General features: G+C 32.7%; 3 protein-coding genes, 1 long non-coding RNA gene and 1 pseudogene across 7 annotated transcripts; 2 read left to right on the top strand and 3 right to left on the bottom strand.

Moving 5' to 3' along the window:
* Positions 1-3970: 3970 nt before the first annotated feature.
* On the bottom strand, positions 3971-11111 carry LOC143071689 (uncharacterized). The gene is made up of 3 exons (XR_012976951.1): positions 10986-11111; positions 9250-9372; positions 3971-6283 (listed from the first exon to the last, which is right to left on the bottom strand). It is a non-coding gene; the product is annotated as an uncharacterized LOC143071689 (long non-coding RNA).
* Positions 11112-19323: 8212 nt separating this feature from the next.
* Positions 19324-34298, top strand: LOC143071684 (sodium/glucose cotransporter 4-like). The gene is made up of 15 exons (XM_076246165.1): positions 19324-19613; positions 20061-20132; positions 23227-23331; positions 23707-23766; positions 25067-25171; positions 25492-25597; positions 27019-27099; positions 28128-28333; positions 28638-28773; positions 29450-29557; positions 30098-30248; positions 30951-31119; positions 32018-32233; positions 32764-32890; positions 33596-34298. Exons 1-15 carry the CDS (start codon positions 19506-19508, stop codon positions 33799-33801), a joined length of 1956 nt encoding a protein of 651 aa, XP_076102280.1. The 5' UTR covers positions 19324-19505; the 3' UTR covers positions 33802-34298.
* Positions 34299-70826: 36528 nt separating this feature from the next.
* Positions 70827-121292, top strand: LOC143071682 (uncharacterized). Of its 4 annotated transcripts, none has more exons than XM_076246161.1 (25): positions 70827-70915; positions 72954-73024; positions 73506-74254; positions 75677-75756; positions 76185-76228; positions 76446-77175; positions 78376-78452; positions 86276-86365; positions 86863-86985; positions 89277-89393; positions 91332-91403; positions 91762-91859; positions 93858-93944; positions 94524-94613; positions 95266-95385; positions 106119-106205; positions 108802-108976; positions 111216-111359; positions 112935-113023; positions 113668-113738; positions 115806-116104; positions 116878-117051; positions 118098-118251; positions 118653-118729; positions 120936-121292. In XM_076246161.1, exons 2-25 carry the CDS (start codon positions 72985-72987, stop codon positions 120944-120946), a joined length of 3798 nt encoding a protein of 1265 aa, XP_076102276.1. In that variant the 5' UTR covers positions 70827-70915; positions 72954-72984; the 3' UTR covers positions 120947-121292. The 4 variants fall into 4 exon arrangements, with proteins under 4 accessions (XP_076102276.1, XP_076102279.1, XP_076102277.1 ...); XM_076246162.1 differs by having other exon boundaries at positions 70839-70861; XM_076246163.1 differs by having other exon boundaries at positions 70850-70915; positions 73509-74254.
* Positions 121293-126681: 5389 nt separating this feature from the next.
* Positions 126682-129358, bottom strand: LOC143071000 (toll-like receptor 4). Its single transcript, XM_076245091.1, has one exon. It carries the CDS (start codon positions 129356-129358, stop codon positions 126827-126829), a length of 2532 nt encoding a protein of 843 aa, XP_076101206.1. The 3' UTR covers positions 126682-126826.
* Positions 129359-138615: 9257 nt separating this feature from the next.
* LOC143070998 (toll-like receptor 4) lies at positions 138616-141598 on the bottom strand (annotated as a pseudogene).
* Positions 141599-144179: the final 2581 nt, after the last annotated feature.

Raw genomic sequence — 144179 nt, 5'->3', positions numbered from 1 at the left:
TAGATCTAAGCGCGAGAAGGAAGACGTATACACTCTTTCCGAATGGATTAAGACAGTGAGGTCGTTGATACAAATTAGAATTAAGAAACTGAATGGTTCTATCAATGCCCATGCTACGTCAATCTTTAACGACCCAAATGTTGCAAAACACTTATCCTATCTCCATGACATGTCCCTGCAAATAAAGCCCCAAACAACATCGTTTTTGTGTGTAACACTCATTACATTAACTGCTTGATAATGAGTTAGGTATTGAACTTTCACTGGGAAACTCAACATATACCCTCACAACGCTTACCAAAGAGGAAGTCCTGGATAATCATAGGTCTGTTATATGTTCCTTTGGAATTTCAACCAAAGATGAAGAGCTGGATCTTCCGTTACTGTATTGGATACCTAAACTACAAGTGTCCTTACAAACAACGGTATATTGCTGGGTCTTCCAAGTGCTCCACGAAACCTCTTTCTAAATTATTAACATCTATTTTATCAGCAATCAAAGACGGGCTTCAAAGTTATTGTGAAACTGCCTATTCTAGAGGTGGCGTGAATCAGATGTGGATACTTAAAAATTCCAAACATCTTTTAAAGTACATAAAATCTAACTCTCTTTCATCTTGCAATACATGTAGTATTAAAACATTTGACTTTTCTACACTGTACACTTGTATTCCACATGCTAAGCTAAAAGACAAATTGAAAGAGTTGGTATCGCTTTGTTTCATAAAAAAGAATGGTCAACGTTAATACAAGTATCTTGGTTTAGGGAGGCATAAATCCTACTTTGTAAAAGAGTGACGAAAGATACCAGAGGCACAGTCAAACTCATAAATCAAAAATAAACTAACAACGCCATGGCTAAAAATGAAAAGGACAAACAGACAAACATAAGTACACATGACACAACAAAGGATCACTCTGATTCAAACAAAAAATTCTCTGAATCTGACATTATCAAGATGCTTGATTTTTGGATTGACAACATATTTGTTACGTTCGGAGGACGTGTTAACAAACTGTCGGCATTCCAATGGGAACCAATTGTGCCACTATTCTTGCCGACTTGTCCCTTTATTATTATAAGGCTAACTCCATACAGGAACTTTTTAGGAAGAAAGATAAGAAGTTAGCAATATCCTTTAACTCTACTTTCCGCTATATAGATGATGTTCTTGCACTAAATAATTCAAAATTTGGTGACTATGTTGAACGCATCTATCCCATCGAACTAGGGATAAAGGATACAACAGATACAGTTAAGTCGGCCTCATGTCTTGACTCACATCTAGAAATTGAAAATGGGGGTAGGTTGAAACTTTACGACAAAAGAGATGATTTCAGCTTTCCAATTGTGAACTTTCCATTTCTTAGTAGCAACATTTCAGCAGAACCTGCATACGGGGTATATATCTCCTAATTGATACGATATTCCCGTGCGTGCATTTCCTATCACAAGGAAGCTATTAAACCAAGAGTTCCAAATGGTGAAATTCAAATCATCCCTTCGTAAATTTTACGGACGCCATCACGAGTTGGTTGACCGTTAGGAAATAAGTTTCACAAATGATATCGGATATGTTCTTTACGTCGTAACTACAATCCCCTTCCCTTTCATAAATGTGACAAACCGATTAGACTAGTTACCGGATTTGTTATAACATGAGCAACATGACGGGTGCCACATGTAGAGCAGGATATGTTTACCCTTCCTGAGCACCTGAGATCACCCCTTAAGTAATTGACTCTAATCAAATAGGTGACAAGGTCAACAATTTTAATCTGTTGTCTTAATGAAGTGTGTGTATTAAAACCTCAACAAAATGGCGACGATATGAGGAAAAAAGATCGTTTTTTAAACTTTTTTCAAAAGGGCACAGAGGGGAGCCTGGGCGCTTAAAAAAGGCAGAGGGGCGCAAAATTTCGAAGGCGGGGCGCGGCGCCCCTCCATTCTATGCTAGCTGGAACACTGCCTCTTGTTTTGGTGGGGTTCTTGTTGCTTATTCTGTAGTTTTCTATGTTGTGTCATATGTACTATTGTGTGTCTGTATGTCTTTTTCATTTTTAGCCATTGCGTTGTCAGTTTATTTTCGATTTATGAGTTTGACTGTCCCTTAAGTATCTTTCGTCCTTCTTTTATTTGTAGGCCGTACGGTGACATGTAATTGGTCATATATATGGTCTAAATGAATAATTTTGCTATTTGCAATCATAACTAAGTATATTGAAAACATGAATCTAAAGATTTTTTTTCATCCGTTAAGTTAACGTAAACGCCAAAAAGGGAATTAAACAAGAATCGTGACGGGAGCTATTCCACCACTCTAGACCAATCAGCTACCTAGACTGAACTCAAAATTCAGCTTTCGGTGGCCTAGTATTACCCTTCCTCTTCAGTAAAATCTAGAATTGTAAAACAGTTTATGATAATATAAGAATGAAGATGGAATTGATTGCAGATTAGCTAAATTACCTTTCGGAAAGGATCGTAAGATACAGTTAAAAAAATAGTTATATAATTTCTTATTTCTTAGTTACATGAAAAACAACAATAAAATTAAAAAGTATTGAAATATTAGATAAGCTCTGATTTCCTTCACGGTAAAAAAAAATAATGTTGGGTGGATAACACCTATTGATTTACTTTAAACTAAAAACAAATATGCATTTGAAATTGTTTTCTTTTCATTTTTTTTTTTTTTTTTATTTGAGAAAATATAACTTTTGTATAGTAATTTAAGACCCCGAAACTAGGAACCATTCAAATATTTTAATAAAATATCAAAACTAACCTTTTGTTACATGCGTAATTAATGCTCGTCATCAAGTTGGATATAACTATCATAGTTTATCTATCATTACATAAAAAGCCGATTCATTTGATATATTTTTATCAAAATTATATTCACCAAACTGTGAAAATATGTAATATATTGTTTTGTAAATAATAGAAAAGTGACATGTGTAAATAAATTATAAGTTTGTCTTCAAAAGATGTTAAACTCCACAGCATTTCGCTAATTCCTTTGTTTAATATATTGATTTTTATACTTCTAGCAATCTAAAAGATTGTTAATTGTCGTATTCGGGATGCAAAGGGAAGGCAGGCCTACACTGAAATGTTTTTTCAAACGACATTGCAAACTACATGATTACGCATGCCGTAGAAATTTTTGTTCGCTCGAAAACGTAACTGTGAGACCGTGAATCCGTCTCAAATACATAAGAACACTGAATGCGGGTTGTTCACAAACAGTTTGCTCAACAGTTTATTTCTACAGAAGAGTATTACATGTAGTAATATGTAAATTTGGATCTAGTTAATTTGTTTGATTTCATTTATCATGACATCTGTCATACATGAATCTGAACAATTGGATACCTAGATCGGTACTTTATGTCTTTTTCGTATATTACCTTTTTTTGTGATTCATATATATTTTTAAAGGTTCAAGCAAATTTTAGTCTATTTTATTTTTAGTTCTTATATTGAGCTGTTGCACCATCGTTTCGTATCAGGGACGGGTTGAACGCTCAGAATCATGTTTTACCCAGCTCGTTGTAATCACCTGTTCCAAGTCAAGAGCCTGTAATGTAGTGGTTATCGTCGGTTTTTGACCGTTTTTCGTTGGTTTAAATTTATTTCTGTTATAAAATAGTTCAAATTTCATTGAAAAATGACTTATTTTCAAACGTTTGGAAAAGTCGGAAATATTACTCAAACAACTCAATAATATCAGGTCAACTTCATTAAACCTCTAAAGAAGATGAATACACACAATAAATACCGTATTTTGAGTATTTTGCTTTAAACTATGAGGTATGGAAGTACGCCAATCTGGGAAAAATTCTTCTCAACTAATTTTATTATCACAGGGGAACAACTTTAATATGTGAAACATATTTCTGAGGTTTCAAGTACTTTGATTTAAAATTGTACGAGCTAATAACAGAAAACAAGAATCGTGTTCCTAAGTCGGCAAAATATGAAAAACTCCTAAAAAAAATTTATTATTATATAATAGATGCATAACAGAAAGAGTGGTATCTAATGTATCTTGGGAATTTAGATTGGTTAATTTTGAAAGTAAATTAGATAAAAGATGTACCATTTTAAAACAATTTGGCTGAAAATGACAACATTCCAAAGCCGGAAAATAGGGAAAATACAATCCAAGAGTGTGAAGATTATTTCAGGTTAATAACCTCAATACGGGGCAATCTTGTTGTTGAGTTGCGACGACTTTAGGTAATAGGAATATTATAGTTGATTACACAAAATAAGTCTCTTATTTTCGAAGTCTATCCAACATCAGCATTCTTCGTACAAACCAGACACAACATCACAGCATCATTTTGATTTGACAATTTATAACATTTTCTTAAATCTATCAAATATATTTGACTAACAATATCCTATCAAATGTATGGTTAAAATGAATAGAAGAATATCAAATATCAAAATAGTTTAAATCAGCAATTAATGTTTCCTAATTTCTTTTCACTAATTTAAAATAGTTGACATCTGTCAAATATGTAGACCTTACAACCACTCTTATTCAACAATAACAATTCATTTCTGTATTTGTCGAAGTCAATTCCATATAGTTGGTCATTCTCACAAATAGTGTTTATAACAAGACGCCAGTTTTTAAAATCGATGTTTACTTTGAATACTTGATTTTTGCTGATTGTAACTAATAGTATATTGTTCCCAAAACTGGTCATACAATTCGGAACTTCTGAACCTGGTAAATTGATTGTGCTTATGCTTGCATTTGATATATCTAAGAAAATGATTGAACGACAGCCCTGTTTTGCTATAGCGATAATTCTAGTATTGAGTACACACAGCTGCATTTTTCCAGTTATGTTTTCAAATGATTTCGAAACATTGCCTTTCACGTCCATCACTTTAAGTCCTTCACTCTCACAATTTACAAACAGGTTATTTTGTGTAAAAGCTATCCCAAAGCAATGATCACCGATGTGTAAAGTACGGATGCAGGTTAACGTTTGTGTATTTACAAATACGATTTCCATCGAAGCTGTTACGGCTATTGTGTTGTCGTCAATTATTGCAATTGAACTCGGATGGTATTGTAGATATATTTTGCTTTCTTTCTTACTCTCCGTGTCAACGAACAGCAAATATTTCTCTGACGGTGTCCATACTACAACATACTTCTTATAAATACTTTTGATAAAATGTGCATTATTTGAATTTGCATTAATTGATGCTGGTAAAATGTTTCCCTTATACTTAAACGTATAAGTGGTTGATACTGGCGTTATCTTAAAATCAGGTATTGTGGTATCACTGCCCTTTTTCAGAATTTTATCTAGTGGAACCATTCCTTCTGCTTCAACAGTAGACGAAGCTGTTTCTTCATTTGCATCATCATTATGTAATGGCTGCAAATTAAATTTACAGTGATATCTGTTAAAATCTATCGTTTTTGTAAATTTTACACTTCCCGACTCTTTATCAATACCAGTTCCAACCCTGCAATTCGAAGCTATGATTTGAAATGAGGAAGCAAACTTCTCAACAAACAATTCTTTCGAATTTAACTTATCCTGAATGTTTCGTTGTACTAAAAACATATGTTTATTTGATTTTATATCCGTTTCTAAGATCGTGTGAATCATTTCTTGTTCTTTTTCTATTTCTGATTTTGTCTTCCTATATTCATTCTTTTGTTTCTGTAGCTTATTTTTTTCGGCCTTAAACGATTTATTAATTTCTAGTTTTATGCCATTTTCAATACTGTCTAACGCGTTATTAATTTTCACTCGATGAGTTTGCATCTGATGAAATATGTCTTCGCTAGCCTTGTCCAAAACCGCTATATTTACATCTGTTGAATAAGTAAGTTTACTTAGATTTGCAGCTACATGTTCGTATCGGCTTGTCATATTTTCGAATTCGTTCATTAAATCAGTTTCGCTAATGATTTCCTCTATTTTTTCAACTTTTCTGCAATCTCCATGCTTTTCACGTTTACAAAAAATACAACAAAAACACTCATGTTCTTTACAGACATATTCCAAATCTTTCTCTGAATGATGACAACATTTCATCTCAACTGATTTTAAAATTGGTAGTATTGATTCATATTGTTTTGTCGAAATTAAGCTGTGATCTTTTGTTGCAGTAAGAGCTCTATGATAACTACTACATTCTAAGCATAACCGTTCTTGACATGACACACACCACTGAACTGCAGAATTCTTTTTATCCAACCGATTACATGGTTCACACTCCATTTCACATATAAGTTGTCTGAAAAGGGATATTATTCTAAATCAATATTTTCACCCCTCTTGTATGCTACTAAACATGACAAAAAAACGCGCATGTTCTAGGACGTAATGTGATATTGTTTTGCATTATGTTTTGTTGTTGTCAATAATGCTTTGAGAAAAATCCTGTCTAATTCATATACAAATTTCAAAATGCGAGTTTAAACTATTGCGATTATAACCTATTTTTTGCAATTATAAAAAAACATCATAATCATTTCTGAATTTACTGTAGACATAAAACAAGTAATAAACAGTTAAAACAAAAGACTTCATCAGAAGAATATGTTCCATTTAGAGAATATACTGTTGCTTTAGGATTTTAGTTATGTCTAAAAATTATATATATAAGTAGTAGAGAGTTTAGAAGAAGTTGACTCGTAAATGGTAATCAACGCGCGAAGTCGATCGCAAATTCGAATCCACTGCTTGAAACTTTTTTCCTTAAATTTAAGAGACGCGCAAGATACCATGAGACATTCTAAATAGTTAGTTAAAAACAAACTGACAATATCATGAATACAAACAACGAAATTCTAGCAAATAAGCAACAGTATGCAAAATCAAAAACCAATTACAATCAAACCTGTTTTAAGAGCCACTCAAGAGAGACCCAAAAAGTTGTCTCTTAAGACAGGTAGTCTTTTAATACAGGTTCAATTTATATGAAATGTACTACAAAGGGATCTTAATTTGGTTGTCTTTTAACACAGGTTTTTGTTAAATACAGGTGGTCTCTTCAGCAGTTTTAACTGTATTTTTAAAGCGACTGTTACCGTATTTCAAATTTTGAAGATAAATCAAATTAACCTTATACGTCTTAAAATTCATTTATGCAATAAAAAAAAAAAAAAAAAAAAAAAAGACTTAACGCGTCATGCCTATATTTAGGTATCTTGGCTGATCTGCACAAAACTGCTGAACTTTAGATTTCAAATCTTAGCACTAATATATCATAGGACATGTAGAAAAATCCGTCCGTTCGGAACAAATCTGTACTTAAGTTTTAGGATGTTTTAGATAAATTACATGCTTTTGATGGTTCTTTTGACTCTGTTGATAGTTATGACTTTTCAACTCTTTACACTACAATTTCACACTATCGTATACACTAAAAGTTTTCGTATTTAATTGAATGGTCGTACGGTAAATCTGAATGTAAATATATTTGCTGCATCTCATTTAAAGCCTTCTCAAATATGAAAGGTAAATATTGTCGATATACTCACAGGAAGTTTGATGAATTAAAGCTATCAATTTTCCTTTGGATGATATCAATGTATGTTTCGGCAACACAGTTGTTCGACAGGTTGAAGGTTTACTTATTTAGTTATTTCCTGTTTACAAAACTTATCCCAGGAGTAGATTTGCACAACTTTTTGGAATTTTGGGTCCTCAATGCTCTTTAACTTTGTACTTGTTTGGCTTTTTAACTGTTTTCATATGAGCGTCACTGATGAGTCTTATGTAGACGAAACGCGCGTCTGGCGTATTCAATTATAATCCTGGTACCTTTGATAACTATTTTACCACCTTTACTTAATTCTTTCATAGATATAAAGATTTGATTTTGGAGTTTGGTTTTACCAATTGAAAACTTATTTCAAACGGGATAGCATATCTTCATATTTTTGGAGATGTTGTAACCTTATCCGGAAAATCAGAAACGAACCGTGTCAACTTTTTCTAAAAGGTTATCGATTCAAAACTGTTATTAGATCTATTAATATAGATATTGATTTAGTTATCAGTAAATTTTGAAGTTAACTAAATATAATTATTATACATATGCACTCTCATAGATCTACACTCTGTCGATACCTGCAACAAAAATGTATATGTTGGCATTGCACAAGTCGTGTTTTTCTCTGACGGTTTTAGCTATAATACACTAAATGCATTGCATATTGGATGTGTATAGATTGATGATTTATTCTAAGATGCATGACTTTTTTATTAGTTGTAATTGGTTTTGAACTAACTAGCTGTCAGTAACTGCGTGTACTCTCAGATCTGCACTTAGTGTCTTTTTGTTGTTGGAATGCACAAGTACCCGGCCCCGTCCATTCTTTTTTTTTTTTTTTATTTATTTTCTATTTGTATCCATCTGATTAGTTAGGCGTTTTCAACTGATTTTGGTAGTTCGTTCTGATGTTGTACTGTCACTCCACTGTCCCAGGTTAGGAGAGGGATGGAATTTAGCTAACATGATTTACCCCGCCACAATCTGTATGTATGTGCCTGTCCAAAGTCAGGAGCCTGTAAACCAGTGGTTGTCGTTTGTTGCTGTGTTACTTATGTGTTTTTCAATCTTTTATTGTACATTAATTATGTCGTTAGTTTTCTTTTTGAAATGTATTAAATTTTGTCATTGAGGGGTATTTTATTGCTGACTATGCGAGATGGGGTTTGCTCATTGTTGAAGACCGTACGCTGACCTATATATTTAGGTGTTAGTCTCTGTGTCATTCTGTCTCTTGTGAAGAGTTTTCTCATTGGCAATCATACCACATCTTCTTTTTTAAAATTAAGTAGCTGTATGAATAAGGGCCCTGACAAATACATATAACTTAAAATTCTATACACATTGATTTTGCTATTGTTAGCTATAGGATATATTGTTCAATTAAAGCTGTTGTTCATAATCTATTAACAGTATTGAGGCAATTATAAGCTATTATACATTAGTTTTATCATTCAATAGATAAACTTAGATGACCTAGAAATTAGTAAATAAGTTTTCATAATACTGACCAACGGCCGGTGGTCGTCATTATATAGGCATTGGCAATGGAAGTTCGAATAACATGGATGGATGGATGGGTGGATGGATGGATGCCATTTTCAACAATATCTTTATAATGTGGTCTTCAGTTTTTAATGGAGGACCATCGACTTTCAGCAGGAAATGTCATAGTCAATTAAAATTGGTTTAACATCACTTACCACGTGCAGGTTTTGAAATCACAACCTCTGTGTTGAGAGGATACAGTAGATACACTTAAGTGGACCACTCTACTATACAGGTCGCCGAAAAATGATAAAAGGGACGGGGTTAGAATCCTACACCTGGAATGACAAAGTTGTTAATGTTCAGCTAGAGATATAAACTTTTAAATCACATAGAAGATAATGTATTTTTATTTTTCACAATTTGTTTGTCTTATAAAAAAGAAGATGTGGTATGATTGTCAATGAGACAACTCTCCACAAGAGACCAAAATAACACAGAAATTAACAACTATAGGTCACTGTATGGCCTTCAATAATGAGCAAATCCCAAACCGCATAGTCAGCTATAAAAGGCCCCAAAATGACAATGTAAAACAATTCAAACGAGAAAACTAACGGTCGTATTTATATATAAAAAAAAGAACGAAAAACAAATATATGTTATAACACATAAATAAACGACAACTACTGAATTACAGGCTCCTGACTTGGGACAGGCACATACATACATAATGTGGAGGGATTAACTTTTGACATGATGTTTATTTATACAAAATGATTGATAAAATGTCTTATTGTGGATTCAATTATTATTTTTTTATACCATTTTCGTAGAAAAACAATTCGTTTTATTATGTTTTGTATTATGTGTATTTCGTTGAACATATAAGTTAGGGGCTTACCTTAACCCTACAATTTTACAAAAATTGTTATCATGAAAACAATAATAAATCAGCAGAATAGAAGTAAAACCATGAGTAATTTATATATTTATGAAGAAGAAAATTGGAAGTCCCGGTCCGTTACAAGTGATAGGTGTAATTGGTATATTATATTAGTGTTTTTTATACTAGTGAAAAGATTCGGTCAAGCACAACGATGTTGAACATCAACCAATGTTTAAACCTGACATCCAGAGAAAAACACTTTTTTCATGTTTTTATTTCAGAAACCTTAGCATTGATTCCTCTCGTTCAATATTTTTATAAATATTGCTATCTTTTGATATTCGTTCCATATTTTGATATTTCTATATAATAATTGATTGATTGTTGGTTGCCAAACGTCCAGTGACAAATATTTCATGCATGTTCAGGACGATCTTTATAATGATACTCAATCCATATTTTGATATGGCTATATAATGATACTGATTAATTTGCAGTTAAACAAATAGAAGGACGTCAGAAAAATACAACACTAAAAGTATAAAAGGTTTAATTCGTTTAGCTTGGAATTTATATCCTAGAGAACGTACGTAATGGGCTCTTGATATACTTTCTATTCAATACTGTTACTTAAATTGCAGTAAGAGTTTTTTTTCTTTATCTTGTCTAGATTGTGGTCACATTCGTCTATACATCGTATTTTTACATAATTATGTTGTTGTTTGCAATTTGATGATAGTACTAAAAAAACACGTAAATAGCTATAAATGAAATTGCTCATTGTAATGGGCATAGAACGAATCGAGTCCATTAATTGTTCGCTTTGAATTACATGAAACTACTGCTAAAAGTTTAGGTGGTAACAGAATTATCAGTTATATAGTATTCGGTTACATATTCTACACCACTTAAAGATAAATTTGTTTAATCATATAAACAGTAAATGTTTATGAAGAAATAGCACTGTTATAAATAGAAATTTTACAGACTGTTTCCGTTTCATATTTAGCGTTTAAAGTTCCAAAAGTTCTGAAGGAGTATCCAATACATATACCGACTTACTTTAAATGGTGTTCCATGCAGCTATAATAGTCCCCTTATCGACTTGACACATCACACACGAACGTAACAGTTGGGTTTCCTAATCGATAAGCATGCAGAGTAATGTAAGATTAAAATCTTTATCAATAAAATATAACATTTAACTTCATGTTAAACATGTTTATTTTTTTTCTTCAATGACGCATAATGTCATTGCACTTTTAAAACGACCAGGTTTTTTTAACAGATGACCGGGTTTTGTTTTTTGGTAAAGAAACTGCGAGTAAGAAGGAAGGCTCTATTTGCCTTCAAAGCTTACAATACTAATCAAATTGAAGCTTTTCAATGTAATGCTAATATTCTGTTCTGGAAACACTTCACCACAGCCTTGCAGTATTAAGATAAAGAAAAACCCTGAATCCTTTATAAAATAGTCTTTATTTTCAATTGCATTTTAATCTACATTATAAAACTATTTACATCACGAATATTTCCAAATGAAATCTAGTATGTCCGTACATTTTGTACAGTCAGGATTATTCTTCGTTAAAATTATCTCCTCTTAACGCCACCTAATTTTCATAATCATAAAATTGAAGCCTTTGTAGTGATGACGCAATGTCAATTCAGCTGCTCTTGAAAACTGAGCAAAATATGCGTAAACCTTCGTGGGTTGAAAACAGTAGACTTGCAGTGCGGTACCACTTTTCGCTTGGACGCAGATCCAAATACAAGTATACCATTGTCCATGTAATTTATGTGGCAAAGAATAATGTATACAAAGGAATGGTGCATTTTTATGAAAAGTACGTGTTAGTTCGACATCATCAAATTGGTTTCGTATTTTGATTGTTTTTCTTAATAGGAATTTTGTTTATTCACCGAAAAGTTAACGCGCTACAAAAGAATAGGACTGCTCTAAAAAAAATGGAAATATAAAAATGAATGTTTACGCAAAGTGACCTTTTGTCCAAAATGTCTATATATCTAAGAATATATAGATTCACGTATATGGTTGGATTTTTTTTTCATTTGTTAAAGACCGTATGGTGACCTATAGTTGTTGACGTCTATGTCATTTTGGTATCTGGTGGAAGGCTGTATAGTTGTAATAATCAGACCAAAATGAATGATGAATTGGACAATTCTCCTTTGTTTCCAAAAAATAATCGTATTTGCCTTGATTTCACCCGTAACAAATCTCAATTTTCTCCATAAATATGTCCAAATATCCACCAACTCAGTCTTTAACAGTACTATTATTTAATTATGAAGCTCAAATTGTTGAGAAAGAGTCCTTCAAATCTTTCTATGTATGATTTTAGGTTTAAAGAACGATAAATCCTTTTGATTTATGTGCATGAATAGTTTGTAAACATTTCTCAACATCGAGTCTTCCATTACTATTGATACCGTTGCCGTATCAACTCTTTCTTGTCAATGATGAACAATAACGATATTGAAGTATAAAAATAGAGGCACAACGTTAGTATGTTGAGAACTTTGAAAATGTTTTCAGCAACATCGAGCTTCTTTTAATGCCGCGTTATATGTTATGTATTGGTATTAGAGTAAGACTCTGGACGATAAAGAAATTGAATGTATTTTATGATTCGCGACACTGGATATTTTCCTATTAACATGTGAAAAACTAATAATCAAATGCATTTAGATAAATCAAAAACTATCGCTTCAAAGTATTTATAAATTTTACTACAGAACAGAATAAAAAAACAAATTGTGAGATGCTAAAAATGTTAGAATACCAGTAATGCTAGTGTACTATGTTTGTATTCCCAAGTGTACAGAAAGTACTTGTTAACTGAGTTAACGTATTCTCCTTTCTTTCTGTCAATTATCTTACTTTCTATACATTCCAAGGAATATTATTGGTTAAAATCAACCGCGTGGAGACCGTGTATATTCCATATGGTGTTAGTAGGCTTGGCTTATTTCAATGAATTCACTCTCACTCCATATGGAATTTACTGACCCCCTTTATATTGCATTAGGTGACTAGCACACTATGTAACTAAAAAAATATATTATCCGTTTAGGAAAACAAAACAAGTAGTTTTTCAATATACATGTATATCTATACATGTTGTATTAGAAGAGCCCGGAACAAATGTTCTGCATTTTGGGTGTTTATCATGAAAATACTTTGCTGCTTGTCAAAAATTGTAAATCACATTGCGGTTAATGGGAATGAGAAATAAAATGTCTCACTGGATCACTTTGTAGAGGACACTTCGTCTCTATTCATGGGTTTATTTATAATACAGTGACATAATTGTTTGAATTTAATAGTTAAAAAAGATCGTCTTTTAAGATGTGTCTATGCAAAAATGGTTTGCATGCTACATCTTGTACATGCAGGTTAAACAGTCGTCAAGGTCCTTTTAATTGACATACTTTACGGTTCTCATCGCTGATTTGCAGTTGAAAAGCTTTAAAAAAAAACTAAGATTTATATTTGCACATGAAATTAAATTTGAACCGAATAAATATGAAATAAAGGAGATGTTATATGATTTCCAAACAAATAACCACCAGAGCACAATAATGATGTGGATGTTAACAAACATAGGTCACAGAATTATCTCCACCAATGAGCAAAGCAAGTACTGATAGTCAGCTATACAAGACCCCTACATCACGGTGGGTAAGGTTGTCCTGCGAGGGAACGTTCTGTGCTGGTGATTCGGTCCTGACAGGTGCTGGTGGGTCCTGATTCTGTGGTGGTGGGTTTGTTTACATTGTATCAAAACGGCAATAAAACGACCGTTTTGTTGCTTAATTTTTCTCTGATACGTCATTAGTACCATGTAAAGAATATTACAACGATTTTTTATTGCAAAAGTCGTGCAAGTTCGCCAAACGAAATTGTCCTGACAATGTGCTGGTGATTTGAAAAACGGTCCTCGTTCTGTGCTCCTATGTCCTGGTTCTGTGCCTTTATATTTAGGTTAAAAGTGACATATATTCAAGATCATTGTTGCTTTACTGTTATTGACTAATTAACTGTGATCTGCTTTCTGGAAATGGACATTGTTGTGAATCTGTTTACTGTTATTATGAAAAAAATGTACCCCTAATTTTTGATTTTTTTTTTAAATTAACTGTAATCTTATTTATTGACCTGTTAATGGAATCCAATCCCTCTTTCCCCTTTTAAGATAAGAAAATATGTTTACGATTTTCGGGATTACGATCCTTTTGCATGATCACCAAAATACGTTGTAAATTATACGATACTTATATAAAAAAGATGATGTGGTATGCTGTTTGCCAATGGACAAATTCAAAAAGTTTCCATAAGAAACCAAAGGGTGTTAAAAACCATACGTCATCGTACGTCCTTCAACAATAACGCATAAAATCAAAAGGTAAAAGGTTTCGCTTAAAACAGATTTCTTTGTGAACAATTTAGTGCTGACTCTAGGAATGCCAAATAGTATTGCGATTTTTTTTGGGGGGTGGGGGGATAAGGAGTAGCGAGGTCACAGTGAAAGTTTTAAGCTTGGAATAGTTTCCCCCAAGATTTAAAAGTTGTATTTTAAAAGAAAAATGTATCTTATAGCTATTAAGCATCACTTGCTGTATCTGTAAGATTTTTTTGTCTGAACGGTTGTCAGGTATTTTTTTCGAAAGTTCGATAGAACACTAAAACAAAATCACTATTTTATGGAAGGCCAGACTAGAATATGTCAGAGAATGAAGACGAGATAACCTAGATAACACTAACAGAAATAAGATTTTTTAGCTTTATCATTTTATAATTCCAAAATAAATACTTTTGATAAAGAATTAAGGGGAGTGAAAAATGTGTCCTACTTTAATTTTCTATATTTAAATACTTTTACGAATGAAAATCAAATGTGCCTTAATTCTATTTGAAAATGAGTGAAAAATTAGTAAACGGAAACAAATACCCAACTAAGAAATACACTTTTATTTTAATATTGGTAATATCACTAAGCTTTTTAAGTTTTGTGTGTCAAACAAACCTTTTGTAGTGATGACTCGTTACTAAGATATTTCACTTATTAATAACCTTAATATTTTTCTTCATTTTTTGATATTGCGAATTCCTGGTAATATTATATTAAAATGTAGCCTTATTTTATATTAAAAAAACTGAATCTAAAGCAAGATATGTCAAACATTTTTTTTCTATGCGTTTTCAGGACTTTAACAATCAACGCAAACACCCCTTGAAAGCAAAATGCGTACTCGACTGTCTGTTATTGACCATTTTTAGAACCCCCCCTAAAAAAACAAATAACTGAATAATAGAGATGGACCATTTTGTACATATATCAAGCGGTTCGAAACTTCCTGCAAAGCATTATCATTTATAGTCCAATTGTATTTAGTAGAAAAAGAGAACTTGGTGAAAATAAAACCACTATTTTTGTAGAAAATTCACAGACTTTTGTACAGAGATTTTTGTTGTGTTTAGCATACTAGGATCAATATAAGGGTACATTATCCTTAAAATCTATTTAAAAGTATTTGCAACTACCGTTTGTTTTGTTAATTGTGCTTCAATTTCAAAAATTCAAATATCTCGTAGCTTCATACTACCAATTGAGTATAAAACAAGTATATAAGTTTTAAAAAAATAATCTTAGAATAACCTACATTCAACTTTAAACGGCCATAACAGTTTATTACAATCATAATCTACACACACACAAAACTGGTTTAATTTCAACTGGTTATCAACCCGAATCGCTATAAGATCATATAAGCTCACCTGTGTCGAGGGACCGTGTGAGGTACATGTATTGACCTGGCGTCCGCAATTACAAAATTAAAGATCTTTTCTGAAATTACTTGACCAAATGTTTATACCAAATGATTTTTTAAGAGTGAATCTAGGAAAAACAATATTCATCAACAAACATGACCACTGTCTGTTAAAATGTATTCGAGTTTTAGTTAAATCCGATTGCATTGAGTATGTATGCAAAGATAATATCTTTGGTTAGCTTGCTTGATAGCTGAACCGTGAAGTCATTGTTAGGTAAGGTATACTACCCTCCTTTCGAAGTAGCATGGTCCTACAGACAGATATATGTGTTATTTGTCGGACAAGTCTACTCTTAAGTAGAGGAGTTTACATAACCTAACAATGACTTTTCGGTTCAGCAAGCAAGCTAGATAACCACAGATATTACCTTCATGTATGGTGGCCGGATGCGGCCATTTCCTCTTTTCGTGTTTTCGCGTTTTCTCCTCTCATTTTTCCAACGCGAAATCGGGAAAACGAGAAATCGAGAAATTGAGAAATCGGGAAATCGGAAAATCGAGAAATCGAGAAATCGAGAAATTGGGAAATCTGGAATTCGAGAAAGCGAAAACGCAAAATCGAGAAATTCATTTCGCGTTTTCGCGTCTTCAATTTCGTGCTTTCTCGTTTTAGCTTTCTCGATTTCTCGATTTTCAGATTTCTCGATTTCCCTATTTCTCGATTTCCCGATTTCCCGATTTCTCAATTTCTCGATTTCGCTTTCTCGATTTCTCGATTTCCCGATTTCGCGTTGGAAGAGTAAGAGGAGAAAACGCGAAAACACGAAAAGGCGAAATGGCCGCATCCGGCTACCATAATTACCTTTGTCTACACACTCATTGAAATCGGCTGTAATATTGTAAAAGTTCAAGCAATTAGGGCAAAACTTACCGAGTAAAAAAAATTAAAAGGTCAATGTCTATCTACCTTGCACATTTCAGAAAATTCAGATCAGATAACGAAACTTGGTCCAGCAACATTTATAAGCAATTGAAGATTTCCTTACAGTTTCCATTTAGCACAGATATTATTGTTACAACGAATCATTTTAAATGCAAAAATACCAGTTGCAGCCTTTTGTTTATATATTAATATATGTATATGAATAAAGTTATGAAAGACAGCAGAGTCACCAGGGTAAGAAGTCCATGTCATCTGAAATAAGTACTAAGCATATATCTAGAAAGCGACAGATAATCATGAGATTAGAAAAAACTCTCTTCTTTTCGAATTTTTTCTAACAAATTGACACAAAATGAATATAGTATTGTGGAATTTTTAACTTAATATGTTCAATACATTGGGTACACCGATTACTAGGATAATAATCCTGTCACGTATGAATTGGGTAAAATATTTCAGAAAAGAAGATTGAAATGTGAAAGTTTACGTGCGTCAGGTGCAACAGCATACGAACAGCTAACATGTCTCGGCAGGGTGGAAGCTAAAAAGTGGACTAAAGTCCACGAAAATTTGATTTAAAACTTTTATTCGTTCCAACAAAGATATTGAGATTTTGTTGAGGATTTAACCATTTACGACAACAAGAAAAACTTTTTTTTTGAATTTACAGCTCTTCTATGAAAGCATGCAAAGCAAACCATTGATCAACTTGCTTGCTATGATTGTTTGGGTGTTTGTAAACAATAGGTAAGTAGTCTGTTTACTATATACTAGAATTTGTTTGGACAATAAAGATTTACTTCAATTCATGTCAATTTTTACTGTCCAATCAAATCCCAGTATGTATTGAAACTCCGCCTACCTATTGTTTGAAAACATCCAAGCAAACATAGCAAGCAAGTCGATCAAAGTTTTGTTGTGCATGCTTTTATAGGAGAGCTGTAATGCAAAGAAGCGTCAAAGTTTTTCGCCAAAAAATACTATCAATATCTGTTTATCCTATGGTAACTTCCGTACCATTTCCATCCCTTCGTGATCATTAAATTGAACTATAAAATATTTCTTTGTACCTTCTAAATTCTAAAAAAAAACTGTTGTGAGCACAAGATTCATTGCACACGTTTAAAGTTCTGCTTTGTCAAACATTAAAATGTGAACTTAAGTTTTGAAACATTTTTTTATCGACACGTTTTACACCACTGTAACAATGAAGGAGGAATGGTAGAGGGGTTGATTGGGTGGAGGGTGGAAAAGGGGGGGTATGTGGAGCGGAAACAAACATGTTTATTACTATGCGGTATGGGCTTTGATCATTGTCGAAGCATCAATTTAAGGCCATTTAATATCTTATTAGATATATAATGTTCTCTGATATTGGACGGAAGATGTTGCCATTTTATGTAATATAAGTTACAATCATTTGAAAACACATATAAAACAGCAAAATGGATGCACAAAAGCAAAAATAGGAGTCACAGATCCTATTGACAACAATTATCCGCCCAATTTTACTGATTTTGTAACTTGTGTTTCAAATATGACCAACTTCTTATCCGAAATCACCAGCACCGTATCAGGACCCACCAGAAAAATGACAGGACCCATCAGCACAGTATCAGGACATGAATAAATTGAAATAATGCAAAATTTTAATAAATTGCATTGTTTTTTCACAAAATAATTTTGTCGTGTGGATTGCGGTATAGAAAGCGGACTCTAGGAGCATTTTTGTTTTATTTCTTTTAGTTCTAGATTTTCTGAAAATAGCACTTTTGTGTTACGCTTGCTGAAACAGTTAAGAGGGTCACATTTTTAATGGTTTGCATATGAATCCATAATAAACAAAATTGAAAAATCTCAACTGTTTCCATCCATTTTTTATGAGAGAAAACGTCAAAAATCATCAGCATCGTCTTTGTTTACATATTTTCAATGATCACCAGCACCAGTCAGGACCGAATCACCCACACAGAACGTTTTCTTGCAGAACAACCTTACCCACCGTGTACATGATAAATTGTGAAACATTTCAAAACATATACCTGTAACATACGGCTTGATATAAGTATGATAATACTAATAAATGAAAAGCAAATATGATGGATGCTATTAATTTTCGGCTTTTGAGACACATTACACAGTGAAAGGGTTGCAAGGCCGTACGTATTCATAACTATATAGCAATACATATTTAGTTGTGTTGAATTTATTAAAACACAATAAATTTTTGTACAGATAAAACAATATTTAAATATATCACTGCTGTGTTAAATTGATAAGTTTCTTTAAGAATAAGTTTATTCAAAGGACCAATATGTTGACCTGGATCGTATCGAAATTCACTTCAAACGCATTTGATTTCTTGTCGTTATAAACCGGAATATTAAGTGCTTTAAAAATAATTGGTAGTCACATCTTATGAATAATTGTCTGAATTCAGACCAGATCAGCCTACAACTTATGCTATTTTTACTCTGTACATATTATTATAACGTTAGGTGATCAAACAAAACTAACTTCACAAGCCTGCTGTATCTTAATCAGTTGAATTATCAATGTTAAACATTCAATTAACTAACTCCTTAAGTATAACATGAAGGATTAGGTATAAAGTTTATCTGGACTGCATAGAAAATATTTACGACCTCAATGTTTGCAGACCAAATTTTACTAAAGCGTTTTGAGTGTTATCTTATTACCTGGATTTGTCGTATTTTAGATAAAATATATTTATGATCTCTACATACTTTTAATAGTGCGCCCGGTTTTGTTTGGACGTAAAATGACAGGGAGGTATATTTAGATAACATTTAAGCTGCTGGATCATATATTTTGGTATAATGGCCGATAATAGTACAATAAAAGCCTTCAGTTCCGCTGGAGTTACAACTGTGGATTTAGTAGTTATTGTAATCTATCTGTTACTGTGTCTTGCTACTGGAATATGGGTAAGCTAACATTCATAAATAGATAGGTACATCGTTATTGTATTTTTCAATATTATTATATATCGTTATTTTAAGAAATTTCCTTGATCTTACGGACTGATAATTTCCTTTCTCAGCATAGTAAAGAGATGTGCAAATTATCTTCAGAACTAAGGGTGCAAGTGCCCATTGTCTATAAAAATTAACAGGTAAAATAACGACAAACAGATCGTCGTTGGTCATCTCAACTCGATGACTTTTCTCACTTTCGCTGTACCGGCTCAAGCGGAAATCATTCGTTGAGATTTCAATGAAAATCTACAAATATATTGTTTTTAATTTGGAAATCACTGCCAACAGATTAATTCTGTTTAAACTATATTTTTGTGTCAATGAAATATGTATAAATATTTGAATCACTATATATGTCATATTGTCTTTTCACGTGCTTGTTTTAACTTTTGTTAGGCGACATGGCGAACACAGAGAGGCAGTATAAGTGGATATTTTCTCGCAGGAAGGGATATGATCTGGGTCACAGTAAGTAATATTTTGTTTTCAAATTGACAGTTCAAATGTTTAATCCCTCCATTTATGAAAAACAAAAATATATTCTCACCAGTTTTAGCAAATACCAATTGAAAATAATATAATCACGATAACGTAATAGTAAAGTGTATTGGTACTGTTAAATTCATCCAAGTATACATCTATATATATATGTGTAGGAAAACTCCAACAACTGAAATCTGTTCAAGCTTAACACACAAAAACAGATATACACTGTATTTGGTTATACAATGTAATCATGATAATTAGAAAATGTTAAAAAAAATGTAGTTTTTTCTAATAATGCCTTTTTTTTTCTTTTTCTTTCCTGTTTATTTTATTTTCTGATTTTAACACATTTAAGCACCTCTTAGTTAATTTACAAAATAAAGAACGTTTTTGACGTAACATAATCAAAAATGTTTTACCTTTTGACGTATCATTTTTTAACATTCTTCCTTTATCAAAAATTATCAAAAAAAAAAAAGAATTATCTTGTAATTACTAAGTCACTCATCAGTACATGTATATTGACGAATGTTTTGGTGTCTTTTTACTTATCAATGATTACGTATACTAAATATGTTAAATTCCAGGTACATACAACCTAAAAGATTAACGATGCCATCATTAAATAAGAAAATGCACTCTTTTCAATGTATATGCTTTGCACAACCAGTTTCCGTTTTTACGCACAGTTGTGAGCCAATATTGATCGATGTATTATTCTCAATTGTAATTACTTATGTTGTACACTATAAGTAAAAGAAGATGTGGTAAGATTCCAAATGAGAGAACTCTCCCTCCACAAGGGACCGAATGACACAGAAATTAACAACTGTAGGTCACCGTACGGCCTTTAGCAATAAACAAAGTCCATACATCATAGTCAGCTACAATGTATAAAAGGTCTTGAGATGACAAATGTAATATACACGTATATTTCAAACGAGAAAACTAACGGCTTATATAAATACAAAACAAAGAACATTGTACGCTTGTTTTTCTTTTTTCCTCTCTATCAACAAATGTCCATGTCTAATTGACTTAAAAGCATTTGCTTAAAGTCTTGATCTTTCATGGGTGGATCCAGCAGTCTTGAAAAGAGGTTGCGATCTAGGATAAAGGGGGGTTCCAACCGTATGTCACCAATCAAAAGCATTGATCGTCAAAAAGGGGAGACAACACCCCGGACTCCTATCCCCCCTTGTATCCACAACCGACTTGTTTATACCTACCTTATGCTTTTTGTTTTGAATTTATCCAAAACAGTCCACGTATCGGTTTTATTGCAAAATGCTAAGAAAAAACACATTGCTGCTGTCAATTTATCTACGACGTGTATAAATAAATAACATAATTGGATATGAACTGTATGGCGACCAGCAATTGGTACATTTTATACTGAGACTTCTTAAAGTAAACATACTTACATTTTCAACTTGGAAGATCACTACGACAGTTATGTAGAAATATACATCTATACTGACGGTAATCTTAGAACTGCTTCAAAGCTGATACCCCAATTATAAAATTGCTTTTGTATTGATTGTTATCTATGTTTTGCTGATTGAATATAAGTCGGACTTTTTAAATCCATGTTCAGTCCAAAAAAGGAGTCACGTGCATTTTCAATCCGAAACCACAATGGTAATATCAATAAAAATGTCTTTCGATCGACAACATTAACATTCGTACTATACGAATCATAATATAATTTTCAGAAACCTTTTCAGAAGATTTCGATATCGGAGCAGTTACTGAATCGTATTTAGATGACTCTATATAAACTAAAAATATTGAATTGGAAACACTTTCCTTGCCTTTATGGAAGGACCTATCTAACTTCGTAGGGAGCCTCTTGTTATATTCAAAAACTGATACAATGTGCACAAAAAGCAATGAACTTGAAAATAACACAGACGAAACATTAAAGGCCGAAATTTGTTGTGGACGTAAAACGTTTCTTAAGTGTTCCCGATGTAGACCAGAATGGACAAGGATTTAGTATATGCATTATCTAAATAACATATGCTATAACATTATTTGCATATGATGAAATCATAATCTTTCAATAAGTTTAGTTGAGGTCTGGACCTGGGTGACTTTAACTGCTAACACTCCAATGTTAACTTATGTCTCATTGTCATTTTGCTTAGTTTCTTTTGTTTCCTTTTCTGACATCTCACTCGGTCTTCTTTATAATTTAGTTTAACTGTGTGTATTGATGTGTGTTTCTTTATTCTACATTGGCTAGTTATATATACTGTATATATAGGGAGGGTTGAGATCTAAACATGTTTAACCCCGCCGCATATTTGCGCCTGTCCCAAGTCGGGAGCCTTTGGTGTTTGTTAGTCTTGTATGTTTTTTTTCTTCTAAATCATAGTACATTTATATGTTTTGGTGTTTAGTATGGCGTCCATTTTCACCGAACTAGTACACATTTTTATTTAGGGGCCAGCTGAGACCCACCTCCGGGTTCGAGATTCTCTCACTGCGTTGAAGACCCATTGGTGGCCTTCGGCTGCTCTTTGGTCGGGTTGTTTTCTCTTTGACATATTCCCCATTTCCATTCTCAAATGTGTCTTATTAGCTCAGGAAATAAATGAAAAAGCTGTCATTTGTGGTGATTTGAACTGTGACCAATTGAAAAATAACAACAATAGGTGTGTTCTAACTATGAACATGATTTATTTTATCATTGAAAAGCAGACGCAAAGTAACTACATGTAACAAAGAAATTCGTTACCTGATCCTATTTGATAATGTCCTGTTATTTTAAAATGTTCATCTAATATGCTTTCAGCATAACTTTTATTGGGTGAGCTTAAGCCAGAACTGTTTTTGAAGGTAAACTTTTGAAGCGATAGGGAGAATTCAAAATGTCTTTTTATTTACAGAACTTTCGGAGGTTAATGCTGCAATATTACTTTTAGATAAGAACTGCATTTCAATGAATTTACAATCAGATGTTATCATGCAAACTTTAAAACTAGGCAAATGTACCTGTGTGGGCTTACTATGAAAGTTTATAATCAGTTAAACCTACCATTACGCTTTACGAAATATACTCTATTACCAGATTGGAGCCTCTTTATTTGCCAGTAACATAGGCAGCGGTAGTTTTGTTGGTTTAGCAGGAACCGGTGCGGCCAATGGTATTGCAGTGGCAAGTTATGAACTCAATGTAAGTATGATTGTTATTTAAGGTTAGTCAATTAGAGGAACTTATATGGTCATTAACAGTTGAACAAAGACTTAAACAAATGCCAATACATTAAAAACTACGTCTGGGAAAAGATACGAAATGCATAAACGTTCAATATCCTACTGAATACGAATAGACAAGTTAACGCTAATTAGACTCCTCAATTGAGACAGACACACACACTCACATGTGATCGGGTTCTTTCGGTGTTTTATAAAATTTGCGTAAATATCACATATGTTGAGTATTTCAATAATGTATTCTATGAGTAATGATATCTTTTATATGTTTAAAGCAAATTTTATAACTATATAATATAGTAAAGGTTGAACCAAAAAATGATTTATTTTGCAGGGTTTATTCTGCTTACTGTTACTAGGGTGGTTATTTGTTCCGGTTTATATAGCCAGTGGGGTAAGTACAAATGTATTGATAGTAATCATCTTGATTGATTGATTGATTGATAATTACTTGATAAACGTCCAGTGGTAATTACTTCGTGCATATTCTGAGAACAAATGAACAGTAGGTTCTGCATATATGAGAATAACTGGGATTAAGAGCGGAAAGTACGGACTGTCGTTCGAAAATAAGGGTGCTTTAAAAAGGACAATCATATATATCATATTCGACGTGTTTAATTTATCATGAATAATATAGATTTTAGCTTTAATTTGATATTATCCAATCATGCCTTATAAATAGTACATACAAACTACCAAATTCATCAAGTTGATAATACTACATGTACAAGTAAAATAACAACAACAAAAAACGAACTCCGAGGAAAATTGAAAACGGAAAGTCTGTAACCAAATGGCAAAATGCAAAAACCCAAACACATCAAACGAATGGAAAATAGCTTTGATATTCCTGACTTAGAACAGGTATTTTCTTATTTAGAAAATGGTGGACTAAACCTGGTTTTATAGCTAGGTAACCTTCTAGTTTGTATGACAGTAACATTAAAAAACATTATATTGACAACGATGTGTGAACAAAACAAACAGACATAATTATTAAGATAAAACTCTCGAAAATAGTGATACAGCAGTCAACATTGTGTTATTATTCATAATTATTTATCACTATAAAAACAAAAACAAATACTTCAACAAAAAGAAAAAACATATAGACAAAACACTTTATCAAAACAAAAAAAGACAAGAATACAAAAATGTACCATTCCACAATAACACAATGACGGGATGTACAGAGCCACGTCAGATGGATAAATTACCAAAAAACAGACAAAACTGTGAAAAGTAATCATTTACACTGACAAATACGCAACTGTATATTGTTTCAATATCCCTTAATTATGTTTAAAACATCCATTTTACTTATGTTGAGAAAACAGTTTACTGTTTAATTATGTTTTAATATGATTTTTTTTCATTGTTACAGTATACAATTACTCAGTATGAACTTGCAAAGATGGGTATGGTGCACTTATTTATGACAAATGATGCACGCCCTTGATAAATCCAACACAAAAGGGAAACCGTTATTCCTCAAATTGTCAAAACTATTTAAAATGTTACACACACCTCGTGTCGATAACAAAAAGAACGGGTACATGTAAGACAAAAATTGTCGTTTTACCAAGGTTTAAGGTCAATCAGCTTCTACTCCTATAAAATAATAGCTTACTTTTATAGAACCAAGGACGGACAAAATTTATCAAAACATTAAGTATTTATTTTATTAACAGGTGTTTACCTTACCAGAATATTTGAAGAAACGTTTTGGAGGACAAAGACTTCAAGTGTACATGTCTGTGTTGTCTCTTATTATATACGTCTTCACAAAAATATCTGTAAGTAATCATTTCAGACCATAAAGACAAGTGGATTAACCACCGAGTTTTCCTTGGTATGGTCTACTACAAAAAGTTTAACATGTAGATTTTGAAAGTGTTTTAAAAAGAAATAGAGGCACTACCAAATTCTACTACATACAATAAATATATCTGCTGAAACCGTATCGAAAACATAACAAAATAAGGACTTTTGTTATTAAAATTTTTGTGTATTATTTTGAATTATGAAAATTTGAGTATCACATTGTATCTTTGAGACCGAACACATTCAATGCAGTATAACTGACTTGTCAGCATTATATATGTTCCCATTACAGGTAGATATGTACGCAGGTTCAATATTCATACAGCAAGCAGTTGGGTGGGATCTTTATACCGGTGTTATAGTACTGTTGGCTATCTCAGCTATTTATACAATTTCTGGTAAGTAAGGAAATTCATGTGTATTATTAAATCTTAGATTTAAATCATCAGCAAATGAGTCATTGCTGATTGAAAGTTGTCTAAACGTTATTGATAAATTCAGGTTCCCTTACAGAACTGAAATCTGCTGCAAACAAAAAGCTTGCAGGAACCCTTTTGAATAATGTTTGCAGATGTTTGCAGCTTTTTACTGCAAGCTTGCGGCAAGTTTGCAGAAACAAAAATGTTTGCAGTAAGATTGCAGGAAAAACTAGAATAAAAGGGATGTTCGCAGCTAGATTGCAGGAATCTTTGACAATTTTATATGTTTGCAAGAGCATTGCAAGAAACTACATAAAACGACTGAGCATGCCTTAATTGGTAACTTCCTGGAAGATAAAGATTTAAAATTTGAAAATGTTGGTGATATTAATTTGTGTCATGATATGTATAAGTGTTCAGGATTATAGTTTGGCAATTAACAGATTAGATTTTAAAGACATTATTTGTAAGTACAAATTCATCGTAGAATGTAAACTTATGAAATTCATTCCCTCCACAGATATCTGCATGAAGGTTAAAAATACATTTTCAAATATGTATAACCATGCAATATACAGTACTCCCTCATATGCTTAGAGATTATAACTTACAAAATATGTAAGTCTAGTTGAATTTTGTGACAATTTTAATTTAACTAGCTGTGTATGCGCAAAGAAAATTTCAAATAAATCTTTTTTTAACTTTAGATTCATGCATGTAATTCATTTGAGAATGTACTTGGAATTAATTTAACTTACATGTATTAAACATGTTAAAAGGTATAAACTTATTCTATGATAATTTTTCAAATGATAAAGTAATTGAATTATTTTATAAATGGATGTAACATAACTTTTTTAGAATTTGCTGTGTAATATAGATAAAATGATGTGTACACAACATGACATTGGTTAATTGTATAACAGATTGCTTTGAATAAAAAATGTTTGTCGCAGGTCTGCAGCAAACACGCAGGAGAAAGATTAATTTGCATAAATATGTTTGCAGCATGAGGTCTGCAGCAAACACTCATTTGCATATAAATGTTTGCAGCAGGTCTGCAGCAAACACTCATTTGCATGGTAAATTGTTTGCAGCAGACCTGCAGCGTATTTGCAGCAAACACGCCGCAAACACGGGATCTGTGGTCGCTGCAAGTCTGCAGCAAGTTCGCAGCAGACTTGCAGCAAATGTTTGCAGGAGACTGATTTTTTTCAGTAAGGGTTATTATTACCTTGTTCATCGTTATATGGTGTATATATAGTTATCAAAGTTACCAGGATATAATTTATCCCGTTCCTGACATTTTCTATTTCCGAATTGATTTTACAATATTTTTAATTGAACTTGTCTATCAACGAATTAGCATGTACTATGACTTTTATATTATCATTTTGTAGGTGGACTTAAAGCTGTTATTTATACGGATACTCTTCAGACTGTCATCATGGTTGCCGGAGCTATTGTTCTTATGGTGCTAGGTATGTACATTTGTAAAATCACTATTCTTTCTTGTAGCATGACGTTTTTAAAACAGAGTTTTAAAGTGGAAGAAATCTCCTATTGAGGTGTTGTAATGCTAAGTTTTGGTGGAGTTTATATAGCTAATTTCTAAGTCTATATGTTGTTTGATTTTGTATACTGCTGTTTGTTTTCATCGACTAATGAGATTTAATATCACTTTTGAATATTCCGCCTCTTTTTTGCTCACAAGGTACAAATTCCGTGATATTAAATTTGTATATTTCACCCAGTGGTGTCGCATTCTGGAAGGAGAATAAGGCTGCATCGATTGAAGCATGTCCGTGGTCATCTGTGGCACATTTATTCCGTAACGGTAACGACCAACTCATGATGGGGTCAGTTAAACTTTTGAAGGAATGAGTATATAAAGTTTTAATCCTGGTATCTATGATGAGTTTATTTATTCAAATTATTGATTCATTGTAAACCTCAACTCTCTATCAAGAACATTATTATATGAACGCAAACTCAGAAATATCGTATCAACTTGTAGATTTATACTCCATATGTAGGTACTACTGGAATGTTAAAGCACCTCTTTTTGTTGTTAAGATTTCATTTGATTTTTGCACCTGTCCCAAGTCAGGAGCCTCTGGCCTTTGTTAGTCTTGTACTATTTTTAATTTTAGTTTCTTGTGTACAATTTGGAGTTTAGTATGGCGTTCATTATCACTGAACTAGTATATATATTTGTTTAGTGGCCAGCTGAAGGACGCCTCCGGGTGCGGGAATTTCTCGTTGCATTGAAGACCTGTTGGTGACCTTCTGCTGTTGTCTTCTCTATGTTCGGGTTGTTGTCTCTTTGACACATTCCCCATTTCCATTCTCAATTTTATTTATTGTCATTTTCTAGAAGTAAGTACCATATAACCTTTGACACTTTTAAGCCTTGTTTTAAGCACTTTGAGATAACTGTTTATGACAGGGAAGGTCTCATCCATTGTTTTATAAACACATTTCATAGATCACTTCACTTCTTTCGTAGCTTTTATCAAAGTTGGTGGCCTGGAGAAGATCTACGTATTGTACCCTGAAGCATTACCAACCCCTCTAATCGATAATTCTACCTGTGGTCATCCTACTGACGAAGCTTTTCATTTACTACGAGATGCTGTAACAGGAGACATTCCTTGGCCAGGAAATGTTTTTGGAATTTCTATACTTAGCTGTTGGTACTTCTGTTCAGATCAGGTAACTCATTAAATTAAGTGTCTATCTGTAAACATGGAAAAAATCAGTTTTTTTCTAAAATAAATATCGTAAGTGCTTAACATTTAGATCTTTAGGAAGACATGTTTTCCAACACCTCGGTAACCTCTAAGTCGGTTCCATTTCCTTTGCGATTTTTTTCTAAATACTTTCGTCATTTATTTCCGTCGATCGTTTATCTTATTACTTCTGAATTAGTTTCCATATTTATCGCTGTAATATTTATTTTGCTGTAGTAATTTCTTTAATTACTAGCTAGCATTAAAATTTGATTATATACATTTAGGTTCTTGTACAAAGGTCCCTGGCAGCTAAAAACATGCACCATGTAAAAGGAGGTTCAATATTAGCAGCATATTTGAAAATTTTGCCATTGTTTACCACAGTGTTTCCCGGAATGATAAGTAGAATTTTGTACACAGGTATGTCTTTTAATGTTGTTTTGTACTAACATTTTAACTGATGTAATTGTTATTATAAATTTATTGCACTTTTTTATTTTCATAACGCAAATGTGTTTCATGAGGGAAACTGAAATGTTCATATTGCAACAAAGAAACGAAAATGTAAAATCAAATGCATCGAACAGATATTAATTGAGACTCGCAGGTGTCTCTATTATTGCTTCCACTTTAAAACAGGAAGCAATTTATTACAATTCAGATTATATCTTGTGTAAACCAGCTGTATGTACGACAGTGTGTTAGATTCAGATCATATTGCATACATCGATCAAGATCTATGTAAAATATATTATTATATTTTGGATCAGATTTCATATGAAATTTAGATTTACGCAAGACAGTTTAATACCATATCAGATTTCATGCGTAGATCGAGCTGTATGTAAAACCTCATCAAAGAATTGTAAGGTAGTTTGTTACTTTTCAGTTACGATAGCCTATGTAAATGCAGCTGCATATGAGATAATGTTATAACATTTGAATCAGACTATCTGCAAAGACCTTATATTTTCATAACATTTTTAAATACTTATTTCTTGTGTAGATCATGATGTATATGAAATGGTTTGTGTCACTTTCGATCAGATTGTCTACATCGATCCAGCTGTGTGTTAGATATATTGTACCATTTCAGATCAGATTGCATGCGTTGATCCAGCTGTATGTAAGATTGTTTGTGACAATGAAGCAGGCTGTACTAACATAGCTTATCCTAAACTTGTAGTTGAGTTGATGCCTGAAGGTATAATCTATTAAAAATGCGTTATATTATTATTTTTTTAATATTCATTTTCATATAAGATATCGTAATCGTTCAAGTAGATACATTCAAATCAACAACAGAGGGTGTAGGCAAACAATTATGTTCTAAAGTTAGTTCTTTAAAATAAATTGATTTTGAAAAGAAAGGAAATAATGGGAAACACGCACTTTTTAGAAATGTCCAATTAGTTCTGGAAACCCTTAATCAGAAATTTCATTTACTGTTTACTATAATACCAAAATTAAGTTAATCTAGTATTATAATTCATAGCTCGTCTCCCGTTTTGTTTTATTTGTCCTAATTCACATAACTACAATTACACTGAATTTCGCCAGTTGCTATGTTACACATGTAGTATATGCTCTAAGTTATAATGATTCCATTTTATCAGGAGGCTGCATTACAGCGGGTTATATGACTGATATTCAGCGATAGGTGGTTAATGCATAACATAACATAAAGTGTCGTATGCAATATCTAAATATATTACTGATCATATCTGTTTTTATTATGTTGTAGGATTACGCGGACTTATGTTAGCGGCCATGATGGCTGCTTTAATGAGTTCCCTAACATCAGTGTTTAACAGTTCAAGTACTATATTTACCATGGATATATGGAAGCGTATTAGAGCAGGAGCTTCTGATGGGGAATTGCTAGTTGTTGGGAGGTAATGTATCCACGAATTCACGATGTATGTGTACCGTACGTGAATCGACCGCATCGATATTTGGGAATCTGCTACTGTAGACTTACAGTTTGCTACCCTTGAATTATTGACGTCAAACAACAATCACCCGTCAGACATTTACTTTTGTGACGTCACAAATATACTGGAACCTTTGTTTTGTCCAGTATTAGCGGGAAATTAGCGATAAGGTGTCTTAATATCCGTCTCCTCGTTATTCTTTCTGTGATTCGTTCAATCAGAACTAAATAATACATAACGGAAAATTACTTCAACTAAACTGAAGAACGAAATTCTACAATTCCATATAAAGACACCATTATTCCCCTCTCATTGAGAAAAGATACCGAAATAAGAAGTACTCATTGTTTTGAAAGTGGATATGCCCAATATAATGAAAAATTCCCGATAGCCGAATTCGAATCTAATCGATTATTTATCAAATGATTAGTTGTTTCAAAGGTTTAAATGATTTGTAACAAAAGGTAAATCCTTGGACACTATTATAAAACAGGTACCTGCTTCTATGAAATTGACCATTTTTTGTAACTGCTTGAAAGGAAATTCTGTCATTTTACCTTACTCAATTTTATTTTTAAGGGTCGTGAAGCTATTATTAAAGCGTTTATGAAGCATATCTAAAAAATAAACAAAAACCAACGGTATGCATTTCTATATTTTCAGAATATTCATTATTGCTCTGGTGGTAATTAGCATAATATGGATTCCTGTGTTACAAGCTTCTCAAGGGGGACAACTCTTTAATTACATTCAATCCGTAACAGGTTACCTCGCCCCGCCAGTGTTATCGCTCTTTCTATTGGCCATGCTGTGGAAAAGAACAAATGAAAAGGTTATTATTTATGAATTTCTTTGAAAGATACTCAATTTCGTTTAACAATTTTTCCATATGACGTTATACAATACAATATTATTATTTTTTTTTCAAAATTAAAGGGGCCATTAAGAGCATAACATTAATTACAACATGCCATAAACATTACAGAGTAATTAAAGAAACATAAAATAATAATTCAAATGCATGCAGAAAAGATCAGTGGTCATGGGGAGATAATTTTGATATCTATTAGAGTATTTATACCTATTTTGTCATGTTCCTAAGGGTTTACAGTTAACAGGTTATATATTTGTTCCTTCTAACTTTGAAACCCTTTGGAGTTTGCAATTGTTTATGACAACTGGCATGGTTATTCACCACTTATGACAGGTTGAATGCGTATTCGAAAATACTATAGAACGAGTGTCGATGTGAAAATCTTAGTTCACTTCGGTAACCCCTGTATATATTCACAAAAATCGTTTCTGCTCTCTGGTGTTGATAATTCTTAAAAGTTTGGGAATACATGACATTATTTTTCACCACGAAGATACGGTGTGTAAAAGGGAACAATGACCTTACAATGCAACCTATAGTTGTTAAATTCTGTGTCTTTTTGGTCTCTGGTGGAGAGCTGTCTCAATAGCAATCATACCAACATCTTCTTTTTTGTATTGGACAATGCATTAGTTCATTTTAGTTATCCGCGTGCAATTTACATTCCCGCTCTCAAACTCTCAAATCCATTGGAGTTGGGTGATGAACTGTGTCATGATTAGAAATCACTTGACGGTGTATCTCATACAAGGACAAAACTCTTTGAAGTGAAAGCCATGGTAAAAAATCGAGCCCAACTTAGCCCTATCTGGGCATATGTATCTTTCGTTGGTAATAGCTATGCATTATATTGTAGGGAGCCTTTTGGGGATCTATATGTGGATTGATTGTTGGATTGGTGCGCATGGGATTAGACTTTGGATATGGTTCACCAAAATGTGGCGAAGAAGATACCAGACCATCTGTCATATCAAAAGTTCATTTTCTTCATTTTACTATATTTCTGTTTTTCTTCAGTATGATTGTAACTATTGTTGTTTCCCTGGTAACGAAACCCGTAGACGAAAAACATGTAAGTTTTATGGAATAAATATTTAAAGTTAATGTTTAACACTGCAATTAACCCAAAGATTTAAGAATAACGGGTAAAGTTGTTCATCAGTATAAATATCATAATTACTATCCGAATAATAGTTTTTGCAATACTATGTCGCTATCAGATGAAACATGTTTCAAATAGGGAAAAAGGGATTCCCTCGAACATTAATTGAATACATGAAGCACTTATTAAATAAAAGCAACAGTAATATACCGCTGGTCAAAATTCATAAATCGATAGAGAAAAACCAAATCCGAGTTACAAACTAAAACTGAGGGAAACACAAGAGAAGCAAAAGATACCAAACGGACATTGTAACACATAAGTCGAAATAAACGGGCATCGTCATGGCAAAACAGGGAAAAGGTCTAATAATAGTATACAAAACACAACTCAGAAAACATAAGACTGAGAAACACGAATTATAAACATTGAAAAACCTTTTATAGAATAATAAAGAAATAGTTATTTACTTTATTCCTTATGATTTTTCGGTATTCCAGTTAATTAGGTTAACTTGGTGGTCACGTCATAGTACACTTACACGAGAACCATATCCGGAAGAGTTATTATGGGAAGAAAAGTCCGAACGACTTAAAGCGAGCCAAGCATCAAAGAAAGGAACGACAGGTATACTTCATTTGGTTCATGTTGACCTCATCATCCTCATAAATAACATCATTCACATTTTACAATTTACAAATATTTGAAATAATTATAAATACGATTGTAAGAGATACAATTTTATAGTAATAAGTAAACATACCCATTTGTCTTTAAGTGGTAGATGAATATACTTAATTAAATGAAGTTAAAGATGGACATTGGTCTATATGTTCCTCGTTATCGAAATCTATTGGACCTACTTGATATTCAAAATACACAAGTGTTCAAGAACCGTTTTGAAGTATTTTTTTTATATCAGAGGGTAGTGTGACGCTGAAGAATGAGCTTAGTCAGCTATTTTCTCTTCGAAGTGTCTACATTACGTCTATAATAGCTACTCCTTTGTTGCTTTGTTTATTTATAGTCATCATAATAATATTTGTGGATATTCTGTAAAAATAAATGAATAATTTTCCATTTTCTCCTGTTAGCAGAATAGTATTTGTCTTTGCAGTAATGCAAGAACAGTTAAAAAGATACTCAACAAATTGTATTTAAAAGAATACCTGGCAGGCTTATGATAGTGCTCGACAGACACACGTTTCATTTACATATATAAGACTCATAAGTCACACTGGAAGGATAATTCTAGTTAAAAAATATAGCATTCAACACGAGCCTTTAAAATAGATTGCAATGAATATATAATATTTTTTCTAAACTTTGTAGGAGAAATACCAACGTGGCGAAAAGTTGTTTATATGATATGTGGATATGAGAAGCCTAAAGAAATAACAAGGACAGAAGAAGAAAAGTTAGAACAGATAAGACTGTTGACACACATTAAAGAGGACCCTAACTGGAAATTGTTTGTTAATTTAAATGCACTACTGCTCATGTGTATTGGAATATTCATGTGGTCATTTTTTGCGTAAAAAAAATGTTACATGTACCTTACCCGATACAAAGGAACATGGAACTTTTATCTCGTCCCTTTGTCGATTGTACGTTGCGACAATATTTCAAACCAAGGTCTCTGATGACAGTGCTGAGACGGGAAACAAGCTTTGATAGAATCATGTTTGGTGATCTGAAGTGATTATGTATTAACCTACGTCTTTGCTATAAATGGAATATGTCACTCATACACCTAAAATTGTAATCTATCTAGTATGACACGTATTAACCTAATTGTAGTAAATAAGTATAATTAGTATTGTCGATTGGGTTACCTTTCTTTTACTGTTTTTCCTGTTTTTGTTCAGTATAAGTATATTATTGATAATGTTTCGCCTGTAAATATAGTATATGTTGATATCGTCACAAAAAATATAATGAGTGTAACCTGGATATTTTTTCTGGAATTTTTCAAATAGTATGGCATTTGTACTACTGTTCGATAACATAATAAAGATAGATAATTACGTTCTTACATTTTTTTATGCCCCATTTATGGACATTATGTTTTCTGGTCTGTGCGTCCTTCCGTCCGTTCGTCCGTCCGTCCCACTTCAGGTTAAAGTTTTTGGTCGAGGTAGTTTTTGATGAAGTTTAAGTCCAATGAATTTGAAACTTAGTAAACATGTTCCCTATGATATGATCTTTCTAATTTTAATGCCAAATTTTCATTTTCATGGTCCACTGAACATAGAAAATGATAGTGCAGATGGGGCATCCGTGTACTTGGGACACATTCTTGTTTCTTATATGTTAATCCAACGGTAGACACGAGATTATATAAACGAAAAGAATGTTTTATTTTCGAACAGGCTTAACATTTTCTATGCATCGACATACAATCAGAAACTTAATTGTTTTGTATTGAATATTCATACACTTGTATGTTTTTAGCATGTGCGTGAATTGTGAATAAATGCAGATGTAATGTAAACTAGTATATTTCTCAACGAGAAAATAACATCAACCAACCTGAGTAACAAAACTGTATCATTTATAGACAACTGACAAGTGTCTTTACTACTCGCCAAGCTCATACTCATCACGAATCAACAACTGTGTAGGGTAGATAAAAATGATAAAATAAAAAGGATTTAAAATAAAAACTAGAAAACGTGTCTAGTGACCCCTTCGGGTTTTTTTTTATTTTATGAAAACACATTACAAAAATTCTATCGTTTATTTAGCTTTCCATCATTAAAAACCAGATTCTCAATATATATTATTTACAAAAGCTAACAATTTGGCATAATCTGAAGCTTGCAAAAATGTACCTTAAACCATATGTTGATTGTATTTAGTTAGATATAAACTACATTTTGTCAAATGTTTTACACATTCTATGTATTTTAATTTTAATCCCTGATCTTCCTTAATGCATATCTTAAGCCTTGAAATAAGGCCTATTGATCAATAGAATTTTTTATATTAATAGATCTCGATTTGATGTGTTAGGTTAAATGATATGTAAGAGTTGTCTGCAGTTGACGTATATCATGTCACGTTTACAAAATGACAGAGAATACTTCATTATAAGTTTTCAATTCTTTTAGAGTTACAACTGATGACTTAAAAGATTTTGTAATCTTTCTTTACCATTTGTTTGTAAGCTATAATGTATTAAAAGGCAGTTTGCTTTCTTGCTTTCTTGCTTTTAATATTGGAAATTCAACTCATTCTGTTATTTTAATTTTCTTTACATTTGAAATTTCACAGTATACAATATTTCTGTTTTTATTGTATCTACCTCGAAGCAAAATGTCATAAACAGTTACCCTTTATTTGGTATTTTCTTATCATGAACGCGTGTTTGCTTAAAATTGTGTAAGGTGGGACGGAGCTTTTATAACAGGAAGGTATATAATCTGTATAAAGATAAACAGAGTACAAAACAAAACACCACAGTTCAAATGACTAAGCCAAAAGCAATTACATTAGGTTACCAATACCGTTTAGTAAGCTTATAAAGACCCCACAAAAATAACAATTTGAAACGTTTCAATCTAAAAAAAAACTGGGATCCTTATTTATGAAACGGAGTTTACGTAAAACAAATATGGAAGACATGCACAAACGACAATCATAAAATTACAGGCGCATAAATTGGCACAGGGACATACAGAATGTACTGGGTTACACGGTTTCGTTGGCGCTCTATCCCCTTACCTGAGAGAGTGGTGTTGCAACACAATACAACATACGGAACATCACAGTCCTAAAATGCAAAAATTAACAATATGAACAAACAATTGCATCTTTTGTCTCTATGTATGTTGGCGATTATTTTTGTTGCAGATCTTAGACTTGATGTGTTTCCTAGTTTTTTGTTTGTGACACAGATTTGTTTTCGCTGAATCGAATTATGACCTTTGAACAGCGGTATACTACCTTTATCTTTACTTGTCGTAAATTCGTGTCAATAGGTTTTCCGTGAGTAACTTAAATATCAAAATCTAGAATAGGACACTTGTTGTTGTCAATATCAGATTTATTCAAAGTTCCATTGGATAAATTTCAGCAGTAAACTTTAGAGTACAAGTATTATGTATGTTTTTTTTATTTATCAATTATACGTATTACGATGCATCGTTATCGAAATTCATAACAATACAGGTCCAATTTTTCTATTAGGACTAGAGAGTCACCGAAATTAGGACGAGAGAGTCACCGAAATTAGTCTTCTGTTATTTGATTGATTGTTCTTTAGAGTTGCAATGTTTTATTCCGCAATAATTGAACATGTCACTTTCCTATCATAAACGCTAATAATGTTCAGTCAATGTCAGCAATTTTTACCTGATATCTATAGAGGAGTCAAATATTTAATGATAAATTTGGCAATAAGTTTTAGATAATTAATTTGATTAATCGCGGAAACACAAATTTCAAATCCAATCGACTTAACTTTAACAAAAAATGTATAAAAATTTCTTATGTCTTTGACTTTAACATGTCTGCGGCTATCCTGAGGTTAACATTTGACTTGTTTAATGACATGACCCAATGACATAAATTGCATTCATAAAAACCACAAATTAAAGCGTCATATTTACAATGCAAACTTTTATACGCAACACTCATTTTTCTGGGTTAATTGTTTATGCCCGCGTCACACTGTCCCGATTTTTACGCCGATGGCAACACGATAGTGGAAATTTTCAAAATCGGGACTGATCGTATCCAGATCGGGCTATTCGTAGTGCCATCTTTAACCATCGTAGAACCATCGGCCACTTTTTCTAGCCTTCGGGGACAACTTCGGAAATGCCCGCGTCACACTGTCCCGACTTTTATATACGATGGACACCCGAATGCGAAAATTTTAAGTTCGTACGAAGTTGGTCCCGATCTCGTTAAAATACCAAAAAGTGACCGAAGCAAGTACGATGAATAACGAAGTCTATACGATGTTGCCGAAATTATATACGATAGCAAAAGAGGGACATACGAAGGTTAACCGAAGACGGGTATTTAAGCTTCATATCTCAGCCGAAGCCTACACGATGGACCACGAAGGCTACACGATGGATTACGAAGGCTACACGATGGATTACGATGGTGGCGCGATGACCATACGATGTCTAAAAGACGTCGTGTACAGCTTACGATGCAAGGTCACAGTGGCAGTTGTAATACAAGGCAATAACACCTTTGTGGACACTCTAAAACCAATATCCTTCAAAAGATTTTAACCACATTTGGTATGTTGTTCCTCCTTGTAATGATCTGACATTTTTTACGTTTAAGGCCAAAGGTCAAGGTCATGCAGATGGACTTGTATTTCTCATTGAAATAGCATAATACACAGGAAATTGGTTGCTCCTTTTTTATCTGCTGGTTCTAAAGACAATATTAAAGGTATTTCCAGTTACTGAATGTTTTGGTTGATTTCTAAAAAAATAGTTTATGTATCAAATATGCATATTCAATTTACCATTTTCTGCAAGTGTCATATACAAATATAGTGTCCATATTTGTCCCCAATATGTTACATACGAGGGGATTCCACGCTCGGCATTGCCTTGTTTGAACTGTAAAATGTGTGCACTAGTCTGAATAATCACCCATAATTATGCCCATGTTTACTGATCTATCTTAAAGGTGAGGTAATGGGTTCGTTGATCCCTTTTATTCAAAAAGAGCTCTTTCCAGGAGAATATCATAATAATATAGACAAAAGGAAGGATGTGGGGAAAGCAACAAATGCGGCAAAATATGACATATAGAAAACAAAATGGTTATGGAGTATACATTCGTGTGACAACAACTCAGACGATACATAACAAAATCAGAATAATGAAGAAAAGGTCGGTTTCCCTATAAACGTGTATCTGCAGTGTTGGTGTACGAGGCGCGTTTATGATTTTCATTATGTTACTTGATATGAAAAATTGACAAACAAATAATATTGTACTTGTAAAAGTAAATCCTGAGCCTGTAATAGCTGCTCTTCTTGTTCCATTTGAATTAATAGAAAACAACGCTGTCGCCTTTCTTGCTCTCATAGAATCATATGACATGAGCTCCATGTTTTGTGAACGTCTTTCCTAACTGTCGTATTAGACTGACCAGTGCATATCGCGCATGGCACTTGGCGCAAAAATTAACTTACATTTAGCTGGATTTATTGCCGTCGTAGTTCCATCTTGTCGCATTCGTACTTTTATTCGATGGCAACACGACGGGATTACGAGGTCTTCACGAAGTCGTGTTGCCATCGTAAGACCGTCGGGTAGCTTCGTGATTCATTCGTGTAGACATCGTAATGTCAAAACTGACCGATGGAAACGATGGAAACACGAATGCAATACGATGTTCAAAAATGCATTTCCGGTGACATTACGATGGTGAGGATGATGATAAGAACTCAATACGAACCCTCAACATCGGATGCACCTTCTGGGATTTTTTAACATGTTAAAAAATTTAGAACCCTTCCCGAAGTTGTCCCCGAAGGCTAGAAAAAGTGGCCGATGATTCTACGATGGTTAAAGATGGCACTACGAATAGCCCGATCTAGATACGATCAGTCCCGATTTTGAAAATTTCCATAATCGTGTTGCCATCGGCGTAAAAATCGGGACAGTGTGACGCGGGCAAAAGGGTTCTAAATTTTTTAACATGTTAAAAAATCCCCGAAGGTGCGTCCGATGTTGAGGGTTCGAATTGAGTTCGTATCACCATCCTCACCATCGTAATGTCACCGGGAATGCATCTTTACACATCGTATTGCATTCGTGTTTCCATCGTTTCCATTGGGCAGTTTTGACATTACGATGTCTACACGAATGAATCATAAAGATACCCGAAGGTCTTACGATGGCAACACGACTTCGTGAAGACCTCGTAATCCCATCGTGTTGCCATCGAATAAAAGTACGAAGGCAACAAGATGGAACTACGACGGCAATAAATCCAACTAAATGTAAGTTAATTTTCGCGCTAAAGTACATTTAAAGTGCCATGCGCGATATGCACTGGTCAGTCTATAACGACAGTTAAGAAAGACGTTCACAAAACATGGAGCTCATATCATATGATTCTATGAGAACATGAAAGGCGACAGCATTGTTTCTATTAATTCAAATGGAACAAAAAGAGCAGCTATTACAGGCTCAGGATTTACTTTTACAAGTAAAATATTATTTTTTGTCAATTTTTCATATCAAGTAACATAATGAAAATCATAAACGCGCCTCGTACACCAACACTGCAGGTACACGTATATAGGGAAACCAACTTTTTCTTCATTATTCTGATATTTTATGAATCGTCTGAGTTGTTGTCACACGAATGTTTACTCCATAACCATTTTGTTTTCTATATGTCATATTTTGCCGCATTTGTTGCTTTCCCCACATTCTTCCTTTTGTCTATATTATTATGATGTTCTCCTGGAAAGAGCTCTTTTTGAATAAAAGGGATCAACGAACCCATTACCTTACCTTTATCAGACTAGATCAGTAAACATGGGCATAATTATTAGTGATTATTCAGACTAATGCACATATTTTACAGTTCAAACAAGGCAATGCCGAGCGTGGCATCCCCTCGCGATCGTATGTAACATATTGGGGACAAATATGGACACTATATTTGTACATGACACATGCAGAAAATGGTAAATTGAATATGCATATTTGATACATAAACTATTTTTTTAGAAATCAACCAAAACATTCAGTAACTGGAAATACCTTTAATATTAGAACCAGCAGGTAAAAAAATTAGCAACCAATTTCCTGTGTATTATACTATTTCAAGGAGAAAAAAAAAGTCCATCTGCATGACCTTACCCTCTGGCCTTGAACGTAAAAAATGTCAGATCATTACAAGGATACCAAATGTGGTTAAAATCTTTTGAAGCATATTGGTTTTAGGGTGTCCACAAGGATGATATTGCCTTGTATTACAACTGCCACTGTGACCTTGACCTTTGAACTTTAAATTCAATAGCGCTTAAAATATTCTTAACGAGTAACACCATACCAAGTTTTGAGCATTTTGGTTCTAGAGTGTCCATAACAATTTTATCTACACGCAACTTACATGTAGTAGGCGAGGGGATAATAAACTAAGTTTTATAAGAATAAGACAAAAAGATCGATTTCCCGCCATGCATGGCAGACTTGTACAGAAACGATATGTTGTCGAAATTCTGTTCGTATCTTTTAGACATCATATGGCCATCGCGCCATCATCGTAATCCATCATGTAGCCTTCGCGATCCATCGTGTAGCCTTCGCGATCCATCGTGTAGGCTTCGGCTGAAATATGAAGCTTAAATACCCGTCTCCGGTTAACTTTCGTATGTCCATCTTTTGCTATCGTATATAATTTCGGCACCATCGTATAGATTTCGTTATTCATCGTACTTGCTTCGGTCACTTTTTGGTATTTTAATGAGATCGGGACCAACTTCGTACGAACTTACAATTTTCGCATTCGGGTGTCCATCGTATATAAAAGTCGGGACAGTGTGACGCGGGCATTTCCGAAGTTGTCAGCGCCAGATTAAAAAAATCATACTACGAGATGTACAGTTTGATAATGGAATCAAATTATTTTTGAAAAGCAACCCTTTGTTCAATTGCATTGTGAATATTAACCAGACACCTACAAAAGCATACCCTTTCCTTTTTAAAATCAGACACCTTCAAAAGCACACCCTTTTCTTTGATGACATGTTTGATTTTTTTTAAATGGTGATTAATATTATAACACAATATTTACTGATGTACCCCTGTTTTTGACATTTTTACCTATTGCGTCTGTTTCTTGTGTTCACACATTGTTGTCAATACAATGTAATTTTATGCGATTGTCATACAAGTGAGAGGTATTTTCTATGTAAGAAAAGCCTGTACAAAGTACAAAACATGGCAGTTATTATCCATTCGTTTGGTGTGTTTGAGCTTTTGATTTTACCATTTGATTAGGGACTTTCTGTTTTGAATTTTCCTCAAAATTCGATATTTTTGTTATTTTACTTGTTCCTGCAATAAAACATTTCAACACAATTCAAAATTCTGTTTTTAGAAAAAATGTTTTAGTGTTGTTATAACCCATGGAATTTTGAATATTTAAATCTAAAAGGAGGAAGCGGTAGATATCAATAAAACATTCAATACTCCTATGTAGATTATGGTGTGACAACGCAATGTCAAAACACGAAAAAAGTCAAACAACAAGCTACAAGACACTGCATTTAGAACAGAAAATGAGCAACGTGACCAACTACCAATATCTTGGGTAAGGTGGCTTTTTGTGGAATACAATGCTTAAGAGTATGAGCATATAACTTATATATATTATAGAAAGATTTGCTGATAAATACTTGTAGACTGAGTTCAAATAATCAGAAAACTAAGCATGAGGAGGTAAGATATACATTGAACGTAGAAAGATAGTCTCTTAAAGATATGTATACCAGTCTAAAGAGATTGTATTTATGTTATTGAATGTTAGAGCAATGGTCGTTTGTAGACATGTAATCAGTATACAGACATTGTTGTATGCACATGTCGTTTGAAGAGATGTGAATAAGTATGAACATATTGTTTTATACACATTGAATGTTAGAGCTATGGTTGTATGAAAAGATGTGAATCTGTATTAAAACATTGTTTTATACACATCGAACATTAGAACAATGGTCTTTTGAAGATATGTGAAAATTATTAAAAGAGTTGTGATTAAAGTTTAAATGACACGCTAGTGTATTTTATTTATGTAAGTTTACATTACAGACGTCACAGTATACCTTTGAAAAAGAAAACAATTCAATAGACCCGCAACTCACTAACGCTCGATTTCACCGAAACAAAGTGATGTCTAGGAAAAATAAATCAAAGTAAAAGAGCACATGCTCGAGATAGCCTAAGTATATATTCGACCTATAGAGACTATTATATAGCCATTATATATATTTAAGTACAGACTTTAATTAAAGAAAAACATCAATATGAAAGTTAGCACGTCAGTAATGGCTACAGCAGAATGAAAGTCTACAATGTATCTTTATCTTTCATTTCAATATATGACCTCAATTAGGAAAAGCTAAAAGTAGGTCTACAACCCAGAAATAAATTTTTAATTCAAAATATTGATAACGCTTTAAAAATGTCTAATGATTTATGAAACCAGTCCAAGATGACTCATAACGTCTTCAAATACAGCAGGTATCAAACAACATCCAGATACAATTTATTTGACGCCTAAACAATTAAAGTGATGATTTAATATTAAAATAAATTAATGATACATTGTATCGTCACGATGACTGTCCTTTAAATACAGCATTATTTTTTTTTAAATCTTTTTCTGTTATTAAAAAAAAAAGAATTTCTTTTTGTTTTTGTTTTGTATTTCTCTTTTATTTCTCCCGATTTTTTATAATGCATGACAGACGTGTTGTGTCAGCAAACGTAATTAAGATGTCAACCACAAAATAGTACAAAGAGGTAATGCGCCTGATTGTTATTTACTGTCCTTTTTAGGAAAAGTGCAGGAAAATGTAAGACACTTTATGCAAACATCCTTGTATGTATATACATCGATGGATTTCAAACTTTTTGATGAGAGCTTTCCTGTTAATGGTTAATCCAGTAAAGCGTTTTGGACGCACAACATGAATAAAGTATTAGATGTAGGCTTCTGATATATGACATCTTATATAGTTTATCTAATATATGAGACGATAAATCCTGATTTACATAGAAGTAATGATTTCAAAAAATATTTTTGTTTTGTTCTGAAAATAGCAATTAGTTTTCATAGAACAGGAAAATGGTACAAATTTCCGTATAAAGTAACTCTTTCAGAAGATAAATCGTTTAATTGGGTCTTGGTTTTTGAAAGAAATCTTAATGCGACAAATTTTTGTGCCACCAAATTGATATCTTATCCCTTCTTTTGTATGGCGATATGAATCACTGTACTGTCTTGTCTTTTATCTGGTGAAATTGCCAAAACCGGAACGTTTTGCCGACTAAAGTCAACATTTCTATGTCCATTATTGGATCATGTGATATATAGAACAGACATGTGATTTTTGATAATTGAATAGTAAAGGTAAAATTCAATTTTACAATTAGAGTAAATAAATGAAACATAGAAGAAACCCAAAAAACTATCTAAATGTTGAAACTTTCCAGAAAAAAAAGAGAAACTCACTGACAATAGAGACTGCATTACCAGTTAATCCTACAATCGATGAACAACCTGTTATATTCTGCAATTTAATTTGTATGACCATTGAAGTGTAATAGAATTGAGAATGGAAATGGGGAATGTGTCCAAGAGACCGAACCTGACCAAAGAGTAGAACACAACCGAAGTCAACGAATGGGTCTTTGGTACAGCGTGAAAATTCCGCACCAGAAGGCGGGTTTCAGCTTGGCCCTAAACAAAATGTTAACTAGTTCAGTGAAAACATGGACCTCCCACTAATCTCCAAAGCATATAAATGAATTGAAATTAAACAGAATACAGCACTAGCAAAGGCCAGAGACTCCTGACTTGGGACAGGCGCAACAAATTTGGTAGTGTTAAACATGCTTTTGTGACATTCAACCCTCCCCTAGAATAAACGGTCATAGCAATACGCACAGTAAAACTCAATACCAAAGAAGTCCGATTCCGTTCGATATCAGAATAGGTAACAAATAAAACTAATCAAAATGAAAATGATACATACATTAACAAAGGACTAATGGCAGTTACTGATATGGCAGCATCTGATCTCAATTAAACTTGTGAAAGATTATAACTTCATCATATGAAAATAAAGCACAATCTTTCACATTAGAATATGAAAAGAACATAGCCCGTATCATGCCAACTACTGGTTTTAGAATAAATTTGTTTATTTCGGTTGCAAAGACCCGATGAGTGAATCAACACCAATATAAAAACATGCCATGCTCAATAACCCGACAACAGTACCGTAGCCTTCTGAACAAGTCGGTCTAATGTTCTAGTCACTACTCGAGGCGAATGCCGACACCACCGCTCTCTGTATAGAACACCAACATAAACGACTGGATATAAAACACCTGAACTCAAGAACGTTGCCCTTGCACCTATGATAAAATTTAGAAAATGCCTCGACAAGCCTGTGACATCGAAAACTGTAGTGTAACAATTTTCCAGTAAAACAAAAATGTAAATTTGTTTCTTTAAAAACAAACACACCGTCACACACATAAGTTGAGACATACACACACCATTAGATAATACACACACCATTAGATGGCGACAAGGGAACCTCACCATATAAAAATGGACTATCTAATATATAAGAAGGAATATAGCTACGATACTGTTGTCAGGTCATTAAAGATTGCATATTGTAGCTTTAATATTGATTCACTTATAGGGTCTTTGCATCGGAACTAAACACATTTATCTAAAAACCAGTTGTTGGCATGACACGTACGGGTTGTGTCCGTCTCATATATGTTATGATGGTATGATATTAAACCCCTAACGGATGAAATTGTGCCTGATATTCATATGATGCAGACATAATTTTTCAATCAGTTCAATTGAAGTCTGGAGCTGGCATGTCAGTTAACTGCTAGTAGTCTGTTGTTATTTATATATAATTGTCATTTTGTTAAGTTTCTTTTGTTACATCTTCTGACATCAGACTCGAACTTCTCTTGAACTGAATTTTAATGTGCGTATTGTTATGAGTTTACTTTTCTACATTGGCTAGAGGTATAAGGGGGAGGATTGAGATCTCATAAACATGTTTAACCCCGCCGCACTTTTTCGCCTGTCCCAAGTCAGGAGCCTCTGGCCTTTGTTAGTCTTGTATCATTTTTAATTTTAGTTTCTTGTGTCAAATTTGGAGTGTAGTATGGCGTTCATTATTACTGAACTAGTATATATATTTATTTAGGGGCCAGTTGAAGGACGCCTCCGGGTGCGGGAATTTCTTGCTGCATTGAAGACCTATTGGTGACCTTCTGCTGTTGTCTCTTCTATAGTCGGGTTGTTGTCTTTTTGACACATTCCCCATTTTCATTCTCAATTCTATCAACCAAAGGAAACACAAAATCATCTCTTCTATCACTAATTTTAGCATCAAGCCTCCCGTTAAAGATACAGACATCAAGAACCAGGAAAAGGCAGCGCCCACTATCAGCACTTTTATTTGAAGTTCATTTAATTGTCATGGTCTGACTCAGAGGTTTGATAATAAAGTATTGTTTCATAATAAAGTATTGTCACATGGAAAGAGCAATTAATCGTTTATCCAATGTCTGAACGTATGAAACAATGGATATATTACAGAAACGTACAATTTTTCATTTGCGGTAATGGATAAATAAAAGATTCCTGTACGATTCCCTTAAATGTTTTACCTTTCATTTACGTGTATATACCCTCGAAACAATGACAATGATGTTAATACAATTAAAATGTCAATCAATATAAGTTATTCTCTGTTCGTCGCGAAATAATGTTATAAAGTGAAGAAGGATGTAGTTCAAAAGTACTGATACTTTTTAAATAATACAACAAACATATGATAAATTAAGATAAAAAGGGTTATTAAATGTTGTAAATGAAATAATATAGCTTTCGTAAATCATAGATAAAACAAGAAACAGATCAATAAACAGCACAAAATCAATTATGATAGAAAAACTTATGACGCCTAACCACATTCTTTGAGGTTGATATCATTCATGAAATTGATGATTTATACATTAAAATAACTAACTAGTTTTTCGTGCTATTCGGTAACTGTAAATATAACATAGAATCACTATTTATAAGTTAATTAACAATTGTCAACCATGTAAACACGGAAGTGATACCAGAATCCATGGTCAGAATATAAAGCTATATATCTGTATACATGCTCTTTTATGTTCGGCTGACAAATACATATTTCTAATATAGTATATTTAGACATGACAGGTACTTTTAAGAAGTTGGTCATTTATTTAGAAATTCAATGTTTGTTGCATTCTTTCTTTCAGCTTTGTTTTAGGTTTTTTTTTTCGTTTTTTTTTCTTTTTCCAAAAGAGGGACGAAAGATACCAGAGGGAGAGTCAAACTCATAGATAGAAAATAAACTGACAACGCCATGGTTTAAAAATACAAAGAGACAAATAATAGTACAGAAGACACAACATGGAAAACTAAAGACTAAGCAACACGAAACCCACCAAAACTTGGGGTGAACCTAGGTGCTCCGGAAGGGGAAGCAGATCATGTTCCACATGTGGCACCCGTCGTGGAGCTAATGTTATTACAAATCCGGTAAAAAGTCTTATTCGGTCGGTCACATCCATGAAAACAGAAAGGGTATTGTAGTTACGACATAAGGAACATGTCGGATACCATCTGTGAATCTCATCCAGGGTGCTCAAACCGTTCAATGTGTAATATTGTTCAGGTCATCAAATTGAATAGTAAAAAAAAAACTGTTTCATATTGTTTTAAGGTGTTCAAATTTATTCAAAAGTATGTTTAAATTTTTTTCTAGGCATCTGATAAATCCAAATATGTGTATAGGGTTTCTGAACGTTCTATGCTTAAGTAAAATAATACACAAAATTAATCATTAAATGTATCTTATTTACAATTGAGCAAAATAAAATAATGCAACTAAATACTTTATAGAAATCAGAAACTTCTTATTCTACAAATGTATCCAATAAACTAAAACAACGATACATAATTGTACAAAAAACAATGTCGTATGAAGTGAAAATTGACCATGTTGATAAGATGCTTTCCCCTTTGAATGATATTCTAACTTTCTATAAACTTTAAGTTCATTGTTGTCTCTACATGTGATGTACCTCTAGTTTACATTATTTTAAACTGGACAAAGTTTGAACAAATACAAATTCCAACCTCCATTCAATATGTATTTTTATCAGGTTTTGAGATACCAGATATCATCAAAAGTTATAAATTGTGTTATTCCTTTATAAAAAGTACCTTTTCGTTGTTGAAACTATATCACCAAATGAATTTTTTTACTATAACATTGTCAAGTCATTAGATATTTGACACTACAAGAGGTAGTAGAACTACGTGATACTATCGCTGTTTTACGAAATTTTCCTTTGATCTTACTGACTAATAATTTTCTTTCTCAGCACAGTAAAGTGATACGACAAATTATCTTGAATCTGTATGATTTTTCACAAAGTATAAGCTGAATTTCTGCCCAAAACACGATATTTAAAACGTCTAGTGACCTTTTTGTTAAAGAAACATAAGCTGACGAGTTCTTTCCGTCGAGCTTTAAGTTTAGTATGTGCAATAGTGGTATAAACAGTTGAAAAATCAAAGGTTTTAATGTTGGTACAATGTTTTAATGATTGAGATTGTACATTCACCAATAACTCTTTTGAATTTTTCAGTATCCACATCTGATTAACACCACTTCTTGAATATGCCGTTTCGGAATATTTCTGAAGTCCTTCTTTGACTGCATTGAGTATGGCAGTAAAAACTTTAGAAGGGGGTTTAGTGGAACACTTGGAAGAACCTGCAATATACCTTCCTTATAAGGATTCTTGTGAATCTTAGGAATCCAATATAAGGATGGAAGATCCTGGTCTTCATCCTTTCGATTAACACCAAAGGAGAATAGAACCGATTTGTGATTTTCCAGGATCTCCTGCTTCGTAAACGTACTTTGTGTACATGTAGGATTTCCAAGTGTGTTATTTATCCCGAGTTCCTTAATCAGGCAGTCAATGTAGTGTTCCTGCAAACAAAAACAATATTGTTTGAGGCTTTGTCAGCTGGAACGACAACATATATGTCATGGAGGCAAAACAACTCCTCTATGACCTGAGGGTCTTTAAAGATGGGAAGAGCTTTGGTGCTCATTGACGCTTTAAGCATACTTACTTTTATCTGAATCAATGACCAATGTTAGCTAAATAATCACACAGGCTAGTGATTGATGCATAATAACAACCGAACTGAATTAATAACGGTTACCATAATAATCCGAACTTCAGGCAAGTGATTGTTGCATATTAACAACTGATTTGCGTTACCAACGGATACCTATATATACACAAAGATATGTTATTGATTCAGGATGACAACTAACCTGCATTGTTAACGGTTACCTATATTACCACGTAGGCCAGTTATTGGTGCAAAATTGCATACTATAACATGGAAAAAATCTAACAATAGGATTGAGAGGTTTGGAATTGAGATGTATGACAAAACGCTTAAATGTATCATTCGTCTATATGATATTACAGAACGAAAACATAGGTTGAACTTTTCCTGACCTTGCTTTACAAATTCATGTACTTTTTCCGACTTCCGTCTACGTATATGTGTCCTTGTATTTATATACACTGCCGATTCTATTTTCAATGATATTTTTTTCTTCTCCATTTTTTAGATGTTATCAACTTATGTTTTGCATCAAATATTGGCTGACTCTTGATTTATATATTATATACATGTATTAAGGAAGCATAACAGAAAATATCGCCCTTGTTTTTAATACAAAATATCCGCAAGTAAATGCCTTAATTTATAAAATATATGCAAATTAACTCCTCCGCTCCATTGTGTTAATTTTTGTTATTATTGTTATGAGACTTTTACATTGAATGACGATGCATTGTCAGTGAAAAAGAATGTGAATGACCTTGGGTTTCATAATAACAAGTCAAGGTGTAATGATCCGTGAATAAAGCAACATTGATTGCTTCTGCATGTTGCTAATTTAAATGTGTAATTCCGAGTTTGGTCTTTTTAAAAGTAAAATAACAAAAATGCCGACCTTAAAGGAAAATATTCAAATATGAAAATTCCTTATTAAATGACAAAATCAAAGGCTTAAACACATTAAATAAATGGAAAACAACTGTCATATTCCTCTTCCGGTCTTAATGACTAAAATGAGGCGAGGGGTACACTGTCTAACCACACGAATACAAGGTGATCCAGATGAAAACTAAATGGTATGATAGACCTTCAACAATTTAGTATTTCTATACATTACATCACGATATATACGGTATAGCGGGGTGGAAATTTTCGCTTATTTTCGCCGAAAGAACAAAATCTCTAAAACAATTTCCGCCACTTTAAAAGTTCACATGCAAAGGTATTGACTTAAGTTTTGAATACGCCAAAATAGTAACCGAGAAAATATTTCGTATACTTATTCAATGAAAATCGCGAAATTGTGTACCCTGCCAAAATAACCCGCCATACGGTAGTCTTTAATCTAGACATAAAATTATATAAAAAGACTAGATAAGTTCTACCATTAGTTTCAAATTCATAATATATCACGATACATAACTATAACAAATAACAACCACTGTCGAGACCCCTTCGTTGGGACAGATACACTGACATATACCGAGTACAGAATAATGCAGAGAAATCGGATTGGTCTTTTTTATTTGGCTCGATGTCATTGTCATATATACAAATATTTTAATACGGAACCATGGCCAATTGTGAAAACACAACAGTTTATAAGACACAATACAGAAAAGTTTTAGCAAAAATATCGCAAGCAAACGGGTGTCATCGGGTGATGAAAAACGGTATATATGACCAGTTCCTGCTTCACTAGTGATACATGATGTGAAGCTTAGGTCAGGACAACATCCGGGATTAATCACACTTTAGATCTTGAACAAGGTAACAAGTGTCAATGCAAGTGTGTGTGGTCCCGTCTATGCACTTTTACAGCTTTAGTAGATCCAAACGGAGTTAAGTTGGTAATATCATAGTTTACTAAATGACAACGTATAAGAAGCTTAACGTGTCTGTCCTGACGATATATGAAATGTAAATCATAATTTCAAACCAAGTTAGTTTTAAGTGTTATAGTATAGTCTGTTTGTAATAAACCCTTTTGATATGTTTCAATCTATCATTTTCTTTAACTTTGGTGTCTTTTGTGCTTGTGCTTTGTGTCAATTTGATCAATTGAGCAATTTTCAACTGATTATGATAATTTGATATTGTACTGTGTTGGTATACCACTGTACCGAGTTTTCATAAGTATAGAGTTAGTTGTTTTCTGTTCAATTTGTTATATATCGGACCATTCTGTAGCTTGCCATGGGGTGGGTTTTTTTTCATTATTATAAGGCCGTATATACTATTTGTTGAAGTGTTGCATTAAATCAACATATTTCATCTTCTTTGTATATATTGTATGAAACTAAATAAGTTTCATTATTTATTAACATAACACATACTAGTACATTCTTTAAAGTCTCCAGAATAACTATATTTGGAAAAATATAATGCAATAAATCTCGTAAATGACCTGTGGATATAAATTATATTGAACAGTTTTGATTTATTAAATGATTGACATTAAATTTTAGTGAGGGAGCTAAACTGACGTTGTAATTTACATAAAATATGTTCATATTTGTGATGGTATATTTCAAATCTGCTTACATATATACATTTCTGACCTACATATTACAATAAAATGAATAATAAGTACACGAAGTCCATGTCGTAGGACGTAATCATCGATTCTACTATTAGATACTAGCATGTATTTTAATTGGTGGCATATGCCCTGAAAAAAAATATATTTATCTTGCGGACAAAAATGTGTTTTCTAAATGTGAAAAAATAACAAAACAAAACTTTCAATTCCAAGGTTTCAACTCCTCAAGCAAAGCTACTCGAAGAAAAGGTTGTTGTATTTGTTTCGTTCTGTTTAGCATTTTTGCTCTGATACTCGGTCTTTTAACGTAGTACTATGCTAGCGCACATGATACGGGTAAAATCAAAAATGTGTGTTGTGTAGGCAGAAATCAGAACTTGTGGTTTTTTTGTTTTTGTTTCAATCAATACATTTAATTTAAAAGAAAAGTAGTCTTTTATGAATTTTAATTTTAGTTTCTTTTATATATTTCTCTTTGATCAAGTGGGTTCTTGAAAAAGAATTTACGCTTATTGAATAGAAAAATGTCACAACAATGGTTTAAGATGTAATCCCTATTTTACTGCAATGTAAATAATTTGTTTCATACGTTATATGCCTTTCGTGATAATGATCCAAAAGAACGTCTATAGATAGATGCGTCGATGAAAGTCGTATTTTTAGCTCATGGCAAGAAAAAAAATCCCTGATTATATGCATATATTACATGTCAGTCATTATTTTGAACACAGTTAGTTTTCAGTGTTATAGTATAGTCTGTTTGTATGAACCCTTTGTTAAGTTTCAATCGTTTATTTTCATCAATTTTGGTGTTTTTTGTGCTTGAGCTTTTTATCAATTTGAAGTGTTGAGCCATTTTCAACTAATTCTTATAGTTTGGTATAATATTTATTGTTTCATCACTGTCCCAGGTTTTCATAAATATAGAGTCAGGGTTTATTTCATTTCAATTGTTTTACATTTCTTATATATCGGTACCATTTTGTAGCTTGTTATACGGTTCTAGTTTTTCTTAATTGTTAAAGGCATATTGACCTATAGTATACACCATGTCAATCATATTACATCTTCTTTTTATATATGATACTAAATAAGGTTCATAAGAAATTAACATAAGATATAAAATACATTCTTTTAAAACTCCAGCATTACTATATATGGAAAAATATGATGCAATAAATCTCGCAAATGACCTGTGGATATAAATTATTTTGAGCAATTTTGATTTATTAAATGATTGACTTTTATATGAGTGAGGGAGCTTAATTGACGTTCTAATTTACATGAAATCTGTTCATATTTATTATCATATATTTCAAATCTGCTTACATATATACATTTCTGGTGAATATCTTGACTTACATGTTACGATGATATAAATTATAAATAAAGTCCATTTTGTAGGACTGTTTTCGGTTAAGTTAACAATGATTCTACTATAAGATATCTTATTAGAATGCTGGCACATGCGCTAAAAAAATTGTCTTTTACTAGCGTTTAAAAATTGTGTTCTCTACATGTGTAAAAAATAGAAAAAGGAACCTAAACAAAACAAAACTTGCAATTCCAATGTTTCAACTCTTAAGACAAAGCTGGTCTACGAAAATGTAGCCGTTTTCTTTCCTTCTTTAATTCTAAAGAATTTATGTACTGAGACTCGATCTATTCAGGTAGTACTACTCTTATGAATCTGATGAAGGTAAATCCAGAAATGCATGTTGTGTAGGCAGAAATCAGAACATTCGTGTTTTTGTTTCGATCAATAAATTTAATATAATACAATATTGTTAAAGGCTGGTGACCTACATATGTTAATATTATGTTATTTTGGTCAATAGTTGTGAGTTTTTTCATTGAATGACAACCATACCGCATCTTTTTATATTTATTTTACTTCTAGAATCCTTTCCTAAGTCTTAAACTTATTTCTAAAGTTTTGAAATGTGGGAGATATAGAGGCTACCATAACTATAACTATAAAAGAAAATTAAAATCTGCACACTAGTAATTAATACAGAAGTGCACGTTGTCGATGTTTTTTATATGGAAGAATTACCTTGACTGAAATTTTCCGTTTGAAAAAAGTAATGACTAAGCATTTTCATTGTACACAAGGTGCCAGGTTGTATTTTGTCAACACTCTACTAAATTTTTGCAGGTGATGTTATTTTTTTCTCTGAATTTGTTATAAGAGAGGCGCGAAAGATACAAGAAGGAAATACAAGCTATAAACTATCCATAGAAACATATTTGTCATAGCGGCATTTATCAAACAGATATAGGCCTCACAGATTTTAATTTAAGGAAACAAATACAACTATAACTTCAGCATGACTAGAATATGTATTGGATGAAATATAAACAAGATCGCTATTTGTAGATATTAGAAGATGTGTTAAGAGTGACAATTGCATGAATGAATGAATGAATGAATCTATATTGCATTAGCAACATCATTGCTGAAGCAAAATAAAAGGTATATACATATATCAAAATTATGACAGAAGACAGAGAACAATAAGATCAATCAAATAATTTAGAGATAACTTATACTAACACATACATGTGTACAACATATCAACTGATCATTTGCGATCTTAATTTCCATGCAACCTTCAGATAGTTACATACTTTCTCAGTTAAGAATTTTGACCCAGCTTGTAACAAAAAAAATATCTTTCATGTATTTGGCCATGAACAATTATACTTTGGGAAATAAAAACATAAGAATGTTCTATATTTAGGACAAATCAAAACAAAATTAATATATTCATTTTAATATTGTTCATTTTACAAAATCTACAAATACGATTGTCTCTAGGAGTATTGTCACAGCGACTATTTATAAATATAATTTCAAACTTTCACTACGTAGTTTGGTCAATATAGTGCTATTACAATCGCATAGTAAATAATTCTCCATACAAAATATAATATAAAACATTTGTTCACAAGCATTAATATTTATATAATAGTTATCATACCAGCTTTTATAATAAATCGAACGAGACAACTTTCCATCCAAGTCACAATTAGTAATAAAAATGTGTTACTTTCGATTATACAAAACATAAAATTTTCGGAAGCAAGGCTAATTTATCTAGACTGGTTAAACTATTTCTAATTTTTGATTAATACTTCTGTTTATTTCAGGTAGTGTACGAAATACGTGGAAGCAGAAGTAAAATCAATCTACTTAAATAAGTATATCAAAAGTTTAAGTGCTACGATATTATCTAGAAAGATCTCAGAATTCCTGATATTTGATGTTATCCTTTTTTCCCATCAATATGAATAATTTGTTGAATATTTATATAGCCTATGATCTATTGATAGATGAGTTAAAATAAACCAATTAGGGCCAGACAAATTGAAAGAGTTGGTATTACTTTGCTTCATAAAAAAGAATGGCCAACGTAGATACAAGTATCTTGTCTTAGGGCGGGATAAATCATACTTTGTAAAGAATCACTCTGATTCAAACAAAAAATTCTCTGAAACCGATATTATCAAGATGCTTGATTTCTTGATTGACAACATATTTGTAACGTTCGGAGGACGTGTTTTTCAACAGACTGTCGGCATCCCAATGGAAACAAACTGTGCCCCTCTACTTGCCGACTTGTTTCTTTATCATTATGAGGCTGACTTCATGCAGGAACTTCTTAGGAAGAAAGATAAGAAGTTAGCAATATCCTTTAACTCTACTTTCCGCTATATAGAAGACGTTCTTTCACTAAACAATTCACAATTTGGTGACTATGTGGAACGCATCTATCCCATCGAATTGAAGATAAAGGATACTACAGATACAGTTAAGTCGGCTTTATATCTTGACTTACATCTAGAAATTGACAATGAGGGTCGGTTGAAAACAAAACTTTACGACAAAAGAGATGATTTCAGCTTTCCAATTGTGAACTTTCCATTTCTAAGTAGCAACATTCCAGCAGCACCTGCATACGGGGTATATATCTCCCAATTGATACGATATTCCCGTGCTTGCATTTCCTATCATGATTTTCTTGATAGAGGGTTACTGCTCACAAGGAAGCTATTAAGCCAAAAGTTCCAAATGGTGAAGTTGAAATCATCCCTTCGTAAATTTTACGGACGCCATCACGAGTTGGTTGACCGTTATGGAATAACCGTTTCACAAATGATATCGGATATGTTCCTTACGTCGTAACTACAATCCCCTTCCCTTTCATGAATGTGACCTACCGAATTAGACTATTTACCGGATTTGTAATCACATAAGCAACACGACGGGTGCCACATGTGGAGCAGGATCTGCTTACCCTTCTGGAGCACCTGAGATCACCCTAGTTTTTGGTGGGGTTCGTGTTGTTTATTCTTTAGTTTTTTATGTTGTGTCATGTGTACTATTGTTTTTCTGTTTGTCTTTTTCAATTTTAGCCATGGCGTTGTCAGTTTGTTTTAGATTTATGAGTTTGACTGTCCCTTTGTAATCTTTCGTCCCTCTTTTATATGTGGTTGATGAAATTGATCACGTGCTACGGGGAGGTAGACAGTTCCTGTTCAGTAAGCGGTAAACATCCTGTTTGGTCATGGTAAGTAAAAATCCTTGATCGTTTGCAATTGATATGTCATAAATGAGATTTATGCTGTCCGCCGTCCTTCTTTTATAAAAACAAATAAGTATAAGAAAGGTCCTTCAAAATGTTATGTCGGAGAGTGACAAACTAATGTCTCTTTTTTAATAGTTTCAGTTACTTGGATCATCATTATTTAATTCGTTGTTATCGAATTTCGTTGTTCATTTGAACGGACAGAACTGACGAGACGGTTTTTTTTTAATTACATTTCATAACCGAATCACTTATATACAGCGTGGCAAGAATACCCATACATGTCAACCTCTGACAATTGGAAATCATGTCATGACATGACATGACATGTCAAAAAGCGTGTAATACCACATCGTTCTTTTTTTATATTCTTTCAAACATTTGATCATACGTATTCGTATTATCATTATTGTCGCTCATTGTGTCAGCTAAAAGATATGGGGAACCTTTTCCAGTGATATTCAATGAGAACAATTTACCTTGTGTTTCGTAAACAATTTTATCAATGTTTTTTTCACTTGTCAAAATGAAAAAAAAAAGTGAAATCTATTATATATTTCCCTTCGTAATACTGCTGAACAATCGTTTCCTGATGCGTAACCTATCGAACGATCAGTTTCTTCTACTTACGTTAACAAACTAAAACAAAAGTAATGTTCAATTCACGATAAAAAAAAAATAGTCGGTAAAATGAGACGTGATGAAATTAATGTCAACACCACCTCCTCCAATAGTTATATTTTCTTATTTACCTTTACTATATAAAATGTCACGGTGGTTGTTGACATTGAGTTGAAGGTTATCGTTGTTCCAACTCGTAAACTATAACTTTTTCCTGTCTCGTAATGTTATGTTTTACATTTCAAAGAATCTATGAAGGAAACAATAGTTAGGGAAAATTGAAATCATTCGTTTAATGTCATTTAAATTTAAACTTTTCTGAACATATTTCATATCAACATTAAAAACTCACGTAAATTAACAGAGATATTTACTTAGTAGGTCTACTTTAGTACTTAGTTTGACGTTTGTAGGAGATAATGTTACCCTCTACGATGAGTTGGTCTAATGGGATGGGGAGGGGTCTCAACAGTTGGGTACAAACATACGCCTCGGGATTTTACACACACCCTTTTCATATATTGTTCAAGCAAAAACATTTAATAACCATTTCACATATTTCTTAGGAAAATGACAGCTTCTTTATATATATTTCCTACCTATCACGACATTTTTTTTAACGTTACCCAGATGGGATCATTCATATTGTTAGATAAAAAGATCACAGCACAGTTTTTATGGACATCTTATCAGAAGGTGAACATGTATGACCCGTTGACACATACATTTCTACCTACTGATATGTTACATCCGAGAAATTGAACCCCATTGATATATTTGACATTCCAAAAAGGTTATCCATACATCATCACTGCTGTGTTACTTTTATAAAGAGAAACTCATACTGCATAGTCAGATATTAAAGGCCCAGAAATTAGAGCGTTCAACAACCCCATTTTTTTTGTTTTGCATGGGACAATTGTTTTACAGCGCAATACTAGAACAAATTGTAAAACCCAAGTAAAAACCTGATGAAAAAAGCTGTGCTTATAAGATCCAAGCAAATCACAAAAACAACTAACAGAACAACAATAAATATATAAACAAAATGTACCATTCTAATAGTACTCGCCTAAGCAGCCAGCAATAAACCGACTTTACCCGCGTATTTAGCTTAAATTTCTTAACTCATACTCATCATCGATATTCAAGCGATTGCAACAGCTACGTAGATTTTGTACTTGACGGCATTAATGTCTGACCAGAAACTAATGAGTCAGGGTCTAAGATTTCAATTCTTTCAGAACTTGTAAGGACGCTGAGACATTTAATATGCAAAGATGCATATTTGATATGGAAACCTGTCCATGTAGATGAAGTATCGTATTTTGATTTATCAAATGTAAAAGATAGACCAAAAGTATATACTGCATGTAATCAAATATAATTCATTAATGATTATAATAACATGCACAATAAAGTACATTGGTCGTTAAACTATCTGAAAAAGAAAACGAAATGCTTCAAAAAACGACAAATTGCATTTACAAGTCTATCTTTCAAAAATAAATGAAAACACTAAACGATGATTTCACCCACAATTTTTGTAATTAACCATAAATGACTGTCACATTAAAGTCAAATTATGCAAATGTATGTAAAATAAGTGGTAATAAATCGATCAGACAAAGAAATATGTGTCAGAAATAAATTTGTCGTCAAAATATAGAAAATTAAATCTATAATTAGAAATGTTTTCAATACTTCATAAATACCTTTCAAATTACGAAAATACATGACATTTTACTTTCTAGGACTCTGACAAAGTGAAATGTGTCGACTATATAAACGGTGTCACTATTTGAAATTTCATTTAAAATCGAAGTCTTACTGAGAACAACAATTTTGGACATTTATTGTTTTGCAGTTAAACTTCAGTTAAGGTATGCAATGTCTCTTAATTCTTTTTATATGCAGATATAATGTACTGATTTATAGATCTTCAGTTGTGCTTTTATGTCATTGCTTTCAATCTTGGTTTTTTTATTTCATAGTTTGTTTTACTTACAATTATTTGAATTAAGTTTTAGACTAGCAATCGGGGGAATAAGTAATATGGTCTTTTTGAGTATTCAAATCATTTTTTTTTCTATCTAAATATCTGATAAAGTATACAAGATATTCAGTATATTTAGTGTTGTACACATAAATATCAATACATGTGTTGTTCATTAATAATATAAGTATATATTTTGATTTCAGACGAGACATATAACACATTCGAAGAATGGCCATCTATAAAAATTGTGTCCAGAATGCACTGTATTTGATCCCTGTTTATATTGTAATGATTGTTACAAAGATTTCCAGTCACCCCGTCGGTAAGTTTGACATTACAATTATAAACGCGTTCAGAACGTGTTTCAGGAGTTGCCGTTTGTTGATGTCGTTCATAAGTGTCTCTCGTTTCTAGTTTTTATATAAATAAAACCGTTGGTTTTCCTGTTTGAATAAGTTTACACAACTCATTATTTGGGTCCATTTTAGCTTGCTGTTCTGTGTGAGCGTAAGACCGTAATTTGATCTATAATGTTCACTTTTACAAATTGTGAATTGGGTTGAGAGTTGTTTCATTGGCCCTCTCACCAAATCTTCTTGTATCTATTTGTTACTTTACAAACAGTTGTCACTAAGAAGTATGAACAATGTAAAATTAATACATTGTATTGCATTATTGATAATAAAATAAAAAATACTTGATATGATTGCCTTTCAAATATCCACGGATACCGAAGACAGCGAAATCCCCGATGTTATCACCTGTAGGTCGCTGTAAATATTTACTAACAATATTGTAAAGTCAATTATAAAAACTCCGACAAATCAAAATGTGAACCATTCAGAAGTTACTCGGGAAAAAAACTTTTAAATCATGGAGAGTTGTTTCATTGGCACTCATATCACAAATTCTTATATCTATGAGGATGTTATATATTTAGTTTTCATCATGATCTATGAACCATTATTTTGCCACTATATCAAATTGTTAAGATACAAATATCAAAATATGTTATTGTTTATTTCAGGTCTTAACACACACCAACAGTTCCAAAGTCGGAGTCATCATTATGAACACAGTTTTGTAGGCGTGGCAAATATTGACACAAATACAGTCAGTCCAAAGATTGCCACAATTGCCAAACGTAACCTTGCATTAATGAGGATCCTTAAACGACAAAAATCTCCAACCAGAGAAAGCTATATTTTACTGAGAACTGCTTTTAAGCCATCGTCACCTTTCATGTCATTTCAAAAACACTTTTCTGGTATGAATGATATTTTTCGTACGTTTAATCTAGAACAATCGCCTTTCATTCTATCAAAAAACCTTCCGAATCAACAAATCAAAACATTTATCCGTCAAAAAAGCGTGTCTTCAATGAATAAAGACACGCATCATTTACCAACAGACACAAATAGTAAGAAAATTATTGACCGATATCAAATTAAGGACGTACATTGGTATGGTCCTAAATTACAGAAAACCGATAAAATGCCTCAACAAACACAAAGAGAAACGTCAAATAAGTATATTCTTCCCTTAACGACGAATAGTCAAAGTATAGGTACCAAATACTACTCAGAAGTAAAGAAAAGTTCTCCTGTTGACAATCAATATTACTCTGAAGTAAAAAGTGCTCCTGTTGACAAACAATACCACACCAGCGTCAATAATTCACCTCAAGGTTTTGAAAGAAGTTTTACCAATACAAAACAGGAACAGTTTGCCTCACAAGGCACATCTGCTAACAGTTATGGAAACTCGGAAATGTGGAAAAATCGAGGTACGAGTGGATTTGTAGATCGTTTCACTCCCAAGAACAATAACGATGGTTATGGTGTGTCGAGAATTCAACGACCCAACAAAGCCATACACCACGGTAGTAGCAACGATATGAAACATAGTGGTACAATACCAAATTATACACAGAAGAAAGAATATAATACCAAAAACAGTTATTTAATTTCTGGGAAGAAAACTGCAGATATTGGGTATACAGAACCGACAATCAGCAAAAGTGCAAACATGGCGAATACACAAATACAATCGCTTACGAAAATAAACTCATTAGACCTTAGCAGCAATCTAAACGACCATTCGCAAAATGATAATAATTATGGCGTCGACAGTAGATATTTTCAACACGGAAGGGATGATGATGTAAGCATTGACCACAGGAGACAGTCAAATCAAAACAGTGGCATCACTAAACGCATACAACATCAGACGATAAGACGAAATGGAATTGAGAATGGCATGGATAGCAAACAAATTCAACAATCGAAACAAAACGTTGGGGGTGCTGAATATGTACAACAATCAATCAGAAGTAATGACCAAGGGTATGATAGAGCAGGCAGAGGTATAGCACAACAAACGATCCAACATGATGGCCAAAGACATAATGTAGCAAGCAGTGGTATACAAGAATTACAACAGGCTGAAAGTAGACTTTTTAACCATCAGTCAAACCAGAATGTGGTACGAAATAATATGGAGGAAAGTGCTAACAATCAGTTCTCAAGAGACTCTGGCAGTCAGACAAATTATATTCAGCAAAAAGCACAGGCTGATGGACATTCATATGGTGCAATAAATAAACAACAGTTAAAACAAACTGGTAAACAATCAGATCACATGCAACAAACGACCAAAACTGGTGATAATCATTATGGTTCTATTGATTTACCACAGACAACAGATATCGTCGATGGTAGTCCAGGATACATCCATCAAAATCGTGGCAGTAACTATGGTAACACAAATGATGGCGTACAGTTATCGAAACCACAATTGTATACTGCCACCAATAACTATGGTGGCTCAAAGGAGGGCGTACAAAAGTCTACAACAGATGGTAATGCAGAATATCAACGCAAACCAACACAAACTGGTGGTGCAACCACTAATTATGCTCTTACAAATTCTGAGTTTCTTCAGGCAATAACTGGTGGTACTGATGCATGGTACGCTCCACGAAATTCACAAATCGACGGAAATAAATATGGTCCTTCTAATGCAAGAATAAGCAAAACGACAGAAACCGTAAAAGATATAGGTTATGTTCGTCCAACAGTTAATTCCGCGGCCAACAGTCATGGTGAACAGAATAGTGGCCTTTTAGAACAATATGCCGAAAACAACTCTTTCATGTCTGATACGAAACAGTCAAATGCACACAGCGATTCAGCAGGATATAATAATGAACACCAAGTAATCAGACCTAGTGCACTCGATACGTTCGAAAACTTGCAAAATAGCGGAGGATATGATAACTTGGGACCATTAAAACAACAGCTTGGTATGTCTGGATCTGCTTTGAATGGGAACACAGATGGTAAAACCTTCGGAATTTCGCAGTTATCTCAAAATACCGATACCTATTCTACTGATAAGCTTATCGATACAGAAAACATGCAACATCAATCAAGTGTTAATACTGAAAAAAAAGTAGACAGAACTTTCGGTTTTTCTGAGGGTATTGTTAGTTACGACAGTAAACAATCAAAGGTCATCGAAAATGGAGGACAACATCAATTTCAGGTACAAGACAGTTATGGCAGCTCGGAGTTCATGGGTAACAAAAATATGAATGGACAAACTGAACTACAGTCAGTAGAAAATCTGGGTCAAACTAGTCATTCACAGCAAAAGTTAGGTCAAACCAGTCAGGTACAGGAAAGTAGTATATTTAAAGAACACAAAGTAATGCACGCCAGTAATGTGCACGCACCTATCTCAACAAAGCAAGCAGATAATGGTTATATCACACCAAAACATTCTGAAAGCACTAATGATTATGGTAACAGTAATTTCGAACATCGTATTCAATCTTCAATGAAAGCTATCAGTAAAGGCGATTCCAGTTACAAACAAATCAATGAAAACTCCCACAATGGTGCTCAGATGCCAGGAGCTGTGCTGAAAGATATTGTAGAATCACATGAGGTTAAAAGAATATATGGAAAAGCAATAGAAAAAGTTAATCCGACAGGCGTATATGGTACAAAGCGGGAAAATGTAGAGCCAATAGGTACATATAGACAGACCGAAAATGTCAACCATATAGGAAACAAATACGGTTTTAACATAGAAAGTACAAGAGCGACAGAAGTATACAGTAGTAGGATGGAAAAGTCCAACCCGACAGGAACGTATAAGGCGAAGTTGGACAAACCAAAACAGTCAGAAGTATATAGACTGAATAAAAACAGTATTAAGCCCACAGTTGCAGAGAATATTGTGATGAAACTAAGCAGCCCGTCTACCTACACAGCAGAAGAGACCAATACCAATAGATTAACAAGTACCGGTTCACTTTACCAAGGACAGGTCTTCTCTGCTCCTACTATGGCGTCTCGGTATTGATTCTGCAAACAAGCCTATTTTTTTTACATTTAAACGATAATCCATATTTAAAAAGACAGTTTTCAAAGCCCAAAGTCTGTGATATTTGTTTTGTTTTGTTTTGTTAATAAGTTAACTCTATTTATCCGTTTCATATATATTGTATATACGCTCATAATTATGCTATGTCATATTTGTTATCATAATGTTATTTATTATATAATTGTTTTCATTGTATTTGCATAGTTTTATACGATTTGCTGTTAATTAAACTTATTCTAATTTAATATTTGTTTTTTCTTTCACCTGACCATTTAGTAATGCTGAACCAAAAACAGACATTCAAATATAAGAGATATATAAGGTCGATCTATTATAAAAGATCTAAAACGTGTTGACATCCGAAATACATACCAACAATGCACATTTTAGGCAACCGGAACATACTTTACAGAAGTCAATAATTGTTAAAAACAATCTAATGACAAATTATAAATGTCTTTGAGGTTTTATATTTAGAAAGGTTGCCGTCTCATGGTTGTTTATAAGAATAAAGTGGGAAAGTAATTAAAAAACCTAATAACAGCCGCTAGCGAGAACGAGTACTGGTTTTTACATAAACAAAAATATAAGGAGGAGTTAAGCTACGTTTTTAAGCTACCCGTCTATAGCTGTTTTGAACTCAACCGTCTCATCTTACTACTCAATCGCTATAACAAATAACTTATAAAGAACATTCTAAATACCTTCTACTTGTGAGAGTTCCTTTTTGGTTGGTATTTGTCCTTTAGTAGCTGTCTCATTGGTGTATACCTCATTGTATTTCTTTGTAAGAAGAAACAATAAAAAAAAATATGGAAAGCTCTAGGCACTTATATATAACGGTATCGTAGAAAAAAAACTGTGATTCACCACTGATTGAACAAAATTGTAACACAATAGAAAGACCCACTGATTGAACAACATTCTAACACAATAAGATAAAAAAGAATCACAAAAATACTGAACTCCGAGGAAAATTCAAAACGGAAACTCCATAATCAAATGTCAAAATCAAATGCTCTTGGCTTTTTACAGGCATTGTCTTATGTAGAAAATGGTGGATTGAACCTAGTGATTATAGCTAGCACAATCGCTCACTTGTATGACAGTCGCATTAAATTCCATTATATTGACATCGATGCGTGAACAAACCAAACAGACATAATAGATAAAAATTTCAAAAAAGGGGTACTGCAGTCAATATTGCGTTTTAATGTTAATCACTATAAAAACAAACAAAGAAGCACAAAAAGGCATTATATCAAATTTAACAACCTCATTCATTGCTTTTTTTTATATGATTTGTTTTTATACCTTTGTTAAATCCACCTAAAAGTTCTAGGACCGAATTCCTACCCTGACAGGTACGCATGTACATGGTTAGGTTAACATTAACTCTGACGTAGGATCGTTGGGCGTTAATTAGTTTTTATCAGCATGTTAACGTAACACAGGTAGATATACAATACTTTTCTCGTTTAAAGTATGAAAGATATAGTCTATTGTTCTTTTAAACATATCCTCTACAGAATGTTAATTAAAAGTTTTCCTTGTCCTTCTTGTCGCTTTTCTATGACTTTTTTGTGCTGATTGTGAGTTTCTTTTTAAAAGAGCAAAGAAACACAAAAGGGCATACAGACAGAGCATAATTAGCAAAAATGAAAGACAGGAATACAAAATTATCATAGAACAATAACACAATGGCGGGATGTATAAGTACCGAGCCACGTTATATGTATTATAGAAGCACTAAAAGTATTATAGGCAAAGCACATGAGCAAAAAAAAGAAAGATAAGAATACCAAAATTATAAAACAATTATAACACAATGACGGGATGCATGAGAACAAGGTCACGTCAAATGAATATCACCAAAAATAGAATAAACAGTAAAATTCATATGTCTGCATCTGTGGCTAATCCCGATCTTGATCACATTTTAGAACTAAAATGCGCAAGGATGTGTCTTGTAGGCATCCATCGAAGTAAAGCGGGTATTTTCCTTGGCAGTCCTATGATGCCTCTACAACCTTTGGAATCTTTAATAATAGTTTTCTCTGTGATCATATCTCTCCAGTTATTATTTAAGGATCCATGTGTATGTCTGATTGAAACTCACCTGACATAAAGACAGATTTTACCGTTTCAGACAGATTCAACATCTCCAATATGTAGGCTGGTGTTCACCTAGCATTGTTCGTCCGATTGGTAATGAATACGCATTGCAACATTGCAGCTACTATTTTCAAATGTAAAAGCCACAACCCATTCCGTTCAGCCCTTATGTTCTGTAACAATATCTCAACTGCCCGAAGAAAAATATCCCAAAATGCGAAGGTTGGTGATAAGTTTACAAGAGTGTTTTCTGAATTCTTCAAACAATGGCAACCTATGTTCTTTAGAATTAGAAAAAAAATGTTCAATACCTTCAGTGCTTTTGGATGCTTCAGCAAATGAACTGTCACCGTCAAAGAACGTGTTCCATACATTTGGTTCAATATTCATTAAACGATTTTCGTCTTTACAGAACTTGAAGAATGCTTTTAAATTAAACAAAAGAGCCATTAAAGCCTCATTTACAAAAGTGAATCCATGAACACGTCTGGCATAGACCATTTTACATTTGGGCAACAGCATACAATTAATGTCAAATGTTTGCACAGCATATTGTTGACCAGCACGTTTTGACATATCTAAACATTGTTTCATAGTTGTAATTTAAAATACTATTGACATGTCGCTAGGCTTGGCATCTATAAACGAAGCATCGGCTACAAACGAAATTTCAGATTGAGCCTTTTGTAAGAACCGGTCCTAAATGGAACAATTTGTTCAGTGCTTTCTGTAAAAAATAGAATCAAATTTAAGTTTTGCCTCGGAAAAAGTGGCATAAAAATACCAAAGACAGGACATATATATATCTCGGTTTTCCATAAAAACAAGACACAATCTTCCCATAAACATCAGAAGAACGAGGAGTTCCATACCGTTCTGTTGACCTGTCGAAAGGTAAACATGCTATAAGATTGGTATTCGAATCATTCAACTTCAAAGACCCTTTATCCTTTATGGAATTTATGTGGGCGTTTAATAAATTTTGTTTATACTGAAATACAGCTCTAGCCATGGATTGAAAGGTATTATTACCATCGATTGTTTCAGCATTTTAAAAGTCAATATTTTCTGTCCCCTCCTGTATAATACGACCTACCTTTCCGAATAGAGCAATACCATAAGGTACACAGGACATGTCTTAGATTATATCTATTTCCAAGTTTGCTAAAGTAGTTGTAGTATAACTCAGTATCACTGTGCTTTATTTTGAAGTAAGTTGTAGTTTTACTCAGTGTCACTGTGATTTGTTTTGAAGTAACTTGTAGCTTGATACTGTATCAGTGTGCTGTGTTTTGAAGTAACTTGCAGTTTTCTGTTGCAGCACTGTGCTTTAATTTGAAGTGAGTTGTAGGTTTTGAAGTAACTTGTAGATTATACTGTATCAGTGTAGTTTATTTTGATGTAAATAGTAGTATTATACTGTAGTATCTCTGAGCTTGATTTTGAAGTAACTTGTTGTTTTTGAAGCAATTTGTAGTTTTAAACTGTATCACTGTGCTTTATTATAAAGTAACTAGTAGTTTTAAACTGTATCACTGTGCTTTTTTTTTAAGTTACTTGTAGTTTTGTACTGCATCACAGTGCTTTATTTTAAAGAAGCTTGTAATTTTATACTGTAACACTGTGCTTTATTTTGAAGTAACTTGTTGTTTTTGAAGTAATTTGTAGTTTTATACTGTATCACTGTGCTTTATTTTGAAGTAACTTGTTGTTTTTGAAGTAATTTGTAGTTTTATACTGTATCACTGTCCTTTATTTTAAAGTAACTTGTTGTTTTTGGAGTAATCTGTAGTTTTATACTGTATCACTGTGCTTTATTTTGAAGTAACTTGTTGTTTTTGAAGTAATTTGTAGTTTTATACTGTATCACTGTGCTTTTTTTTTTTAAAGTAACTTGTTGTTTTTGAAGTATCTTATAGTTTATACTGTATCACTGTGCTTTATTTTGAAGTAACTTGTTGTTTTTTAAGTAACTTTTAGTTTTATACTGTATCACTGTGCTTTATTTTGAAGTAACTTGTTGTTTTTGAAGTAACTTGTAGTTTTATACTGTATCACTGTGCTTTATTTGAAGTAACTTGTTGTTTTTGAAGTAATTTGTAGTTTTATACTATATCACTGTGCTTTTTTTTTTAAGTAACTTGTTGTTTTTGAAGTAACTTATAGTTTTATACTGTATCAATGTGCTTTATTTTGAAGTACTTGTTGTTTTTTAATTAATTTGTAGTTTTATACTGTAACACTGTGCTTTATTTTGAAATAACTTGTTGTTTTTAAAGTAACTTGTAGTTTTATACTGTATCATTGTGCTGTATTTCAAAGTAACTTGTAGTTTTGTATACTGCATCATAGTGCTTTATTTTAAAGAAGCTTGTAGTTTTATACTGTAGCACTGGGTTTTATTATGAAGTAGATTGTAATTTTTTACTGTATCACTGTACTTTATTTTGATGTAACTTGTAGTTTTATACTGTATCACTGTGCTTTATTTTGAAGTAACTTGTAGTTTTATACTGTATCACTGTGCTTTATTTTGAAGTAACTTGTAGTTTTATACTGTATCACTGTGCTTTATTTTGAAGTAATTTGTAGTTTTATACTGTATCACTGTGCTTTATTTTGAAGTTACTTATAGCTTTATACTGTATCAATGTGGTTTATTTTGAAGTACTTGTTGTTTTTGAATTAATTTGTAGTTTTATACTGTAACACTGTGCTGTATTTTAAAGTAATTTGTAGTTTTGTATACTGCATCACACTGCTTTATTTTAAAGAAGCTTGTAGTTTTATACTGTAGAACTGTGCTTTATTATGAAGTAGATTGTAATTTTATACTGTATCACTGTACTTTATTTTGATGGAACTTGTAGTATTATACTGTATCACTGTGCTTTATATTGAAGTAACTTGTTGTTTTTGAAGTAACTTGTACTTTTATACTGTATCACTGTGCTTTATTTTGAAGTAACTTGTTGTTTTTGAAGTAACGTATAGTTTTATACTGTATCATTGTGCTTTATTTTGAAGTAACTGGTTGTTTTTGAAGTAATTTATAGTTTTATACTGTATCACTGTGCTTTATTTTGAAGTAACTTGTTGTTTTTTAAGTAATTTGTAGTTTTATACTGTATCACTGTGCTTTATTTTGAAGTAACTTGTAGGTTTATACTGCATCACTGTGCTTTATTATGATGTAACTTGTTGTTTTGTACTGTATCAATGCGCTTCATTTTGAAGTAACTTGTTGTTAAGTTAAGTTGTAGTTAAACTTCAGAATAGGATTCACAAAAACCATGAGAGTTTGAATCTTCAATAAAAATGTTAGAGCCAAACTCATGGTATAATTGTAATACCAAAGCAAGATGAAATGGGGTTAACAGGTTTATGTCTAAAGCAAGTATGCATTCTGTTATTGCCAAGACTTTTCGCAGTTTGTCGGCAAGAAGTTTAGAAACATTACTACAATCTGTCAATGCGTATCAGAATAACGAGAAGGTACATATCATATTTATTGAACTATTATATAATGCAAAGTTTAAAATCCTCATTAAAGTTAACGTATAAGAAATACTGACTTAGAATGGCTTCGAAACTTTACAATTGGAAGTTTAAAGCATTTTAATTCGGAAAATCATGAAAATATCAAATTGAATGTAATCTAAATTTACAAATGTTGTAACCACTTCGTTAAAATAATACAGAGTGTGCTTTCCGGTTAAAGTGAGTGAAAATAGACAAAATTAAATTTTTTTAAGGAATTCTAGTTTTACATTTTGAATAAACAACGAATTTCAGTATTAAATTCAAAATCATATGTTAAAAGACAAAACATTTTTTTTTAAAGTCAAATTTTTTCCACTGTTGAAATTTGAAAAAAAAATCCAAATGTCTTTTTCCTTTCCTTTTTATAGGGAACTGCACCGCAAAAAATGTCTACGACCGTTAAAAAGGTTAGCTAAAGTTTTTGACTTTGCAAACAAATCGTTTTTAGCCTGCAGGTATGCCGGTCCATTATAAAAGTCGTAAAATAAGCACCTTTTTTCTTGATCTGTCACTCCACTACTACCTGTGATTACTCATTCCTTGAAACATTTTGGGTAATAAACGAGTATGAACATTTTGTTTTTGTGTACGGTGTACAGCAACTTAACTATGCACCGTACAGAAGGATTTATGTGGTCAGCTAAAAACCGTACACAACGCTTCTTTTCAGAATAAAATATCGAAAGAAAAAAATATGCATGAAAGATTTCAAAGCCAAATATTGATACAACTATACTTATTACACACGCACAATGGCTTTCTATCAGAAAAAGAGTTGCATTGAATATAGAATTGTATCGGATGAGACGAGTGACAACTTCTTTGACATGTTTTTAGTAATTGTTCTTGTTTTGGGAAAATAATGAGACATTTTTTATCATTAACCTAGTACGACCAAATCATTTCTTAAAACAATAATTATGTTTAGATTGAGATACACATTGATATTATGTAAACACAACAAAGATTTTCGTTACTGTGTGAGGTTAAAATCGATCACGCCCGCTTGGTTACATTTGTAGTACCAATATCCGCTGTACTGATGATACACGGTGTTTATGGTAACGGCAAACATTTGCCTTTATCTAGAGCGCTTCGATCCAAAGAATTGTCGTATTTTTCCTATTACATTTGTATAATCGAAATAATTCATGGGAGCTTGAACATAAAAAAAATGTATTCAAGCTCCCATGAATTATTTCTTAAGTATTCGTCACTTGAGATTTTTCGCTATATATTGTATGTAAAACTACATTTTTTAAAACAATATTTTGGGGTCATTTTTGGTTTGATTTTAAGCAACTTGGTACCAATAAAAGCAGAACTGTCACAGTATTTGTTTATTTGCTTAAAACAAAAAATGTGGATCATTTTCATTTTTTCGCAAGATACATGTAAACACAATATTTTTTTTCTGTTCAGAAATTTGCTATATATTCAACAAAATTAAAGTATAACAAGAATGTGTCCATAGTACACGAATGCCCCATCTGTGCGTCCGTTCGTCCGTCCGCTTCAGGTTAAAATTTTAAGTCAAGGTAGTTTTTGAAGAAGTTGAAGTCCAATCAACTTGAAACTTAGTACACATATTCCCCATGATATTATCTTTCTAATTTTACTGCCAAATTATAATTTTGACCCCAATTTCATGGTCCACTGAATATAGAAAATGATAGTGCGAAGTTCAGGTTAAAGTTTTTGGTCAAGGTAGTTTTTGATGAAGTTAAAGTTACATCAACTTGAAACTTAGTACACATGTTCCCTATGATATGATCTTTCTAATTTTAATTCCAAATTAAAGTTTTGACCCCAATTTCACGGTCCACTGTACATAGAAAATGATAGTGCGAGTGGATGGACGAACGGACGGACGGACGATCGGAGGCACAGACCAGAAAACATAATGCCCCTCTACTATCGTAGGTGGGGCATAAAAATTCATTGTATGTGTTTACATCGAGAGAAGACAAAAACACCAGAAGACAAATTCTAAACTATTACCAAATAAACGAACATATACTTTAGACAATTCTACGTCTTTTAACATGTTTAAGGCCTTGTTGATAAAAATCCAACCATAAATGCCTTCAAAATATTTTTTTTTTTAAAATGTGTTTTTATATGAAATATATCTAGCAATAAAATGCAGGTGATGAATACTTTTGGCCAGGTACTGTATTTCTTGGCACCTTCCGGCGTTGAAGCCACTTTGACATTTTGTTTCATAACAATTATTTTATCATTGTTGATATTTATTGAATAAATTTCAATACAAAAGTTACTTTATATATATAATACGGTCAAGAAAAACACACCAAAAATTATTTTCAAAACTTTTAGTGTTTTCTTGTTCAGGGTTGGAACCCCCTTTTTTTGGACTATTAATGTATTTGAATGAGCCCAGAGGACATATGGTCACAAGTTGAACCCCCTTTATCCTAGGTTTTCCCCCTTTTGGATAAATTGCAGGATCGGATCCGCCCCTGTATTTACAAAATATAGAAATATAGTAGAGCTACTCCGGCACGAAAATGAATCTATGAATTTAGCAACACCATATTATTATTTTCCGCGGGAAAACTGGGACCCATATGTAGTTTTCGAAAGTGACAAAACCACGGTTTTACACCTTTATTTATTGAAGCACTTGAGTTATTATTTACACTGCAAGATAATATCATACAACTGGATACAAAGAAATGAAGACTTCACTCAAATTAATGCAAAGATGTGCAGCAAATTATGATTTCAAGTTCAGTTCTAAAAATAGTAAAAGGAAGTAAGTAGTTAAAAACGAAACCGAAAGCTGGATTTCCCCTAGAAAATTTCCAGACACTGTAAGAATTCATGTAGTTTTGGTTTGATCTTTTGATATTTTACCTCGATGCATTGTAAGATTTCTTTATGTAAATGAAATTTGTATATTCCAATATTATAACCAGATTTACATTCGCATAATTATGTCAAGTGACAATTGAAGGGTTCAAAAAAACAAATTCATCATGTTGACATGCAAAGGAAAACCCAAGTATTTGTCAAATCTATATGTTCTCAACTTGTTGCTCTTTAGTGCTTTATTTACCCCTATCTGTACATTGTTGAAGTGTAAATCTCATTTTGTATAATTAGAAAATCAGAGTTAGGAAATGGCTACTTTCCTTCTAACATGTCTAAAAATATGGCTTTACATCTTATATCTGATCTGGGTCCCTCAGTGTTCTAGGATTTTTTTGGCACCTTGACTTACCACGGGTAAGATCAATAAAAAAATTACTTACCCATATCTAAAAGTTAAATCCGCCAACCAATGCGTCCGCTGCGTCGAGCTTTAGCTCGCTGCCCTTATGGCCGGGGGTCTGGGGGCCGCTCAAGGCCCCCAGAAGCTCTGGGGTAAATGATGCAAAATCCTGCATTCTAGCCATTTCCTGGCACCTTTTTCATGCTTCAGAAAGTACCCTTTTTTGTGATGTCAAATGATGTTTTGTATGAAGCAATGATGACTAAAGTGTATTGAAAAGTATTTGAATTATATGGCTTAATTGTAACTATATACCTATACCACCAGAAAAGTACATTGAACTATAACAGTACTTCACTGACTTTCATACCAATAATCCACTGTAAAAAAAATAAGGGACTTACATGCAACTCTTTTTAAAAATCAGACATGCTCTTTATAAAATACTGAATATTTTTCAGGCTGATTCACTGAACATTAATGATTAAAGATAAGTCATTTGTTGCACATAGATTTTAAATTTAAAAACTTTTATGACATGCTTTAAATTATATGTTGTGAAGTTTGTCTGAACAAAGCTGGATTCGGATACGATTGAATTTTGTACAAAATTTAAAAAAAACGATTTCTTACTAAATTTGACAAATATGTTATAGTTATTACTATGTCATTTATTAAGAGCTATAATAAATGCAACTGTAAGTTTATTTTCCTCCGATGACAAGAAAAAAAATCGTTTATGTCCCGATTTAAGCACCAGTTATCAATCCGGATTTTCCGATTTTACCGACACTGTGACCGACTTTTAGAATGATAGAAGAATGTGGTCTCTTTTGCGCTTGATTACACCTAGTAAACGAGTGCTTGAATAAAAGCGCCGATAGACATCGACAAAATCTTCGATCTTTTATCAAAGTTTTTTCTCGTGATTTAATAAAAATAAAAAGCAGATATGGGAAAATTGAAGAGGACCGGGAAATTTCAAGAGTTTTTCGGCTTCCCCGAACTTGAAAATTGACTTACCACCGGGTGACAAAGGCTAAAAAATGACTTACCCGTTGTCCTAATCCACTTACCCCGGGTAACGGGTAATGGGAATCCTAGAACACTGTCCCTGTTGAAAAGAATTATCCCTTACTTAAAGCTGTGTCCCTGTTAATCATTAGGGACCAAAATGTGTCTAAATTTGATATGGCAAACAAAATATTATTACTAATGTGTAAATTCCGCTAACGTGCTGTAAAAAAAAAATAGGGTAGGTAGACTAGGCAATATATAAAAACATTTTTTAGCTGGTTTCTACTAGGGAATCAGTTTCACTCTATCAGTGCTTGTTCCAAAATGGCATAAAATGTGTTAGGGTAGGTAGGATAAGCGGAAACATGTATTATTTATTTTGGCCTAAATTTCATGAACTTTAAAAATATTGATACCAGAAGTGAAAATCCTGTATTATTATTAATTATGATAAATGATGTATAGTCTGCATGCATTAAGCATGTTAAGTACAAACATAAGTAGTTTAGAACATGGTTATTGAAAATAATTCATTTAAGAATATACAAATGACAATGTCTTGAATGACAATAATTTTACATGAAACAGTAGGTTTTTCTTCAGTTGTTTTCATGATTTGTATTTGCATAATTAACTGCTAGTATCAAATATATATATGGTCTCTATTTTTGTAGAAAAAGAGTTTCAGATAAATGAAGTAATGATATGGGAGATCAGCAATCAAAAGACTTAGAAGGACAACAAGGTAAAGTACAGGTCTCTATAAGTACATGTAAATACAGTACAGTAATATATATAGTATAATATAACAGTAAAAATTTAACAATACTCATCATGCTCATGTATAGTTATTATTTTTTTTTTATTACATAATTAAAATTATAAATCTTTTTCTCTTACAAATTAAGTTGATGTAGACTAGCTTGTAGCTGAACTATAAAAATGATAAAAAAAAAAAAACCAGCTATAATTTGTGACTTTATTTGTTGCTTTGTTGTAAGGTCTAAAAATTCAATTAATTGAATTCTTCAAAATGTTTGGGAAAAGGTTAGAGCTGTTTGTATGATAATTTCATTACATGACATATACATTATACTATATAACGTATATTTACCAAACAAAAACAAACGACAAACACATCATTAAAATACTCTTCATCATTTTGATTAAGATATCTAACTAATGTTATTGACACAATGTGTTAAAGTCATTATTTATGATATTAGCAGGTTTAGTTAATTCAGAAGAGCATCCTGAAGAGAATGTGCCTTATCCACCCCAACATAACTATAACAGAATGCATGGGAATACTATACCTAACGGTTATGTGTTTGACTCTGGTGGGGAATCAGATACACAAAGTAGTTCATCAAGTTCTGGAGCTAGACCAAAGTACTCAGGCTTAATGTCACCAAGGGATTCAATTACTGATAACCATATTGGTTCACAGTCCAAAAACATGTCAGGATTTTCTGAGTCAGTACCAGACCTTTCTGAAAAGAGTGCTAAAAATGACTGGAGCAGGATAAGGGATGTCAGAGAAGGGTACAAGAGTAAAGATGACAATTTTACACCCCATAGAAAAACTTTTAGATCAAACAAGAATTTTAATGGACAAAGAAGTGTAAATAATCCACATGCACACATGAGTGTTATGGAATCAAATAGTCCTTCACAAAAACAACAACATTCACAATCTCTTAGGCAACAAAACATTACTTCACCAAACTCATCACAATGGGGACATACAGTGTTTCCTCACAAAAGTGTTGAAGCCAGTAAAGTAGGATTATCTGCATCACAACAAGTGTTTTCAAACTCGGCTTCTGTTAGAGTAAACCACAAAAAGCAGTATACAGGAGAACAGGAACCTGTTAGGGAACAGGATAGAATCAGTCAGAAACCAAAAGTTAATTCATCAACTGTTAGCATGAATAATATAAATCATGTAAATGTTCAAGAGGCTTGGAGTCAGGTAATGTAATTAATATTATTAAACTGTATAAAAAGCAAATAGGGAAACAGCCATATATAATCTAAATTTTGCATTGCATTTGATTGTTTTGGTGCCAGAATAGCATTTTAGAAATTTTTTAAGTTCAACATGTTCAAAGGGACAACTTGATGAAAATAATCATGATAATGTCGTGTTGAAACCAGATAAAATGATGTTTGTAACATAAACAACATTGTTCTATATTTATTGTTTTATGTTTTATATTACAAACCAGAATAAGTTTATAACTTATAAGACTTTAGTTAGATGTCATTTATTTGCTTCAGATGTTTTTGCTAGCTCAGCTATTTATCATGTTTATAAAGTTCCACAAGAATGGCAGCTTATGTTATAAACCCATTAAATAAAAGTGGGTCCCATTGAATTTTGTAAAGCTAAATTAGTCAGCAAGCTGCAATAACAACCCTCCCATTTGCTTTACACAACAGCTATAATGTCAACCACTTTCACCTTAATTCTCTGAGAAAACAAACAATATACATCAGTGTGACAGTAACCCGGCAATTCCATACAATAACATGAAAAGTTTTCAAATGTCGTCTTTAGAGGTTATTGTACAAAGTATGTTTATTTTCTGTGTGATAAAATTTTGAACATGATGAAAGTAGTATAATTTTTATGCCCCACCTACGATATATAGTAGAAGGGCATTATGTTTTGTGGTCTGTGGGTCTGATTGTTTGTTCCTTTGTGCGTCTGTTCGTCCAGCTTCAGGTTAATGTTTTTGGTCAAGGTAGTTTTTGATGAAGTTGAAGTCCAATCAACTTGAAACTTAGTTTACACATGTTTCCCATGATATCATCTTTCTAATTTTAATGCTAAATTAAAGTTTTGACCCGAACTTCAGGGTCCACTGAACAAAGAAAAAAGATAGTGCGAAGCTCAGGTTAAAGTTTTGGTTAAAGTTTTTGGTCAAGGTAGTTTTTGATGAAGTTGAAGTCCAATCAACTTGAAACTTAGTACATATGTTCCCCATAATATGATTTTTTTAATTTTTAATGCCAATTTAAAGTTTTGACCCCGATTTCACGGTCCACTGAACAAAGAAAAAGATAGTGCGAAGCTCAAGTTAAAGTTTTGGTTAAAGTTTTTGGTGAAGTTAAAGTACAATCAACTTAAAACTTAGTACACATGTTCCCTATGATATGATCTTTCTAATTTTAATGCCAAATTAAAGTATTGACCCCAATTTCATGGTCCACTGAACATGTAAAATGATAGTGCAAGTAGGGCATCCGTGTACTATTGATGCATTCTTGTTTTATGATATATCTAACAATTTTTCAATATATACAAATGTATTAATTAGACAATTATATATTTCATAACCAACATAATCCTGAAAATATACAATGTTGTGTATGTATATCCTTTTTATAGTTTCAGCAGATGCAACAATCACTAGAACAGTTACAACAAAGTAGTAATGAAATTCTACAGGATCTTGACAATGAGGAAAGGTATTATTAACAGTATTATGATAGATAAAAGGAAATGTATGTATATATATATATATATCAACGAGACAACAACCTCACAACATAAAAAACCAAAAGACATCTTTAAGTCAACATTCAGTCCTCAAAAATAGACAAAACTGTGTCTATACAATAATTTATTTGTCTGTCCATCATGCAATTGGTTTGTGTTTTCTTACTTTTGTTTGCCTTAACCAAATGATATGAAACTTATTCAGATCTAATGATTATACCACCAAACACAAACTTAGTATCATGTAAAACTATTATGTCAATTGAATATAAAAAAAGAAGATGTGGTATGATTGCCAATGAGACAATTCTCCACAAGAGACCAAATGACACAGAAATATACAGCTATAAGTCACTGTGGTTTATTCTGTATGTTTTCCATTTTTTTTCCATTTCAGAGAAAATGAAAAATGGATATCTGTTATTAACAAGAAAGCTACAGGTAATTTAATAGTAATTGTTATTTGTTTTGTCTTGATTTACAAGCCAAACAGATTCTGAATATTTAACTGTACTGTTCACAGCCTGTATGAAACAACTTGAATGCTTAGATATATGCCTTATAAAAGTAAGGAGAAAGCCAACTGTCAGTCTCTTTTGAGTATTTTCCTGTTGTGAATAAAATTGATAAATGATTTAATTTTTGTTCTATTTTTTAGGTATTGAAAATCGTTTACTGAGAATAGAAGAGAAGACAAAGGACGATGAATTAACACTTCAACAGTTAGCAGATCTTGTCAAAACAATCAGTGGAAAATTTGATGATATAGAAGATATTTTAAATACACTGTCCATTCCTAACGATTGTGATGATGTGAACAATGTTGAACAATTAAATGATGAATCAGCATCTGAGAATGTTTCAGTAATGTCTGTGCCTGAGGAGGTATCCCCACTGACAGTTTCTGAACCAATGTCTGATGGAACAGTGTCCAAACCAATGTCTGGAGGAGGTAAGGAGGAATCAGACAATGTAGAGGAAGAATTACAAGACATTAATATTGATTATTCCTCTTTGCCAAATATATCCAAAGATAATAGAGGTTATAAACAAAGATGTACGGGAAGGAGTGATGACAACAGAAGACAGATAAGGAAAGATAGAAAAAATAAAAATAAAAATGCAAAGACAACTAGTGAAAGAGATCACGAACAGTCAGTTCAATCTCGTTCAGGAGCTTCTTCTTCAAATGTTACTGTTAGAAAAAAAGAAACAAAGGAAGCATCTAAATCAAGTGATCAAACAAATTCACCAGCTAGACGGGGGGAGAAACAGCAACCTACTACATCGCATCAAACTACTTCACCTGCAAGACAGGCGAAACAACAGCAACCAACTACATCGCATCAAACTACTTCACCAGGAAGACCTCCAGTTGTTAAACAAAGGTATTCAATATTTTCCATTGCTTTTTACATTACATGTTTTATGTCAGATAGAAAAACATTTGTATGACCTTTTTATAATAGTAAACAAAAGAAAGATGCAAAAATTAAAGGGGAGGTAAGCAAAGAGGGAAAAAGTAAAACCTCTGTAATAATATTTTTTTTAGTTACATTCATATTAATTACCTGGCTTTGTATCCTAAATGCAGTTTTAATACATAGAATATATTGAAACTTGAAACTGATAATTATTTGTTAGAAAATACATATAGAATTCAGGTACAAAATATCAAAAATGACATAAAAGAAACAGAATCAAAAACATGTCAGTCCCAATAATGTAGATTTATAAGCTAATTAAATAAACAGTTTGTCAATACAGTACATTTGCTTCAAGTCATTTCTTCACCTGAGGTAAATGTTCATTTTCTGTACCCTTGAATCATAAAAATAAAAAGAGAAAGGTATATATATATCTATACCACACAGGTACCATATGATAAGTTTTGAATCATGAACCTTAGTCAGTACTTCTATATATACTGATGATTTTAAAGTCATTTGTAAGTGATATAGACTCTTATACAAAATAGCTGACTATGCAGTATGGGCTTTGCTCATTGCTGAAGGCTGTACGGTGACCTATAGTTGTTTTAAATGTCTGTGTCATTTGACATTGGCAATCATACCACATCTTCTTTTTTATATATCTGTTAATACTTATTTAGACTAACTCTAAACTAGAATTTAGGAACGCAACTACAGAAAATGTTTGATTTTAACAGTAGTCTAGGTTCCTGATAAATTATTCTCAAAATGATATTTTAGAATGTAATTTGCTTGTTCAATCGAAAATATTAAACTATGACCAAGATAGAAGATTATTTTTATGATATTAAAAAGAAATAGGTTTCACACTTTGTGAGAATTTGCTATTTGATACATAATAATAATGAAATCGCCATAAATTACAAATAGATAACGCTAGCTGATCGATATCTAGTGATTTCTAATTCTGACTCTTTACGAAATATTTTAAGTATCTGACTTGATATTTCTGTAAACATCATACTCTTAAACATGGCATGTTTAAATATTATCCTCTTCTACTATATATATATATAACTGATGTTCAAAGAGAACTATCATTATTATAAGGAATTTATTGAAATGAGTCTGAGAAGGTCTTCTTTTCCTTTTCAGTAAACCCAGTTTAGCATCCAGTTATAGTCTTCCTGATGATAGAGATGATTATAGAAACCTGGCTGTTCTGGCAAGTGGTAAGGCATAGAATAAAACAGTCAAATATTCATTATAAATAGAAACCTGTCTGTTCTGTCAAGTGGTGAGGCATAGAATAAAACAGTCAAATATTCATTATAGAAATCTGGCTGTTCTAGCAACCGAGTGGTAAGACTGTCTGTTCTGACAAGTGGTAAGACAAAGAATAAAACAGTCAATATCCATTATACATGTTATAGAAACCTGGCTGTTCTAGCAAGTGGTAAGGGAAAGAACAAAACAGTCAAATATTTGTTATAGAAACCTGGCTGTTCTGGCAAGTGGTTACGCAAAGAATAAAACAGTCAAATATCCATTATAGAAACCTGGCTGTTCTAGCAAGTGGTAAGGCTAAAAATATAGCAGCAAATATTTGTTATAGAAAACTTTATTTTTTTGGCAAGTGGTAAGGCAAAGAATAAAACATTCAAATATCCATTATACATGTTATAGAAACCTGGCTGTTCTAGCAAGTGGTAAGAGAAAGGATAAAACAGTCAAATATTTGTTATAGAAACCTGGCTGTTCTGGCAAGAGGTAAGGCAAAGAATAAAACAGTCAAATATCCATTATAGAAACCTGGCTGTTCTAGCAAGTGGTAAGGCTAAAAATATAGCAGCAAATATTTGTTATAGAAAACTGTATTTTTTGGCAAGTGGTAAGCCAAAGAATAAAACAGTCAAATATTTATTATGCATAGAAAATTGGCTTTATTAGCAGTAGTTTAATGTAAAAAACAGTCACATATTCATTAAAGAAACCTGGCTTAGTCTACAGTTCTGACTAGAGGCCAGGGGTTAAAAAATTTTGTTACAGCTAACTAGCCCAGGACTTATTGGCAGCAGGGTTTTACTAGCCCTGTTGGAAGAACTGCTAGTCCATCAAAACTGACCTGCTAGCCCTAGTATGCCGTAAAAATCAAGAGTTTGCTGCATAATACAAAGTGGGTGTCCTTTGTTTTGAAGGAGACATTATACACTGTATTTAATATTTTTTGTTGTTCTGTTATTTATTCTTTTGGTGCTTAACATAACTTAGTTTTTCCCACATTCAAAGCAGACTTTTTATTGGCGTGCTTTTGGCAACTAACGGCAATATTCACAGAGTATTGACTGTTTTTTTTTTCATCAGCAACAGCCATGGAACCTTGCCAGGAGAATCATTGTGTCCCAGTTCTGCCAACTTTTCAGGAAGTGAATTCGTGATGTTTTTGCCAAATTGTAAAGATCAAAGAGAAAAAACAATAGATCAAAGGAAAATGCCGCCAAATAAGCATGAACATGTACGTGTGAGTCTCGCGCTAAAGACTTGACAGCCCTGCTGTCCTGGGTTGAGTTCAATATCGTAGCAGCTACGTAGTGCTACGCAGATTTTGACTATTGAACGTGTAGCTATAGACTAGTTGTTACATAGATATTGATAGCAGCTACGTAGCGGCTACGACATTGAACTCAACCCTGGACACTATTATTTTTTTTTCCGCGGCTTTTCCCTGTCGTATTTAGCATTTGTGGGGGATGAATTTTCAGCCTCGTTACTCCCTTCATCTACCGTTTTTCGTTTTGAAACTGACGAAGTTTCCTGGGGTTCCCGTACTACTTATTAAGAAATATTTTGTTGCATGGTTTCGTGCTCAAGAGCTGTGCAACAAGACAGGTCAATACCAATCAATACATCATACCCCCAAATACCGTTAATTGAAAATCTTGGCACGATTATCAATGTACAATACCCCAATCCATGGTATGAGAAATCGATATTTAAAGTACGAGAATTGCAATCAACACATGATACCAGGCCACCCAGACATGCCAGAGTTATTTGTTCTATTTTTAAAATATATATATGTACAACAGGACCTGTACAAACCAGTTCAAATTATTGGAATCCCGGATGACTTAATTGAATCGAAATGGCTAACATAGAATAGTGATGAAGGGATTTTTCACTTTCTATTTTGGAATTGTCAAGAATTTTTTGTTACTAGTCCGTCAGGCATATCAGATTACACATTTTAATTGCCTGAGGCTTAAATGATCTAGTCCCGGGCGTCGGGCTAGTGGATTTTTTAACCCCTGGAGGCAAGACACAGAATGACATTATAATGATTAAAGTGTGTTAAACTGTTTTTTAAGCAGTTAAGCTGCTTTATGCGAGCACCCTAGATTTATGTTCTACCCAATAAATGCTGAAATATGTGCCACTTTTATTATCTGGGTGGCTATCATGTTATTTATAACTAATTGGACACTTTTGTCATACTTTTTATTCTGGAATATAAAAAATATTATCATAAAAACGTTAAATGGTCGTCGATTTTCCCAAAAGTTTTGAAGTTGCACATAGGAAGTAGTGCTCGATAGAAATCCTTCTATAGTTTATTATCCCCTGTGCTGTTGGCTAAGATGCCAAAGAACAATTGTATGAAATATTTGGTCGCCGAAAATCTATAAAGATGAGTCGTTTACATTTCCCAAATGGCAAAAGTCGTAGGAATATTGTTTGTCATCGATACGTATTACATACGTCAGTAGTCTATTAATAAGTTGGCGGCAATTTCAAATTACATAGAAGACGAAATTTACGTACCTTTTAAATTGAGAGGATTCTGATGATCAGGGCTTTTGGTGGCTTCAAGTGCCGGCTACTTCACTGACAAAAATATAAATTCAAAAAGATGAAAAATATCTTTTTCAAATTGTTTACAGGCAGCCGAGAGACGTATTGTCGCAAAGTCACTGTCACGATAAACAAGGGTGAAAAGTCAGTGTTTACCGTGGGCTAAATATAGTTCACATGAATTCAGGTCACTGATTGGTTGTCTATTTAAAGTCAAAATGCATCGTTTCTTTTCAAAGATAACAAGAGAGACGTTCCGGTGGTCATTAAACGATAACAATAGAGACATTCTGATGGGCATTAACTCGTTGACTTTTTTTTTGGCTTTTAAAACTTGAAGACAATCAGATAGGATGACAATCTTATGTTATGGAATAATATCAGTCAAATTAAAGAAAGTGTAGTAGATCATATTGTTCAGAATCTGGAAAACAGTATCTTTTGAAGTTCATTTGTCAAAGCCCATGTGGTGTTCAGAGAATCAAGGTCAAAAACGAAAGTAGAATATTGTCGACTCGACCTCAAATAAATAACATTTCCAAATGATTTATGTATCAGACTTATTGAACAGTTTACAAAAAAAAAAGAAAATTAGAGGATATATCAATTTTCTGTCAATGCTTGAGAAATAATTGTATGATTTAAATATGCGTAACAGTCTTTAGAGAGAAGAGGGGGGTCATTTGTTTACAAATGCACGTAGTTATGGAAAATAAATCGATCAAGTTTTATAACAAACCGGATTATTATATAAATAAAACTCCTTTAAAAGTAAATGAATTTTAAGCATAAGGTAATAAAAATAAAAAACTATAACATAAAAAAAATGAAATTTCTTTGAGATTTTTTTTTCTTTCTTAAATTTCATACATAAAAAATGGTCAGTTGAAAGATGAAATTAGGTGCCAGGAGATTGCGAGAATGCAGGATTTCATGCTCTATTTATGCCAGAGCTTCTGTGGGGCCTTTAGCGGCCCCCAGACCCCATGCCGTAAGGCACCAAGCTTACAGCTTGGTGGGAGTCTGGCTTCGCTGAACGCATGTTACAGCTGCCTATAATTTTAATTGAGCCTTCTACTTCAATTTCATGGGAAAGCCCTGCATTAGTGGGTCCTCACTATGGACAGGTGCATACAGAATGTGGCGGCTTAAACATCTTAACTGGCACAAAAGTCTCCCCTAACAAAGGACAGTGTATGTGTATAATCTCAAACATTGAATCTTTATAAATATAAATTACTGTACAAGCATTATTTGATACTTTAGAAATAGCTGAGAACAATGCCTGAGATAAATAATTGACTAATTCTTTACACTTATTCATCTGAACTTTGCCAAGTTTGCCTTTGGGTTTTTGATTAACTGCCTATAGCACCCTTTGGTGCTTTGATTCTTTTTTTTTTGCTACATCAGACTTGTTACAAATGTTTTTTAAAGAAAATAGTGTGACCCTTTTTGAAAATTATGGTTATAGGTTAAAGGTCAAGGTTATCTGATACATTTATATAACATTTATAAGGAAATGAAACTAGATCTTCATCAATTCATGTCTTTTAGTACTTTCCAAGTCATTATTATGACATTTTATATTGTTTTAGATGTTAAATCATCTTATTATTCTGTCTTCTACAAAATACATGTAGTTGATGCAAATCATGACAGAAAAGATAATTCTGTAGACTGTTCATATAAAAAAAATCTCAATCTGACTTCAGTAAATTCATTGCTTTAAACTAGTGTTGTCAAATCGTACACTATTGCCTAACCTGTTACTCGGATAATCATTTGACTGATTAACTGGTTAACCAGTAGTTTAAGTTGGTGTTTGAAAGCCTTATATCTTTAGTACCCTACACATAGCTATAAGATGTGGTAACAACCTTCCATCCAAGTCATAAATTTACGCTTTTTGTCCTTAAGCATTATAAGGCTTGTTTGTGAGGATTCCTTGCGAAGTTTGACTTTTAATATTCATATACACCGTATCAACTATGGCGTGAAATGTATCAACTTCAGATTGAAAAATAGAAAAAAACTTCTTGATCTCATAGAGTCGAATATGTCTGAAACCAATTATTTTTTTATTTTTCTCTTGTCTCCGATTTTAATGTGGAGTGTTTCAATTTGAAATGATTAAGCATGTTACTCGTACTATCACGTATACATTTAGAACATTCACATTGGTTTGCATTTCACAATATTTTAGTTAACATTTCGTTTTAAGTATATCAAAGCCTTACACGGCGGAGGTTGCACATTTAGAAACACGCTATTAGATCAAAAATAAGATAATGAAGTAAATCGTAAAATTTAATCGTATTACTGATTTAAAGTTACTGTTAAAATAACAAGTATACTAATTATGTTTCATTAAGATCTTGCCCCAAGCTGAGTGACAAGTTCTAATTAATTTTATGTTTTTCGGATTAACAATAGCAATCAATAGACTGGACAATTGATCTGTCAAATTAATTACCGCGACGACAATTTAAAAAAAAACAACTATTGAATGATTTCGATACAAATTTATATCAAATCTATTAAAGTTGAAAAATATGTCCGGTTAATCAGTTAGTATTTTTATACGACCGCAAAATTTGCAAAATTTTTCGTCGTATATTGCTATCACTTTGGCGTCGTCGTCGTCGTCCGAATACTTTTAGTTTTCGCACTCTAACTTTAGTAAAAGTGAATGGAAATCTATGAAATTTTAACACAAGGTATTGATTTTGGGAGTTTTGGTCCCAACATTTTAGGAATTAGGGGCCAAAAAGGGCCCAAATAAGCATTTTCTTGGTTTTCGCACTATAACTTTAGTTTAAGTTAATAGAAATCTATGAAATTTTGACACAAGGTTTATGACCACAAAAGAACGGTTGGGATTGATTTTGGGAGTTTTGGTTTCAACAGTTTAGGAATTAGGGGCCAAAAAAGGACCCAAATAAGCATTATTCTTGGTTTTCGCACAATAACTTTAGTTTAAGTAAATAGAAATCAATGAAATTTAAACACAATGTTAATGACTACAAAAGGAAGGTTGGTATTGATTTTGGGAGTTTAGGAATTAGGGGCCAAAAAGGGACCCAAATAAGCATTTTTCTTGGTTTTCGCACCATAACGTTAGTATAAGTAAATAGAAATCTATGAAATTTAAACACAAGGTTTATGACCATAAAAGGAAGGCTGGTATTGATTTTGGGAGTTTTGGTCCCAACAGAATAATGGGCCCAAAGGGTCCAAAATTAAACTTTGTTTGATTTCATCAAAATTGAATAATTGGGGTTCTTTGATATGCCGAATCTAACTGTCATGACTGTGTATGTAGATTCTTAACTTTTGGTCCCGTTTTCAAATTGGTCTACATTAAGGTCCAAAGGGTCCAAAATTAAACTTAGTTTGATTTTGACAAAAAATGAATCAGTTAGGTTCTTTGATTTGCTGAATCTAAAAATGTACTTAGATTCTTGATTATTGGCCCAGTTTTCAAGTTGGTCCAAATCGGGGTCCAAAATTAAACTTTGTTTGATTTCATCAAAAATTGAATAAATGGGGTTCTTTGATATACCAAATCTAACTGTGTATGTAGATTCTTCATTTTTGGTCCTGTTTTCAAATTGGTCTACACTAAAGTCCAAAGGGTCCAAAATTAAACTTAGTCTGATTTTAACAAAAATTGAAATCTTGGGGTTCTTTGATATGCTGAATCCAAAAATGTACTTAGATTTTTTATTATGGGCCCAGTTTTCAAGTTGGTCCAAATCAGGATCTAAAATTATTATATTAAGTATTGTGTAATAGCAAGTCTTTTCAATTGCACAGTATTGCGCAATGGCAAGAAATATCTAATTGCACAATATTGTGAAATAGCAAATTTTTTTTAATTAGAGTTATCTTTCTTTGTCCAGAATAGTAAGCAAGAAATATCTAATTGCAAAATATTGTGCAATAGCAAGATTTTTTTTTAATTGGAGTTATCTTTCTTTGTCCAGAATCAACTTAAATCTTTGTTATATACAATATACAATGTATATTCACTTTTTACTACCAACTGATAAATTAAAATAATCTTTACCATTCAGTGATAACAAGCAGTTTTTTTACATCTTAATATTTTATGATGTATTTAAATGAGTAGTTATTGTTGCAAACTCCATTAGAAATTTTAATTGAGATTAGTTTTGGAATAAGGGAAAGGGGGATGTGATTAAAAAAATTGGGTTCATTTTTTCTCATTTGAAATTTCATAAATAAAAAAGAAAATTTCTTCAAACATTTTTTTGAGAGGATTGATATTCAACAGCATAGTGAATTGCTCTAAGAGAAAACAAAAATTTTAAGTTCATTAGAACACATTCATTCTGTGTCAGAAACCTATGCTGTGTCAACTATTTAATCACAATCCAAATTTAGAGCTGAATCCAGCTTGAATGTTGTGTCCATACTTGCCCCAACCGTTCAGGGTTCAACCTCTGCGGTCGTATAAAGCTACGCCCTGCGGAGCATCTGGTTGGTATTTGGTATTCGGTCGTTCAACCGGTTAACCTGTTCACTGGTTAATCGTTGACAACACTACTTTAAACATTATGTCCTTTTGAATATTACTTGTTTATGATATTGTAAAACAAAAGCAATGCTGTAAATTGTTCAAGATTTTAAAAATGGTGAATTGATTGAGTTATTGCAGTTTTTGTCAATACATCTTTGAGGGTGGTAATGAGTTATTTTCGTGCAAGACAGGTGCCATGTTCAATGTGCCGTGCTTATTTAATTTTACGTGCATCATGATTTTCAAATGCATATTTTGTGGGCTCTGTTTTTTTCAAATAAATTTCAAACACTAGGCAGGGATCATCAAGAAAATTAAATGATTGAATTTTGTTTGTTGATAAAGCGGAAAGGACTATGAGGTTGTTCCTTTATTTGCAGTTTAATACCTATGAAGATCTTAAATACTTTTTTAAAAGTCGTAAACCATTTATATCATGAATGTGTATACATACCTAATTGGGAATATCAAGTAAAAGAGTTTATATATACATGAGGACAGTGACTCAGTCACAAAAGGTTCACATCAAAGTCTTTATTTTTCGTGCAAAGTTCATGATAGAAATTATTTCATGTTCAACGTGAAATTGTGTCTTATTTCACGTTTTTTCCGTGCAAACACCCCACTTTACCACCCTCATCTTTATTTATATTACAGGAGAACAAGTTTTACCTTCAATGCAGCAGGAGACCATTCCAAATGCTGATAAGTTTTGGATGGGATTGGTGGAAAGAGAAAAAGAAGCTGGTATTTTATTACAACTTTTAATTTTAAGGAGTCAAAATATGGTTTGGAGAGTTGTGGTTATTCTATCATTCAAGGAACATTTGAGGAAAGGAAAGACAAACATCACTAACATAATTAATTGAACAATTTGATTGGGGGCGTGGGGTGGGGGGGGGGAGGTTTTTACATGTTATTTGTATTGTTAAAGTAATTTCTTGTACAATTGAAGAATTTCCTAAACTGTATTTAATTAGAATTCAATTAAAAAATTGAGATCAAATTTCAGTTCAATATATTGCTTTGCTTCTAGAGACAAAATTACCTTCTATATGGTCTTTATCTGGGATATGAAGATTTATTTATATAACTAAATTGTTTTGTCTTCCAAGTGGTCTTAGTTTTATTTGTGAAAAATAGGCTATCCATGTCTTCAATGCTAGTTAACAAGATTAAATGAGTTGGTAAACATAGTTTAACTTCTCTTTGTTATTTCATAATGTTTTGTTTATTTTTTGTAGCTGAGAAAAGTTCACTACCTAAAGGTGATGGAGAAGACACCTATCTTATTTTAGACACATCAGCTAGTATGGAAGGGCAGCCATTTTCAGACTTGATGAAGACTGCTAGAACATTTCTCAATGGTAATATTAACAATAGTTTTTTATATAAGTATTCTATGTTTGCACCTCACTTACTTAGTAATTTACTTGGCTAAATGAAATATAATGTACATGTATTAACCAAGCAAGACAATTTTTCAATTGATTATATACATAGAAGATGTGGTATGATTGCCAATGACACAACTCTCCACAAGAGACCAAATGGCACAGAAATTAACAACTAGATAGGTCACTGTATGGCCTTGAAAATTAGCAAAACCCATACTACATAGTCAGCTATAAAAGCTATAAAAGGCCCTGAAATCACAAATGTAAAACAATTCAAAGGAGGAAACAAAGGGCCTAATTAATATACGAAAAAAAGAACGAAAAACAAATATGTAACAAAGCAACAAACAACAACCACTGAACTACACGCTCCTGACTTGGGACAGGTACATTCATACATAATGTGGTGGGGTTACCCATGTAAGCAGGATCCCATCGCTCCCTATATTCTGGGACAGTGGTGTAACAGTATAAAATAAGAATGATTGTCTTTTCTCTGTTGATTGATAGTTATATATATTCTATTGATTATAAACCTGATTATATTGATAAATATGGCCCGAGAACACAGTTATTTCGTAGTGCATTTCTTTTAGACAATAAATTCAAATTTAAAAAATCGCACCTGCTCTTTCTCAAAAAGATTTTTAGTGTAGTGAACTACTAGTGAAACAAATAATATCAAAATTAAAAACCAGGTCTTTCCACATCAAAGAAATTTTGAAAAGAAGCAAGTTTCTTAGACTGATGCGATAAATAACTGGTTTTTGATATGCTTTAAAGTGAACTAAAGGAGATAACGTGCTACTTCCGGTTAAGGAAATGTTACTTCCGGTCTCATATGATAGCTTCTTTCACACTGATTCCAAAAATATATAGTTTTGCCTGTAAACCCAGATATAATTGACCACTTCCGGTTTACAGAAAGTCATTTCTAGTCTTTAGTGATAAGTAAAAGAATATAAACTACAAACTATATCAATTCTGAGTACTTTCATATGAAAAAATTGCAAAAATAGCTACTTCGAGTTTTCTCAAGGTCACTTCTGGTTGTCATTTTTCAAGGTCATTTGTCACTTAACCTTTTGTTAAAGGTCATAAGGCTTTATAATGCACCAAGTTAAAGTAATAATCATTTAACCTTATAATTAGACATTTCAGGGGCATTAACTCCTATAAGATGCCATTTGATTGTTTTAGACCAAATGTAACATATCTTCATTATAATGAGGCAAACATTTTGCACTTGTTTTTTTTAATATATCTTTTAAAGTGTTTGAGAAAATGCAAAAACAAGGAAAAGTCAAAATTTAGAATTTGACCTTGACCTTTGACCTTGACCTTATTTTCTAAGTTAGGACCTAGGGACCTCAAGTAAAAAAGTTCAAGGGTTATATGGTTAAAGATTTAAGAGTTAAAAAAACATACCGACAAATTTATTTTGTTAAGGTAGATAACTCCTATAAAATTTCATCGAATCGCTTTGATCCAAATAAGCCAAAAATTCATGAGGATGTAACGAACAATTTAGAAAAAGAATTTTGTTGATATCTTATTTTGTTACGAAGGAGATGCACTCACTTGATAAACAGTGAATAGGGAGATGACTCTAACAAAGTAAATGGTTAGGCTTAGCAGGGTGATTCAAAAGCATATAAACTATACGATACAATATAAAAAGTATTGAAGTGACATCTTACAAACAAAAATTTCAGAATGTGGCGGAAAACAAAAATAATAATCAGAACAAATACAATAGGTCTTTCCACAGAAAAGTGGAAAGACCCAATTATAGAAACTTTTATCAGCTCTAACTTAAAATATTGAAAATTCTGTGTTAAGGGGGTGTAAAATTCAGTTTGACAGCTTCAGACATGATAAATTTGACCTTTTTGAACTGGACCAAATCACTACTTAACATAAAGATTCAGCACCCAAATTGTTTTAACATGTAATAATATCCCCCTACTTTATATTTCTTGCATTAAACATCAAGAATTAAATTGGGAAAGTGTATCAAATAAAAATACAAGTTATACACTCTTCACTATAGGGACTATATTTGTAGACAACGAAAACCAAATGACTATAACTGTGTCCTTGGACCATATTGAAATAAGTTAAGGTCACTATTACTTATTTTAATAACCAAAATTTTCCTTGTAAGCATGGTAAACATACATACCATTGAAATTTCTAGGTTCTAGACTTTTTAAATGATTTAGATAATTTTTGGCTAATGTATACATGTTTGATTTCAGGACTATGCAAAAATGCTCAGCTTACACAGGAGAATGTTTGTATTGTGGAAGTTGGCAAAGCCACTAGAGTTCTGGTTCATAAAACTAATAATAGAGATAAATTACTGTCATGCTTAGGTAAGACTAATAACATATTTACTGGGCTACATTAACATGTTACATTGTTGTGAGGGAGTAAGGGAGATATTGAAATCTGGTTTTATTGCACCAACCTTCCCATCTATATGCTGTCTTGCAATGTCCCATCTGAGTGAGGTGAAACTTCCAAATAAGCACATTTTAACTATTAGCAACACAAATCAACAGAATTTATCAAACACCACATAATTACTAACAGGTCCACTTGATATAAGTCAGCTATACCGTGTGATTCGTTTTCAGATTCATCACTTGACAACTTCCTGTTTACCGAACACATACCATTTTATTTAGTAGCATTTTTCTCAGGAACTATAATTCCAGGATTTCTGAAATTTGGTTTCAGGATTTATATAAGTCAGCTATACCGTGTGATGCGTTTTCAGATTCATCACTCAACAACTTCCTGTTTACCGAACACTACTATCATTTTACACATGATGGCCAAGTTGAAAATTTTCGTCGCATTTTTCTCAGGAACTACAATGCCAGGATTTCTGAAATTTGGTTTCAGGGTTTATATAAGTCAGCTATACTGTGTGATGCGTTTTCAGATTCATCACTCTGCAACTTCCTGTTTTCCGAACACTTGCATATTTTTACACTATTAACATTATCCACTTGCGGCGGGGGTATCATCAGTGAGCAGTAGCTCACAGTTACACTTGTTGCAACAGAAAATGTGTTAGTTCTAATCTATAGCAATTAGCCCCAAATATACACAGAAAAAAGTCCCATTAAACCTAACTTGAGGAAAACTCAAAATTAGCATTTTAATTTCTTATGGAAATTTACATTGGAAAGGGAGATAACTCTGCAAAAATTAGTCTTTTTTTTATGCCCCACCTACGATAGTAGAGGGGCATTATGTTTTCTGGTCTGTGCGTCCGTTCATTCGTTCGTTCGTCCGTTCGTTCGTCCGTCTGTCCCGCTTCAGGTTAAAGTTTTTGGTCAAGGTAGTTTTTGATGAAGTTGAAGTCCAATCGACTTCAAACTTGGTACACTTGTTCCCTATGATATGATCTTTCTAATTTTAATGCCAAATTATAGATTTTACCCCAATTTCACGGTCCACTGAACATAGAAAATGATAGTGCAAGTGGGGCATTCGTGTACTGAGGACACATTCTTGTTTCTTCAGTTTTTCATTGATTTTCTTTAATATCATGTAAAGTATGATACTTTGATGGGGTTACAAGTTTGTATTTGATTACATTATATAATCTCCTGCTCATGAAATGTACAAAACCGAAATATTCTGGGTATTTTTGTATTTTTTTTTGCACATTTTCATTAAAGACATCGCAAATTTATGGCTTTGTGACCATTTTGAAAAAATAATGTGAATATTTGGTATTGTTTATATCTGTAAATTATGATAGTTCAGCATCTACCTTGTTTCAAGATACTTTAAACCACCAAAAGAAGAATAGATGCTTAATTAATTTTATTAAATTTGAAATTTTTACCATGACATGTTGAAATATTTAATAAATGGTCAGCTAATGAATAATGAAATCTAGGTTGTAGCTTGATAAAAGATATGAAAACACCTTAAGAGATGTTTATTATACTATATAGACAACTTAATTATCAAGAATCAATACATTCTGTTGATAAGAAGCAGTAAAGTTAGAATTTTGTATTAATTTTTATCGATATTACTGGGTTTTTTTGCAGAGTTATTTCCCATTTGAATGCAAATCTCCATAGGATTTTTTTTTAGTTTTCCTCAAGTTAGATTTTGTTGGACTTTTTACTGTGTATATTTGGGGTATAATGCTAAAGATTAAACTTAAAAATCTTCTGTTGCTATTACTTCAAGGTAAGGGTCAAATGTATGCTAGATTGACTGGACTACCATGTTTTGTAATTATAAGCTGATGATAATTATTCTTTTTTAAATAATGGTTTCAGGTCAGCTAAGACAAGGAGGAATGTCACCTGTTACAGGAGCCCTGCTTCTTATAGAGGGAATCATAGCAAGAAGTAAGTTTAGCACTAGAATGGGTCATAGAAAATGTGTGTTTAAAACAGCTTTTAATTTTTAATGAGTATGTTCCATCGCCTAGATCTTTTATTTATCAGTTAAAATGAATATAACAAACAAAAAATACTCTGAATATCTTGTCTGATTAATATGAAGCATGCTTGAACAAACTAAAACTGTAAAAGCATTCAAAACTTTATTAAGACAAACTGGTATTACTTCTTAAAAAACTCCCCTGCTAGAATTTAACTGTCATTTCAGAAGATTTGTGCACATTTTATTGTTATTTTCACTTTAAAACAGAAATGTAGATAAAAATAAAAAAAGATATATATGTATTTTGAAATGTTTTGACAGACCCTGCTCCAAAAAAAGTAGTTGTGATATCAGATGGCAAGATGACACCTGTACATATTAAATCTGGGAAAGATTTACCTGACCTACATAATGAACAGGTATGAAACTTTGATAAATCAGAAGAACTATCTGACCTACTAATTGAACAGGTATGATACCTAAATACAGAAAGGGAATTACCTGACCTACATAATGAACAGTCGTAACACCTTAATGAATAAGGGGAAGAATTATCTTGCCTACTAATTGAACAGGTATGACACCTATACATATTAAATCAGGAAAAGATTTACCTGACCTACATAATGAACAGGTATGACACCTAACATAAAAGGGAACAATCTGACCTACATAATGAAAAGGTGCAACACCTTCTCCTATAGTTAACAAATAAGGGGAGGATTTATTTGACCTACATGATGAGCAGGTATGACACCTAAACACATAAAAGAGGGGCGAAAGATACAAGAGGGGCAAAAGATACCAGAGGGACAGTCAACTCATAGATTGAAAATATACTGACAACCCAGTGGCCAAAAAAAGTAAAAAAAACAATAAGAGTACACAAGACACAACATAGAAAACTAAAGATTAAGCAACACAAACCTCATAAAAAACTGGGTGTGACCTCGGGTGCTCCTAAAGGGTAAGCAGATCCTGCTTAACATGTATGTGGCACCTGTAAAGGAGAGACTTACATGATAAACAGGTATGAGACCTATATATTTGGCTTACTTAAACTTTGAGCTGTGCAGATATGACTCCAATGCATTTTAGTTAAGATTTATCTAAAGTACACAGTAAACAGATATGACACCTACTTTGGAAATCCAGCAAAATTGGTATTCCACAAATTATGATGAATTCACAGTATATATTAAGTTTACAGTGGAGTGAGTCCCTGGTGTCTGCGCGACCTGTGATATTGTGCATTACTTGATTCTGTCATATCAACACAGTAACACAAATAAAATTGATCTTATTATTGTTTTAGCCTTCTGAAGGGATGAAAAAGAATAAAATTGATAAGTTCAAGAGTTAATTAATAACTGCAATCCAGTGATTTACCATATTTGGCCAATTTCCATTAAAAAAAATTACATCATCAGATAAAATTTGTTTTATTTCAGTCAAATTTGTATCAGATTGAAATAATTTTTGCTCTGCATCCTTGGCAGTGTGCTTGGTTCAAACTCAGCTATATTTCGCAGTACAAAATCTTTCCTTTATTCAAAATTAGCTATTTTTGGAAAGCATGCGCGAAATCACCGGACATTGGAAGAACTCTCAGAACAGGGGTTTCCCTTATTTTGGACACACATTACACAAAATCTAGAGGATGAAACCATACAAACAGAATATTTTATAAAATAAAAGTATGTTATGAATGTGTTCACACAATCTTATCCAATTATTGGTTTTATCAGTTGAATGAAGTGAAGTCATAAGTCTTAGGTGCGTGGATACACCGGACTGCACCGTACGTAACAAAAAGTATTAAAAAGCAGTCTAATTGAAATAATGAGGATGGTCTCAGATGTAATGTTCCTGTATATTCAATTGATTAAAGCAATGACACATTTAAACTTCAGCATATTTCAGAAATAGATTATGACCTCCATTCTTACACAGTACAACCAAACTAAAGTTGATAGACACAAATCATTGACAGAACAATATCCTTCAGAATAATTTGGTCAAACACATTGGCTGAAAACAATACCACATATATGTATAGATATGATATTAAAGAAGAGTTTTATTGTATTATTCAGTGTACATTGAAAAATACAGTAAATGAAAAAGGATAAAAGGATATTTATGGTGAACCCTTAACCCTGTGACTTTTTAACATGGTTCAGTGGAAAAACTAAGGATACTTTTTAGATAAAATTGAGAATGGAAATGGAGAAGAGAATAGACATTAAAAGTCAGTTTTGAAAAAAAACCTTAGCAATGTTATTTAAGATTAGATAACTAGAATACTGGTTTCATTTTTGTAGTATTTACAGTATACAATCACATAACTTAAGTGTCTTCTACAATATATATTTAAGTCAATCATTGATATATTAGTTGATTTTATATCATTTCAGCTTAAAATCCAACTTAAAATCTTAGGCCACAACATGCGTGCCTTAAATGCCAGAATATTCTTTGTTCCTGTAGGACCTTATGATTCTGTAAGTTAACAATAACATTTACTTAGAGAGATGGTGTCCCTTTTATAATTAAAGATCATCCATTCAAACTTGATTAACTTTTAAAGTTTAAGGCTGAGATCAAAGATTGAGAAACATGTATATATAGTATAACAATATTAATGATATTTCTAAATTGTTCAAGACTGTTCATTACCCTTTTAGTCTACTGATATCCATTTCAATTAAAGAGATTTTGGAAAAATTTGATTTACTAATGATATTTCATAAGTATTGTCCTCTGGTTAATACAATCATTTTTAAGTTACTGTTATTAACATTTATCTCTCTGGTTTTTACCCTGACAGTTTAAGGGATATATAGAAATCCTGTAGACTGTCCTTTCATCTATCTGTCTGGTCTTTTTTGCCTTCTCGCTTTTAGTTTCGAGTTGATAAAAAGAACAGTGCCTTTTGAAATAAATTGAAGTTTTAATGGAAAACATATAGTTCCTGCTAGCTATCAACAGTTTTTTTTATTGAATAAAAGATATGAGAACTGGACAATCAGAATGTCATGGCCTATAGCTATGTATTCATTTGGTTTTATGATATTTTGTAGAGTTTAATGGAAGGTCTGATAAAAGACACTAGAGGAGATGAAGTACTACCAGCCAGCATTAGTAGACTTTACAACTGGTCAAGAAATACTGTAGGTACTCTAGTTATAAGTATAAACATGCAATAATGTTCCCTTTCATTTCTAATAAATAACACAACAGAACAAAATTTCAAATTATGTTCAAAACTTCATTTGTACACTTTAGGTTGTGTTTAATAGCTCTTACTTTTCATCATTGATTTAAAAAGCCCTGATTTATAAACCTAAACAATATTAAATGAAATGAAGAAAGCAATATTTAAGATACAATTCAAAAATATCTTTAATTATTTTCTGTGACCAACGAATTTAGCTGTGTTCAAAACATCTTGAAAATAAAGGGCACTGTTAAAATATAACTGAGAGAGTATGCAATTTTTTAGCAATTTAGAAAAAGGGACTCTGGTTACATATATATTTACAAATAAAGACAAGGCATTATAAATGGAGATCCATATTTTAATCATGTTCCATCAATTTTAGTTACAGGTACCTTAAAGATTAGGGCTCAGCTTGGCTGTCTTTCTTGTCTTAATTATAAAGACAAAATCTAGAATTTTGGTTGTTTAAAAAATTTGAATTCTTGCTTCAAAATACTGAAAATTCCGAAATGTTTGCATTGGATGAACTGGTAAAATTGCAAAATTACAAAAGTTTGTGAATATACAGTAAATAAAAGGTAACATTGTGCTGATACTTTCAGATCTTGGCGATAAAACTTGCAGCAGACTGTAGAAAACAGCACCCTGGGATTTCAATAGATAACGAACAGTTCAGAGCTGTAATTGAGCGTGCAGGTTCTGAATGTCAGATTGGACCAGAGGTAAGTCCAACTGTTTACTTTAACAATTGTGAATAATGAGTTTGAATAAAAGTAGAAGTTTGGAACATATTTTAGAGACATACTAAATAAGGTATACCTAGTTTTGAAGAAATATAGGCAATCAATACAGTCGATTAAGATTAATAGACAATTCTAGCTGGTAAGTGCTTGTATTACATCTTTATCATTTCTTTAATCTGTTACATTAGAAACTACAAATATGTATCTGACACATCTTCTTTTTTAATGCTTATAGTAAGGTATTTGCTTTCGGAATACAGCCACTACACTTAGACAACTTCAGTTTGATCTATTGAGAAACTGAAGTAATGACAGCGTCTTGGCACTGTTCTCTTGAAATATTTTTGTAAAGGTAATCTGTGACATTGATTTTGTAAAGTTTTTGTTAGTGCATAATATCATTAAGTCACGGTGTAGTACGTTGACGGTTGCTATTCGAAAAAAAACGCGTCCGCTGTTGCTATCCGAAACTTTTACGGTTGCTATTCGAAATAAAATGGCAATTTAGGATGGAGCAGCCCAAAGAAACGTCAACAGGCGCAGGTAATTTGTGTATATATATAATAAAACTGGTCTTACGGAATACTATAGATATTATCAACGAATACTGTCTACCCCTAACAAGGAAAATAGGTCTCGTCTTTGAAAGCGAGATGAATAAATTAGATCACACATGCCAAATACCCGTTATCGTTTGCACTGATTTATTCATTTTTAACGAAAAACTAATTGTTTTGAATGAAATAAAGATTTCAAAAGGGGCATTTATTGGTTTGCTAAGAGCTTTCAAAAGTATTAAGCGAAAGAGTGTTTTTTTATTTGTCACGGGACAATAATACGGGACTCTTCATGATTTGCTAGGGTTACGGTTACTATACAAACACATTATATATGGCACCGGTTATAAACTGAAAAAAAGGCACCGGTTACTAGTAGTTTTTATATTGTTATTTTCAGCAAAAAAGAGAAAGTCAAAGGCATGTCTGTGGCTCAATCGTCCAAAAAAGAAATCAAAAATTGAAAATGCTATTGTTACACCTTTACAAAGCAAAGATGCCAATGAAAGACCTAAAAGTATCGAACTGAGAAAAGCCCCATTAAAAACGAGAGGAAATAGGCGGAAAATTAGGAGGAAGCTCTATAATGCTCACGCGGACGACAAAATAAATAAGGAAATTACAGAAATATTACCTACAGTCATAAGCAAGCTGAGAGCGGCAAATGTTTTAGTGGATTTCTGCAACTTCTTAAAAGTTATTCACAATGGTAAATTTCCTTTAACAAATATAGCGTTCCTCCTTTTTCTTGATGTTGTTAGATGGTATTCTCTAGATAATACATCCAGCATGGAATATTCAGAAGACTGTTTAAAATTCTGGAAGGTAATGTACAGACTTTTCCATGGAAAGGCTCTGAGGTTTATGACAGGAATGAAGTCTGAATATGGCGGCAATAATAGACGAGGGGAATATAGTCCAGAAAACAGTTCCATTAACTTTGCTGTTCCATCTCATAAGCGCGTTGCTACTTACGAGTCTGTAGGAGTCAGCTTACCGAGTGAAATGAAACCGGGTATTATAAATGAAGCTCTTGAGTTAAAATCTGAAACAAAATCGTATGTATTGAGCTTTGATGGCAAAAAACTAGCTCCTGGACTTACTAATGAATGGGGGGATCAGGATCTGTTTGGTCATGAAGAGAAGGAAACACTATCCCAACTAAGAGAGCGCCTTCAAAATGATCTAAATATTATAGAGCTAGCAAAAGTAGAATGCCAGCGTGTTCCCGGCAAAACAGAAGATAAGATAGAGCAGTTAGAAAGAGCTGTTAAGGTTGTTTCTGTGCGAATAAAGGATTTGAGAATGTTATTTTTGAAACAGCAAATGGCGTTAAATAAGTTCATGAAAGAAGGTGGAAAAGATTGGAAGAAATCTAAATATGTTTATGCAATAAGCAGTGTACAGGCCCAAATGTTTCTAATAAGAAACGTTGTAAAGAAACTATTAGATTCCAATAGTTCTCTCCTTCTCCTAGGATCATTGATAAATGGCACATCGCAGCTTTTCAGTGAGAATCAATCCATTGATATATTTTCACAACGAAACATGTTTTCACTGAAGGAAGTTGAAGATATACCAGAAGGTCTTCTGAATGAATTGAGATTCATAAAACAAAGGTCCCCACAATGGTTCAATGCTCGAAAACAGCTTAAACTAACAGGAAGTACCATATTTGGAGGCTTAGGTCTTGATTCATTAAAACTACAGCGAAGACATTTTGATAAAGTTGTCAAAAACATTGAAATAGCCGAAGTAATTTCAGAAGACACTGCCAAACGAATGGAACACGGCACAGTATCAGAAATACATGCAATAGCAACATTGACTACGAAAGTATTGCCTCTCTACTATCCAAATCTAGCATACATTGAAGAAGGTGCACATGTTATTAATTCTAATGGAACTCCCCTCATTCTAGTCTCACCAGGATACCTTCTTGGCTGATATATGACGGTATTATTCTACCCATTCAATTAACAACAACTTAAAGAAGTAAAAATCTAAATTTCACTCGGTGCTCTCGGGACAAGAATTTCATATCAGCAAAGTAAATAAACGTTGTCGAAAAAAAATATTGTCCGGATTCAAAAGTCGGTAATATCAATACAAAATGAACTAAGCTACATTTGATAACTTAACTATAATTAAAAATACTGTTACATTGAACACTAATTGGCGGAATAAAAGATCGATTTGTGACCTGGTTTATTACGAACGTAACAATAATATCTGAGTCTACGCTTACTCAAATATTAGTGTAACGTTCATAATTAATCAAGTCCCAATCCGATCTTGCATTCCGGCAATTATTGTTCAACGTAACTGTAGCCACTTCGAATGAACTATTGGTTATTTTCCGTTGTAATACATAACCGGTTGACTCATTTCACTAGATACCAGGAAACACACGAAGGAAATTAAGCAATGTATGTTTTGCAGAAATATTTAAAAAAAATTACACCTATAATAAAAGTATGTTAAAAGGAGTACTGGAATATAGATACATAGTAACGCTCAGGCGCCCCATACATACTATTTATAGAAAAGAAAATGCGTTAAGATATTGCATTTGATCTCAGGTTATTTAGCATTTGTTTTACTAAATGCTCGTTGTAATAGTTGTCAAATAGAAATCAGCAACCGGTGCCTTTGTCCAATAGTAACCGTAGTCTAGCATTTTGTCGAAAAACTTGTGTAAACGTAAATTGAATAGGAAAAATGTATATTTCATGTGTTGAAAATGTGTTTTTTGCACTAAACTAAGTATAAATCATGAGTATGTTACCGTTTTTTGACAATAATGGCAATAATTAGACGATAAATTCGTTCACTCCTACGTTCCCAATTGAATATCTAGATTGTTTTATTTATTATTTGGAAAAGTAATTCATATAAAATATCAAACTGAACTGAAATCGTTAGACAAATATGTCTTATATTCCGTGAAGACGATATCATACAAGATCAAAGTTTTTTTAATACATAATATTGATGAAATTCAAACACTTACCATGTTTACTCGTGGGTTTTTTCGGATAGCAACAGTGGACGCGTTTTTTTTTCGAATAGCAACCGTCAACGTACTACACCGTGTAAGTTGCAGTGTACATACACATCATAAAAGCTTATTTGATTCCTGAAATGATTTTACATCAGCAAAATAACTATTTTGATGCATTTTATTGACCAAGGTTTTGTATTAAATTAATCTGCCTGCTTTAATTGTAGTTAAGTTGATATGGGAGGGAAAAGGGCACTTAAATTAAGGGAACCATCATAAATAATGGTTTTTAAAAGGATCAAAATACTACAAATTTCACTTATAAATAGTTTTGATATTACTATTGGTAGAAAAAAAACCTTCTATTTGCAATTGGCAAATCATATTATTAGAATAACAAAAGAATGACCCCTTTATTTTGTGTTGCAACATCAGTGTTGGTCCAATTTCAAAATTTATCACATTTCTCAGTATAATTTACTGTGGCCAATGTAACCCTAATCCAGAAAATATTTGTGCCCAGGAATACACTATAATGATTGGTACCTTTTGGTTAAAGAATATATTGGATCATAGGTTGTAGTCAAGGTTTTGCTTAAGCTTTCATATCTGAAAAATGCACAAAATCATTGTGTTTTGACAAAACATTCAGAATGTGCTGACTTGGAGCCTATAATGTAATTTTTTTTTAAAGAAAATTGTTTTACTCAGCTATAAGGCTTTTGAAATAGATCAATTTAATAACCAAACTATAGCATTTTTGATGTTTTATGATTAAGTTGAAATTCAAGGCCATATTTGGCCAAATATTGTTTGGTGATAAGGCCCATTTGGCAAGTCACATTTGAGGAAAATGGGGAGACATTTGACTTTGACAAGTGGAACATGTTCTTTAATCATCTAACACAGGTTTTTCATAATGTTCAACCTTATAATGTAACATGAAATTCTTTCAAACTCAGCATATCACATATCACATTTTTAGCTCACCTGGCCCGAAGGGCCAAGTGAGCTTTTCTCATCACTTGGCGTCCGTCGTCCGTCGTCGTCGTTAACTTTTACAAAAATCTTCTCCTCTGAAACTACTGGGCCAAATCAAACCAAACTTGGCCACAATCATCATTGGGGTATCTAGTTTAAAAAATGTGTGGCGTGACCAGGTCAACCAACCAAGATGGCCGCCACGGCTAAAAATAGAACATAGGGGTAAAATGCAGTTTTTGGCTTATAACTCAAAAACCAAAGCATTTAGAGCAAATCTGACATGGGGTAAAAATGTTTATCAGGTCAAGATCTATCTGCCCTGAAATTTTCAGATGAATCGGTCAATCGGTTGTTGGGTTGCTGCCCCCGAATTGGTAATTTTGAAGAAATTTTGCTGTTTTTGGTTATTATCTTGAATATTATTAGCTCACCTGGCCCGAAGGGCCAAGTGAGCTTTTCTCATCACTTGGCGTCCGGCGTCCGTCGTCCGTCGTCCGTCGTCGTCGTCGTCCGTCGTTAGCTTTTACAAAAATCTTCTCCTCTGAAACTACTGGGCCAATTTTTACCAAACTTAGCCACAATCATTATTAGGGTATCTAGTTTAAAAATTGTGTCCGGTGACCCGGCCAACAAACCAAGATGGCCGCCATGGCTAAAAATAGAACATAGCGGTAAAATGCAGTTTTTGGCTTATAACTCAAAAACCAAAGCATTTAGAGCAAATCTGACATGGGGTAAAATTGTTAATCAGGTCAAGATCTATCTGCTCGAAATTTTGAGATGAATCAGACAACCCGTTGATAGGTTGCTGCCCCTGAATTGATAATTTTAAGGAAATTTTGCTGTTTTTGGTTATTATCTTGAATATTATCATAGATAGAGATAAACTGTAAACAGCGAAAATGTTCAGTAAAGTAAGATCTACAAATAAGTCAACAGGACCAAAATGGTCTGTTGACCCCTTTAGGAGTTATTGCCCTTAATAGTCAATTTTTAACCATTCTTCGTAAATCTTAGTCATCTTTTACAAAAATCTTCTCCTCTGAAACTACTGGGCCAAATTAAACCAAACTTGACCACAATCATCATTGGGGTATCTTGTTAAAAAATTGTGTCCGGTGACCTGGCCAACCAACCAAGATGGCCGCCATGGCTAAAAATAGAACATAGGGGTAAAATGCAGTTTTTGGCTTATCACTCAAAAACCAAAGTATTTAGAGCAGATCTGACATATGGTAAAATTGTTTATCAGGTCAAGATCTATCTGCCCTGAAATTTTGAGATGAATTGGACAACCTGTTGATAGGTTGCTGCCCCTGAATTGGTAATTTTAAGGTCATTTTGCTGTTTTTGGTTATTATCTTGAATATTATTATAGATAGAGATAAACTGTAAACAGCAAAAATGTTCAGCAAAGTAAGATCTACAAATAAGTCAACAAAACCAAAATGGTCTGTTGATTTCTTTAGGAGTTATTGGCCTTTATAGTCAATTTTTAACCATTTTTCGTAAATCTTAGTTATCTTTTACAAAAATCCTCTCCTCTGAAACTACTGGGCCAAATTAAACCAAACTTGGCCACAATCATCATTGGGGTATCTAGTTTAAAAATTGTGTCCCGTGACCTGGCCAACCAACCAAGATGGCCGCCATGACTAAAAATAGAACATAGGGGTAAAATGCAGTTTTTGGCTTATAACTCTGAAACCGCAGCTTTTAGAGCAAATCTGACATGTGGTTAAATTGTTTATCAGGTCAAGATCTATCTGCCCTGAAATTTTCAGATGAATCTGACAACCTGTTGTTGGGTTGCTGCCCCTGAATTGGTAATTTTAAGGAAATTTTGCTGTTTTTGGTTGTTATCTTGAATATTATTATAGATAGAGATAAACTGTAAACATCAATAATGTTAAGCAAAGTAAGATTTACAAATAAGTCAACATGACGGAAATGCTCAATTGACCCCTTAGGAGTTATTGTCCTTTGTAGTCAATTTTTAACAATTTTCATAAAATTTGTAAATTTTAACTAACATTTTCCACTGAAACTACTGGGCCAAGTTCATTATAGATAGAGATAATTGTAAGTAGCAAGAATGTTCAGTAAAGTAAGATGTACAAACACATCACCATCACCAAAACACAATTCTGTCATGAATCCATCTGCTTCCTTTGTTTAATATTCACATAGACCAAGGTGAGCGACACAGGCTCTTTAGAGCCTCTAGTTATAGTTAGAGATAAACTGTAAACAGCAATAATGTTCAGCAAAGTAAGATCTACAAATAAGTCAACAAAACCAAAATGGTCTGTTGATTTCTTTAGGAGTTATTGGCCTTTATAGTCAATTTTTAACCATTTTTCGTAAATCTTAGTTATCTTTTACAAAAATCCTCTCCTCTGAAACTACTGGGCCAAATTAAACCAAACTTGGCCACAATCATCATTGGGGTATCTAGTTTAAAAATTGTGTCCCGTGACCTGGCCAACCAACCAAGATGGCCGCCATGACTAAAAATAGAACATAGGGGTAAAATGCAGTTTTTGGCTTATAACTCTGAAACCGCAGCTTTTAGAGCAAATCTGACATGTGGTTAAATTGTTTATCAGGTCAAGATCTATCTGCCCTGAAATTTTCAGATGAATCTGACAACCTGTTGTTGGGTTGCTGCCCCTGAATTGGTAATTTTAAGGAAATTTTGCTGTTTTTGGTTGTTATCTTGAATATTATTATAGATAGAGATAAACTGTAAACATCAATAATGTTAAGCAAAGTAAGATTTACAAATAAGTCAACATGACGGAAATGCTCAATTGACCCCTTAGGAGTTATTGTCCTTTGTAGTCAATTTTTAACAATTTTCATAAAATTTGTAAATTTTAACTAACATTTTCCACTGAAACTACTGGGCCAAGTTCATTATAGATAGAGATAATTGTAAGTAGCAAGAATGTTCAGTAAAGTAAGATGTACAAACACATCACCATCACCAAAACACAATTCTGTCATGAATCCATCTGCTTCCTTTGTTTAATATTCACATAGACCAAGGTGAGCGACACAGGCTCTTTAGAGCCTCTAGTTATAGTTAGAGATAAACTGTAAACAGCAATAATGTTCAGCAAAGTAAGATCTACAAATAAGTCAACATGACCAAAATGGTCAGTTGACCCGTTTAGGAGTTATTGCCCTTTATAGTCAATTTTTAACCATTTTTCGTTAATTAAAGTAATCTTTTACAAAAATCTTCTCCTCTGAAACTACTTGGCCACAATCATCTTTGGGGTATCTAGTTTAAAAAATGTGTGGCGTGACCTGGTCAACCAACCAAGATGGCCGCTACGGCTAAAAATAGAACAAAGGGGTAAATGCAGTTTTTGGCTTATAACTCAAAAACCAAAGCATTTTGAGGAAATCTGACAGGGATAAAAATGTTTATCAGGTCAAGATCTATCTGCCCTAAAATTTTCAGATGAATCTGTCAATCGGTTGTAGGGTTGCTGCCCCTGAATTGATAATTTTGAGGAAATTTTGCTGTTTTTGGTTATTATCTTGAATATTATTATAGATGGAAATAAACTGTAAACAGCAATAATGTTCAGCAAAGTAAGATCTACAAATAAGTCAACATGACCAAAATGGTCAGTTGACCCCTTTAGGAGTTATTGCCCTTTATAGTCAATTTTTAACCATTTTTCGTAAATTAAAGTAATCTTTTACAAAAATATTCTCCTCTGAAACTACTTGGCCAAATTAATCCAAACTTGGCCACAATCATCTCTGGGGTATCTAGTTTAAAAAATGTGTGGCGTGACCAGGTCAACCAACCAAGATGGCCGCCACGGCTAAAAATAGAACATAGGGGTAAAATGCAGTTTTTGGCTTATAACTCAAAAACCAAAGCATTTAGAGCAAATCTGACATGGGGTAAAAATGTTTATCAGGTCAAGATCTATCTGCCCTGAAATTTTCAGATGAATCGGTCAATCGGTTGTTGGGTTGCTGCCCCCGAATTGGTAATTTTGAAGAAATTTTGCTGTTTTTGGTTATTATCTTGAATATTATTATAGTTAGAGATAAACTGTAAACAGCAATAATGTTCAGCAAAGTAAGATCTACAAATAAGTCAACATGACCAAAATGGTCAGTTGACCCGTTTAGGAGTTATTGCCCTTTATAGTCAATTTTTAACCATTTTTCGTTAATTAAAGTAATCTTTTACAAAAATCTTCTCCTCTGAAACTACTTGGCCACAATCATCTTTGGGGTATCTAGTTTAAAAAATGTGTGGCGTGACCTGGTCAACCAACCAAGATGGCCGCTACGGCTAAAAATAGAACAAAGGGGTAAAATGCAGTTTTTGGCTTATAACTCAAAAACCAAAGCATTTTGAGGAAATCTGACAGGGATAAAAATGTTTATCAGGTCAAGATCTATCTGCCCTAAAATTTTCAGATGAATCTGTCAATCGGTTGTAGGGTTGCTGCCCCTGAATTGATAATTTTGAGGAAATTTTGCTGTTTTTGGTTATTATCTTGAATATTATTATAGATGGAAATAAACTGTAAACAGCAATAATGTTCAGCAAAGTAAGATCTACAAATAAGTCAACATGACCAAAATGGTCAGTTGACCCGTTTAGGAGTTATTGCCCTTTATAGTCAATTTTTAACCATTTTTCGTAAATTAAAGTAATCTTTTACAAAAATCTTCTCCTCTGAAACTACTTGGCCAAATTAATCCAAACTTGACCACAATCATCTCTGGGGTATCTAGTTTAAAAAATGTGTGGCGTGACCTGGTCAACCAACCAAGATGGCCGCCACCGCTAAAAATAGAACATAGGGGTAAAATGCAGTTTTTGGCTTATAACTCAAAAACCAAAGCATTTTGAGGAAATCTGACATGGGATAAAAATGTTTATCAGGTCAAGAACTATCTGCCCTGAAATTTTCAGATGAATCGGTCAATCGGTTGTTGGGCTGCTGCCCCTGAATTGGTAATTTTGAGGAAATTTTGCTGTTTTTGGTTATTATCTTGAATATTATTATAGATAGAGATAAATTGTAAACAGCAATAATGTTCAGCAAAGTAAGATCTACAAATAAGTCAACATGACCAAAATGGTCAGTTGACCCCTTTAGGAGTTATTGCCCTTTATAGTCAATCTTTAACCATTTTTCATAAATCTAAGTAATCTTTTACAAAATCTCCACTGAAACTACTAGGCCACAATCATCTTTGGGGTATCTAGTTTGAAAAATGTGTCCGATGACCTGGCCATTCAACCAAGATGGCCGCCACGGCTAAAAATAGAACATAGGGGTAAAATGCAGTTTTTTGCTTATAACTATGAAACCAAAGCATCTAGAGCAAATCTGACAAGAAGTTAAATTGTTAATCAAGTCAATATCTATCTGCCCTGAATTTTTCAGATGAATTGGACAACTGGTTGTTGGGTTGCTGCCCTCCAATTGGTAATTTTTAAAGAAATTTTGCTGTTTTTGGTTATCTTGAATACTATTATAGATAGCGATAAACTGTAAACAGCAATAATGTTCAGCAAAGTAAGATCTACAAATAAGTCAACATGACCTAAATGGTCAATTGACCCCTTAAGGAGTTATTGCCCTTTATAGTCAATTTTTAACAATTTTCATTAATTTGGTAAATTTATGTAAATTTTTACCAAATATAGTTCTCTGTTACTAATGGGCAAAGTTCATGATAGATATAATTGTAAGAAGCAAAATCGTTCAGTAAAGTAAGAACTTCAAACACATCACCATCACCAAAATACAATTTTGTCATGAATCCATTTGTGTCCTTTGTTTAATATGCACATAGACCAAGGTGAGCGACACAGGCTCTTTAGAGCCTCTAGTTAATGTAACACATATTGTTTTAAACTGCCAGCTGTTACTTTCTGCTATAACAGTGGTTTCATCATTCACAATACATCAGAATACACATTCACATATCATTGATCAAAACTTACACATTGTAATTACATAGTTTAGATTTGTATTTGTTGCCTACATATTGTGTCATTCATATACTAACTTTTGTTTTGACTAAACTAATGTTAACACAATTAAACTAATATCAATGTCTTAAATCATAGCAATTTTTTTATAACATGGAACTCATTAATCAGAAAATTTCAGGACATATCCTTAGAGGTTTTGGATGATGTGGTAGGACAGATTTGCATTAAGACTAGAAGATCTGTAGGTGCCCTTGATAATTTGCAGGTGAAATCTGGTTTCTTAAGCATGCTTTTCTGTTAGTTAGACTGAGGTCATAACTATTTGTCTGCAGCAATAAAGTATGACAGCTTCAGTCCAAAATTGCATGCTGCTGAATTGGAAATTGAATACTTCAACCAATTACTAACATGACTAATATGCTAACTGACTTAGAGCAGTTATTTACCATCTTTATTGTCATGGTTATAAAATATTCTTCAGGGCAATAGTTTTATTTGATTATCCTTAGAGGATATCAGTTATGTGGTTAATGTCAACAATGAATTTCATTGTAGGAATAGTACATGTGCTTTCAATGATCTGCAGGTAGAATGCTCAAATTTCTATCAATTTACTTCAGTTTGTATTGTCCATAATGAAGAGGTTACATGTGGCTGTATTACTGCTTTCCATGTTATGTATTTACTTGTCCAATCTCTGTGGAATTAGATATTTCTAATTACAAGTATTAGTATAATATTCTTCAGAAATCTTTCAGTTAATTCAAGTATTCAGATTTAACTATTTATTTGTCTCATTTGCACTTCAGTTGCTGTATTTGGAGGTTTTTTTTTACCTTTTTTATTTCTTTTTCTGAAAAAAATTATCTCTTTAAAATGTTTTTGATGTAAAAAGATGTTCCAAAAAAGTTATATTAACTTACAAATCATTTTTATACGACCGCAAAATTTGAAAAATTTTTCGTCGTATATTGCTATCACGTTGCCGTAGTCGTCGGCGTCGTCGTCGTCGTCGTCGTCCGAATACTTTTAGTTTTCGCACTCTAACTTTAGTAAAAGTGAATAGAAATCTATGAAATTGTAACATAAGGTTTATGACCACAAAAGCAAGGTTGGGATTGATTTTGGGAGTTTTGGTCCCAACAGTTTAGGAATTAGGGGCCAAAAAGGGCCCAAATAAGCATTTTCTTGGTTTTCGCACTATAACTTTAGTTTAAGTAAATAGAAATCTATGAAATTTTGACACAAGGTTTATGACCACAAAAGAAAGGTTGGGATTGATTTTGGGAGTTTTGGTTCCAACAGTTTAAGAATTAGGGGCCAAAAAAGGGCCAAAATAAGCATTATTCTTGGTTTTCGCACAATAACTTTAGTATAAGTAAATAGAAATCAATGAAATTTAAATACAAGGTCTATGACCACAAAAGGAAGATTGGGATTGATTTTGGGAGTTGAGGTCCAAACAGTTTAGAAATAAGGGGCCAAAAAGGGGCCCAAATAAGCATTTTTCTTGGTTTTCGCACCATAACTTTAGTATAAGTAAATAGAAATCTATGAAATTTAAACACAAGGTTTATAACCATAAAAGGAAGGTTGGGATTGATTTTGGGAGTTTTGGTCCCAACAGTTTAGGAATAAGGGGCCCAAAGGGTTCAACATTAAACTTTGTTTAATTTAATCAAAAATTGAATAATTGGGGTTCTTTGATATGCTGAATCTAACTGTGTATGTAGATTCTTAATTTTTGGTCCCGTTTTCAAAGTGGTCTACATTAAGGTCCAAAGGGTCCAAAATGAAACTTAGTTTGATTTTAACAAAAATTTAATTCTCGGGCTTCTTTGATATGCTGAATCTAAACATGTACTTTGATTTTTTATTATGGGCCCAGTTTTCAAGTTGGTCCAAATCAGGATCCAAAATTATTATATTAAGTATTGTGCAATAGCAAGAAATTTTCAATTGCACAGTATTCAGCAATAGGAAGAAATCTTCAATTGCACAGTATTGTGCAATAGCAAGAAATTTTCCATTGCACAGTATTGCGCAATAGCAAGAAATCTTCAATTGCACAGTATTGTGCAATAGCAAGTATTTTCAATTGCACAGTATTGCGCAATAGCAAGAAATATCTAATTGCACAATATTGTGCAATAGCAAGAAATTTTTTAATTGGAGTTATCTTTCTTTGTCCAGAATAGTAGTTGAATCAACTTAAATCATTGTTTTATACAATATACAATGTATATTCACTTTTACTACCAACTGATAAATTAAAACAATCTTTACCATTCAGTGATAACAAGCACTTTTTTTACATTTTAATATTTTATAATGTATTTAAATGAGTAGTTATTGTTGCAAACTCCATTAGAAATTTGAATTGAGATCAGTTTTGGAATAAGGGAAAGGGGGATGTGAAAAATATATTCAACAGCATAGTGAATTGCTCAAAGGCAAAACAAAAATTTTAAGTTCATTAGAACACATTCATTCTGTGTCAGAAACCTATGCTGTGTCAACTATTTAATCACAATCCAAATTTAGAGTTGAATCCAGCTTGAATGTTGTGTCCATACTTGCCCCAACCGTTCAGGGTTCAACCTCTGCGGTCGTATAAAGCTGCGCCCTGCGGAGCATCTGGTTACAAAATGTTTGCACTTCTTGCATGTCATATCAAGTTCCTTTGAATAAAATTTGTTTGTAATCATCAATCAAATTAAAACCCCTAAAATAAAGGCATTTATAGGACAACATTCAATCTTAAACAATGGTCTTTACAGAAGGTCAAACTACTCCTTGGAGCTCTTGTTAAATGTATATTTGGTTTTGATTGACATTAACAGGTCTGGTTTGTTTTCCAGGAAATGAATGACATGATGAAAGTTGCTGTAGAAACTGAGCAGACTGGATGTTCTTATATAGAATGTGACGCTAACATGCCACCAATCGGGACTCGTATACGGAGAGGTCCTGACTGGAGATGGGACAATCAAGATCTAGAAATGCCAGGAACAGTTTATTCCCATACTAAAACTGGTAAGTTTTTGAACTACTGAGGGGCCAGATTGCAATTCTCTTTCTCTTTATTTGATTTAAATAGTAATGATAAACTTTTCAAAGGCTTGTTCATTATTATATTGAATTTAAATAACTTGAGTTGATATCAAGGGTTATCCAATGCTCCTTAGTTATAAAACCTTTAAATATAAATACTGTATGTGTCATTTAAGAATATATATAATTTGAGTGAGGTTTTTCATATTGGAAGTTTGCGTTTTTGTAGGACATATTTGGGTAGAGTGGGACTTTGGTAATATATGGTTACTATGTTAATTGGACATGCTTTGATACTATATATGCCCTTGAATTTTTACTAGATAACATTTTCGTTCGCTTTGGGGATTCCGTATATCGTCAGATTATCGGAATTCCAATGGGGACTAACTGTGCACCACTTATTGCGGACCTGTTTTTGTATTGTTATGAGTTACAATTTATGACAAAAATAAGCAAAGACCCATCGAAACAACATCTGATAAACAAATTTAATAATACTTTTAGATATTTGGATGATATTTTGGCTCTTAATAATGACGACTTCAGTATGTATATTAAAGGAAATTTATCCTGTTGAACTTACTTTAAATAAAGCCAACACTAACAATGACCACTGCCCTTTTCTCGATCTCGATATCTATATCACTAATGGAAAGCTGAATACTAAAATTTATGATAAAAGGGATGATTTTTCATTTCCTATCGTTAATTATCCGTTTTTAGATGGTGACTTTCCCTTGTCACCATCTTACGGTGTTTATATATCTCAACTTGTACGATTCGCTCGTGTATGTAACAATGTTTTAGATTTTAACGAGAGAAATTTATGTATTACTGAAAAATTATTACACCAGGGTTTTCAATATCACAAACTAGTCAAAACATTTACTAAATTTTATCATCGGTATAAAGACATCATTCGTAAATATAGCTCAACATGCAGACTTCTAATACGTTCAGGTATTTCACATCCAATTTTTTATGGAAATATTCTTTATAAAGCACAAAGGTGTCAGTATTCACCTCAGAAACTTGCAAAACCTTTGAATAGACTTATAAAGAAGGGATATAATTACGATACTGTTGTCAAGTCATTAAAGATTGCATATTTTGGCGTTAATATTGAGTCACTGATAAGGTCTTTGCATCGGAACTAAACACATTTATTCTAAAAACAGTTGTTGGCATGACACGGGTTATGTTCTTCTCATATATGTTATGATGGTATGATACTAAACCCCTAACGGGAAGGATTGTGCCTGATGTTCATATGATGAAATCATAATCTTTCAGTCAGTTTAATTGAAGTCTGGAGCTGGCATGTCAGTTAACTGCTAGTAGTCTGTTGTTATTTATGTATTATTGTCATTTTGTTTATTTTCTTTGGTTACATCTTCTGACATCAGACTCGGACTTCTCTTGAACTGAATTTTAATGTACGTATTGTTATGCGTTTACTTTTCTACATTGGTTAGAGGTATAGGGGGACGGTTGAGATCTCACAAACATGTTTAACCCCGCCGCATTTTTGTGCCTGTCCCAAGTCAGGAGCCTCTGGCCTTTGTTAGTCTTGTATTATTTTAATTTTAGTTTCTTGTGTACAATTTGGAAATTAGTATGGCGTTCATTATCACTGGACTAGTATATATTTGTTTACGTGCCAGCTGAAGGACGCCTACGGGTGCGGGAATTTCTCGCTACATTGAAGACCTGTTGGTGACCCTCTGCTGTTGTTTTTTATTTGGTCGGGCTGTTGTCTCTTTGACACATTCCCCATTTCCATTCTCAATTTTATTTTATTGCATGAATATTGGGGAATATTGTCCAGAGTAGAATTTTATATTGCACCAGCTTGTGAGTGCAATATATCTTCTACAAAAGACAATATTCCCCAATATTCATGCAATAACCCTTTAATTGTATAGCAATATAATATTTGAAAGTAAAAATTGGTTTAAACTAAGATTTTGTCTTTGATGACATCATGAATTTTGAAGATTTATTGCACAAGTGCAATATTGGAATTTATTGCACGCTAACTTTTGGTTACTTTCTGTGGGAAATATTATATTGCTATGCAATTTTATTGAATATTTATGTTTTTGTAGGACAAATTTGGGTAGAGTTGGACTTTGGTAATATTGAATATTTTTGGTTTTGTAGGTCATATTTGGGTAGAGTTGGACTTCGGTAACATTGAATATTTTTGGTTTTGTAGGTCATATTTGGGTAGAGTGGGACTTTGGTAATATCAACAGATATCGTTATGGAGTTGAAGGATGTTATGATGTTGTAACGACAGAGGATCCACGACTACTGGAAGAAGATCAGGTTATAGCAGTTGGTTGTGTTGTCAAAAGAAGTGAGTATAATCATGATAATGATTCCAGATATGTACAAATTTTGAAAATTTAGTCACACATTTTTTCTCAAGTACTCTAAACATATTTATTCAACCAGATTAAAAAAAACTGTTGTTATTCCTTTTCTTTCACAACTTTTCTCCCAATCTGCTAACTTGTCAAAAAATTTCATATTGATTTATTAGCTCACCTGGCCCGAAGGGCCAAGTGAGCTTTTCCCATCACTTGGCGTCCGTCGTCCGGCGTTAACTTTTACAAAAATCTTCTCCTCTGAAACTACTGGGCCAAATTTAACCAAACTTGGCCACAATCATCATTGGGGTCTCTAGTTTAAAAAATGTGTCCAGTGACCCGGCCAACCAACCAAGATGGCCACCATGGCTAAAAATAGAACATAGGGGTAAAATGCAGTTTTTGGCTTATAACTCAAAAACCAAAGCATTTAGAGCAAATCAGACAGAAGTAATATTGTTCATCAGGTCAAGATATATCTGCCCTGAAATTTTCAGATGAATCGGACATTTCGTTGTTGGGTTGCTGCCTCTGAAATGGTAATTTTAAGGAATTTTGCTGTTTTTGGTTATTATCTTGAATATTATTATAGATAGAGATAAACTGTAAACAGCAATAATGTTCAGCAAAGTAAGATCTACAAATAAGTCAACATGACCAAAATGGTCAGTTGACCACTTTAGGAGTTATTGCCCTTTATAGTCAATTTTTAACCATTTTTCGTAAATCTTAGTAATCTTTTAGAAAAATCTTCTCCTCTTAAACTACTGGGCCAAATTTAACCAAACTTGGCCATAATCATCATAGGGGTATCTTGTTTAAAAAATGTGTCTGGTGACCTGGCCAACCAACCAAGATGGCTGCATGGCTAAAAATAGAACATAGGGGTAAAATGCAGTTTTGGCTTATAACTCAAAAACCAAAGCATTTAGAGCAAATCTGACAGGAAGTAAAATTGTTGATCAGGTCATGATCTATCTGCCCTGGAATTTTCAGATGAATCTGATAATTGGTTGTTAGGTTGCTGCCCCTGAATTGGTAATTTTGAGGAAATTTTGCTGTTTTTTTGTTATTATCTTGAATATTATTATAGATAGAGATAAACTGTAAACAGCAATAATGTACAGCAAATTAAGAACTAAAAATAAGTCAGAATGACCAAAATAGTCAATTGACCTCCTAAGGAGTTATTGCCCTTCATAGTCAATTTTTAACAATTTTCTTAAAATTTGAAGATTTTCAATAACATTTTCCACAGAAAGTACTGTTATAGATAGAGATAATTGTAACCAGCAAGAATGTTTAGTAAAGTAAGATCTACAAACACATCACCATCACCAAAACACAATTTTGTCATGAATCCATCTGTGTCCATTGTTTAATTTCACATAGACCAAGGTGAGCGACACAGGCTCTTTAGAGCCTCTAGTTTATCTAATCATATTTCCTATCCAAGAATATGCTGTAATATTTGTCACTAGCTATAGACAGTTAACAAGTGATATCAGTAAACTTGTCATGAATTTTTTGGATTAAAGCTGTAACTTTGACATTACTTTCAGGTAGTGGATGGAAAGATGGTCATACAGAAGATGGTGGACCTGGGAAGACAGGGTCTGTCTTTATTGTTCATGATGATGGTACAGTTCAGGTCAGTATGCTGACTAATCAGTCAATGAGGACCTATTAAGGTGACTGAGGTGTCGTAATTATAATCCATAGATGTTTTTAATAATTTGTCAAAATGAAGTTCTGGTATTTGTCATGCTTTTTTTAAATAATATAACAAAAAAAATAGGTCACCAAACTTTTTTTCACGCTTCAAGTTGTGAAACAAATTGTCAGATTTTATATAGATTATGCGTGGAAAATCCAATTTTGTGCGATAAAAAGATAACTTTGCCATTGAATTATAAGATTAAATGTGAGAAGTTACCTCTTATAACATGTTCTCAGGTAAGAAAAAGAAAAATGGGGTCACCAAACTTGTTTTCTTGCTACATTTTAACATAAAGGTATATTCATAACATATTCTATTATAAAATTATCTTATCTGAGTTATCTCCCCTTGTTTAATGGAAGAAACATTAATCCAACACAAATATGGTGTTTCTTTTTAAAAATTACAGCTGTAAATATGATAAAACCCACAATTTTCTATATTTACATTAACTGCCTTCACATGAATTACATGCTATCTATGTGTTCTTTGAAATTGAACTATTGATATCCTTTTGGGTGATATTTAGCAAACATACCAAGTTGTGGCCTGATAACAGTTAATTTATCTAATAGGTGAGATGGTCCAATGGGAAAATGGGACGATATCAGTGTGGATTTGATGGCAAATCTGAAGTTGAAATTTGGTAAGTTTTTTATTTTCCTTTTTAGCTCACCTGGCCCAAAGGGCCAAGTGAGCTTTTCCCATCACTTGGCGTCCGTCGTCCGTCGTCTGTCGTCCGGCGTCGTTAACTTTTACAAAAATCTTCTCCTCTGAAACTACTGGGCCAAATTACACCAAACTTGGCCAAAATCATCATTGGGGTATCTAGTTTAAAAAATGTGTCCGGTGACCCGGCCAACCATCCAAGATGGCCGCCATGGCTAAAAATAGAACATAGGGGTAAAATGCAGTTTTTGGCTTATAACTCAAAAACCAAAGCATTTAGAGCAAATCTGACATGGGGTAAACTTGTGTAACAGGTCAAGATCTATCTGCCCTGAAATTTTCAGATAAATCGGATAACCTGTTGTTGGGTTGCTGCCCCTGAATTAGTAATTTTAAGGAAATTTTGCTGTTTTTGGTTATTATCTTGAATATTATTATAGATAGAGATAAACTGTAAACAGCAATAATGTTCAGCAAAGTAATATTTACAAATAAGTTAACATGACCGAAATGGTCAGTTGACCCCTATAGGAGTTATTGCCCTTTATAGTCAATTTTTAACCATTTTTCGTAAATCTTAGTAATCTTTTACAAAAATCTTCTCCTCTGAAACTACTTGGCCAAATCAATCCAAACTTGGCCACAACCATCTTTGGGGTATGTAGTTTGAAAAATGTGTCCAGTGACACAGCCATCCAATCAAGATGGCCGCCATGGCTAAAAATAGAACCTTGGGTAAAATGCAGTTTTTGGCTTATAACTCAAAAACCAAAGCATTTAGAGTAAATCTGACATGAGGTAAATTTGTTTATCAGGTCAAGATCTACCTGCCCTGAAATTTTCAGATGAATTGGACAACCCGGTTTTGAGTTGCTGCCCCAGAATAAGTAATTTTAATGAAATTTTGCTGTTTTTGGTTATTATCTTGAATATTATTATAGATAGAGATAAACTGTAAACAGCAATAATGTTCAGCAAAAAAAGATTTACAAATAAGTCAACATGACCGAAATGGTCAGTTGACCCCTTTAGGAGTTATTGCCCTTAATAGTCAATTTTTAACCATTTTTCGTAAATCTAAGTAATCTTTTACATCTTCTCCTCTGAAACTACTTGGCCAAATTACACCAAACTTGGCCAAAATCATCATTGGGGTATCTTGTTAAAAAAATGTGTCCGGTGACCCGGCCAACCATCCAAGATGGCCACCATGGCTAAAAATAGAACATAGGGGTAAAATGCAGTTTTTGGCTTATAACTCAAAAACCAAAGCATTTAGAGCAAATCTGACAAGGGGTAAAATTGTGTAACAGGTCAAGATCTATCTGCCCTGAAATTTTCAGATAAATCGGATAACCTGTTGTTGGGTTGCTGCCCCTGAATTAGTAATTTTAAGGAAATTTTGCTGTTTTTGGTTATTATCTTGAATATTGTTATAGATAGAGATAAACTGTAAACAGCATAATGTTCAGCTAAGTAAGATCTAGAAATAAGTCAACATGACCAAAATCGTCAGTTGACCCCTTAAGGAGTTGTTGCCCATTTTATTCAATTTTTAACAATTTTCACTAATTTGGTAAATTTTTGTAAATTTTTACAAAATATTTTTCACTGTGTCTAAAGGTCCAAGTTTATTATAGATAGAGAAAATTGTAAGTACCAAGAATGTTCAGTAAAGTAAGATCTACAAACACATCACTATCAGCAAAACACAATTTTGTCATGAATCCATCTGTGTCCTTTGTGTAATATGCACATAGACCAAGGTGAGCGACACAGGCTCTTTAGAGCCTCTAGTTTCTTGTTATACGCTTTCAAAATTATAAATCATATTGTTTCCTCACATAGTGCATAGAGATTAGATGACTGAGTTGAAAAGATTTCATCTAATTCAGAAACACTCAGTGGATGTATTGGGTCTTTGACCTTAAAAAAATAATATTACTTATTGTTATGAAAGTAATACATCTAAATTATTTACAAATATTAAAAGAATTATTTTCTTATGTGTATGACTTGAAATGTTAGCTTTCTTTATTTCAAGTGATCCTTTTAATCAAAGTCAGTTAGACAGCTTGCCATTAGCAGCTGGTGGTGAACCTGCCCCTAATGTTCTCCCTAAGGAGGAGGAAGAGTTGGAGGAAGATCCAATGGTAGCAGAAATGAACAGGAAGAATGCACTGAGGTCTCAGGAAGTCTCTAGTCAACACACTGAGATCTCAGATAATATACAGCGAGATAAACAAGCCTCAGGCTCAAAACTTAAAGAACAAGCTCAGGCATCTAGCAAACAGTCAATCATCAATGATCAATCATCTGATGATAATATGAGAGTTCAACCAGGTATAAATATATAAAAATTAGAGTTCAACCAGGTATAAATATATAAAAATTAGAAATAGGCAGGAGATGAGTTTCTGGGAATTCATTTATTTTCATGTGTATTATTTTTTTGGATTTAGAAAAAATGGTATTTTGATTTTATAGTAATATCAAAATGTCTGCACATGTACTAGCTTGTAGAAAATTTTCACTTTTTGAACATTAAAATTCACAAGTCACCAATAATTACAACATTTAGAACAATGTATATCTCACAAATAATAATGAATCCAAAGTAAACTACAAGAAGTTATCTTGGAAAAAATTGCCATATTTGTATTCATAATGGCCGGCAATGCCCTAATGTTCTCGGTTGACATTATAGATTCAGTTGCAGCAATGAAATGAACATATTGGTTTCTTAATCATTCATTTTATGGCATTGATTACCTGTTTTTGGTGGAGATTTTGTTTGTGTTTATTATATTTTGCTTTTCAATGTGCTTTTGTAAAAAAATAATAAAACCATTTGTCTGACTTCCTTGTTCACAGCAGAGCAGTATATTAACTTGGACACTTTTTTAAAGATTGAGTCACCGATGCATTCAGTGAGTTCATAATCACCTTTAATATACTGCTTTCAGCTGTTGAACTCAAATGTCAGTGTCCTACTAAAATAAAAGGCACTTTATTTATTAACCAGACTTTTTTTTCTTCTTAGATATTCAAGGCTACTAGAATTGTGCAAGTTTTTCTTTTACAAGTTTGAAATGTGAAAATAATTTACAATTTAGATCAAGTAAGAAGTAGTGATATAAGGACAGACAGACCTAGGGATAACATAAAGTCTTCACAGAGAGGTGGCCAGACTCCGCAAAATGAAAGATCAAGGCCAAACTTAAGATTAGATATCCCAAAGTCTGGAAGCTCTGATAGCATTGATAAAACAGGGATAGATGAAATACCAGGTAATATAAGATACCCTATCATTGTTTTAATTTGACCAGTTTTATGAGACTTATGTGAATTTGATCCCTTTTAACTTTTCTAACCAAAAGGGTCAAGCAAGCTTTTGTGGTCACTTGGCTTTCATCGTCCATCATCCCTTGTTGTGGTCATTGTCTGTCAACTTTTACAAAAATCTTCTGCTCTCAAACTACTGGACTAAATTTGGCTGCATTCATCTTTTGGGTATATAGTTTTTTTTTAAATGAGTTCGACAATGCTGCCAACCAAGATGGCTGACATGGCTAAAGTAGAAAAAAGGGGTAAAATGCAAGTTTTGTCTTTTATTTTGAAACTTTTAAAATTAAACAAAATCTGACAGCAATAGAAATGTTCAGAATGTTAGGCTCTACCAATTGTCCATATACTTTGAAACTGTCAGATAACTTCTTATAGGAGCCTCTTCCCCTAAATGACAATTTTTACCAATTTTTGACTTTTTTGCCTTATATCTTAAAAATTATAATAGATAGATAGAAATTTAGATAAGCCAAGACAATATAGAGGAAATGGTCTAAAGACTCCTGATTGGAATTATTACACTTCAATATAGGCTTGCTAAGAAAGGTAGTAGACTGTCTCTCTTTATAGAAGTGATTGCCATTAAATGAGGATTTATTTAACCCTCTTTTGTGTTTTAAAAAAGATAGAGATAAGAGAAACAAATCAGACCAAATGATAAGCAATACAAGTTCAACAAAATAGAGATTTTTGTTATGAATTCTATTCTTGTCTACAATATTGGAGCATGTCCTTCGTTGAATATAAATGCACATAGACCAAGGTGACTGACACAGGCTCTTTACAGCCTCTAGCTATATATAGTTTAGACTACCATACCACAATGTAAGACAGCTTTTGAACTTAACTCTTCTGAGATTATTTAACCAAAATGCTCATACCAGGATAGTTTACCAACATATGCATTTTTTTTTATTTTTAAGAGGCTTTTTCTACTTTAACTATAATTTTGAACCTCTATTTTATTGATTATTCTTTTATTCACTAGAAATAAGTATAGCATCACCTGGTGAAGGTCGTTGGCAATACAGAGATGGGTATGGTGGATGGAAGGCCTATAGTAAAGAACAGAATGATAAACTAGAAAAAGCATATTGTCATAACCCTAAAGGGGTCTCACTCATCACTGTGGGCAAGTCACAGTAAGTGATGATCAATTAAATTGTTTTTATTCCAGACTTTCTTTTAAGGATGTACTTTATAAGTGAATAAAAAAATGATCTAGAATTTAAAATTGATACTATAAGTCAGAAGGGCATTATTTAAGGAACAAAAAAATAAGCTAAACATTTTGATAGGTTATGGACCTCTTTTTTGTCCATTGGCAACTAAGTCATACATTTTCAGGAATATTCTCTAATAATGAAATAATCCATCAAATGTTAATTACCTCTCTTGGACCTTATACATTTACATGAAGAAACAGGATCAGTAGATTTATAGCAGTATACATTTTTAAAATGTTAAATATTAATTAAAATTGAAAATAATATTACTATATGATTTATTCAATTTATTAATCAGTATAATACATTTGTTCTAGGTACAGGATAATGTTTTCTAAATTTAAACAAGTCAATTTAAAGACCAAGGAAATGATAGATGTTAGGAGAAATGTTTGTAAGTAATTTGTTAAAGAGATAAGTTTTTCTTCACCGGAATTGATACAGTTCTGCATTGTCCTTTGTGTCATATTTTGATTTATTGTACAGTAGACTCCACCTAATCGGATATCGGTTAAACGAATATATCGGCTATTGTAATATTATTTCAAAACACCAAACTCTTCCTTATATGTTTAATGTTAATTTCATCGTGTAATCGAATATTGGATAAAGGAATATATCGGCAAATCGGATAAGAATATTCAGGTAAATTTGTTCAAATCCATGCGCAATCGGATATTTTCAATGTTTTTCTGACAGGAAATGGACCTGGAAGTTGCGAATTTACAATCTTTCAGACAAGAAGATTTCCTTATTACTGTATAAAAAGGAACTATTTCTTGATAAATTGTTGTCTTTATTTATTATCTTCCTTAACCATGTGAATAAGATGCCTTTTTACTTCAAATGGTTAGAATTTACAAGAGTCAGTTGACAAGATCAGTACGTTGCTGTTGGGAGAATTTAATAAAATTCTAAATGCTCACAGAATCAGAAATATAATCTTAACAGAATGTACCTCCTTCTGAATAATTTATTGCAATGTAAATATAAATCTCTTTTGACAAGAGAAATCTGACTTTTGTCAGAAATATTTTTTTCACAAGTGCAAAAGTAAACACATTTCATGGACGTCATATTGGATTTTATACAAATTTGTGAGGAAGCCTCTAGAACCATGACCTAAAAATAAATAGTCTTGAGAAAACGTAAACTTTATGCAATTATATTTTATCAATAATGATTACTTTCATAAATTCAAACTTGATTATTTTAAGAAATAAAATTATAACAAATACGATTTAAGTTTGGAGATTCTGCACAAACATGCTTTGATCTATTTTTAGCCAAATTAGTTTACCTGTGTGATAATGTAAATAATGGATATTAATTTGTTTTCAAAACAAATAAAGACACAAACTATGGATGGTAGACAATAATTCATATGAATATTTTAGGACATTTAATTTATTTTAATAAATATAGGATTTAAAGACTGCAAACTTTAATCATTACTGATTACATAATCAGCTGATACTTTTTTTTACACAAACATCGTGCTGATGAAAATCACGTTGTTAATCCTCCAGCACTTTCACACATTTAGCAATTGTCAGGGTTATATACATCTCAGGATAAGATCTATTCATTATTACAGAATATTTAATGAATATACATTCATCATCTAATTGAATATATCGGATAATCGGATATTTTTAGCTGACATCTTGGGTATCCGATTTGCCGGAGTCTACTGTAGTAAAGTTGACGTCTTTTTAAGATACAGTGCTTGTTTCTTAGAAAATAAGGCTAATAATTGGGAATTGGGCTTATTTCTTAGAAATAGTCTACCAAATAAAATTTTCGAAAAAAATGCAATTTTGGTTTAAAAATGACAAACAACTTTCTTTTTTTAAGTTTTATCAGTGTGCATTTAAAAAAAAGCATACCAAAATACAGTCAATTTCTGACTTGTGCATGGTTCAGGTATTGTAATTCTTACAATATTTTGAAATAAGTTTTAAACAAGTTTTCTGTCCTTGCATATTTTAAATGAATTTAAAAAGAGAATAATTAACTCTGATGGAAAAGAGAGGAAATGGAGTATCTATCAATGTCACAAAATCAAAACAGCGCTTTAATTGCTGTTTGGTTTTTTTTTTTGGTCTCTATAGGTCACAGTGAGGTCTTCAACACTGAGCAATAACTCTCACCTCACTGCTGCAAGTTGAAGATGGCTGAGGCTCTTTCACATATTTTAAAACAACGTTAAAAACATTTCTTCATAAAGTGTTTCCCAGTTGTTGCCTAATGTTTTATAGGAATTTCAAGTTTAACCTTCATAAAAGAGAACAATGTACTTTAGTGTATGCAGAGCTCAGTGAAAAAAAGGGCACAAACTCTTACAAAATACAAAAACTAATCATCTATGTCTTTCTACAACAAGATGTTTCTTAAATTTTTTAACTCATTGCATTGCATTGAATGGTTGTTGTCAAATACATTTTTTACATGAACATGTTTCACTAATGCAAAAAATGATAAACTACAGTGATTTAGAATAGGAACATGTTAAATAAAATATTTGTATGTTGACATAATTTTTTCTAATATATCTGAAATATTACCCTTTCTTTTTAAAGTATTTTGTTATTTTACAGCTCCATTGTGAGGAAATAAGAAGAACCTAAATATATCCAATGGAACAAAGATTGACTAAATATAAATTAAAGGCTTTGTCAAATGTAATGCTTGAGCAATACACACAGAGATGATTTCATGTAGCGATAATGATAACAACAGAAACTACCCAATCCTCTACAATACCTTAGATTATATGAACACTTGCCATTTTCATGATTCCTTTGATTGAGAGAATGAACTGCTGGATTTGGTTTTAAAATAATTATACTCATTGTTATGTTGTGTCTATATGTGACCATGTCGAAACAAAAAAGCACCATATGTGAGATTCATGTATATATATATGACAATGATGATTGTTTTAACTTTTTAAATATTTGTTATTCGTTTTTTTAACGAGGCAACACCCTTATGTAAATATTGTGATACATGCCAGCTTGATGAGGGTTTTCAAGAGGAGCTAATGCATGTGTTTTACATCTAAAAAGAATTTGTCAATATAATATATTATAGTCTTGAATGAGTAGATGTATATGTTAAATGCTATTTGTACTCACTAGAATGCCTGTTTTGATGTAAATAGTTTAATTTATGGAGGACTTTACAAGTCAGTATATATATAAAGCATCTCGTGGGGAAAATTCCCCATAAATCAGAAAAGTTGACAGGCATATAGTGTAGGTAGTCTATCATACTTCTCTGTAATCTAATGATATCAGCCAATTAACATCAGACTTGGGGGTATCTTTTAAAGTTATGGCTCAGCCATTTCTTGAAATATAAATTAAACAAAAACTTAATAACAATTCTGAAAAATCATTTGAACTTGAGTTAAATAAATCTTTAATTCTCTTTCATATTGGAGATATTGTCAAACCAATTAGTCTTCACACATGGCTGTCAATAATATTAATAGTGGAGAATTTGGCAATTATTTTACTTCCTGAAAAGTCGTTCCCAATTTATCGTGTATTAATTAATGAAACAAAATCAATCCTAACACAAACTTCCTACTACTCGCACACTTTCTGCAAGTTCCAGTGACGAATCCAGAAGGGGGTTCTAGGGGTTGGAACCCCACCTTTTTTTGGGACGATCAATGCATTTGAATTGGGACATACATGTATGGTTGGACCCCCTTTCCCCCATCCCATTTTATTCTGGGTTGAAACCCTCTTTTAAAAATGGCTTGGAGTTCAAGACAGCACTTAATTGAGCATTTATTTTGCAAAATGTTGATAACACTGCATCTTTGCTTTTAAACACAAATGGGGAATCTTGATGCCTCATCTTTATATATTTTTTTTATATTCAGTTTGTTATATGAACCCAATACATCAAATTTAGCAGCAATAACACTGTTTCTCTAATTCCATGGCAATTTTACCCTTTCTGAATCCATTGTATAAAAAGATTTAATCAATGTGTGGTTGCCAATGATCTCAGAAGATGATTGAATGAGGTTAAGGGTCATAACCTTTATCAGCCTTCTGGATGAATAAAAATATGAAACATATATGTTAATGAAATTGACATCTCTGTGGAATGTGGAAGGCACATTTGAGAGGATTTTTATGTAACAAACAATGATTTTTATTGTTCATTACAGAAACAAGATTCTTACATAGTTTGATTATCAGCTCGGACTTTAAAATAGATAGTTATATGGATTGGATTAATTCCGTAATCCACTGGTATCAATTTAAAAATCTATTTTCTCTAATTTTTGTGCTGTTTTCACATTTCCAGACCGGTGTGAGAAAAATATTTCTCCTCACTAGTGAAAAATCTGTTCTCGGGCAATGATTGGTTGAAATTTAATTGTGACGTTAAATTTTCTTGATTTCTTCTGAATTTTCTTATTGAAAAAAGGCAACCATGCCTGATGAAGTCACATCAAAAGTACACAACTTTCCTCAATCTTTTAAAAGGAAGTATACAAATTATAAGAGAAACAGATTCCACCACTGTAACTGGTGTATTACGATATTTCTCTACTCTCAACAGTTAAATTTTAATTATTTAAAAAGCTCGGCAAGCCTCATGCTTTAAATATCAAAATTTAACTGTCTCAAGTGGAGAAATATCGTAATACACTTGTTGCAGTTGTGGAATCTATATTTCATTCATTTATTTTTGTTTGTATCCATTTAAAAAACAATATAATAGCTTGTCCTACCTATATAGGATTACATTATGTGGTTTCACCATTTGCTCCAGTGTTATATTTAAGTATTGAATGCTTCTTTTTGTAACTTCATTGGGATGTAAAAGAGTTGACCGAAAGTACATTTTGTATGATGTGCGGAAGCAGTTTATTCAAAAAATATGCGCACGGTCAACAATTTTATAACCCTATGAAGTTACAAAAAGAAGCATTCAATACTTGTAGTTACATTTTTTAGCTAGGACCATGAAAACGCGATTTTTTTTTGAAGTTTTTATTCAATTTACCTGTGCACTTTATTGTGGGACCTCGTGTCATCATAAATGATAAATTTTATTGTGTAATGAAGTTGCTTAAGGAATAACGCGAGATTGCAGAGTAGCCAATCAGAATCAAGTATTATAATGAAAAATACATCTAATGTAATTATTTGTTATCATGAAGTAAGTTGATTAGCCATTCTCAATTGAAATGAAATAGGATATTGTCCAATCCAATTTTACAGATTCAATCTCTGCAGGTTCAAAAGGAATGTCATCCTATTTCATTTCAATTGAGAATGGCTATTGTTGTTAATAGACCAATATTTAAGTTGACTTTCTGTTAAATAAATATATAAGCTTAGGCATCACTGAATGATAGCATGAGTCATATTGTAATTTCCTGTCCAGTTCATTGTTCATCAGAGATAATACTACCTTATGACTATATTGGTTTGGATGACTGAGCTAGTTTCTTTCAAAATGTTCATAGGACTATTAGTATATGAAAGCAGTGGCAAGAAGGTGTAGATAACTTTCAGTGTTAATGTGACAATAATTATTAGAAAACGACCATGAGGCAGGAAAGCTAAGTTATCCTTTTATTCATGTACAAGGGGTATGCATTGTGTTAAAGAATAGTGACTAAGTTATTGTTTCGTTCATGTTATATAATACAACTTAATTTGTTACACAATAAGCACTTTATACTTATGTATGTGCTTTAGTAATGTGTATTTATGTATAAAAACAATTGAATAAAATTTTATTCACATGCACATTTCAATAACATTTTTCTTGTCAGTAAAATTGATGGGTGTTTTATTTTTGCAGCAATATATTATTTAATTACTATTTTATTGTAATGAAACAAAAGCTGAGGATGTTCAAGAGTAGAAATGTTTTAAATAGAATCACATTTTAAATTATTTTTCAATAGAAATGTCGAAATTCAAATAAATTACCATAGGTGCACACATGTTTTGGATAAATATAGAGAAAGAATTTTCTGTGAATTAACTTGATGGTGAATCAATGTAAATAAATAAATAAAATATCATCAATGTGGACAAAGGCAGATAATTACTAGAACGAAAATGATGGCAACTGTTCATGTTTTTTTTAAATGAAAATGTTTAAAAAATTAAATTTGCAAGTATTTTTACACAACTGTAAATAACGGAAGAAAAGTTGCCATTTGGTCTGTGTTTAGAACTGTGTTATTTTCCAGATTAATTTTGCATTGATCATGATCACCTGTTTCAACATTTTAACATTTTCGGGTTTAAAATGTTAGGCTGTGAGCGTTCTTGATGAAGTTTAAAACAGAAAGACGCTTTGGATAAATCAAATTAATAAAGGGATATTTTCAGATTCCTGCAGGAGTTCTATTCTAAACAGTTTTCTGTTTTTGTGTGCACCTTCGACAAAAAGGCAAGGGCATATTAATTTACCCCTTTCATTCAGTTAGTCTGTCCTTCTGTCTTTATTAGAATACATTGTTTCTCCGTCTGTCTCCTCCTACAATTTTGGAGGTACAACTTTTAGTGTTTTTAGGACGCCCATACACATAAAATAAAAGTGCATGGACAAATGATTTAGATTTTTATGCCCCCACTGTAGCGGAGGAGGTGTTAAGTTTTACCCTTGTCTGTCTGTACGTCCAAAATTGATTGGCAAATATAAAAAAAGTAGATGTGGTATGATTGCCAATGAGACAACTATCCACAAAAGACCAAAATGACACAGACATTAACAACTATAGGTCACTGTACGGCCTTCATCAATGAGCAAAGCCCATACCGTATAGCCAGCCATAAAAGACCCCGATCAGACAATGTAAAACAATTCAAACGAGAAAACTAACGGCCTTATTTATGTAAAAAAATGAAAAGTTGGTTTCTGTTCTCTATCTTTAGTTTGCCTCAAACAAATGGTATGCGACTTATACACAATACTTATTACCACAAAATACTGATCAAGTTTGAATTTTTGGGGCTTCACTTTTAAAAACGTTTTAGAGTTGTGCCCTGTAACAATCGGACAAACTGCTAAATTTTTAGTTTATGTTCTCTTACTTTAGTTTCTCTCGACCAAATGGTATGAAACTTATATACAATGCTTATTACCAAAAAAAAAACAGATCAAGTTTTAATTTTGGTTGTGTCACTCTGACCGTTATGCCCCTCTACAAATGGAAAATTGCTGAATTTTTTGTTTCTGTTCTCTAACGCATGATATGATACTTATACATAATTGTTATTACCACGAAATTTAGATAAGTACAAATTTGGATAGCTTCACTTTAACCATTTTTTAGTTATGTCCCTTTTAACCTTATGTGATATGCAAGCGGGGGCATGGGACACATTCTCTATTTATTTTACAAATTTTCTGATTTTGATTTTTTTTCTTCAAATACATTGTATTCTTAAAATGACAGTCACTATTTTGTTACTAGCTGCATAAATAGATCATGGTTTGTCTGGTTTTCTCCTTTTAGAGCGGTTACACCATCATCCATAGTGTAAAATTTATAATTTCCTATGGTTAGGCGGGGTCATCATTTGTGTCTTACAAACAGCGTAACAATTTCAATTTGTATGTTAACATCAGTTTGTCAAATCTAAAATATGTGAAACTATATTCAAGCATATGACAGAGAAGAATAAAGGGCCATATCTAGTTTTCACAAAGTGAGTGGACACAGATAAACTGTTCGTATACAGCTTTTCATTTCAGAAGGTATATGACCTGGTTGCTTCATATCTTTTATGCACATAACTTGTGTTACGAAGTTTTCATCTGTCATATGTCCATTCTCCTTGGCAGCATATGCATTGTTCAGTGACTGCTTTAAAAAAGTTTTTATGTCAAGTGAAATACTCTTGGGTTTCTCAATTGCAACGTCTGTAAAATGTTAGGCACGGTTCATCTGAGATGGGTCATTTCATGGGTCGAGAGAAAGGTTAAATATACGTGTTCAAGACCTATCTTAAATGCAATAAGCTTTATTTCAACTTTTTTTTAGGAATGATTATCAGGTGTACGTCTAATAGTTTTCATCTGACCTTGACCTCAATTTCATGTTTCATCAAACCATGTTTTGTCTGTGTTTGGTCTATTTCTCAGATACTATACTCATTTAGTTAATTATCTTTTGTGTATAAAATGATTCAAAGGGAACATATCTGTCTGGCAGGTTTCACATGACCTTGACCTCATATTGGATGTAGTTATTCAAAATCAGATTAATAAATTTTAATAAATGTCGACTAATCATCAAAATGAAAGATAAATTCATAAAATGGCAACATAATACATGTGTATAGTATGTTATTTCATATAATGTATGCTGTTTAACAGATCTGATTCTTAGGAATTAAAAAGTTTATTGTATTAGAAGACGATCGCTAACTCCGTTCTGATTTTTGAACTTCGAAAATCAGTACTGCTATTCTTCTTCTTATCTGTACCAGTATTAATGTGCTAGGACTTCTCGTAGTTTTTCCCAAAACACCGTGTTGCCATATTCATCATTCGGATACTCAATGTAAGACTGGTCTTGCACAAGCTCAAGAATATGTAGTGGTAGTTGCCCAGGTCGAATTTGTCCCAAGAAAATCATAAATAAAATATTCTCTTTATCTCTGGAATAAATACTTTCCATTCTTGCCATGTTGTATTCGAACATACACCAGTACGATTCTAGAAAATGACATGACATAACAATTATTACTTTACGACTAACATGAATAGATGACGTAATATTAGCCGCGATGTCGTTTCCTGGAACAAAGTCCCTTTTATGAATGCATAGTTTGAGTCCTCCATCTCTTTCAAGTTGATGTAGAAGATTATTGTGGACAAAATCTGAGTCATGTTCGTCGTAGGAAATGAATGCATCGTATTTATATTCGCGAGTATCTGTGCTGGTTGGTGTTTTTATTGTTCCATGGTATTTACTTTTGATTATATAGTATAGATAACGTATTTTCCACCTGTATCTATATATCATACCCCAAAGAACTATTGAACCACAGAAGGCGATTAGTATAGCAATTCCTATGACAAGAGCAGTATATGATGAACAATCCTTTCTAAGCATATCATATATATGTTGAGCTTCCTTCAGGTTAAGTGTGGTTTTGTCTTTAAGCTGGCAGCTTGTTAAATGTAAGTTGTCAAGATATGGATGATATATTGAAACCCATTGAACGAAATGGACATTGTCACAAATGCATTGAAAATTATTCCCGCTTATATCAACTTTCAGTTCTTCATTCTGTTTAAATTTTTCTTGCAGCTGGTCACGAAAACTTTGAGAAAGAGATGACAGTCTGTTTTTTGAAATATCAAGGTACACCAAGTGATCCATATGACTTAAATCAAATGTGATATTTTCTAACATGTTATTACTTATAGTCAGTTTTCGGAGCGATCTCTGCTGTTTGAAAAACATCCATGGAAGCTGTTGGATTCGATTTAAAGACAAGTCAATTTCTTCAAGTTTTTTAACGTCTCGTAGTATTTCGCCATCTACATCTTTTGGCAAAACAAAGCCAAGTAAGTTATTTTGAATGTAAAGGTATTTAAGATTTCGAAGTCCTATGAAAAAGTTCTTAGATATGTTGGAACAGAAATTATTCGATATATTTACGTATTCAAGGTTGTCTAAAGATTTCAGAGGTCCAGTCCAAGAAAAAAATATGTTTGAGCTAGCGTCAATATATTTCAGCTTATTGCTTGTTAAAAAAACAAGAGGAATTTCATATCGTAGATTACAACCTCTACAAATAAACGTAGTTAAATTTGGAGGAACCGATACGGGTATAAAAGCTGGATAAGTCTTATTTACTACCAACTGTGGATGCATGTAAAGTTGTGATAATATTTGGCTGTCTTTTGATCTTATACAGCTGTCTTCAACAAAATCACATGTTTCTGGTACTTCGGTTGGGTTATGTACTGCAAACAAATTTGATATATTTACAAACTGTCCCTGAACCTTTGTGATATCATCAATAAAGCCACCATAAAATATATAAGAAAATTCATTTTCTGCTGCAAACAAATTCCGCATCGTTTTAGGCAAGTGCAAAAGCGCTCCTGGTTCAATCAGTTGGATTCTATTGCCATCAATGTGTAAAGTTTCTAGTGTTGTATTTCTAAGATTCTGAACATTTGTAATAGTGATTTGTGTATTCAGTTCGAAATTTTGATGCACTCTGTTTATATTCAATGTTTTAATTGATGTATATGGCAGATCGTAGGTTATATTTTCGATACCTGTAAACTTTAAACATCGATTTACAGACACATCAAGATTGGTCAAATAGCTTAATTTACGAAATGTTCCTTTGTAAATATAATTGATAGAACATTTCGACACATTTATTGTTTCGATTTTTGGTAACAGTCGAAACACTTGCGCTGTTAAAGTTTTCACATTACATTCACCAGAAAAACCAGATACATCCAAGTTTCTGAGATTCGGCATTCTCCAAAACATTCTAGACATATTGTTCGGTTGTCGAAAGTCTAATTTGGCCGTAACAAGTGAAATTCCCGTTAAGTTCAAATCCAATGAGTCATAAGGGTTCCTTTTAAAGTTTAATTCTATCAAACTCTTGAAGACAGTCAAAGCATATTTATGTACAGCTATTATGTTGTTGTTATTTAGAAGTAGTCTTTTAAGACTCACTAGTCCTGAAAAGGATCTCTCCCGTAATTTAGAAATTATATTGTGGGATAGGTCTAATGATTCAAGTTGATCGTTGTGTTGAAATACATCGTCAGGAATTTCCGTGATCAAATTTCCATTGAAGTTTATTTCACTCAAATTCCTCGGTAATGGAGGAATTGCTGTAAGATTTTTACTAGAACAATCGATCTTTTCCGTTTTCTGTGTACATTTACATGGAGGATCTAATGGACATTTCTTGCCAGAAACAATTGAAATTATAGAACTTAAAACAAGCCATACAACTGTTAATGTTTTCATCCTGTCCATAGTATCTGTAAAATATTAACAATATTATAGAACAATAATTACAAATTGCTTCTGCTGCTGATGATCTTTAGAGAGGATAAGGCGTATCTGATTTTAAACATATATAGCGTCGTACATGGTATATAAGTCATGAAGATGGAGTATTACTTTTTTTAAAGTTTGACTGTCCCTCTGGTAAGTTTGGACTATAATGAGTAGACAAAAAAGTGATTTTTGAAATTGGGTCATCTTAGGTGTATAATGTTGAATAACAATGAAAAATATACTGAAAGAATTGTCATATACAGGAAAAGTTTCAAATGACTGCACAAGTGTAATAATAGAGTTGAATAGAAGGTCTTTTAAAATGAGAGATACATAAGTTTCCATTGATAAAAAACGAAACTACAGTTTACTTTTTTTATTCCATATATGGTAAAACATTGTACTTCACTATTTTTGTTTTGTTATCGAAAGCGGTAGTTGTAACACGTTTCAATTTATATTTGAACTATTAATTATCACGGAATATGTAGATAAAGGCAACAGTAATACACCGCTGTTTTATAGTCTTTGTTCAATTAAGCGAAAACAAATCAGAGTGACAGATTAAAACCGATCGATTTATACTAGCTACTAGCTGTTGCTTTTATTTTAAAGGACATATATGAAAATATAATGAAATCTTTCTTTTGTTCACAGTATGATAGATAGCACACCATGCATAAACTCTTGAGCTCTAGGGGATAAATACAACATACAAAAAAGTTGTTTGTACTGAATTCGGGTGGTATTAACCCGTTTAACTGTATATGGAAGTGTTTGTTTTGTTTTGATTATAATCGTTGTTCTTAAAGTTTTGTTGAAATATTTGCTACTAATGTTGGTGGTGCTCGTGGAAAAAAAAATCATTCTTAAATTAAGTCAACATATATTTGTTAAAACTTTATTAGTGAATCGGTTAATTTTGTAGAATGGTTTGCTCTATAACATTAACATTGTTACTTTTGTACGCGTCTTATAGGTAAGATTTAAAATAAAAATCGTTCTGGGTGTCTTATGGCATAGAATTGACATATGTATATCATGTCATGCTTTATGCATATCCTAGCATCCATACTAACTGTATTTATAAACCTTGATTGGTCGTGTGGTCTACCGCACCGGATACAGTGCAGGCGATTTTGTGTCAAGATCTCTCAGTAGCATGGGTTCGAATCCCGGCGAGGGGAGAACAAAAACAAAAATATGCGAAAGCAAATTTACAGATATAACATTGTTCGGTTGATGTTTAGACGAGTTGTATATACATAATGTACACAGCCAGGTATCACCATCATTGCTGGTGATCCGATGGATAAATCTGTTGTAGAGTTGTCACTGACTCAGACGTACTTATATATATATATATATTAAATGACTGAATAAATAGTCAACGATTAACCTCACAGGGCGATGGATCATGTAATATGATTCTGTACACTACAAAATATAATATATAACAAGTCAAAAAGGGTACAGATAAGGTAATAGGTAACAGGTGAATATACTATTGGTATTGGTGTCGGACTCGATCCGGAACTTCTTAATTATTGGCAATATTAATTACGTGGAAAACAAAGGGGCCTGGAGTGGTGTAATTTTTAATCAACACCATTTTACTATATTAGTTATATATAAAGTTGAATTCTTTGATTCATCGTTTTTACGTGATGACGGCTGACAAATTGGACCTCGTCATTTTAGAATTATAGATATATATAACTCGTCTAAACATCAACCTAACAATGTTAGATCTCTAAATATGCTTTCGCAAATTTTTGGTTCTTTCCTCGCCGGGATTCGAACCCATGCTACTGAGATATCGTGACACCAAATCGCCTGCACTGTAACCGGTGCGCTAGACCACACGACCACCTGGGCTTCATAAAAATTGAAGCTTTCGGTGGCCGGGTGTTACCTTTCCGCGTCAGTTTTAATCTAGCGTCGTACTACAGTACATGATATATAAGGCATGAAGATTTTATTTTTACAGATCAGCTAAATTATCTATAGTAAAGGATCCTACAAATTAATGTAGTATACAGTCACAGAAAATAATTATATTTATAAGTACGTCTGAGGCAGTGACAACTCTACAACAGATTTATCCATCGGATCACCAGCATTGATGGTGATACATGGCTGTGTACATTATGTATATACAATTCGTCTAAACATCAACCAAACAATGTTAGATCTGTAAATTTGCTTTTGGTTCTTCTCGCCGGGATTCGAACCCATGCTACTGAGATATCGTGACATATATACACCTGGAAAAAAGTATTGCAACACCAAATTGAAATTGAATTAAAAAAAACACTCATTATTTTTTTGTGATATAATTTGGTAAAATAGAACTAGTTAAACATTATTTAAGTATCACCTGAGTTTAATCAATAGATATCGACTCGATAAGTTCTTATCTGCATATGCAGCTACTGTACCCGTAAACAGCAAAAAAGATGTTTTCATCCTCATTGTTTTCAGCACTTTAAATAACCAAGTTTTTAAAATTATGTGATTGACACCTTATAATGGGTCCTTGACAACTCTTAACTGCAGCAAGATGGCATATTATCAGCATAAGAGAAGCAGGGCTGTCGCTGTAACAACTGCACGCATGGTTGGTCATCACCATGCCACTGAAGTCGTTTTGAGAATAAAAATCAGGCAATAAACGCTGTAAAAGACCTTCTGAGATAATGAAGACCCCCTATTCCATTTGCTAGAGAAAATCAAGCATAATGAAGGTTGGTCAGAAGGAAACCCATTGCATACAAGACAATCCTAAAATGAGAGTGGTGGCCATACAAGAGCCTTTTAACAAGAACTGTTCGAGATCAACTCATCGCTACTGGTTACAGTGCGATAATACCATTTCGGAGACCTTTGCTAACGAGCAGACTTACAGTTTTCCGTATCCAATGTAGTGCAGAGCTCGCCAAAGTTGGAAATTAGCATCGTGGAGGAAGATCCAATGTTCAAATGGAGTTTGGTTCATCTTCCTTGGCCCGATCGTAGCCCGGCTTTGAACCATATTGAGCTTATATGGGACACTATTGGGCGGAAAGTGAGCGAAAGGACACCCCAGTTCAAACACAACATGAAATAAACAATTCCCTTCATCAGAAATGGTTGCTGCTACCTTAGCAACAAATTAGTCGATTTATGGCAGGAATCAGAAGACGTTAAGATGCGGTTATCCGTTTGAATGGAGGCTGCGCACAAAGTACTAATTCTTTGGCGTATAACGATCAACCATGATGTGAACAGTCATCTGAAGATTAATTTTGAAATGTCTGACATTGTAAAGTTCGACTACAGTGAAACTTGTCAAATGCGTTTTATTGTACAAAAAACACTTCATTTTGTTATTGAAATTGTGGTTATATAAATCATTTTTTTTTTAAAACATTTTTTGTTCGTTTCAATGTCAATGTTATCGTGAACTATGTTTCAATAATATTATACACATATTTTATTATATTCCATAAAAAAAGAGGCTGATTTTTCAAATTTTAAAAAATCAAGGTGTTGCAATACTTTTTTCCATGTGTATATATATGTATATATATATATACAAATCGTCTAAACATCAACCCAAAAATATATATACGTTGGCGGCGTCCACAAATATTCACTCTCTAATTAAAGCGTTTGAAATTTCAATAACTTTTTTAAACTATCCTGGATTTTTACTAAACTTAGACAGACGCTTGTTTATAATCTTAAGATAGTATTAAGAAAACCATTTTCTTAATAAAATCCTCTTATAACACTGACTTAGTATTTCTGCGAGTTAAAAATACATTCCCTCTGTTATTCAAGTTTTTAGAATTTTAGTAACTATCCTATTTGTACCAAACTTGAAAAGAAGCTGCTTTAAGATAAAACGCTAGCATCTAGAAGTAATTCGGTAAAAATGCATTTCCTGTTTTTTCAGTATATTACTTTTGGATTTAGTTTTCTTCAAGTTAACATTGCTGACAGTCTGCAGTTAAAGTTTTTAAAACATTAATAAACCATCCAGGATGTTTACCAAACTTGGACTGAAGCTTCTTACAATTAAAAGATATTATCATTTTTATCATTTGTTCATTCAATAGATTTATTTTTCTAATCTTTTATAAATCTATAGATTTGATTGAATGCTGTATTAAATTTTAACAAGCATTTTTTTTCAAACATTTCAAAGTTAACGTTTTATTTTATTAACTGTAAATCTATTATGTGCATTCCCGTAACACACTGAAAACATAGACAACAGCAAAATTAGACAAGTCACTGGGTTCCACGGCAACTTACGAATATTTGCTATTATTAGCTGGTTTTTGTATGAAGTACAGATCTGATGAGACCAGCTCTTCACGGTCACAACTTGTTGTTTGTTGTACTGCTTTGTCGCTGTTCCTTAGTTAAGGAGTCGTATTATTGCAGACATGTTTAACTTTACAATGTTCTTTATGTGTCTTACCTAACAGTTCTGTTTTAGTATAAGTAAGTACGATTTTTTTTGTCGTGGTTGTGTCTTAAATAGCATACTGTCAGGTATAGATTGTCCTATTGTTGACAGCTATACGGTGACCTTCATTTCACATCCTTGTCCTTTGTCTTTGGTGAATAGTAAGTTTTACAGATTTAGGAGAATGATAATTCTTATCTTCATTGACAAATATTGGCAACTTCTCGTCGAATGAAATTGTTTGATTCTACTTTTTAAGTTGCATCATGCAATTTTTCCGTATACTAATTATATATTAAGTAAATACGTATGAATAACCGGATAGGTGAAATTTCGTTGTATCGTAATCATTATATATTAAGAACAATAAGTGCAACCTGCTATTACGGAATAATTTAATTTTGGTTGTAATGCGTCTTCTGATTGGCTGACGTTATTTTGTTATGAGCCCATAGACATAATTTAGACATGTGACCGTGACGTCATCAACGTTTTTTCATGGATTTCTACGGTTTAAAATGGAATTTAGAATTAAATTATAAGAAATGACTGTAATATTTTTTCTGTCTATTCGAAATAACATAAAAAATGTGGTGCACACTGTTAAATAACCCGCTACGCGCGTTATTCAGTGTGCACCAAATTTTGTATGTTATTTCTTCATAGACAGAAAAAATATTACAGTCATTCCTTAAATAACATGTTGTTACACAAAGTTAAACAATGTAACTATGATTGCTTTTGCAACATAGTTTTCGATTTGAAGATACCTATATCTTTTTTTCTTTCAAATTCTGTCCTTTATAGCTTGTTCGCAGTACAACACAATGAAATATAATTGTGCTAACCCATGCAGTAATCTGGTAAACACACGCGTGTGTAATAGGAAGCTTTGTTACGTAAAATTGTAGCATTTTGATTTGACGAGGAATTCTAAATACAATCAAAAGAAACAAGGAATATAATGTCTCACAAATGATGATAGCGATCATTTTGTGAATGTTCTCGAGGAACCTGATCATCATGAATTGAATCACTGTGAAACTATATGGGTATTGATTGACAGTGTTTTCCTTCTCGCTGCCCAGTAAAACAAGGCTAGATCGAGGTGAATATTTGAAGAAAATAAATCAGCTTTGTCTCTGTTTAATACATGTATGTTTACAATGAAATAAAAAAAAGTGTCCAAAACATGAATACTTATGATTGATCTATTGATAGTTGATTTTCATTACCTAGATGCTAGATTATCACCGGACCACAAATATCTACATTTATATTTTTTTGTAAAACGATCATACTTTAGTTTCACTGTGATTTTTATTTAAATGATGTAGAACGCACACTGCCTCTTATCTATAAATGCCTGCATTTGGTCAATTCATCTGGTAATTTTTACATATATGAAATTGAAACATTTTTATCTCAATACAAATATATTTTAACCTATAGGTTGCATTTCTTTAAATATTGACAATGCAATTTCCCATAGGAACTCCTTTTACGGCTAAAACTGTACCACTTTCACTATGAAGTTTTGAAAAAAAATCTTATCCTAGAATTGAAAGTTCATATACACTACAATATTTTTCAAAGGTCAAAATACAGGACTGTGCGGTATATTTTCAACGTTTATATGCCCTGAACATTTCAGAGTTTAAACTAACACTAAACTATCCCTACCTCGAATGAAGAGTTACCACAGATTTCAATGTAAACAATATGCACATGTATATTTACTGGTAACATTCCCAAGTGATGTCTCTATGAGATGGAACACAGAGAGCATAACTGGGAACCAATATGTAAACAAAATCAATTTTCTATGAATATTCTAAATCTCCCCAAAAGAGACGTGGTTTGAGAAACAGCTGTATTTACAAAGTGCAACCTCCAAAGGCCCAGCAATAACGAATATATGAATATACATACAAAAATACAAAAGATAAACAATTAACCTTAAAACACTAGTGTCAGTTTAAATTTTTACAATAATTATGCATCTGATACAAGTTGCCAGCAAAACTGAAAAAGTAATAGACAATTAATTATATTGTTTTGAATGTGTTCTAAGTTGGATAGTATACGGAAATGCAAATAGTAAAATTTAATAAAATGAAAATTAAATTCGTTTCTTGAATTAACATATAAGTGTACTGAGACTCGACAAATCGAGTCGTCCTTTACTCTTATTGAAATGCTTGTTTGAGCATGTGATAGTTGTAAGTAGTAAAAGTTAACAGTCACTTTTACCTTGAAAACCAAACGGAGAGGATGTTAAAAATTTAGACCCGTCCTCTCCCACCCTTATGAATTGAACTTTGTTTGCTGCTGGTTTTATTCATTCTTCTTACAAAAATCCGTCATGGTAACATGCTTAATTGAACACAGTCACACAACCAGAGCGGAATTTACTTCATTGTATGCAGACTATGGATAGCTCAGCTGCTAATTCGGAAATATTTCTAAAATTGACCGCCCTTGAGTCCACCAACTTTCGTTCGCCAAGCTGTGATACAATGAATAATTCAATCGTCATCAAGATTTTATTGATTGGCAAATAGTTTGGTTGAGTACTGTTGTTGTAACAGTTGTTGTTGTTGTTTTTTGTTGTTTGAATGAATTTTTATTAAATGTTGCCACGACAGTTCAATTTTCAAAACAAATCACTGTTTATTCTTTGTTGTAGTGAAATTCAAACCAAGGCATCAATTTTGATATTTAGGAAATTCACATCAAGTGATTACTTTGATCAAATGATATATTCAATAATATGAAATTATCAAAGATAGGTTATGCAAGTCTAGTGACTTTGGATTTTAGGATAAAATATGTTTAAGACAATAGATGGCAAAACAGTACGATGACATATTTTATGATCTTAGTGTATGCAAAAGAGAGGCGAAACATGCCAAAGAAATATTCAAACAGAAATGAGAATGTGGTAGCATTAAAACAACTCTCAATCCAAGTTACAATGTGTAAAGAGTAAACCATTATCGGTCCAAGTACTGCCTTCAACACGGAGAGTTGGCTCACATCGAACAGCAAGCTATAAAGGGCCCGAAAATGACTGTTATAAATCAATTCAAACATGAAAAACTAACGGTTGAAACGAATAACACACACAAAACACATAAACAAACTAGGCCGTCCCGTCCTAAACGAGTTTAAGGATCTGCTTACCCTTCTGGAGCAACTGAAATCAACCCAAGTTTTGTAGGGTTCGTGTTGGTCAGAATTTAGTTTTCTATGTTGTGCTTTCTAAACTATTGTTATCTGGTGGTCATTTTCTTTTTTAGCCATGGCGTTGTCAGTTGATTTTCGACTTACATGTATCAGTTTGAATGTCTCTCTAGTATGAACATGAGTATATTTCGCCTCTTATTAACTTTTGATCAAAATACTTTCCTATAATAAGTTTTATTTTGTGTGGTCGAAACATACAGTTTTGAAAGTAGTATATACAATACACAACGAACACCCAAACCAAACGGACTTCAAACTATCCAATTGTTTTTTTTCCTTTTTTAATAGCGATAAATCATGCATATTCCCACATCTTCATATGTCTATATATAATAAGAAATAAAATATTATTTAGCTATCAACAAATACAGATGCACTCACAATAGTTTAAATTCTTATAGTATATTTCAAAACGTACCGTCAAACACTAGAAAGGGAAAACCAAATAATCATTTGAAGTCAGTGGCAAGCAAAAATGACTGAGCATTTAATACCATAGTAGCTAGAATAGCCTGTATGTCTTATATTGACATTGGCATGCTACGTAGACCTTCGTAGCAAGCTCGCTTTAAACATGCGTCGATGTAAAATCATTATGCTGAATGGTAATAGTCCCTTTTCTGCTAGAACATTGTGCCAATCTTTGTTCAAATTTTATACGCTTGAATAAAAAATATAAATATCTGTATCATATGTCTTCATTTACTTATAGTCCAGTCAATATAGCATAAATTTGACCCTAACCTAAAAGTATTTGCAACAGAAGATTTTTCAGTTTTAATCTTTAGCATGGAGTTTTCTTCAAGTTAGATTTAATGGGACTTTTTTCTGTGTATATTTAGGGCTTTATGCTATAGATTAGAACTAAAACATTTTCTGTTGCAATTAGTTTGAGGTTAAATCTTAGTTTGACTGGACTATTAGATATATATATATATAATACGTCATCTTAGATTCTCTAACGTTAAAAATGAATTGTTTGTGCTATCTTAATCTATATAGCGACTAAGCTAACTTTACGTTCAGTAGTGAAAATCTGCAAAGCTCATCGAAGCAGCTACGAAATTGACCCCGCCTCTGGTCAGCTGTTGAAAAGGTGGTTCCATATAGATTCAAAAATATAAGAATAAATCGATTACAATCTTTTTCAGTCAGATCCAGATTGAATTATCTAAGAAAAAAAGGTGTCCCAAATAATTCTGCAATACTGAGCGTTATAAAGAAATGTTCAAAAGATTTTAAAAAACCAACATTTCCGGAAATAGTGTCCTCAACAACTCAAAAAACAAATCTTGTTAATCAAATGCTATAAATAAGTTGTTAAAATCGTCTGCGTTATATAATCTCTTGTAACCCCTATGGAACGAGGTGGATAGAATGATATGGTTATATCCCTACGGCGCTCAGCAAAAAAAATCACTTTTTTTACTGTCTTGTTTAAGTTTCCAATTTCCGTATAGCCTGAAAGCGTTATACACTTCTATATACATGGTATTGAATATAACAAATTCATTTTCATTCTGTATTAGCACGACAGAACTTCTTTAATTTTTTCCCAAAACACCGTGTTGCCATATTCTTCATTTGGATACTCAATATAAGACTGACCTTGTACAAGCTCAAGAATATGTAGTGGTAGCTGCGCAGGTCGGATTTGTTCCAGGAAAATCATAAATAGTCCGATTCTAGAAAGTGACATGACATAACAATGATTACTTTACGGCTGACATGAATAAATGACTTAATACTAGCCGCGATGTCGTTTTCTGGAATTAAGTTTCTTTTATGGATGCATATTGTCAGTCCTGCGTCCCTTGCACGTTGATTTAAAAGATTATTGTGGACAACATTTGAGTCATTTTCGTCGTAGGAAATGAATGCATCGTATTTATATTCGCGAGTATCGTTGTTGCTTGGTATTTTTATTATTCTATTGTATTTATTTTTGATTATATAGTATAGATAACGTATCTTCCACCTGTGTCTATATAACAAACCCCAAAGAACTATTGAACCAAAGAAAGCGATTAGTATAACAATTCCTATGATCAGAGCAGTATATGATGAACACTTATTTTTAGATTAAGCGTATATACATTGTGCTTCTCCCATGTTGTCCATAGTTCTATTTTTAAGATAGCAGTTTGTTGAATGTAAATTGACAAGCTGTGTATGATATGTTGAAACCCATTGAGCGAAGTCTACGTTGTCACAAGCACATCAACAATAATTTACACTAATGTCAACTTTTTGTTTCCCATTCTGATGATTGCATTTTTCTTTCAGCTGGTCACAGAAACTCTGAAAAAGAGATGACTGTCTGTTTTTTTTAAATATCAAGATATATCAAGTGATCCATATGACTTATATCAAAGGTGATATTATCTAACATAGTGTTACTTATATTCAACGTGCGTAGTAATCTTTGTTGTTTGAAAAACATACATGGAAGATGTTGGATTCTATTAAACGCTAAGTAAATAACCTCCAGCTTCTCAACAATCCTTAGTATTGCACCATTTGTATCTTTTGGCAAGGCATATCCAAGTAGATTATTTTGAACGTAAAGATATTTCAAATGTTGAGCTCTCAGAAAAAAATTATCTGATTCGTTTGCACAAAAATTGTTCGACATATCTAAATACTCAAGAAAGTTAAACGATACGACTGATCCATTCATAGATTGATATATATTAGAGCTATCGTCAATATACTTTACTTTATTGCTTGAAATAATAACAAGAGGAATTTCATATCGCAAATTACAACCTCTGTAAATGAATTTTGTCATATACGGCGGGACTGATATATAAGGTTGAATAGTGTTATGCTCTTCTGCAGGCGAATGCAAATATCGTTCGTACATTTTTTTTTTTGTAAAATGGGTTTTGCCCGTCGCATGATCGAATACACCTTTCTTCGACAAAATCACATATTTCTGGTTTTTCGGTAGGATTATGTGCTGTAAACAAATTTGATAAATTTGCAAAGTGTATTGGAGTTTTGACAACATCCTTAATATAGCCTCCGTAAGAAAACTGATTGTCTGCCGCGTAAACGTTTCGCATTGTTTTTGGTAGATACAAAAGTGCACCGGGTTCAATTACTGTAAACTAACTTATTTTCGCGAGCGATTTATTTTCGCGACTTTCGCGAGTAGTAAAATAACGCGAATATTAATCGTCGCGAATATGTAATACTTGGATCATTCCTTATTGAACTACAGAAAATCGCGAAATTAAATAGCCGCAAAGTGGTCTAGGAAGGTTAAAACGCGAAATTAAGTATCCGCGAAAATAAGTTGGTTTACAGTAGTTGGATTCTATTACCTTCAATGTATAAAGTTTCTAGGGTTGTATTTTTGAGATTTTGAAATTGTTTAATTGTTACTTCCGTATTTAACACAAAGGCTTGCTGAATTTTGTTGATGTTTAATGTTTTAATTGAAGTATAAGGCAGATTGTTGGTAATATTTTTCTAAGCCCGTAATTTCAGACAGCGATTTAACGACACATCTAGATAGATTAGATTGCTTAATTCGCGCGAAATGTCCCTTTATGAATAAAATTAATAGAGCACGCCGACACACTGATTGTTTCAAGATTTGGTAAATGTTTGAACACATCTGCTGTTAACATTTTAACATTACAAATACCAGTCAAACCAGATACATCCATATTCCGGAGAGTAGGCATGCTCTAAAAATTTCTCGTCATATTGGTCGGTTGCCGAACGTCTAATTTGGCTGTTATAAGCGAATGTCCCGTAAAGTTCAAACCAACGAGTCATAAGGGTTTATTTTGAAGTTAAGTTCAAGCAAGCTCTTCAATGCAGTCAAAGCATAATCATGTACATATGATATAACATTGTTATTTATAAGTAGCCTCTTAATATTCACTAGTCCATACAATGATCTTCGATGCAAATTAGAAATAAGGTTGTGTGATAAGTCTAACATTTCAAGTAAACCGTTGTTATAGAAAACGTCATACGGGACTTCTTTGATTGTATTTCCACTGAAGTTTATTTCAGTTAAATTCTTTGATAATGCAGGAATTTCTGTCATATTCCTATTAGAACAATTCAATTTTTGTTTGAAGTGTGTACATTTACATAGTGGGTCATCTAGGTATAATTGGCCAGAAACCACTACCGTATAACTTTAAACAAACCATATAATTGTAATGGTGTATATCTTTCCTGACCTTTCTGGAAAATAATAATGGTTGGATAACATGAAAATGAGCTGTAAATATCAGTAGATGCTTGAGTTTATGAGCAATCACATGGAAAACGTTTTTCTTTCTCTCATATGGATTTTAATCTTTTTTTATTCGGATAGCAAAAGAAATTTTTGACGACGGTGCAACTAAAAATAAGATAACAAAAATACCGAGCTCCGAAGGAATTCAAAATTGAAAGTCCCTAATCAAATGAAAAAAATCAAAAGCCCAAACAAATCAAACGAATGAATAACAACCCTCGCATTTCTTACTTGGTACGTGCATTTACTTATGTAGAAATGGTTGATTTTATAATTTATAGCTAACTTAATCTCTCACTTGTATGATAGTCGCATACAATTGCTTTTTATATAGACAACACTGTGTGAACTAAACAAATATACATAATAGGCAAGAATTTCAAAAACAGAGTACAGCAGTCAACATTGTGTTAATAAAACAAACAAATATATCAACAAAGATAAACTTAAAGTCATATAGACAAAGCACATTTGTAAAAAATGAAAGACAAGAATACAAATATTTACTATAGCACACCGTGCCAATGGTCAATTGAGTATTACCAAAATAGACTAAACAGTTAACGTAATAATTGACAAAGACAAATAAAAGAACACCATAACACGTAATTAAGATGATAAGCAACGTCAGTACCTAGAATCTATATTTCACGACCATCGTGTTTAACTTGAATTTATAACGCTGGTTTGTGAACTTTCTGCTAAGACGCTGGTGATGTTTTACAAAGTCTAAGTACCAGCAGCAAGCTTTTGAATACCGAATGAGTTGGTAAATGTATATTCCATATGCAGGTGACGTTGTTATATTGCTACTAAGGTGGGGGAATTGATAATTTCAAAATCAAACTCGTCACGTTTGTCATCGATTCTGGTACTAAGCTGATTTTTATTTATGTCAAATTTGAGGTATTAGTCTAAACATGAGGCAGACGAAGTCAGTGTCAGTTGTTTCGTTAATTTCTAGTTCTGGAGTATATATTAAAGGGACACAGGCTACGAGATGAATAAAAAAGCTGATATCTTTTTTTTTGGCTCAATCAATAATGAAATAGTAATTAGCTTTTAGTAGCCAGTATAGTTCAAATTTGTCAAAATAAGCTAAAAAAACATTGATTATAAATTAATCACTTGCATGTTAATAATTCGACCTCATTGAATCCGTTGTCATGTGAACTTCAATTTGACCCCCAAATATATTTCAATTTGAAAATTATCTGACTTCTTTGACCTTTTTGTTTTTGACAAGTGTTTAAAGGAAATCCGACTCATATGAAAATAAGAAAAGGTCGGCAAGGAGAGGCTCACAGTTAGTTCCCATAAGAATGCCGACAATTTGTTGACATTGTCCAAATTCAACACTTATGTTGTCAATAAGAAACTCATTCATACTGATTACGTGTTCCTCTGTGTAGTTTACGTGTAGCATAGGTGTTTTTACACAACACTGAAATACCTGATTATTATGCTAAACAATGTATCTCTCATGAAGAAAGTAAATCCATAAAAACGATGTGGACGCATGCTTTTAATAAAGTTTTTTTGTTCATTTTTTATGTTTCGAAAATCAATTATCTCCGCAAAAGGGTCAAACTTGCAGTATATCTTCACCCAGTACAAGTCTGTGATGTATATTTACACAGTTCTGGGTGCTTGTTTATAGTCACGTTTACCAATTAAATCTAATTAGATTGCTCACCAAATTTTGTTAATATAACGGAACTAAAAACAACTGTCGTAAAGGTGGAAGGTTTGATTAGCTATAGAATCAGTTTTCATCAACCATTTTCATTATAGAAAGCCTGTACAAAGTCACGAATATGGCAGTTTGTTTCCATTCATTCCGTTGATTTATATATACACATGGAAAAAAGTATTGCAACACCTTGATTTTTTAAAATTTTAAAAATCAGCCCCTTTTTCTGGATGGAATATAATAAAATATGTGTATAATATTATTGAAACATAGTTCATGATAACATTGGCATTGAAACGAACAAAAAATGTTTTAAAAAAAAATGATTTATATAACCACAATTTTAATAACAAAATGAAGTGGTTTTTTGTACAAAAAAACGCATTTTACAACTTTCACTGTAGTCGAACATTACAATGTCAGACATTTCAAAATTAATCTTCAGATGACTGTTCACATCATGGTAGATCGTTATACGCCAAAGAATTAGTACTTTGTGCGCAGCCTCCATTCAAACGGATAACCGCATCTTAACGTCTTCTGATTCCTGCCATAAATCGACTAATTTGTTGCTAAGGTAGCAGCATCCATTTCTGATGAAGGGAATTGTTTATTTCATGTTGTGTTTGAACTGGGGTGTCCTTTCGTTCACTTTCCGCCCAATAGTGTCCCATATAAGCTCAATATGGTTCAAAGCCGGGCTACGATCGGGCCAAGGAAGATGAACCAAATTCCATTTGAACATTGGATCTTCCTCTACGATGCTTATTTCCAACTTTGGCGAGCTCTGCACTACATTGGATACGGAAAACTGTAAGTCTGTTCGTTAGCAAAGGTCTCCGAAATGGTATTATCGCACGGTAACCAGTAGCGATGAGTTGATCTCGAACAGTTCTTGTTAAAAGGCTCTTGATTTTCTCTAGCAAATGGTATAGGGGGTCTTCATTATCTCGGAAGGTCTTTTACAACGTTTATTGCCTGATTTTTATTCTCAAAACGACTATAGTGGAATGGTGATGACCAACCATGCGTGCAGTTGTTACAGCGACATCCCTGCTTCTCTTATGCTGATAATCTGCCATCTTGCTGCAGTTAAGAGTTGTCAAGGACCCATTATAAGGTGTCAATCACA

The sequence above is a fragment of the Mytilus galloprovincialis genome, chromosome 4 (genome assembly GCF_965363235.1).
Source record: "Mytilus galloprovincialis chromosome 4, xbMytGall1.hap1.1, whole genome shotgun sequence".
In the NCBI taxonomy this organism is placed as follows: domain Eukaryota; kingdom Metazoa; phylum Mollusca; class Bivalvia; order Mytilida; family Mytilidae; genus Mytilus; species Mytilus galloprovincialis.
Note: the sequence above shows the minus strand (reverse complement) of the source record. Positions and strands in the feature narration are given on the sequence as shown.

Bases quoted from the DNA above. Each gene is read 5' to 3' on its own strand.
- LOC143071000 (XM_076245091.1), bottom strand. From the start codon at position 129,358: ATGGACAGGATGAAAACATTAACAGTTGTATGGCTTGTTTTAAGTTCT.
- LOC143071682 (XM_076246161.1), top strand. From the start codon at position 72,985: ATGGGAGATCAGCAATCAAAAGACTTAGAAGGACAACAAG. The intron at 76,229-76,445 runs GTAATTTAATAG...TCTATTTTTTAG, and splicing joins TATTAACAAGAAAGCTACAG to GTATTGAAAATCGTTTACTG. The intron at 86,986-89,276 runs GTAATATTAACA...GTTTGATTTCAG, and splicing joins TGCTAGAACATTTCTCAATG to GACTATGCAAAAATGCTCAG.
- LOC143071684 (XM_076246165.1), top strand. From the start codon at position 19,506: ATGGCCGATAATAGTACAATAAAAGCCTTCAGTTCCGCTGGAGTTACA. The intron at 23,767-25,066 runs GTAAGTACAAAT...TTTTATTAACAG, and splicing joins CGGTTTATATAGCCAGTGGG to GTGTTTACCTTACCAGAATA. The intron at 30,249-30,950 runs GTAATGTATCCA...CTATATTTTCAG, and splicing joins GAATTGCTAGTTGTTGGGAG to AATATTCATTATTGCTCTGG.